At 42.4% G+C, this 143,197-nt stretch overlaps 3 protein-coding genes and 1 long non-coding RNA gene across 12 annotated transcripts; 3 read left to right on the forward strand and 1 right to left on the reverse strand.

Moving 5' to 3' along the window:
- Positions 1 to 1,637: 1,637 nt before the first annotated feature.
- On the forward strand, positions 1,638 to 110,088 carry RBM20 (RNA binding motif protein 20). Its single transcript, XM_076338989.1, has 14 exons — positions 1,638 to 1,780; positions 80,882 to 82,067; positions 83,711 to 83,772; positions 83,929 to 84,020; positions 84,370 to 84,461; positions 88,787 to 88,930; positions 90,318 to 90,449; positions 92,317 to 92,396; positions 93,235 to 93,919; positions 95,822 to 95,920; positions 97,379 to 98,048; positions 100,499 to 100,618; positions 101,383 to 101,504; positions 106,034 to 110,088. Exons 1-14 carry the CDS (start codon positions 1,638 to 1,640, stop codon positions 106,142 to 106,144), a joined length of 3,738 nt encoding a protein of 1,245 aa, XP_076195104.1. The 3' UTR covers positions 106,145 to 110,088.
- LOC143160817 (uncharacterized) lies at positions 3,358 to 6,414 on the forward strand. The gene is made up of 2 exons (XR_012995439.1): positions 3,358 to 5,123; positions 5,672 to 6,414. It is a non-coding gene; the product is annotated as an uncharacterized LOC143160817 (long non-coding RNA).
- Positions 110,089 to 120,983: 10,895 nt separating the features above from the next.
- PDCD4 (programmed cell death 4) lies at positions 120,984 to 141,031 on the forward strand. Of its 6 annotated transcripts, none has more exons than XM_076338992.1 (13): positions 120,984 to 121,039; positions 125,568 to 125,715; positions 126,917 to 127,013; positions 130,454 to 130,753; positions 131,323 to 131,417; positions 133,175 to 133,288; positions 133,541 to 133,762; positions 134,035 to 134,132; positions 135,649 to 135,763; positions 136,562 to 136,669; positions 137,756 to 137,866; positions 138,861 to 139,000; positions 140,304 to 141,031. In XM_076338992.1, exons 3-13 carry the CDS (start codon positions 126,974 to 126,976, stop codon positions 140,362 to 140,364), a joined length of 1,404 nt encoding a protein of 467 aa, XP_076195107.1. In that variant the 5' UTR covers positions 120,984 to 121,039; positions 125,568 to 125,715; positions 126,917 to 126,973; the 3' UTR covers positions 140,365 to 141,031. The 6 variants fall into 6 exon arrangements, with proteins under 6 accessions (XP_076195107.1, XP_076195106.1, XP_076195105.1 ...); XM_076338991.1 differs by lacking the exon at positions 120,984 to 121,039 and adding an exon at positions 121,047 to 121,139; XM_076338990.1 differs by lacking the exon at positions 120,984 to 121,039 and adding an exon at positions 124,054 to 124,109.
- BBIP1 (BBSome interacting protein 1) lies at positions 131,893 to 142,129 on the reverse strand. 4 transcript variants are annotated; one of them, XR_012995441.1, is made up of 3 exons: positions 142,071 to 142,129; positions 141,762 to 141,991; positions 131,893 to 132,884 (listed from the first exon to the last, which is right to left on the reverse strand). XR_012995441.1 is itself a non-coding variant. In XM_076338996.1 (2 exons), exons 1-2 carry the CDS (start codon positions 142,114 to 142,116, stop codon positions 141,816 to 141,818), a joined length of 222 nt encoding a protein of 73 aa, XP_076195111.1. In that variant the 5' UTR covers positions 142,117 to 142,129; the 3' UTR covers positions 141,068 to 141,815. The 4 variants fall into 4 exon arrangements, 1 of the variants encoding a protein (XP_076195111.1); XR_012995442.1 differs by lacking the exon at positions 131,893 to 132,884 and adding an exon at positions 132,910 to 132,954; XR_012995440.1 differs by lacking the exon at positions 131,893 to 132,884 and adding an exon at positions 138,990 to 139,372.
- Between the last annotated feature and the right edge of the window lie 1,068 nt (positions 142,130 to 143,197).

The raw sequence follows: 143,197 nt of genomic DNA on the forward strand, positions 1-143,197 counted from the left end.
CAAAATTTTCTTCCTTGGGGGAAAGGATGTGAAGCTGTGTTGTTTGTATTTCTCTGAAATACAGTGTGTGTAAGTCGATGTGTCTAAACGAGTACTGATTGCCATTCATTTTTAGAAGGTGCATTTGGTGTTACGTTACTACTAAGTAACTGCGACTAAAATATATTTATATTTTATAAATATAAATGCCCAATTCTCCACTGCCCTGCACCTGGTTAGCGCTCTCCCTCTGCAAAGTGCAAAGTACGTGATAAATGCAAATAACTCAAAATTTTCCAGTCACTGGTGGTAGTATTTTGTACCCATTTACAAAGCTACATACTTGTTAATGACTATGCCAGGTGCAGAGGGGAGGAGAACCTGACCCCCTCCAAGATTAATCTTTCCCCCGAATTAGGACTAATTTTTCAAAGTAGCCAGGATGTTTCTGCTTTCCTCAGTGTGTGTGTAAGTGAGTGTGTGTGTGTGCGCGTTGGGGGGAAGGTGCGTGGCATACAGAGGCAGCGCAGGAGCAAGAATTGAAACGGTCTTTGACTCAGTCCTCTCTGATAGACAGAGCACATAACAAAAGAAGCAAGAAGACGTGGAAGTAACGTTTTCAGCGTTACTTATTTGGTACGAGCAGTGCAATTTCTGCTGTATCAGTCATCTGAAATGCCCTCCCAAAATATGTGCAGGTAAAACCTTTTTGTCACACCGTATCATTGTGCGGCAATTCCGATCCTTAATCCTGTGTTATTACAGCAGTGGGTAAAGCCTTGCTGGGTCCCGCTAATGCGTGTGTTTGGAAGGGGGGAACCCAAGATTGACGAGCCTTTATTAAAAGCAGGTTCCTCGGTTGGGCCCAGACTGGGGATTTGCTTTGGGGATGACTCTCTTACTCGAGAAGGTTTATATTGTTGGCTGGGGCATACTCTCCTCTCCCATTTCGTTATCAGCTGACAGAGCCTATGTCTGATAAATGACTAATAACATTTCTGCAGAGGTGTTACTGGTGAGGGATTAAAATAATATGCACACTTTTTCCCCCTGCCCTTGGGAAGGGGAAAGATTTGATGTTTGTGAACCACTGCCGGAGCGTGAACAGGCCGGTGCCGCTCGCTCTTCACCATGCTGCCCTTTCTTTTACGAAGGCAGCCCCCGGGGCGAGCCCCCGGCACGGCCAGGTACACCCCGGCCACGCTGCCTCGGCCGGGACAAGGGACGAAACCGCTTGTGCCGGCCGCCGGGCTGCCTCCGCCGGGGACGAGGGTCCCTCCCGCCGGGCAGGTGCCGGCGGAGGGAGGGAGCGGGCCCAGCGCCCAGGTGGGGCCGGCGGGAGCGGCCCGCGGGGGGGGCCGGGCCGGGCCGGGGACGCCGCCCGCCCCTCCGGCCCCGCCAGCGCCGCTGAGGCTCCCGTGCGGCGCCGGCCGCCCCCGGCGGGTAGCGGCAGCCCTCCCGCAGGGCGGGCTCAGCCGCGGCGGCAGCCGCAGGGGCTTGCCTGTCCCGCCGTCGCCGGCCCGGCCGCAGCCCGGCGGGGGGGCGGCGGGGGGAGCGCGGTTGCCTCCGGGGCCGGTCCTCTGCCCCCTCCCTCCCGCCGCCGCCGCGGCGGAGGGCTGCGCGGCCACCCGCGCCTCCCGCCGCAGGGGCCTCCCCGCATGGTCCCCGCCGCTGCCATGAGCCAGTCCCCGGCCCCCCGCGGCGCTGACCCGCCGGAGAGCGATGCCCGCAGCGGGGCCCCCAGCCGGGGCCCCGGCCGAGGGATGCCGCCGCCGCCCAGCCTGCCCCAGCTCCTCCACAAGTAAGAGACGCCCCGCGTTCCGCCGGGCCGGGAGGGCGGGCGGGCGGGCAGGCGCGGGTCGCTCTCCCTCCCCGGCGGCCGTTCCCCCCTTCCCTCCCCCGCGCCCAGACTGACAGCCGGGCGGGCGGAGGGTCGGCCCGGCCCCGGCCGAGCGGTGCCCTGCGAGGCTGAGCCTCGCCTCCGGCGCAGCGGCCGTGCGGGTGGCGGCGGGGCCGTCCCCGCTGCTGCGGGGCACCTATCCCCCTAAAGACCGGCACCGGTCCCGCTTCCCAGCAGAAGTTTTCTGCCCGAAAAGCCGCTCGTGTCGGTTTTCCGAGGGCTCGCCCCGGCACCGCGTCTCCTCCGGGCGGGGGTCCGCGCCGCCCGGCAGCTCGGTCGGGAAAGTTCTCTTCGCCTTTCCGTGGTTGCTGCCGTGTGCCGCGTCCTGCGGCCGCTCCTCAGCTTTCGGGCTGAGGCGTCTCCTCGTCAGCCCTGGAGCGAGGGAGCTCGTGTTGTGCCAGAAGCGATCGCATCTCTGCAAAACTGTCACAGAAAAAGTAGCCCGTGCACGCGGGGAAGGCTTATTGATGAGGGCAACGATGTGAACGGCATATGCTGTTCCGTTTTCCATCCGGAAAGAGAGGGAAAAAGTACTTTTGCTACACAGATGCAGTGCTGTGAGCGATACTTCTCTGGCTAAATGAGAAGCTTGAAGACAAACCGAACGCTCCGTAGTTAGCACATGAAGCACGAGTAACACATGAGTTGATCTGTGCTGATTCAAGATGGTTGCATGCACTGTATCTGATTTTTCCCAAGTCGTAACGTGTGAAAAGAGATAGAGGCTTTTAACAGAGCAGTAAATCTACTAACGAACGCCCAGTTATGGAGCCATTAGAATTGCTTTCTATTACTTTAAGATTTGCTGCTTGAGCTGACGGGCAGGACACTGGGCGCTGCGCAGCGGCGTAGGTTGAGAAACGCTTTTGACATTATGTCCCAGGCCACCAACTGGACTGAGCCTGTGTTCGGCCGTCAAGCAAAACGCGAGTATGACAAAGCAGTGTTGAGCTGCGGCGGCCTCGCAGCTGGGCTTGCGCTGCTTTCCTGCAACCACCCCTTTATGAAAGGCGCTGGCTTAGGCATCTCCTTTGCCAGTTTGTCAACAAAACCCAACAATGTAACTAACGGAGGAAATGCTTTCAGTTCTCTCACTTGTATTTGCAAAATACATACCTACACGTATATAAATATGTATGTGCATGTATGCTTTAACGTTACAGCAAACTTAAGAGTATGAACGTTATTTTAAATTGGGAATTGTGTTATCTTTTATAACTATGTATGAAACTGGACTTTTAAAGTTGCTGTGGAGCGTGGCCCATAAATTTCTTGATGCTTGGTTTTCTTTTTGTCTGTTTGCTTTTAAATCATGTTTTGCAACTTAATTGTGAAAACGTTAACGGTTCTTGTTACTCACATTTTTATTCCTAATGGGAAATACAGACTTGGGAGTTTGCATTGAAACTGAAACATTAATGGTCGCTTCCTAAGTCCGCTGGGCAGCTGCAGTGCTACATACGAATTATTGTGCAACCAGAAGGTAATTTACACTTACTCAAAATCAGTCTTAAATTTTAAACTACGGTCTCTAAAGACGGCCCTTATTTTTTCACGTTTATCAAGACTTTACGTGGATGTGTATTGCAAGTCAGATAGGTGAAGCTGTCGAGACTGCTTCGTGATTGTACTTCTAATGCGGCGCATGTTATGTACAAAGGCATCGCGTTTTTGCCAGTCGTGCCTGCTAGCAAATTATAGGTAGGAAAACTTGAATGGTTTCCTTTCGAGCCTACCTTTAATGGAAAGATTTGAGAGGGGTGCCATGTTCTGACCGTTCTTTGTCATGGTAATGTGACGCAGAATGGCAAATGTCGAACATCTCCATCTAAGGTCCTGCAACTTGATCATACAGTTTTGTAACCGTGCAGCGTTATTTGGTGTGCGCCTCTGTGTTTACCTGATAACTAATAAATCTCCACCCTGCATTTAATTGGAGATGCAGGCAAATTGTATTTTGCTTTACTGATAATAAATTGGTGTTTTATAATCTGAATTGGATATTTGGTGATTGTTAGGAAGTGAGATGTTGGGGAATATCTTAAATTGCTCTTCTGAATTTATTTCTAATATGCTAGAACAGGTATTATGACTGGCAAAATAGGATGGAAAGGAAAGCAGTGATTCTTCTACAAAATGAAGTTGCCATTTCATTATTAGGAAAGAAAACATTGACCTCTTTTCCTGAGCATTTTGATTTTCTTGACTTTTTTTTTTAACAATTGCCATCTTTTTGCTTTGCGAGCTGCAGTAAACAAGTGTGCAGTTGCAGAATGCTAATTCAGAGCGGTGTAGGTGAGAATATTGTGTGGTGTTTAACTGTTTCAACACTTCTATTTTTCCTTATACCATTTAAACTTAAAAAGCTCTCTGGCTTCCTTCTTTCTTCCCCGCAGTACTTTTGTTAGAAATTTTTACAGATGTTAGGTGAAGACCAATATAATTTTAAGAATTGACCTCCTACATGGGCAGCTGGTGAACTTTCACTGTGAACGCTGAGCATTGAGCAAGGATTAAAATGCAGCGAAACTGGCGATCTGAAATGTTTTTGGTAGCAGCTACATTGGCTGAACTGGTGCAACGCAGGTAGCATGTACCATATTCTTTAAATGTCTCTCTGCTTTAACATTTATAATGTAATTTTGATATTAAAATATAACCGAGTCCCTAGTTTGAAATTCCTTGCTGATAGTACCCAAATACAATAAGATATAAATTGAAATATGCTGTCTACGTGTTGTACTTTTCCCCCGAGTGACAACGTCATTTCAGTTGATAATAAAGGTCCAATCGTAAGATTTACAGAGCAGTTAAAGCTTTCTATCTGCGCGGGTTGTGGTGATGTTTGATGGGAAAATACTTCTTATTTTCCAAAAGTAAAAGCTTTCTTGCAGTCAAAGCCCTTAGGTTGTCCAGCTGAGAATGAAAAGCTGGTGGGGAAGGGAAACCTGAATTTACACACTACGGAGGATGACTTACAAACCCATACGCTTGCATATGAAATAAAGCGGAAGACTGAGAAGAAGGAGAAGGACAGTTGTGATGGTGTTGGTTAGCGTTCATAACCGGTTTCTGCTGCGGTTGTGGGGAAGGAGTGGAAATGCAGGGTAGGGCCCGTAGCACCGGCAAGTGAAACACGTATGGGAAATCTCTGAAAAGACCTCAGAGACCTGTTCTGCGCAGAAAGGTTTTAATACGTTTTTGGAACTGCTGGTTTGTTGGTTCCGCCCGCCCCCCTCTTTAGGTAAGTCTGCTCTTAGGAGAAGATTTTTGTTTATAATTTGGAGGTGGTATTGCAAAATGTAACTTTTAGATGACATCTCAGTGTGTGACAAATTTTAGCACCTGCTGTTAGATTGACTGGAGTGCCTAAGCAGCGTGAGAGAGTGGAGACTCCTATTAGTAATTCCAGGTGTGCGGTTCATTGCAGTCTGATGGAGCAACTAGCTGGAAATAACTGAGAGAAAGGACCGAGTGGTGGCTGTGGGCTAACTATAAAGATGTTGCACGAAGAGTGCTTTCTGTGAAAGTTCTCGCTTAAAACATGCCGCGAGTAAACTCCATGATTATAGGAGACCTAATTGTATTGAAATGCAATCTCTTTGTATGTTTTAATGGCCGGTTGCATGCTTTCGGTTCTAATGATTCGTCATGGGTAATATCTGTCTAGTGGAAATGAAGCAGTTTTTAACTCCCTGTGTTGATATAGGAGCATACGTTTATTTTACAAATTGAATAAAGATGTCTTAAAACAATGGGGGGAAAACCAAAGTTAATATTTTTTTTCCTAAGGAGTCGTGCCCTGGAGATTTTGGGCTCCTCTGGAAGGAAGATGGAATTTCCAACATCTGCGCCTGAGTCGTCATCAGTTTGTGCCAGTTCTGGGGGGCAGACAGGAGTAAGCAGGCTGGTGCTGAATGCTTCGAGTCCTTTATTCCCTATAGCAGCAAGAAGGAAACTTGTTGGGAAAAATAACCTCCAACACATTTTTTTTTTTAAGCTTAAACCCATTATGTTTAAGCATGTGCTTTTTGATTTTTTCCTTGTGTGTTTACTTTGTGTAAAGTGTGGGGTTTTCTTTTTCTTTTTTCTTTCTTTTTTTTTTCCCAACTCAAGGTCTCTCAGGAGAGATAAAATATGAAATGTACTCCCATTATACACATTAGTCATGGCAAATAGTTTGGCATATATGGCAAAGGCTAAACTGATACTTAACAAGGGGACATTAGGAGAAACACTGGTTTTACTGTTTCTCTTCTTACTGTTACTGATCCAGGCTTTCCATATTTATTTGCCTTTTAAAGTACATCTCCCTACCCGACAGAGCCCTGAAAACTCATCGAGTTTGTGGTATAACAACTGTAATGGCCCTGACTGGACATGGAAACAAAACAGAAAGTGCTGTAGCTGTCTTAGTTGAGAAGCCTTACCGAAACAAGGGACAGGAGCTGAAAAAGCAGGCTGCACGGTGTGGGACTCGCCAGAGAATGTGGGAACTAAACCCGCGTTATTAAACTCCTCCTTGTGTTTCCCATTCATCGTCTCTGTACGTTATGAAACACACAGCGAGGGAACCTCAGTTTTCTCAGAATTGTCTGGCTCCTTACTGTGTAATTATTGAGACTCTTCTCAGACCTCACCTGACATTAAAATCAGGACTTAAAATGTGTGTACCAATGCGTGTGTGCATGGAGGGGCAAGGACAGGGACACCTGGGGGTGCTTCACTTTTACGTTTAGTTGCTTACAAAAAGTAGCATCAGCGATGATAACTACCTTCAAGTCAGGTAATTAAAATTTCTCTTTTCTCGTAACATTTCCTTTTTGTAACATTTCTCATTTAAGAATTCTTTTTTTTTTTAAAATGTATTTTATTTTTTGATGGAAACCGATGACCCCTCCTGCGTATCAGGTGTGAGCCAAAGCTTAAGGATGAATTAATCACATGGATGTTCTCTGTTTTAAACAAAAATGACCGAAAGTGCGGGTTTCTTTGACTTGAAATTGTTTGTGTTTGGTTTTTTTCTGTTTGTTTTTTTTTTTTTAAACTCTCATTTAAAATCCAACAGCCTATTGGGAGAAAAGCACAATAAAATTGAATTTAAGGCTTGAAGAGAGAGCACAGAGGTACAAAGTGGAAAGGGGTCAGAAAAAAGAATTCAGAAGGAATGCCGTGCATGCAAACTTCTCCATGTAATCTGGCTTGTATTATCAGTTATCAGTCAATTCTGAGTTGCCCAGAAATGTCAAAATTCTTTCACATATTTTAGTGGAGAGAGAGATAGCAGCCGTGATATCAACTTTAGTAAAAAGTTAAATAATACATACTTTATAAGAAGCAATGTAATAAGTGGGGTTTGGACCACAACACATGGCAATGGAGTTCTCTTTACTGTAACTAAGTTGCCTGGATGTTGCGCTTTTATTGGAAACTTAATACTACTGTTCCTGTCAATGGGAAGACTGGGAAATGTGTTCTTTTGGTTTTCCTCTTAATTCAGCCCTTGTCCATTCAAAGCTGTGTGCACCTAACAGTGAGTGTGACCTGCTGAGCTACTGCTACTCTGTGGTGATGATGCTAAAATCTTTCTGACCCCATTTGGAGGGAAGGAAAATGGAGATGGGTAAAAAGCTCAATACCTTTTAGTTCTGATCCTTTCTGGGGGCTGTCAAAATGGGAGAAACTAGATCATCAAAGATATATTTATACTTCATAGAGGATTGCAGAAATTTATTTAGGAGGGTAAAAAATGGATTGTTTGCATGAAATAATAATTTTAGTCACTTTAAAATAGTCCTTCACATAGAATCTGCTTTTCTGAAGAGTAAGCTGTCTTGATTTTTTTTTTATTTAAACGAGCTCCTTTGATCTGATTTGCAGCTAGACATTTTATCAGACTGACTTTATTCCCCTGAATATACTTCCCCCTTCCCCCCCCGCCCCCTTCATCCTTCGTAACATTTTATAGTTGATTTAAGGATGTAATTGCTCTGTTAGCCTCTGCCCCTCTATGTCCAGCTGCCTTCTCTTTGTCAGACTAATGACCCGTCACAGTGAAGCTGTCACTTGACACACTGGGTGAAACCAGAAAACCTGCCCTCGTCGGGTTTTAGAAGCATTTAATATCTGTTCCGTTCTGACAACTCAAGCCTAGCCCGTTTTACAAATGCCTTTTGCCTATTCAGAAAAAATGCCAAATAAAAGCATTGGGTATTCTGTTGCAGGAAGGGGGCGAAGGCTTGTTTTCTTAAAGGATCAGTATTTGTGAGTGCACAGACAATTATTTTGTTGCAGACTTACTGAGGGGTTTTTTTTGTGTGTGTATGTAAACTTGTGAAATGTGAGTTTAACTGATATTAATTGTACCACAAGCTGCATATTTATCCCGTGCATCTGAGGAACTACAAGGAAGATGGATTTGTTGTTAGTTTTCTACGTGTCCGCATTGAGAGATGAGCTGAACGGGCAGTGAGCAGGACCGGGCTGGAGTTGCGCTGTGTGGCTGTTGCACTAAATGATGCTGTTCAGATTTGTCCTCCATCATCTCTGTTGTTTAAAGACATGCAGGTGTCTCACCAGCCTTTGCAGAATGCTCCAAAGATGCCATGAGCCCTGCCTGACTCTGGGGGTGATAGGAATCTGTAGCTCTACTGGTTGTTAAGTGTAGTCCCTCTCCTGCATGGTTTTAACTCTAAAGCCTGTGTTACATGAAATGTTAATGATCATGACTGCTTTAAGAGGGATGGGGTAATATTCTGCTTCATCACTTCCGGATATACTTCTTACTAGGAAAAGATAGGGACAGGATAAGGAAATGTTTAACTCCTGTTCCCTTGAGTAATGTCTTCTGCTGGCCAGGATTGACAAAGAAAACGGTGCTGTGGGCAGGTTATGAGCAAGCTCCCTGGCTGACTACTCATCGCCTGGTCCCTTCCTTGGCTTACTGGCTTTTGAGTTACCAAAAGCATCTGATGTTATCTAGTCTTAGCTTCCTTCGACTTGCCATAAATCTTGTGATTTTCTGTACAGTAGGCTGCAGAGTATTAGAATTCAGGCAATGAAAAATGTCTTGAATTTGGTAGTGTCAAAAGCTACAGTTTTACGTGTCGTGGCTTTTTTCCTGGAGGGGGGAGATGTGTGAGTTGATGGTGTCTGTGAGCTAGGGCCACTTCTCTGGAAATGTGCAGGAGTTGCTCTTGCATTTTCACTTACATTTGAATCTTTTTTTTTTTAAGAAATAGACTTTAAGTACCTCTGCAGCAAGTGGCTTGATGGCTGACATTTCCTTCACTGAGATAACAAATACTCTTCTGCTGGCTTTTGCATATTGTAGAGTTGAAAAGCAGCAGTAAATTGACCACAGTCTGTCTCTGCAGTAAGAAATATTATTTCTGTCTCTGCTGATTAACATGATCTCTTCTTAGGGGAAGATGTGCTAACTAATTTTATTAGGTTGATGACACATACAGTTCATTACACTGACCAATTTTTATTGTTCTCTTTTTGGCCTCAGTTTTTTAAAAAACTGTAAAATAAAATTACAAAATACTTATAGAGAACAAAATGCTGTATAATGCTTTAATAATGTCTTTTTCACCCTGCTTTCTGCTCTGCCTGGAACTAGAGTGAGAGCAGATTAACTTCTGGTACAGAGAAGTTTGCTCCAGTCCCTGTAGAGCTGTGCATAGCTATGTGTGCTTGCATGGTTTGCAGTCTGGATGCCACTCCAGAGATTGTCAGAGATTTCCTCTGCTCCCCCCCATAAAATGCTTTGTCAGAGATTATGCACAATTCAGACTGAGGATGGGATTTGGAGAAAAGATGACTCTTGTCTCCTAAAACCGTAGAGAGAAATATTAGCAAACTAGGGTGAGATTTTTTTTTTCAGCCCTAGGCTCCTCTTATCTTCCAAACTCTTCCATTAACACATCTGAACGTTCACACCCCTGCTATCCATGTGCTCTGCGCCATCCATTTGTGCCCCACTCATGGCACATTCTTGTAAGGTCACCTACAGCTTTCCACTGGTCTGCCAACCTACAATCAAACATTGGGCTCTTTTCTTTATTTACCGCTTCATTCAAGGTCACTATTCTATCCTGTAGCAACACCTTCTCCTCATGCTGCAGGCAGGGCTTACCCTTTTGCTGGCATCTTTCTGTTGACTCTCTTTGAGATGGCCCAAGAGGTTTGCCTCAGGTTACTCTGACGTGCATTACGCTTAGGAGAGTGTCACTGATGTGTCTAGAGGTGAACATGTTTGTAAATAATACAGAAGAATAGTGGTTGACTGGGATGGTGTTTATAGATACCTCTGTTGGCAGCATGAGCAAACAGGTTCATAGGTGAAGTGGTGTAAACAAAAGAATACTTGAATCCAAGACAACTCTTGTATTTTCTCTGCTGGTTTGGATTTTATTTGAGCACACCTTCTCTTTTTCAGCTCCTGGAGAAGTAAAAAGTGCTAACTAACTCCTTCAAATTTGACAATAAAATTTAAGTTAATCACATATCAGTGTATCTTTGGTAGCTCAGACTTCTATAAGACAAGGGATCATTACTGTTCGACCTAGGTTTTGTAGGTTTTCTGTGTTGCAAAGTATTAAAGGATTGAATTTCCTTCAAAAAAAAAAAAGGAGTAAAATGGAAATTTGCAAGGGCTAGAAGTGATTTAGTCATTTTGTTTAGATGGTTAAAGTATATCTGTGCAGAGTAAATCAACACGCCTTATATACTGTACTGTCTTACATCTCTCATCTAAGTTGGCTACTTGCTTTGTTTTCCGTGTAAGTTCTCAGGATTTTTTTTGTTGTTATATTTGCTGCAGTTTTTTTAATGTAATATCATGAAAATAACAGCTATAATTTTGTGGTATTTCCCCCTATATTCAAAGGAGCTTTTATAAATTTTATGAAGATCCCACTTTATCCTAATCCATATGGCAAGGACATAAAATATCAGCAACTAAGATTACTTTCTGGATTGCTGGCATAATTTACGGGGGGAACCTGCTCTAAACTGCAAGATGGCCTTTTGTAGCCTTTTCTGTACAGCATTCTGTCTCTTACTGTGCATTTTGGCAGTACTTGGCACTGGTCTGTTTGTAATCTCCCGCTCTCTAGAATATAAGACCCTTTTACACAAACACACAGAAGAGAGACTCCCCCCACATTTCTTATTGATTTGTTTGGTATGATAGATTTTTCTTTTGTGTGTCCTTCTTTGAAGCATTAAAACCTACTGTTTTGCTTTGGTGCTTCTATAATTTCCAGCTGTATTACGTGAAAGTGGGTAGCAGTGTTCCAAAGCTGAGGACTTGATTGGCAAGTTTTAGCTGTGAGTAAAATTTCACAGCTGATCCATAAATCCCCTACAGACCATTAGGAGCTTCAGAGCTGCTCTGGCAAGCTCCCCTACAATAATTGTAGTTTTGAGTTTGTTATATTTAGTTTTCTCACCTCTTAGCTGGATGCCAGAGGGACCTCACTAGAAGCGAACCAGCTCTGTGTCTACTTTTTCTTCCTCCAAGTCGGCAGTTTGTACAAATAGCGCAGCGTGGGAGGAGGGCTTGCTGGTTGACTCCAGTGGACAAGGCAGAGACCGTCCAAGGGTGTGACTTGTGACAAATGGACCCCAGATCTGGGGTTAGACATTTCAGTAATTCGAGGAGACTTGGAATACATCACTTCTTGCCCCCCACCTCCAGCCCCTGCTCTTAAGAAATAACAGAATCATCAAGGGAGGCAGAAAAAATGCTTCTTCAAGCTTAAACATGACAAAGTCACATATAACTCTGTGAGACAGAAAGGCAGCTCTTAATTTAAATTCCCTGAGGTAATTGTACTTATTTATCTGTAGCGAAGCTGGCAGAGTGACCAGCTTTTAGGAGTGACCACTACTCTAAGAACAGAACTGCATGGGTGGCAGCCGTGAGCGGCGTTTCTCTCGGGTGCCAGGGTTTGATGGTAATGATGTTGCTGGAGCAGCGGGAGGCCTGGCTTCGAGACCACATCCCCTTTAGGCTCATTGCTCTATACGCATGCGGTAAAACCAGTGACTATATTGCATCTTTGATAAGCCCTGGAGAATACTTCTTGTATACTAGGGCCCCACCTGGCAGCTTAATAAAGCAAAAGGAGAGGTTCCTACCGTTCCCCTGGATTTGGATCCTGCTGGATGGGCTCTGGTAGCAAACTCAGATTTGGCTGCTTGCTTGAGCAGTACGTTTCCTTCTGAAATCTGAACTGCTTTGCCAAGGAGGTACTTGCCACTTGGTGGAGTCTGGTGTATTACCTTGCTGAAGGGACAAGGGGACTGTGTCGAAGGAAAGGGTGTGTCTGCATGGTAGACTCTTCCAAAGGGATATTTTTTCCATTTCTAGAAGAGGCAAAGATAAATTGAATCTCTTTGTCCTCTGCTACATAAAACCAGCCTCTCATACCTATAACCTATTAATGATTTCTTTACACAGGAGGGTGATAGAGAAGCATTATCTGAACTATTTACGAAAAGGAAAGGAAGAAGAATTAGTGGTGGTCTCTTAATTGAATTTTCAAATAATTTTCTTTTTTTTTAGAGCAAGAAAAGCAGAAATTTCATTCATATTAAAAGCTCCTTCAAACAAAAATTCCTTCATGTTAAAATTTTAATTTAGGAGGATCAGAAGCTTTGTTGATTAGGGTCTTGTTAGGATAAGGATAGAGTAAGTAACTATAAATGGTGATACAGTGAGTGATGATCTCACCCTACAAATTTTGTGTTGAACTTAAGCAGGAGAAGGTAAAAATATCAGCTGACAACCTTCTTGCAAGGAGGCATTTTTGATTAAAATAGAGGGATCTTCAGTAAAAGGAACTGAATCGGTCATCTCTTCAATCCTTAGTTTCAAATGCTTTAACTTCATTTAATGCAAGAAGTCAAGTGGAAGATGTCATTCCTGTGGTGGGGATAGAGTGCTGTTGATGCCTGGGCCAGTTCTGGTGTCTGACACTTAAACTAGAAATGCTAGGAGTGATAAGAGTAAATGAGCTAATTACATGTATACAAATGAAATGCAGATCATGCTTCAGCTGGAAGAAAAGATGATGCCCTTCATCTGTGTCTCCTAATGGAAAAAAGTTTTCAGAACAATATGGAACTTCTAACGTGAATTGGGATTGGTGTAGGATTGTGGAAAAAATACAGTAATTAAAAATGCAAAACGGTTTTAAGATTAAAAACAAAAGATATCAGGTATATGGGTGTAAGCAAACTACATACATCTTCCTAGGCTCACTTCCTGCGTAAGTGTTGTGCTCTGCTTTATTTCCTCAAGAACTGAATGGATGGGAAGCAGGTCGCTAAGAGGACAGCATGGACCTCCTATGCTTTTGGGCAAACAGCTCACTAAGATAGTGGGCTATAGATAAGAATGGCAGGGCATCCTCGCCTAGTAATTGCTGACCAGCAGGGTGTTAATGCAAACTTGCACTAACTCACATTTCATCTCCCTGGCAAATAAAATTTGCAAATGCTTATTCACAGAACTAGCTGGAGTGAATCAGTGACCAGTATTTACACATGTAAGAAGTTTACAGGTGGAGCCTAAGATGAATCCATAAATAAAGGCTAAACATAAGAGGGGGTGGATGAGTCTAGAGTCTTACTGCTGATCGTTGCTCTAAAATACAAGCAAGGGAATGCAACTGTGGAAGACGAGGGGAGAGTTTAGCAGGCTTGTTTTCACCGCAGGGTTAACTCAGACTCCTGCCTAGGTTTTAACCGTTACCATCGTTCAAGCAAAATTAGTCTTAGTTAAAGAGGTGCTTTTGAGACAGTTGAGGATTTTGGGGAGAACCTGACCTTCACTTGGATAGCTGTCACTTTGGGAAGAATATGTTGGAAAAATAATCTGCATGCTGGTTATCTTCCATTTCACCATTCCCTGCAGGGCAGAAAAGTTCTCCATGAGCTGCTATTGACCAGGAAGGGTTTCAGCCCTGCCCCACTGCAAGAATTTGCCAGACTGAAACAGTGTTGGATGGGCCGGGACCTGCTGTGGGGAAGGTTGTGTGTGGGTTAGGTTAATCGGAGATAGGTCAGGAACGTGAAGTGTGTGAGGGAGGCGTACCCAGAAGAAGAACCAATCTTTCTTTATGCGGGGCAAAGCCTATGTACTTCTCCCCAGCTTCTTCGGAAGAGCCTAGGCAGTGTGCCGGCATTACATCCAACAACTTTTCTTTTTTTTTTTTTTTTCCTTTCTACAATGTAGTCTTGGTCTAGCTGGTATCAATGTTTTCTTTTCCAGCTATTAGTTAAAATGAGAATGAAGTTAAGCTTATCTCAAGGTGCAAACTACTTCGTTTGCTTTTTCCTCCTCATGAGAGAAAAAGTGGCATACTTACAGCTTTAGTAATCACAAGAGGTGACTGATGGGAAAACTAAGTAAGTGTCTTTTCCTGTGTGGACATTATTTACCTGTGAAGTGGCCGGGGCAGTCCAGAGGTTCTCCAACTTGTGTGTATGTCTTTGAGAGTACAAGCGATTTGAAGAAACAAACCAGAACTTTTTCCTGATTGAAAGGGTGTCTAGACTTATCTAGGGCTACAGCAGGATATTAATAGAACATACTGCATTTCCTTCACATAAAAATACGAAGGGCACTTTGCTGAGAAAAAATCCTGCTGTGCCTTTCTGTCTTTGGGACCAGCTCATCACCCAGCTAAAATTAAAAGGTGAAGTCAGGCAGTTCTTGCTCTCTATTTTTAAACTGCTTCAGCATATGAATGTGAGTGTGAAATCTTTCTTTAGGCCTCTCTTAACTTAATTACCTACTTATTCAAAATATTCTCTTCTCAAATTGCTGAGCTATAATTATATTTATCTTTTCAGTGGACACACTTTAGCTACTCGATGTTTGTTTAATTAGTTTTATGCTTAATTTGTAGTTCTGTAGTTACGCACAGTGATGGAAGCCTCGTGGTAAGTGTTTAAAATCTACTTTGAACTGTTAAAAAATTAGCAACTGGATGATATTTTTGTATATCTGTTCCATGTTTTTCTTCTGGAAAATATTGTGAAGAAGCACAGTTTAAAAAAACCAGTAAAAAGAATTCAAACAAATAATTTTCATTTGACCTTAATAATAGAAAATTATGTAATAACTGAAAATGTTTTGTTATACTTTTTCTCCTGAAATCTTTTGTTCTGTGCAAGCTTATTGCTACTTTATTTTGTTTATGCGCCTTTTCTTTTGTTTGGGTGGAAGGGGTGATGCGGCCCTAGTACAGGAGGTGTGGCGGAACTGCTTATAAACCATAGATTTGTCCCTCTTTTCTTCCGATTTGGATATACTGAATTCTTCTTCCTGCATTTCAGTGAATCTATGAAAAATCCCTGTCAACCACCTTTGAAATCAAATTGAATCCTCTTTGCTTGCATAGAGAAATTATGTTTTCCAGTCTCGTAGTTGCAGCCTGCAGAGGGTGTGCTTTCCTCCTTCAAACCATCATCTTGCAGCACAGTGCCCGTAACACACCGTCCCGTTAACACTGTGCTGAGCACCTGGCATTGCACCCAGAGGTACGAAGGAAAAAGGGCATCTGTCCGTCTCTGTCCCCTGTGACATCTGTCCCTCGATTTCTTTGACTGTCAGCTGTTTGAAGCACAGGCTGTGGGACTTCTTCCCAACTGACCCCTTTCACAGTGGAAAGGACACTTCTGAGAGCACACAGTGTTTCTTTACATCCTCTTTCGGGACTGGCTATTGATCCCAAACACAGTACAAAATGGAGATACGTGCTCTTTCCTTCTCAGTGTTTTCCTGGTTCCTTTGCTTTGTCAGTGGGAGCAGCTGTGGTGTCGGAGATCTTGGCAGAGTCTCTTCCCTGCAGTTTCCCGTGTCTGGTCAAGCAGTGATCAGGCTCCACCGTGCTGGGTCGTTTGTGTTTTGTCAGGTACCTGAAGCTGGGTGAGGTGGTAAGTTTTGAAAGGCATTTCCTTCAGCACCCACATACTCCTGGAGCGTGCATATGGGAGTCTATATGTAGTCCTATCTTTGACAGCTAAATGAGTAAACCGCCTGCTGCAAACTGTCTTTAGGGTGGCTGGTACCTGGGGACGGCAATAAGTGTGGTCACACCTCCCCAAGCAAATCCCACGTGCTGTTGATCTGACTGGTATACTTCCACGTACCTCCCTCTCCCACTTCCCAGAAATACCGGAGATTTCATAGGCTTGGGTGTTAGATGACAGTGCATTTGTAGTGCTGGTGAGAAACATGTTGCTATTCACGGTGTTTAGTGGCAGTATAGTTAGATAGCTAGACGGTGATGTTAAGTAACACAAACCTGGAGCCACAGTCTTTTGGACACATCTTCCCATGCCAATCTTGGTGCTTGGAACAGTTTGCCCATTAATTTGTTCCAAGGTTCCACCCCCTCCCTTCCCTCTCCAGAAAACCCTTGGCAAACCACCTGTTCCGTAAATCCTCCTGCCTCGGCTGGCCACTGCCTCTGTTCGTGCTGTCCTGTCCTGTTCCCCATTTTTGACTTCAGATTGAAAATTTGTCAGCACAGAGATTTATGTGAGCATTTTACGTCTCGTAAAGAAATACACAGATCCCTTATTCTTTCAGAAATGAAAAGTTGCGTTTTAAGACTGAAATATGGACATGATGTTCACCTAGACAATGGGGTTTTTATAAGGCTAGTTATACTCATAGATTTTCTTTTCTCCAACTGGAGACTGCAGTCCGATATTAGAAATATTGCACCCAGAGGTACGAAGGAAACAGTACCCGCAGAACTTCTGCTGCTGTCATCTTTGCATCTTCTGCTGCTGTTTAGCTTTCAAAACTGATTTTTTTGTGTGTATTTGTTTTGTAAATGAACATAGTTATTGTGCATTAGTGAACACATGCTTGACGAAAGCATCCTGACAAAATCAGTGGGTTTTAATTGTGTTAACACACCTCTGTGCTTGAAGTGGAGCCTTAAGAATTTGTCCTCTGGAATCTTACATTATGTTTTGGCCATTGGAAATGAGGCATTCATCATTGAAAATTATTAAATAACTGGAGAACTATAAACTATATCTAGCTTTTAGTAGCTTTAGCATTTATACATTTGTTTGAATGCTGTAGAGTTTACATGAACAGATTTATTAGCTGAGCTAAACACGTTTTTAAAGCTAGACTATAAAAATTCTTATGTTTTCTTCACATTGTGGCTTCAAATAGTTTTAATAGTAGACTTTATTTGAAGAATTTGAAGTATCCTCATTTTTATTTCCAAAAACGGTACATGAAATGTATTTATTTAAGTGGGTAATAAAACTAAAGAGCCAGGTCATAAAGTGGTGTTCACTAAAACGTACAAAAATAATACAAAGATTCCTGTCACATGCTCTGATAACAAAACCAGAGGAAATAACTTTCCTGTGTAGTATATCATGCAGGTGGAATAGAAAACATCTCAACATTAGTAATAAATATGTATGTAATATATCAACATTTTTATGTGCACATATTTTTTTTGGGGGGGGAGGTTGTGCACTTACATACAATTTTATTTTTTTAAGGAACTCTTATTTTAGAGATCATTCACAATTTTAGCTATTAATATTGCTAACCTTTCCCAACATATAAATCATTGTGGTCTCCCACACAGCTGTTGTGTCCTCCAAAAAGACCTGTGCTCATTTAACCAGGGAATTGTGTAAAAACGGTGTTAGGATGATGAAGTATACGACAAACCATATTGTCCAAAAGGTCCATTGCTTTCTTACCACATTTGTGAGGCAGTCTGGGTCAAAGCATTGATGTGATGGAAACTGTCTTTATATTTTCAGGATGTGATTTTAAAACCAGCCAGACCTGAACTGTTCCAAATTCCCCCCAATGCTTTGACTTTTCTGTCAGTTGAGATTTCAGGTTATTGTATGGCCCATGGCACAATGTGACTTTTACAGCAATTTCTATAAGGTACTCCTTCTGTAGGTTTTACCACATTTGTAATATGGTAAATATGTAAATTTGTGATGAGGTTAGCCTGGCCTGATTGTTGGAGGGTGGGGGATTGTGGAAGAGTTCACCTGTTGAGAATACCGTATGAGCATGGCTTTGTATAGTGTGTGTGTATGTATACATATATATACATCTATAAATACGCTTTCTTGAGCTGTGGGTAATAACCCTGTTGCGTATCTCCTTAGGGATACTGAAGTCTTGGAAGTAAAATGCGAATGGCTGCCTGGGAAAGCCAGTCCAGAGGTTTAATTTGCTGAGCTCTCTGCAGGTTGCCCCATCAAGGGCTTGGCATTGTCTTCCTGGAACAAAGTATCTCAAGGAGCACGGTGGGATGTGTCAGCCCAGGGCTATCTGTAAAGGGGATTCACTGTGAAACTAAACGGCTGCGTGTTGTTGACCCTTGTTGGCGTTCAGCCATGGAGCAAGTTTCACAGAAATGGATTTAAGTGCTGTTGTATAAACTTTGCTTTGCATGTCAGAAGTCTAGTGCTAGTCCCTTGCTGGCAAGGAGCACGTCTGGCTTCTCTTGCAACGCAAGCGAGCCCTGCAGCACGTGCATCATGGGCCAGAAATAACATAGGATGCTGGGCATTCCTGATGGGAAAAGTGGGCAATGCTAAAGGCAACTGTGGCTATACAAAACACAATGTTTGGCTGCTGAGTTGCTCTCCGGTGCATTCTTTGGGCGGCATTTCTCTTCAGGAGCTGACCATGAGCAGTCATTTCTGCCCCTACCAGCACTGTAGCCCCTGCGGCTGCAGTGGCTCTGTCTGCTGCCAGCCTGTCCCACCCACTTCACTGAGCTGTTTGGGGCAGTGACCTTAAATTTCTGCGTTGCTGTCAAATGCCATCACACTTTTGAATCTCGCTGCATACAGAAAAGAAGTTGCTAACTAGTCACTGGGGAATCTTCAAATCACCTTGCTGGTCCTGGAGAGCTGTATCCCAGTACGGTTTCCCTGAGCTAACTAATCCACCACAAGAATGGATTTAGCAACACAATTTACCAGTGGAGATTTGCATCGGTATATAATTGGTTAAGGATATAAGCTGAAATTCAAATTTGTACTTAGATATGTTTTTTATTTAAAACAATATCCTACTTAGGATTTCAGTAACATATTTTACAAATCACTCTTCAGATGCTCTTTCTGGAGCTCAAATGGTTACGTTATAAATGAAGAACGGATTCAGGAGGCTTCACAGCATTAGTGATTATCTTGTAATGTTTTCCAGATGGCAGAACATGATGTAATCCATACTGCCTAGTTTGTTTCATTGCTCTGTATACTCTGTCATACCCAAGAAGTAACCAAGAGACTTTAAGAAGCTCATCAGGCTGTTATGACGATAGCTAGTTAATCCAAATGTTCTTTATTACGTTATGAAAACTGCAGATTAACAAATCACTTGTTGGTGAATGCAGGAAGATTGATTGCTACTCAAAGCTCTGCGAGAACTAGATATGCAACTTGGATTAGCTTAGCTCAAGCTACACTTCGGTGAATGCATTCCATTTTCCTCAGGGCTATGAAGTAGTTTACATCTGTTCAATTGTAAATTCCTCTAGCAGCACTGAGTAATTTTGATTCCTCTTCTTTGGAGAAGTGATGGGAATGTTTGTTTGTTGTTGTTTGCATTGATGTGAAATAAAACCACAGCACTAGCATCACTGGTTGCGTGGGCATGGTGGCTAAGGTCAAATTAATTGCAGCTTGCAGTTGCTCATAATTCTGCCAGTGTTCATGCAATAATGTTGTTTACTAACTGGTGCTTTTATTAGGCTGACAGACCATCATTTGAATGGCAAACCCATCAAATTTAAGTAGGCACTTAGCTCAGGATTTTCTCAGCATTAATTGAAGGCGCCAGGGGTACTGCGTTGGGACAGGTGCAGTCTTGCTGTGCAGAGGCAGGATTTGAGGAGTACATGGGGAACGAAAGCTCCCTGTGCATCCTGACATCCAGCTGTGTAGGGTTTCTCACTTGAACCCATGTCCAAGAAGTCTTCAAGGGTGATTAGGGCTGGGGTAGGAAGTTTCAATCTACTGGCAGTTATCCTGTAGAGGGGGTTTTGCAGGCACTTCTTTAGGCTATCCTACCCTTTGGTTAAGCCCAGAAAAATGGGATGGAGAGAAGAATAACAAGAGACATAAATACATGGTATTAACTAGCTTCTGGGAAGGAGAGGAAAATTTCCTGAAGTGGGTTTAGTATCTTGTGATTGTCTCATCATCCATGGAGCCGCTGCCTGTAGGTTGCCATTGGTAGGACACAGATTGCTGGGCTGGTTGATCTGATCTGGCATGGCACTTTCTACCCTGTCTGTATGCGTTCAGGCAAGGAGGGTTGGAACAGGAACCGAGAAACACTGGAAAGAAGAGCAGTTTCCAACACAATTGTCATTTTGATGGTTGTGCCATGTTTGCTTGTGTTGTGTTTTACCCAGTGACTTCCTCATCTGGTTTTTATCATGCATGGCATTGCTTAGCTGGTAGCTGCTTTTATTTTTCCTTTATCGTGTCTCTGGGGAATTCCACAGTTCAGTGTCAAAACATCCCCTCATAGGGGAGGAGGGAAAGAGGAGAGGTTTACATGATGTACATGTCTCATTTTACAGTTTCCTGATGATCTTCAGTTTGGCTGCTTGTAAGGAGCATTTGTTGTTCATAGTCACTCAGTCTGGGCTCGTTTATTGACTCAAGCTGTCTTTGCTTACTGCAGTATTGCTAGTGATTAATGTGCTTTGCTGTTCTGATTTCTACGGCTTGTCCTGTGAAACAAAACTAATGACAGTGGCTTTTGGAAATTGAAGAGCAGCAGAGCGCTAATTACATTTTTCATTAAATATTCCTCTGAGTCCAGGGGAAGGGCTGTGATGCTCAGTTTTACACAGCCTCTTTCTCTGCATCTTTTGCAAAGATGCATGTGGAAAATGGGCTCACCAGTGAAATAAGGGCTGGGAGAGGGGACAGAGGAGGGGAAAGAGTCCTGAAAGGTTGGTGTTTTCATGCCCTTCTTCCACAACCCTTCTCCCTGTCCTCCCCTACTCCTCAGCAACTTTTCCTTCAGGTTTTCTCCCACACAAAATCTTTCTAGTCTTCCTGATGCCCTGTCATGTCCTGATCTGCCAGATCCCTAGTTTCTCCTCTACCAAACCTTCTTTGGTTTTAACTTTTTTGTGTAAGAATTGGCTGCTTCTTCCTCAACAGACAAACCTTGTGTGTAAAGCACAAAGAAATACCCATTGCTTTTTCCTGTTTGCAAGAAAGGCCATAGAGAATCACAGCAGATTTGACACCTGGAAAGGTTTTTGCTCAGAAATCCAGCCCACTGACTTGGTTTAAGATGGTGGGAATGGAAATTCAGCATTGGTTTGTCTGAGAGAGGCCAGAGATTTTCAGAGTTGATAGAAAGAGAAAACTTTATGTTCTGGAAATGTAACATTTATCAAAGGCCTGAAGATGCTCTATTAACAGCGGCTTTCTAGCACTACAGGGTCTCTACTCCAAAAAAATTTGACTTTGTTGATGAAGGAGGGAGCGACTGTAAAAGATATTACCTTCCTGGGGAGGAGTAGGGAGCCCTTTCCTGTATTTTAAAGAGGCTATAAAACGAGTTGAAATCCTGCCTCAAAGGATTTTTGGCGTGCAGAGAGCTGCTGTAAGTGTAGATTTTGTGTTGGCTCAGTGCACAGACCACAGGTCTCATAGCCGTAAGCCCAAAAGGTCAGGATTGCATTTAGCCCGTAACTATCAACTCTGTGATACACTATTAGTCATAGAAACTTGAGAAATTTGTTAAGATATTCTGAGTTTGATTTTGATATATTGGGACAGCTTTTAAAATTCCATCACAGTTTAAAGTGGTACTGCCAGTAGGAAAGTCAGTTGATTGAAATACAGTGGTTTTAAAAGATTTTACTCCTCTTACGCTTTTTGTGAATTTACAGTCATCTTCTAGTTTTAAGAGAAAAAAGTTATCTGTAACTGTAAAAGCTGTCTGTCTAGAAGTAAATTCTTTATGCATAATATCGTTAAAATACTTTCATGTAACTTTTCAGTTGCAGGAGTAGTACAAGATCATTTTAGCAGCAATAGGTTAAAAAAATTATTTGGATACAAGTAAGATTTTTTAATGTTGCAAATGTTCCTTTAAAATTCTTAATTACATTTTTCTTCCCACCTCAGCCCCCAATTTCTAATTAATCCCAATTAGGCAATTTTTGTTAATCAGTAGTGCGGTATCATATTTTGTTGTTGTTTCCTAGGAGCTGTGTTTATCTAAATCAGCTATGTCAAACCGTAACTTTTATAGGAAAGCTACAGAGCAAACCATAAACCACTTTTCCTGCATAAATCACTTGTTTTAGTCTTTAAACATCAGTTTGTACATATTAACCTTGCCCTTCTTCTGTTTAAAGGTGGGGGTTTTATGAAGCAGTCATGTGACATGGTCTGTTCAGTCTTTTGTTCTACTTACAGAAAAAAGAATAATTTTTGCAGAAATCATAGAACAGGATATCAAACTGTATTGCTCATTTTTTCCCCATTGATAATAGGTAAGATCAAACTGATAAACATCCAGAAGTCTTGTTCTATGCACAGACTCTTTTGAGTAGGTTAGGGGGGAGTGATGGGACACTGCAATGTGGATGGGACAAGCAAAATGGATAATCACTCATGTTTATCCATCAGTCAACAATAACATACTGTGGCACATCAGACCATTTTAGTGTAATTAAATACTTTCTATTTAGATACATTCAACAAAAGTGTCTCACATTTGTTCATATTATAGCTCATTCTTGCTTACCATATCAATGTATTTCTGCTCTCGAAGGCAACAGCAAAAATGTCCCGTTTTTGTGCTTATTCTCTAGATATGTTGAGCACAGAAATTTAAATCATTAGCTCAAGAAGCTATTACTTTCCGAGATATACTGGCTTATTCTTATTTTAAATTGTTTCACATTCTTGTATATATACGTAGTGCAGAAGGAGAATACATGTTTTCGTCTGTATCCCATCAAGAGGATTGCGTGTCATTTGAAAAAACCCTCTCCCAAAAGCAGGAGTTTATTTTTCTGGCAAAGGAAGTCCCTTTGGGGTTAGAATCCCAGATTGGAGACTGGCAGGTCAAATTCTTAATCACTTCTAAACTAAACATATATAATATGAAAGCTATTTAGGCATGTCTGAATCTCCACGGTGCTATTTTGAATTATTTTGCAGAGCATATATAGGAAAAACCTTGAATTTTTTTTTACATTCAATGATTTTTTTTTTTTTTTTTTTTTAAATTAGGCCTGGAAATAACTCATTTATTTAAATTTGTGAACACAAATCTTTTAAATAAGAGGGAATGCACGTTCAGGAACCAATTTCATGGAATAATGCTAATTTCATCTGGTTTAGCAGGGATTTTTGTCCTGTTCTATACGCTGATACTTTGTCAAATGTGACTAGTTAAGTACTACCGAATAATGCCTGTCCTTTCAGTTATTATATACAGGTGATTTTCCCCCTTGATTTAATGACATTTTTGTTCTCTCTGCAACTGTTCAATACCTTAGAATCCCACTATACCTGAAGGTTTTGAAAGTCAACTATTAATTACTTTCTAAAGCTTTCTGTTAAATATCAAGGTTATTGGTAGAATTTTCTTCTAGTAAGAATTCTAAGTAAAATGCAAATGGAAGATTTTTTTTTCTTGTACAGTTTTAAAAATCATCCTTCAATACTCCTTATAGTGAAAATGTCTTTACGCAACAATGCGATCTAGTCACGATGCAGAATTCCTGAACTATTACAACCTTGAAAGGTGTTTTTAAGACTTGGTTTCTGAATTTAAAAAACATTCTAGAAATTTGTGTTATTGTATAGTCTTGAAAAAAATCTATCAGTACTCAGTTTATAGAATCTAGAATATACTATTTTTAAATAAAAGCAAAGATTTTTCCTTAAAAAGAAGAAAAAGGTTTCTTATGCAAGACAGCTTTGCAATGGAAAAAGCTTTGTTCTGCTGTTTTGCAAAGAAATCTGTATGTCTCAGCTAAAAAGCACACCACCTTCTTATTAATTAAATTGCATATCTCGGAAACGGGTTTATTTAATTTTGTTATGAAATTATAAAACTGTGCGGTGGAGAAAGTGCGGGTCCAATACCTGCGTATTCGAAATAGATCAAATGAATTGATTAGTAATTGGTAACATCTAGTGGAACCTGGCAGATGATCTTGTTGTCAATGCGTTTACTTGATCGTTAATCTACAAACTATAACGTAACATTAACTTACAGACTGTCCTGGCCTTAAGTTCTGTTTCAAGCACGCTGTTCCCTTTCAAAAGATAAACTTTCCATACGCCAGTGCTTATCTGCCTGGCTTCCCGGCTGACTGAGATTTAAGCTATACTGGCTTGGACAACGCACGCAGTTGAACCTTGCTAACTTATGTGAGTGCTCAGCAAGAACATGGGGAATTACTGAATTTTTATCAGTAAGAGGCAAAGCTCAAAAGCAAAGATAATGAATCAGAAAAGGTAGCGTATTCCTTTAACTTGATGATATTGGTTTGTTATAATTACTTAGAATAACATTTAATAGTTGATGATATTTCTTTCCTAGGTGCTTAAAAAGGAAGAGAACATAGGGTATCTTACTGCCGTGTGTGGCTATTCTGTCTTTTGTTAGAAGCAATTGTGCCTCCGATGTGTAATATTATTGTGTTGATTAGCAAAGGCAGATGAAGGTCTATGTGTTTTGGTTTTAATTCTTATTGTGAATGGGATGGTGGTGGCGTTTGTAAAGAGGGCATCTACTTCTATTGAAAGCATAATGCACAGACACAAGAGAAAGGACTTCAAGGTAGGATTTATTTTTCTTAATTGTTCCTATTGCCCTTGACAAACATGCTTTTTCTCAAACATGATTCAGAGTTGTTGTTCCCAAATGAGTTACAGCAGATACGGATGCCATTATATGAAGTGCTTAATGTGGTTTGCAAAACAACTAACGATGAGATAACTGTGGAAATGTTCTCTGCTGCTTTCAGATGCAGATGGTCTATTTTTGACCTGGAGACCAATATCAAGCCCTGGATTTTGTCAGGTCGGGGGGGGGGGGGGGTGGGGGTGGGGGTGGGCACCGAAGACCTTATCTCTTTCTTTCCTTTGTTGACAACATACCCTTATCCTTCCTGGGTCCTGGGGTGACTGCTTGATAGTGCTGGTATTTAGAACACCTAGATAGGAGAAGTCACGAACTTCTTTTTCTATTTTTAAGGATGCTCATTAAAGTTGCTAGCAAGGCTCAGTGAGCCACAGGGGAGTGGGACGAGACTGGGGGAGAACACTGCTAGTGAGACCAGGAAGCCATAGAAAAGCATGCCGCCTTCAACAGTGCTTTGTTAAACAGAGATGAATTGCAAGCATAAATTAGTATTACATAAGCATAAACAATTTGCAAGTATTAAATATTTTATACACTTCTTCATTTATTTATTTATTATTTTTACTTAATAGGTGTACTTTCAGGAAAACTGTATTTTTCTGGTGCATTTGGGAAATTTTTAATTAAACAGTTAATTTTTTTGTTTGTTTTTAAGGAGGACCACTGCAGTTACATAGTGTTTTATTTAAGGAAAAGTTATTTATATGCTTTTTTTTTAAGATTTACTGTTAGGTAAGCAGCAAAAACTCAATTATACGCCTTCATAAAGGTAAGGAATTGAAGGCAGCTTCAAAACAGCAAATAGAAGGAGCACATCAAATTCTGTGCAAACCATTAGAACGCATAAAGGAGTGCTTGGTCTGTGTTGGAGTCTGGTAGTAGCCAGATTCACTCACGTTATGTTAAATGAATTTTTTTTTGTTTAACCATTTAGTGTCTTGGCTCGACATTGCTCCCCTGCCCCAAATTCTTGGACCCTGCAGTGTTGAAAGAGCAAAGCAGTTTGACTGCAGAGTTACTACTCCGTCTCTGTTTGTGGGTTAATAATAAAGAATTACATAACTAAGAAATGATATGTTTTAATTGGCTTTATTTATATTGGGATTTAAAAGTAGAACAAAATAATGTAAACTGTAACTGTGAAAATTTAAGAAATCTGCAACTATAAATAATGCACAGTTTTCTGGAAGAAATGATGAGTATTGACTCAAAAGAAAAAAATTTCCTAAGAGGTTGTGCATAGCTTCTTATTGTTACAGTATCACTATGGCTAAATATTGGTGCGTTTGGCAAAATGGTAGTTTTTCCTCTTTTTTCAGTATCTTTCGTATCATAACAACTCTTCCTTTACTGGAGGGGAGGGGGCAAAGGGAAGGAGAAGAAACAATTTATTCAATATAGGCATTTAACTGGTAAATGGTTCCCTATCTTAAAGACACATTTGCAAAATTTAAGCAGGACTTTGAAGGAGGAAGTGAAAATGCATGAGCTTATGCGTTAACAGAAAAATGAATGCTCTTTAGTGTATTCAGACTGTATAAAAATGTAACTATTAATAATTGTTAGGTTGCCTCTGTCTCTTCAATTTAATCATACCATGGAAAAAATATTACAGGAATATTTTCCTCATGGAAAATATGGAATTTTCTTTTTGTTCAGTGGTTACTAAGGTTTTTTTATGCCATTTGTTGGCATGCCTACCGACATGAACGATCACTGTGTAATCAGCAATAGTGGTGAATTGTACCTGAAAACCAAAATTAAGGTGACAAATAATATGTGTTTGAACTTGCGTTAGTGAAGCCTGGCAGAAGCTAGTATTTAACACCTGCATCTAGATAATCTTATTAGGCAATGGATGCAAATCTGTGTATGAGGAGGAAATACTGCTTTGAAGAAAGGAAAACTGAAATTCTTTCCATTTTTCAATATAAATTCTTAATCGGAGAAAACACGGTCGTCACAGTGGCAGTTCACACAGTCCAGTAGCTCCTTTATGAGGTCTTCCCTGGACGTCTTCAATGTGTTAACTGCTGTATGTCTAAATTTTTGTCATCTGCAATATTAGTCTCATGGGATTTTGTGGGAACTGGTTTAAAATGATTGGAAAGAGTTTTATGAAAACTGACTAACGATACTCTGACTCAGAATATTTCTGTGGCGAATGAAAACAAGTGCTACATGTTGGTGTTGAGTAAGTTTAAAAAGTAGTTAGAAGAGCTGAACAGATATTCCTTGATATCGTACTTCTTATTTATATCAGTATAGCTAACTTCTCAGTTACAGTCTCGGGAAAAACAGGAATTAAGTTAAAACCACAGAATAAATCGTAGCTTAATTATGCCCCTGTTTTTCCTGTAGTGACAAAGATCTTCATATCCTTTAGTAAAATGTTAACAGTTTATCTTATTAATTACTATTATGATAAATTGTTTCTGTTGCAGTCATCCCCATGAGTTGTATTAACATCCCCCACTCCTGTACTAACTACATACAGTCCTAGTTGTTGTGTTAACTAAAAAATCCAAATCACACAACTCAGTCACTCCTTGTCCTGGGAGTTTGTAATTCTGGCTACATAGATTTGTTAAATACTCTTATAAAAATTATAAATTTAGCAGCATAGACTGCTCTGAAGCACACTCTAATCCTATGGATTTTAAGTGTTGATTAATCCCCGGTGACTCCCAGGACTAGATGAGTAGATATGAAAATGTTTACCTGTTAAAAAGTGTATAATCTGTTTTTCAGTGGATTGTATGTAGTTTCTGGTTAGAGATCTGTAGAGTTGCCATATGGAAGTGTTTATCTTTTTTAGTGTCATTCACCTGTCTTGAAACTGTCACAAAAAAAGGAAAAAAGCTTAGCGGGGGGAAAAAAGAAGGAAAAAGAACTATAGTAAAGAATGAGCTGCTTTGGTCCGAGCCAGATCCTCTTTACCTCTCCAGTTAGAGAGTTGGGATTTCTTCTTTAAGCCACCTATCTTCAAGGATTTAAACAGCCAAAATACTCTATTTGGGTAGTAGAAATGGCTTAACATCCGCAACATATTGGTATTTTCTATGTTAAAATTTGTCACGGTGACTTTTTAAATTTCCCCAAACCCAACTTTCAGGCTCTTCATGTATCAAACAGGTAATACAGGTCAGCAGAGTATTACAACTGTGCTGAACGTAATGGATTCCTTCAGTGGTATTTCGCTGTCCTTTCACTCGGAGTTTGTTTTCTAAAGCAATGACCCATGTTTTTCTACTTTTATTTTAGCTGTAGTGAAAGCTATAGAAGTTTCTTTTTAGCGGATTTTACTGCTGATCTTCAATACGGTTTGAGTAGAATGCTTCCCAGTAAATGGGGTGGCAAAGAAAATCTAATAATCTCATTGCTGATGCAGCGTTGTGTGTCCAAAGACTGGAGCTGCTAAACTAGGAGCTAAACTTTCCAGTGCTGGCAGCGACCTGCTGCATACAGCACTGTAGGCAAACCTGTGAAGGAGTTTAAGCTGCAAATTACTCATCTGCACAATATATCAAATATCACCTTCATGGGACATGAGGTTTATTTAGCTTTTAAAAATACTCTGAAGCCATTGTTAAGGTACACTAATAAAATCAGGAAGGCATTATATTCCTTAGGAATAATTAGCTCTGGAACAGTTGTACCTTTTTACTCAGTGCGTATATATTATAGGCATATAACTAAGCAAATCGTGCAGTTTCAGAAATCCTATTATACCAATAAATATATTCTGTCTTATTACCCCCAAAAAGCAGCAGGGAGCATGAACTCTTCCTTTCCAGGAACGTGCAAATACATTTTCTATTCCTTTCTGTCTCTTCATCATGTATCACAGTAAGCTTGTTCCAAAAATTAATATTTTAGAGACCCCTGTTCAACTCTCTTAGAATTGTACTTGCATGCAAAGTTGGCAAAGGCAGTTGGTTTGGGGTTTTCTGTTTGTTATTTGTTAGTCCTGCTGGAGCTTGAAAATTTCCTTTTTAGAATTAGCAGTTCTTTTTCTGACTCTGCTTGAGGAAACACGCCAGGGAATCCTCCACATGCTCTCTGGTATCTAAGCAAAATAGACGTTAATGTCCAGTATTAAGCTTTGTTAAACAGCCCACAGAATGAATAAATACTGACTTTCTCAGTAAAATGACTAAAGAAAGAATGGGAATCTTGGCTTTGCTGAGCAGGAAAAGAATCTCATTCCATTCAGTTAGTGATTTCAAATACTCCTTTATGAATAACTGATGTGGGACAATTTGAAGCCCAAGCCCAATTAATTCTCATCGATGGATCTTAAATCTTAGAGCTGTTACATTCATGGAGATTTGTTCACTTATATTTTTGGGCTTGAGAGAAAAACAAACCAACTGACGAAGCTGTAGAAGTGTCGGTAACCTTGGCCACTCTCATCGAAAAGTGCCCCCTAAAGAGCCCGTGGAATTAGTGATTTTTTTCCTTCGTAGCACAACTGGGACACAGAAACCCCGTTTTCTTTAGCGAGAATGTTTGGACGCCCTCCAATCGAGTGGGAACAAAGAGTTGTCTGTCAGGGTCACGGGAGCCCCCACATCTGCTTTTTAAAACAGGATGTGGGGAAGGGTAAAAATCCTCTCCATCTGTGACGCTAACACGGCTTTGAGAACACCTGGAATTACTAGACCCGGCATTTGAAGCTTATCGCTGGAGCTGATTTCTGATAGACTAAGCGCCTTTAGGGGCCGAGTTCCCGTGTTGTGTTAGGGCAGATTTTCCACTGGAGGATCTGGACCCTAAAATCTGAACCCAGTCCTCCTTTGGAAAACTGTAAAACAATTTCAACAAATAACTGCTGGGAGACCGTTTAGCCTGTTTTTAGCTTTTATTAAAAAAAAAAAACAAAATAACAAAAAAAAAATCCTTTGAGTAATTTTTAGTGCATTTCACTATCCACTCAGAATTTCGTAAGCAAACGCATCAAATTTATGCCTTTATTTTTGTTAATTGCTTTCTGTTTAAGTTGATTTTACTTGTGTGAATGTCCAACAAAGCAGAGAACATTAAGTACACAACCAGGTTGTTTAAGGGAAGTTCCTTCTGTGCTCGAAAGAGTATTAAAAAGTACCTGTGCATTTTCAGGTGTTTCCTCTGATCAACGTGCAGTGAAAACGGCCCAAGCGTGTCATATTATCAGTCGGCTTTTAACAGAATGTAATTCAACAGTTACTCAGATAATTGGCTAGCTAATAAAAAGAAGACGACATGTTTTGGTGGACAATTTGTGAAAGGAAAATTGTTTCTAGACTTCATATTAATTATTAATCTATCTCCATTTTCAACTAAAGATGCTGTTGGTGAGTTCTGTCAACAATTTCAAATAAGTAGTGATGTTTAATTTGATTAAAGCTGTCTTAGGTCTCTGTGTATCATGTCAAAAAGATTTGTTGGGTTTCTATTATTTTGTTTGTTTCATTTGCAATGGGGAAACAATAATGGGCTACCATGTCCTGGCTCTAACACTTCCAGATTTCAGGAACAGCAATAATAAAACTTGTCTGGGCAACTTATAAAAGCTCTCTGCTTTCTATTTCAAAGATTGTTCGTTTAAATCAGTGGCCTAATTAGCTGCCTATTAATAAGTGTAGAATTTCTTAATATAAAAATAGAGAATCTGGTTCAGAATACAGGTTACAATATATTTTAGAAAGTAGTCATAATAAAAAAAAGTGGTTACAGTCATCTTTATTTCTGGAATTTTAAAGTTTGCAGGAAAACTCTGAAATGGAAAGGTTGACAGCCATAATTGTAATTATGTGTTCTTGAAACTAGTAGGTGAGTATGTTAATCACTGCTTTTTGTATTCACTACTCATCATTTATGATAGCACATAATCTTAAAAGTTCATCAACTTGTGTTTGATGTTTTTAATACCCAACCCCCCCTTGCCTATTAAGGAGGATATGCAGTACGGATTGAGAGGCAACTGAGTGTGTTAATTCTTGTTGTTTCATTTTTATGGTAAATCCCAAATGTTAAGGATGCTCACGACTTTTTCGATCAGCTTAGTTTCTGCTGTTTTTCTCGAGTACAAGTCTGAATGATGTGCTCAGAGTTTTAAAATTTGATTGTTTTGGAAGTCAGCTTCGGTTACTAAGAATGAACATTCAATTTCATCTCTTGTATAATTGTCGTCTTAAAAGAAAATCTTTAAATTGCCACAAACCACAATAGAAGTTAATGCGTCAGCTGGGTTGGTTACATCCTTCTTAACAGAGAAGTATGCGAAATACTGAAACTATAGCACTGGACATACCTACTTCTTAAGTTCAAACAAAGATAACGATAAGATTGTTTGAAGGATTACTTTTAAATTTAAGAAATAGAGAATATTTTAAATGGAAAAAACCTATGAAATTAGGTGGTGGGAGGAAAGTCCTGGTGACAAAGCATTTGTGTTAATCTGGTTCACAGCTTGCCTTCACTCTTTCTTCTGACAGTCTTAACGCTGTGTAATCCTCCATGATCTAAAACTGGGTATGCACTGCTTTTTCTGTGAAATAAAATATCAGCTAGAGGGAAAAAAAAAAAAAAGAAGAAAGAGTAACAGTTAAAAACAAAAAAACCCTGTATATAACAGAGGTTTTTCTAATTACTTGGGAGAAAGTACCACAGTTGCTATAACTTCTAGAATAATTTTCCATTACTGTACTGCTTGCAATCAATTCAACATTTAAGAAATTTGTATTTCTGTATTGCTGTTCTGAGAGGTTTGAGTTGCACATACAGCTAGAAGCTGCTACGCTGTTGGCTTGTTGGAAAAAAGTACAGTGAAAATTTCCCTAGACGTTGGCTGTTATAGTAGAAACATGTTATTTAAAAGCCATCTCGTCCTTTGTGAATGCTCTAAAAGTAAATTCTTCATGTTAGAAACGTGTTTTTAAAAAATAGTAGCACCTGGCTTGAACTGACATTTTTTTATCCTTTTCAGTCAAATATTTTCAAAGTAATTTTTTAAGCAATTTTTAGGTGTATTTCTGTATATTTCTAAGAGGCACAGTATAACAAAAGTATAGCAAAGATGAAGGACCACTGAAGGGTGGTAAGGAAAAACAATCTCTTGAACAAGGCATTTCATCAATATGTGAGAGTTGTTAAAATGTTACATAATTTCTGTTTCTTTGAAGTTAATATATTCATATTAATGCTGGCAATGAAGTAAATTTTCTTGAAATCCTCACTGAGCTCAGTAAGTAGCGTTCTGTGCTGTCCAGAGGGTACAGGGAACGAATGCAAAAACATTTTGATGTTATAATTAAATGTCAGTATACCACAATGGTTGAACAATACGAGCTTTTCATGTCAGTCAGACAATTCTTTGATGTGTTTGGCATTAGATTTTGGGGGGGATATAGAAAAGGTATATTACTTAAATATTGTTAATTACCATTAATCCACATACTATAATACAGAAGTCAACTACTGATTATGTTTAACTATTACACTGTTTTTAATGTTGCATTTTAAAATTGTAAAGGACAGAAACTTTCTTTTCCTTTGCATGCATTTAAATCTCTTGAAAGGAGTTTAATTTTCTTTCAATTGTATAGCTGTACTTTTCCTTTATGGAGCCAGTTTTGTTCTTCTAGCTTAGGGGAAAGTGTTCACCATACAAAAATACCGTAGTGTGTTACCCATACCCTTTAAAAAGGAATGGAAATACAGAGCCATCACATATATCATGAATTCCCTGTCTAGACGCACACACATATCGTACAATCTCGCCTTTCTTCCATATATGGTGGTTTTTTTTTTTTTTTTTTTGGAGATGAGTTTAGGAGGCTTGAACCAAGTTGGCTTTTTTGAAAAATAGAGTTTGAACTAGATTCCTTTTGATTTTTATATCCAAACCGATTATCAATGCTGTCTTTTCAAGTACTTTTGAGGGACATGCAAAGCAAAAATACCTGGGAAATATCTGGTAACCTCCTGTAAGATCTGTGAAGAGTAATGACTGGAATATAGAGAGGATGAAATTACAGACAATGCAATAATCTACCGTTATACTGCAATAACTAATTAAAAATGTAATAACTAAGTAAAAGCATGAGGACATTATCTTTCCCACGATATTTAGGGCAGGAACAGTCTGTCGGTGCTAGGAGGAGAGTGGGCAGTTGCAGTAAACCTGCTGTATTACCCCCCTGGCCATAGGCGTGTGGCGGGGGACTCCAGGTGTAAGGACTGCTCGCCCCTCGCTCCGCGGTGGCATCACTCACGAGGCTGCCAGCAGGGCGGGCAGGCGTCCCACGGGCTGCGCTGGCAGCCTCGTAGCCAGAGCTCTCGCCCTTGGTGTCGCTACGGCTTAGATTGCGTGGGCACTGAGGGCTCTCGGTGCCATTCCCATAGGCGCTGTGCACATCCAACAGGAGTGGTTGCTTCTACCTCAAAGACTTTGTTAAGGATTAGAGGGCTTTAGCAAGCATTGTGTGGTTTCGTTGCTCTGAGCGTTGGAAAATGCAGTCATGGCTTACGTGGGTAGAGGTTACAGTCTGGTTTGAAAGATGAGCTACAAGAGGTTTCCATAATACTGTGAATTAAATAATGAGAGTTGAAGCACAACAGAGAAGATCATAAACACGGAGAGAACAAAGGAGAGGAATAACACCAAGTGAACCGGGCACACAGACTAGTTCTGGGAGCACTCGGGTTGCCTTGAGACAATAGTAAACAATTTAATAGTAATTTGCCAGTATATATTTGGCTACTGGTAAGGCTGTACAATATCTTGCATCCTTTTTTGTTTACATATTGATTAAAAATAGAACATATTACTCTCTCTCATGTGAATGAACTGGGATACTCCCTGAGTGCAGTTTAAAAGATCAGTATTATAATTTAAACCATAGAAAACACAGGTGCAGAGAACATAAATAAGATTGCACATGCTTTAGCCATTCCATATCATGAACTGCTTAATTATCCTTCTTTGCTTGTAACTGAATATAGCCAAACCAGGCTTGTGTTTATGAGCAGCAATGGGTGATATTTCTTACGAGATTCCTTGACGAGATTGCCATATTATCTGACACTCCTGACCGAAAGTCATTTTCTTACCTCCTAGCCAGTCAAGAGCAGTAGACTTTTTTTTTTTACAGCTTGATGACAGATGAGGCTAGTGTGCTGCACATGGGAATCCTTTTTGTGCTAAGATGTAAATGAATGAGTTTTATAGCAGAGAGTTAAGAAGGCTCACGCCTTTTTTTTTTAAATGAGCATGAAGAGCATTGATGTGGGTCATTAATGGTAATAGTCAACTCTAAGGAGAAGGGACCTGCCTGGATGCTTCATGGGGATAAGGAAAGGCCGTCTGTGTTCAGGCCACAGTTTTGAGTGTAAAGCCTTGTTGGTAGTATCTGAAGTTGGTCGTTTTTGGTAACTCCTGCACAGCAAACTTATAGGTCCGATCTGGATTCCTAGCGAATAAGCATCTGTATCACAAAGCCTGGTTATTGGTCGCAGCAAAGGGAGACTGTGTTACTTTAACCTCTGGAAGGAGTCAACGTTCTCCATCATGTGGGAGCTGCTTGAGTTTACTTTATCCGTTCCTGGCTGTGTTGCTGCTATTTGGTGTATCAGTAGGGTCCTGGTGGCCAGGCTAGCTGTATTTCCCAGTAGACTGAGGACCTCTCTATTTCACCCTTTCTAGACAACCAGGATTTACATGTGGGTTTCAGTGGTCTTCTCAAGATGCTAAAATGGCTGTGTCTTGTTCTGAGATGCTGTCCATCTCAGCCAGTCGCAACTGGGGATTCTCCATAATTCCTACAGAAAGTGTTAGAGAGACAGGAAATATGAAAGAGGGACGAAAGCCCTGTTGAAACGAGTGGACTTCTAAAGTCAGTCTCAGAATTGCAGTCAACTTGCTTATTAGTAATTAAGAGTGACATCTGAGAAATAACCCCCCCAAAAGCAGACCTGGAATCCCAAACAAGAAGAGAATCATCACCTTTTCTCAAGTTCACTACGTGGAAGCAACGTACACGCTTTTACATACTTTTTTCCATTTGGGGACAAGCTAGGTTTATTCAGGCCAGTGTTGTGCTGGAGAGAGGTTTGTAAAGAGGTCACCAAGCTGTTGGGAGAATTACTGTGACATTGCTGTGGTTAGTGGATTTGTCACTTCAGGGCACTAGAGTGACAATGTGGCTGGTTGATCTCTTCCAGAAACCTCTGGACTCCAAGAGTAAGTTTGAAGGTGATTGTAGTATGTCATATCATTTACATAACTTATCTATCAGTAACACTTCCCATATTGTCAAATGTGTGTGTGTTTATATATATGTCTGCTGAAAGGATCGGGTTCAAAGGATAAACTCTGACAGTGATACGGACTCCATTTGACCTTGTGAAAAGGTAAGTACCTCCTCCTTAGTTGTACTGCTTTTCATAAAAGAAAAACCAAACGCCTACATTAGCCATTTCTTATTCCACTACACAGGCTACGCAGGACTTCTTATACGAAAAAGGAGCAAATCTGATTATATCCCTTGACTTAAGCTTTTGACAACAATCTGTTTTGGTTTTTGTTCGTGAGCATTTTCTGCTATTAAAGACTTGACTCACAATTAGGATAAATGGCTGGAATAACAAGGATTTGGGTCACTGTTGATAGCAATGTCCATAAGTGTGGCTTTTCACCAGGCTTCATGCCATATGAATCACAAAGTTTGAGAGTAGGGGTGGGACCTGTCTCCTCGCTGTCAGTCCCCGCAGCCTGTGCGCTGGATGTGTCAGCACAATGCCACTGGCAGATGGAAGAGTTGCAGTAAATATGCATAGTTATGGTTTAAGTGAAAAAGCTGTGGGAAAGGAAATACATTAATCCATTGTGGCTGTTTTTTCTTTTAAGTAAGCCTCTGTAATAAATTGCAAGTTTTTCCTGGACTTATCCTTTATATTTCTAAATTCCTTTCTTGAGTGGGGGGATGGAGTGGAATAGAAATTGAACTGAAGCATAAAAAAATATTAAGATACAGAAGCAACTGAAAGTTAAATTAGGTCGTGCATGTGGAAAGAAATCCTCTCCCATATGGTCTTTTTTGTGAACACGCTTCAGGAAATCCTGGTCTAGCAGATCATAAAATATGCACTATGCATACGAGTGCATCGTTTGTTTAGGTGGTGTTGTAGAGGCTGTTTAGGAAGTGCTTTAAAGCCTGAAGAAAATGGATCCCGGAATCTGGGAAGAGCTAAACTTCATGAGCGATTGAGTATGGGCTTGCTCTTTGAAAGTATACTAAATGTTTGGTCTTTTAACTCTTTGGGTTTTAGATACTTTCTTCCTACATAATCAGGAATTTCATGTTTGATTTTTTACAGTTTTAAGAACATGTAGCGTATATTTACTCTGGCCAAAAAGGAGAGGTTGTTGACTGTTTTACAAAACATTTTTTTTAAATTCAAAACTATTAGTATGATTTTGAAAATCCTTTTGTTTCTCAGATGCCTAATTTTCATTTTGATTCTTATGTCATCATTTTGCTATTTTTCCAGTTGTTACAATTTTTATATCTTGCAAGGACCAGATATCCTAAGAAGGCAATTTCCTGTGCCATACAGATGTGGAGAAAAATCATGTATTTTTCTCTCCCATTTCCCCTTCTCCCTTAGTTGTAAATCACCTTTGAGGTGCATGAGGTGCATGAAAACTTTATTCCTTACTTTTAAAAATACTGTGACCCCCGCTCAGTGTGGCAGCGATGCAGGATGCCTGTTGTTCCAGTGCAGTGTCTCCATACAGTTCTGTAGTGTCTCCATAGGGTTACGAGGGAGGAGTTTAGGCTCCTGCTCTCTGTGGATGCCACAGCTGCTGTTGCGGTATCTGGCACAGCTAATTTTCCTGTTTGATGTTGGTGTGGGTGTTGCTGCAAGGGCTGGTGACAAGTGGCTGTGCACTGAGGACATGGGTAGCAGGATTCTAAACTTTCTCTGCAGAAGTGCTGTTAAAATTGAATAAAATGCCTGCTCAACGATGGGGTAGGAGCGACAGAGCATGCACACAAAGCTGAGCTCAGAGGTGGGCACTGATCCAAGCCTAACGCATCTGCAAGCTGTGCCAGTTGCTTTTGGTCCTTGCTGGGATAGATGAAGCCATTGCAGAGCTCTGTGTTGTTACATCTAGACCCATTTCTTGTGCTCAAAGCGGTTTATTTTAAGCTAGCTTGAAATATCTCTGTGTTGCATCATAGTGGGCAATGTATGCGAAGTCGTGTATTTCAGTGGTATCGGTTGCAAATTACTCTTCTGTCACATGGAAACCTTACAGAGAGAAAAAGATAAATAGAAGCAAATAGTGTAAAACTCTAGCTAAACCGTTGCTGACTCTTAAATATGGGTCTCTTGCTTGCCAGAAATGTTGTGGAAGTTGGAAATACTTTAGGAAAAGGTGGCCAGCTAAGGACACTTGGCTGAATTAAGTCATGGCTTGTGTTGGTTCTGTTGTGTCAGTAATTTCATATCCTCCTAAGAGCTTGTTGATTTTCTTACAAGGGTTTGATGTGAACAAAGTTGGGGCAGAAGCTGATGCAAAATATGTATTACACAGCCAAGTCATGCACAGCGAAATGGGTAAACCCACATGCATTTGTCCTGTGGGCACCTGCTCATTGCTTAAATGTTATTTTTGCCAGGTCTGTCATGGTACTTATATATGCATGATTGGTTTTGTTCATCTTTTGGTGGCTCTCCACCATCGAAAATACATTGAAAAAGTGAAAATACTACCTTAATAAGCTAACACTCAGAAAAACTGTAGCAGAACTGATTTTTTTTTTCTTTTTTCTTTTTCCTTTTTTAAAATTTTTTTATTTTGCTGTCACTGAAGTACATTGTGAGCAGAATAGCTTCAAGTTCAACTCTCAAAGCAGCTTTTGTCCTCAGAGAAAAATGCCTTCCAGAGGAAAACTGTGCACTGGTTAGTGCTAGCTCTAATGCGGATGGGGCACCTAATTCCCTCGTGAAGGAGAAATTGTAGCCATGTAAACAGGAGGAAATGCAGATGTTTTCCTTGTTGAGATCCGCTCCTCAGATAATGCTGTACTGTGCACCATGTGTGCACCGTGCCATGTGGATCCTGCAATTCTCAGAGGGGCTTTCTTTAAACATACAGCGCAGCATTCCAGAGCTGTGGCGACATGGATGCCCATCACAACCTTTCTCCTTCATGCGTCTTTTCTGGTGCTTTACCCGTGCCAGATACAGAAGTATCTTAGGAATGAAGCTTTTACAGACTAATTTCCCCTGCCGCTTATTTTCTCATGTAGATTTTATTCCCATTTCTTGCATGAGTTGTATTTGTTCGTTGTTAGATGAGGTGCAATTTCTTGTTAGCAACCGAGGGACTGCAATCTGAAGTTTCATTAATGTTTGTGCAACTTTCTGCCCCCGTGCATTTTGAGATACAAAATGTGAAGCTCTTCTACTCCACAAGCTGACGGGTTACTTTTCTTCTTAAGTGTTTAATTGTTCTGTTGCTCATCAAAGTGACATAGCCCAGATGTCTCCCCCCTACCAGAGTAAGGGAGAAGTTTCCTTGACTTCAAGAAAACAGACTCCTGTTTCTTTCAAGTAAAGCCTGTTTTGGTGGGGCAGTAAACCTTGATTCTGGCCTTTTGGCAGAGTGCTTTGTGAGCAGTGTACCTCATGGAAATGTCTGCTGGCATACATGGAGATTGAGAGGAAAGGTAACACTGTGTTTCTGAGGCTATTTCAGCATAAAGGGAACAACTTCATCAGCTGGGGGAAATAAATCCTCATTCTGTTGAATTTTGGAAAATTAGCTTCAACTTAATGACTTAAAAACATTTTTAAAGTACCTTTTGTTGCATCGGGGGAAGAGAATATAGCAGTCTTATACCAGATGTCTTTTTGATAAATGTCCCTACATAGACCAGCAGAGGCTGTGACATTCTTCTTACCCCCTCTTGATAATCCGAAAATCTTCTGCGCTGGAACATCTGCTCCAGGGCAGTAACGTAGGAACGTCAGAAAAATTCTGTGTTTCGTTCCCTGGTGGATACGTTAGCCAGCAAGTTACACAACAAGCCTGTGTGGGAAAAAGGGGTTACACCAAAACCTAATGGGTTGTCTTCCCTAGGAATCAGAAAATTAGGAATATATTAATGGCAGTGCAGAAAGATATTCATGACTAGAAGAAATGGGACTGACTCATGACATGATTACATGATCTAAGAAGGAAATCTTATACTAATCTTCAGAAAGAGTATTGTAAACCCACTGCTTAATCCCTGTGTATTATATCAGAGCCCTAGCTCTGCTGCACTTGAGCTGGAGAACTCCATTCCGCTGAGCGTTCAGTTTTCTGAGGACTCTAAAATCAGCAGCTTTTCTTGGGCTGTCCTGATATCTGGGCCTCATTGCATGAAAGGATTTAACCCTTCCAAGTTTGGGGATCTTATGCTGTCGCGTTTGCCAAAATACAGCATCTCTCCATCATAGAAGCTTTTATTTCAGCAGACTTTACTGCTTTTTTATATGAACATGTGGGAATAGCACTGTCGTTCTGATCACATCCCAAAAGCAGCAGGAGGTCTGCATGTCACCTGCATAGCGTGGGACCCCCTTCGTCTTTACCAGAGCAAAACTGAAAGCTTGAAAATGAGTTTGGGGAACAACAGAGGCAGGAATCTGATGTACAGGAGATACGGATTACCCTACACGTGCAAAGATCATACTGCCAAAAGGGCTTTTAGTCTCTCAGACATCATGAGAGCTGGATAGTCCAAGGAGATGTACAGTGGCCAGCTGAACATCATTTTTAACCAGCCAATTTCAGTTCTTTACTATTGGTCTTGGTGTGTTTTAGCATGTTCATCAGAGGGCTGTGAAGCTTTTAGCCTTCCTCTGAAGAGTTGACCACTGTTGACAAATATGACAGAAGGTTTGTTCACAGTAAGTGAATGTTTGTTGTAAAGAATGAAATTCATTATGCTGATTAAGTAGTAGTTGCACCGATCAGTAAATTCTAACAAAATTAGCACAAAGTGCCCTGTTTTTTCTCTGGATGAATCTGATCTCTGAAAGCCTGTTAGCACTCAGTCTCTTTCTTATGAGTTATCTCTGCTTTGTTGTAAAGACGTCCCTCAAGGCATCAGTAAAATCTTGCCCTTGTTCACCTCTCCCGTACTCTGTTAGTCTTCAGAAGCTCTCCAGAGCCCGTGGCATTGCTCTTCAGCCGGTTGTTCAAGCGTGCTGGAATGCAAAGTAACCTTCGCTCTTAACTAATGCTATGGAGATCAGTGGAAACGCAGCAGTATATCCCAGCAGTAAATCTGGCATCCTTAATTTCAGTTACATGTATTTTTCTAAATCACTTGTGCAACCAGGCTGAAGTTTGGGCGCCATGTGGCTCAATAGTGTAAGTTAATTCTAGAGTTATGAACAAATCTTATTATTCAGAGTTTCCTTCAGCTCAGGCTGGGTTGACAGGAACATGAATTTTGACCATATTTAACTGTACCAGTAAGCAATTGAATGCAACAGCCCAAAACTTAATTAACTGAATTTTTTTTTTTTAACAAAATTGAGACCTGGCACAAGACCACCATAGCACAAAAGTATGTGAGAATGATGCATAATTATGTTGTTGCACAATCCAAAGTGCTTGCCAAGGAGTGGAGAACTATAATCTTCATAGAAGAGGGAGACAGTAAGTTGTTAATGTATTTATTGCCTCAGCTACTAATATGTGCAAACATCAGATTATTTTGAGACGTACATCCGTATGTGAATATATGTAATAAATAATAAATAATTTCTCCCACGTTCCAATCCAGGACAAGACTGGATAATATGTTGGATTTGGCACAGACCATGAAATCATTTAGAAGATAAAGCCAGTGCAGAATGTGTCAGCTTGCTTTTTTAAGCAGTGTCCCATTACAAAAAAACACAGCCTGTATTGTGCCGTCTGAGCTAATGGGCTTTTTGCTTGCAAGCATTTCAGATACAAAATTTCTGACTGGTCATTTTTTCCTTTCAAACAATCCAAGAGAGAGCTCCCTTCTTGAAAGAGTCACTGCCTCTGCATCCGTCGCTGTGCTGCAGCTGAGATGTTTGAGTTGCTTTGGCCCTTTTGCTCAGGAGGCTGAGGGTGGAGGAGCTCTCTGCAGAGTAGCTGCAGTTCCCGATGGCTTCAGCAGCATGTGCCTGGGTTCCCAGGGCATCCAGCCTCCAGCTGCAGAGCTAGAAGCCGAACCAGTGCTTCAGGTTCCTGCCTCCACAAATGCGAGACTCGGTCATGCGTGGCCCAGCCCTTTGCTGAAGAGTCAGCAGACCAGCCCCGATAGCCCTACCTGCAGCCAGCTCTCCCGGGGCTTGCCAGATTTGCTGCTCGGTGGTAGAGAACCAGAAGCCTAACCTTGGAGACTGAAGACTACAAGTAGTCTGGCAAGAAACCCCAGGAGACCTGCCGGTGTTGTCATACCCAGTACTTTTGCACGGAGTATTTTGATTGCAAATGAATTAAGGACTCAGAGGTCATAGACAACACTTTTAAAGGCATGAGTGTATGATTAAAAGACTTGATTATTTTCCATGGAAATAAATAGAAATCTTTCTCTTGGCTTCAGCAAGTTTTGGAATAACATCAGGGTAGTTGTTTTTAATTGTCCTGAGTATCCTAAGGAATGAAGTTGAGGAGGTCATGGTAATTATTTACATAGTAGATATTAATTCACTGTGTAAAATTATTTACATTAGTGTTCATCTAAGCATGACAAGTAATACAGACTAAGCTTGGGTTCTCTGGACATTAATTGCTGAAGAATTGTGTCCACCCAAATAACAAATGAGAATTCATCAAGAATAATTTATATGGTGAACTGGAGTTGGTGAGGAACGAGGTGATCATTCTGTTTTGGAAGTCAGATTTCAGATTTGTTTTCTGTGCTTAGAGAATGGATTCCAGGTGAGGCTGTGTACCTGGTTTAGACACAGGATGATCTATGCTTTATTTAACGTGAATTCATTATGAAGGGCAGAAAAACAGGAATCTTAACTGTTTTGTCTTCAGAAGCTGAAATTCTGTTCATCAGGCTTATAAAGAAAAGACCAAACTTGTTTTTATTTCTTGTGGTAATTACTCATAGAGAAATGTTACATTGTTCCCAAGCTAGGCAATCCAAAATCCAAATTATAACCTTCACGTGTCTTTATTTGTTGACCATCAACTTTATCTATTGACTATAAAGGAAACCAAGGGTGACTGTGAATCTAAGTTTATCACATTTGTAGTGTGGTGGGCAATACAAATAATGCAGTATTCGCAGGGAGAATTACCTTCATTTGAAAAAACATGCAATTCCTTCCTCCATCCTTTGTATTATTACTAGATTGAACCGTAGAGCAGGTCTTCCGGGCTGAAATGCAGTCACTGTTTAATAGAGCAGAAAAGAGCCACTGTAGAGCAATTGAGCCCTGATTCTGTAAATCACTACCTATGATCAAATTCTTGTGTTTGCCCAAACCTGTTGAACTAAGATCTTGTTGCCCTCTACAGCTTCCCTCAGCCTCCTTCCCAAAGCAGTCAGCAAGGGAGAGGTGGGCCAGGAGACTTCTTTAGGAAGTTCTTTGTGAGTTTGCAGTAGGGACATTGGGAGATGGTGATGGACAGCAGGAAACTAATACAAACGTAATGGTTAATAAAGGCAGTAGAGGAGATACTTAAAAATACTGTGCAAAATAAATGGCTTTGCATTTCATATCTGAATATTTCACAGGGATTTAAAATTATCTGCAGGGTTAATTTGAGGTGAAATAATACTGAAATCGATAAAACGTGAAGTGGTGGATATTCAGTAATGTATTCGGTTCTCAGGTCTGGGTTCTGGACTTCTTTCCACTATCTCTGCAGATGGGCTTGCTTTGTTTTCTGGATAATTTATCTGCTGTCTCTGGGAGGTTTCCTGGGGGGTTTTGGCTCTGCATGTCTAATTGGCACTTCCCACTTGAAGACCTGAGCAGCATGGAAAGCTTGTAAATCTGAGGTCAGCAATTCCCCTGTATGGTTCTGTAGGCACATTAAAAGACATACTTGAGAGACACCACAAAGGTCACTGCTGTAGCATTCGCTCAGGAGCTTTATGACTGATAGAGAAGGGTTAAATTTATTTGCCTGTTGGAAGGTAGTAAACAGTTGTCACTGATAATAAATTATCTAAACTGCAGGTGGTCTTTGATAATGACAAATGCAGACTTTATGACCTATGTTCAAGCTAGTAAACACTTCAGTGCATCTCTGTGCTAGCTGGGCTAAAAATAGCCCCTAACCCCAGTGAAATCTACTTTAAAGATTTCTGTACTTAAATAATATTTGTGTTTTACTGTCTGCACTGCAAGAGAGAATGAGTAAGAGGGGGAGATCAAAATAGGTAAAATCATCATGGAAAATAAGAAAAGTCTAGGAGAGGAGCGATTGCAGCAGCCATGTGCGAAGGCTGATGTGTAACACTATAAAGATTTGTTTATATTTGTATCTTAAAATTATGGTAGTGCTAGAAGCAAGGAAGCAATTTCCCTGTAACATCTGTAAAATCTCAATCAGCAAGACTGCCATTTGCTTTAAATTGTTTCTGTGTTTAGATTATTTTTATGCTGCAGGATAATTATTTTTATGTGATCGTGATTCCAATTAACTATTAGAAATCTTAGAACTTCTGCATATGGTTATTAATTGTAGCTGCAAGACAAAGAAATGCAACAAGCCTTAGAATAGGCAAGCAGTCCTCATTTCCTGGGATGTGTCTAGAAGTTGCAGTTACCTGCCTTCTGCATTGTTTCAATCCGTATCTAGATAAGCTTGAATGAGCAATGAACACCTTTGTTTTAGAGCACTATTTATTTAACTTGTGGAAGGCTTACTGAAGCCACATGGGTACACCTCCTGCTAGTTAAGCATGCGTGCTAACCCAGTTTGTTTAAGAAAATGCCAGTGTCATGGTCCTGCTTATGGTGGATTTGCTCGATTTCTGTGCCTTCCCTCTCTTTGCCCACCTGTAAGAAGTACATTACACTCAATAGTCGACAATCCAAAACTGTAAAACATAATTAAGCAAAATTACTAAAGCACCTTGGAGTTCTTGAATAAAGAAAAGACTTTGCAGACGATTGAGACACCGAAGTTTAATTTTGGGGAGGCAAGACCAGCAATACAAATCTTTAATGTGGGAAATCCAGATTGAAGTGATTACTCAACCTCTTATGATGTTGCAAGACAGAGAGGAGCGGGACAGCAAGAAGTTAGTTCTGTGTATGTTTGCATAGTACCTACTAAAACCTCTATGTTTTGCCGTGGCTGCTAGGCACTAAGGGAGGATGAAGTATTTTGCCTGGAATCTGTTTTATTATTTCACTGGAAAGTACTATCCCCATGCAAGCACGGATGTTTGCGGAAGGGGTGGGATTCAGTTGCATCTTTCTTCAGCAGCACACTGAGGCTGTTGCTCATCCCCTGGTGGGAGTGAGAAGGAAGATGGACAGTTTCTAAAACTCAGCGTGGGGAAGTGCTGAGAGTATTTCCAAACAGTGTTTTTGTTTCATTTGCATTCTCTATTATGGATTAAAATTTACCGAAGTGTTTGGTCTAACAGACAGGTTTGTCTACTTGCAACTCCTTATTCTGAAGACTCTCTAGCTGCTAGATTGACACTGTGCATATTCCAGTGCCCAGGAGAAGTACGTCCATGCTGTCCCGGTCAATGAACGGTATAGGATGCCAATAGTTGTGACAGGTATACATGTGACAGTGTACTCGGCACTGGTGAGGCCGCACCTCGAATACTGTGTTCAGTTTTGGGCCCCTCACTACAAGAAGGACGTCGAGGTGCTGGAGCGCGTCCAGAGAAGGGCAACGAGGCTGGTGAGGGGTCTGGAGCACAAGTCTTATGAGGAGCGGCTGAGGGAACTGGGGCTGTTTAGCCTGGAGAAAAGGAGGCTGAGGGGAGACCTCATCGCTCTCTACAACTACCTGAAAGGAGGTTGTAGCAAGGTGGGTGTCGGTCTCTTCTCCCAAGTAACAAGCGATAGGACGAGAGGAAATGGCCTCAAGTTGCGCCAGGGGAGGTTTAGATTGGACGTGAGGAAAAACGTCTTTCCTGAAAGAGTGGTGAAACATTGGAAGAGGCTGCCCAGGGAAGTGGTTGAGTCCCCATCCCTGGAGGTATTTAAAAGACGTGTAGATGAGGCACTTAGGGACATGGTTTAGTGGACATGGTGGTGTTGGGTTGACAGTTGGACTCGATGATCTTAGAGGTCTTTTCCAACCTCAATGATTCTATGATTCTGTGGTTTAGTGGACATGGTGGTGTTGGGTCGACAGTTGGACTCGATGATCTTAGAGGTCTTTTCCAACCTCAATGATTCTATGATTCTAGGTGTGTGGTGCAGTGCCCTGTGGATCTTGATAATCCATGCCTGCCTTTATAGACAGAGCTAAGTCATTATATTATAAAAGCAGAAGGCACAATAAATGTTAGTTTGTATAGAGTTAATTTAATTTAATTTTGGTCACATATGCTTCACTATGCCCTGTTCTGAAAGCATGTATGCACATCTGCTTCAACAAGGACCTGTAAGACAGGTTGTGGGAATAAAATTACTCCTGTGCTTTTATCTCTGCAGGATCGGGCTCTAGGTGTTGAACCTACTCACAAAAGGGTTTAAAATAACCCAAAGGGCAGAGGGGAGGTAAACTGTTTCTATTGTAAGGTTGGCTACAGAGAGTTTTTGATAAGGGTTACTTATACTAAATTATAGCGCTCAGAATGATTTCTCTTCCTGTAACTACTTTGACTAGGGGAATGGAGAGAAAGAAAAAGGTTCCTTACGTTCTTTCTTGGATTTACGCTTTTTCAGTGTACCAAATTAACTGCTTTGCTATGCTCTGCAGCTTGTAACAATCACCTGCTGCCCTTCTTGTGGGAATGTGCAATCCAGTTCTGCTAGGTCTGCCTTGGCTCCTGGGAAGCTAAAAACAGCTTGCCCATCCACGCGTAAATGTTACACACTGTGAATTGCCCAGGGGCAAGTGAATCCCTTTTTGCATCTGTTTCTGTGAAAGGTTTGATGTTCCAGGTTATTTATATCCTGCAGTTATTGCCAAATATATGATGTAATTTCCTAACTTGCGGCCTCGTGACTACTTGCTGATGTTATTCCATTTCACAAATAGCATGAATGAAATACAAACTTCATACACCTAAAAGAAAACTTGTCTCGTCTGCTTCTCCCACCTGTTGTCTCTCTGTACCCATAGACGATGCTGCTGCCATTGCTGGCTTTAGAGATCATGCGGTGAACTGCTCCTCCAAGGACAGTTCTTGTATATACCAGGCTGTAAGAAATACAAAATACCTTTTCTATTTTCTGTTTATATATGTTGTAGGTTCGGTTACATCCCAAGACGCCGGCGCACATCATTTTGTCCATTTCCATATGTATTTCTCTTTGTCCATTGGCCTTGCATTTCTTGAATTGGCGGGGTCGGGCAATTTTAAATCCACTGCCCTTGTAAAAACAATAATTTTATGGTTTATAGCTGTGTGGTGTGTGCACAGTAGGCTAAGCTGATTGGTAACATCAGGGTTTCCCGTGAAGCTGGTGGGATTGACAGCCACAGCTTGATGATGAAGACAGATGGAAATCTGCTGTGTCTGCAGGCGGTCATGCCCAGCAGGTTTTAAGGCTGCAGCTATGTGAACACCAGTCACACAGCGAAGTCAAGGCCCCAAAGCCCTGGTCCCTGGAACTGGTGGGATACGGAGGAATGAAAACAACTTTCCCTAAATGCCTTTTATTGTTAGGCTTCTTGGCTTGCTGCTCTGGAGAGCTAATGCAAAGATGCTGATATCAAGACAAGCTGCAATTTGTGCAGCAATTGCATTGAGGTGAGGAGTGAAGTCTAGATATATTTCTCCTTCCTTCCCCAGTGAAGATCTAACCTACATCTGCTTCACTTCTGTTGTTGACTCATTTGGTGAGAACCCATGAGGAAAAACTGCTGTCACTTGAGATTGTTTGTCTGGGATGACTTTTGCCTCCTCCCGTGAGCTGGGCTGGGGCAGGCAGCAGCCGGGGTTAGTCAGTGGTTGTATTTGGTAGTGTATTGTGGTTGTCTCTTCTGAGGCACTGGGACCTGAATGCCAGTTTTAATCAACATGAAGAAAGTTTCCCTTATTCCTCTTGTCTTTTAAGACAGATAACCAGAAGCGACACTGTTTTCCCAGTCAAGAGTAGGAAAAATTTTGTTTCATACCCATCTCTCATCTGCAAGAACATTTAAAAAAAATATATTAGTCTCATTTTCCATTCCATTTCACATATTTTGTTTGATTTTTCCTTTCCACCAATTTTAAATCAAAATATGGACCATGTTAATAGGAAAATGTATGTTTAATTTCTTTATATTTGCCTCCTTTTTTTAACATACAGATGCAGTCACTCTAAGTATGTGACAGTGTGATACAATTAAGTTATTTACCTTTACACATTAACATCCATCCCTTAGTTCTGGTAGCTGGCTTTAGTCTCTCCATCATCATCTAATTTTAGGTTTGCAGATTGGGCCTTCTTACCTTTCTACTCCTATCTACACAAGATGTCTGTAGGTGTAGCTAAGAAAAAAAATCCTGTTGTTCTTCTTGGTTCTGATCTATAACCAATAGATAATTGTCAGGAGAAAGGGAGAGAAATATGCAGCAGCTTATAAACTGTTTCCTTATAAGCCAAAAAAATTCATCCTGATAGTAGAGCCCAAGTACAACTTTGGGCCACGTTCCGGGGAGATGCAGAGCTCTCTGCATGCGGCAGCCTGTACCTCAGAAACTGGAACGCAAAGCCTGTTTGGACGTTATAAGAAGCAAATATTAACTAACATTTAATTTACAAGATTGTATGCTGTCGCTAAGTCAAATGTACAAACTGAGCTCAGCTTGTGGTGAACAAGTTGATCCCCTATTACAAAATACATGAGAGAGAAATTGTTCACATGGCACTGATGGGCTGTGGAAGACCAGCAGGAAGGAACTGATATTCTCAGTGATTTTAAGAAATGTTTTGCTGAAACCTTGGGGAACTATTTGTGTGACTAGGGTCGTAGAACTCATGGGATCCTTCAACGCTTGAACCAGTGCCAAGTCAGGTTATCTTGACTGAACGGTGGCACTGAGCACTAGATGCAACTCTTGCAAGGAAGCTTACCCAGTCCTGATGGAAGCAAATTTACACCTGCCTAAGCTCGGGCTCTGTCATCATGCTTTCTGGTCCTTGCCTTGCTACGTGGTGCCCATTCATTTCTCATACTTTCAGTTGCACTGCTTGTTTATGTGTGTCTGGTGCAATGCAGTTTGCTATGGGGTGTACTCTGTAACTTCCCTCTCTGCTCATGTGGTCATCCATACTCTTAGAAAGGATGAGCATAAAAAAAGAAATGATGCCATATGTTATAGTATTAAAGAATTAATGAGTAACTCATATCCACTGAGTTTTGAGTGCATAAGGATTAATTTGATAACCAAGTTCTGGAAAAGAATCCATTAAATAAAACCAGAGACTGGTGGGAACTAGTCTGTTGCATGGCAACGTGTGGGAGGAGAAGGAAAACGGATATGAAATATTTAAAATGGGCCATTCAATATACCGGAGATCCAATGCAGCCAATAGTAGCACACTTAGCATTGCTAAAAACAGATAATAAACTTTTAATACAAAAACCACAGCACACAATACCAGCTGAATCCATTTCAGACGTCACGAACAGGGATGCAGATGAATTGATCAAGGGACTGAGATTTGGTGGTTGCCTAGGGACCAGTGAACATGACCTACTTCCCATCGAAGAGGCACATGCTGGTTTGTACGCGTTACATGCTGATTTGGTGTTTCGGAAAGGCTGAATTTCATCACTCCGGGGAAAATCTTAGAGCAAAGTTGATTGAGAAGAAAAAATTAGAAGTGTTTAAATTAAATTGGGATTTTGTTAAGAAGCACTTGCAAAATATCTACTGCACTCCTCCCACTCCGTAACCGAAAACCAACAGGGGCATTCTGGCTGGGAAGTTAAAAATAAAAGAATAAAATCCATGGTTGATGGAAGAATTTAAGTGTTTCAGGAGAATGATGCTAGAAAGGAGGGAGACCCAGTACCAGATAAAGACTATAAAGGGGCTAGAATTGATGCAAAAAAAGGCAGAACTGTTCAATAAATACCTCACTTTCTAATAAATACTTAATTTTCTATTTGGAAAGGAGCAGGATAACCTAGTTGTATTGAATGAGGCTGATACAGTACTCTGAAGTCAATATTTAATGAGGATACGGTAATGTTTATCCTAGTAGAACTGCACTAAAAATCAACCCGTCTGGTTAGCTGCACCGAAGAATCCCAAGAGTTGGATCCGGAAGTTCCCTGAGATTTTTGTCCTGAGAGGTTAAAAAATCATGGAATATGGGGATAAATCCAGACTGGTGAAGAAGGGCTAACCGTTGAAAAATGATGTCTGGGGTGGTCTGAGTAGCTGTAGTGTGGTTAGTCTGATGCAAGTAAGGGACAATATTACAGGAATTTTTAAGGTGAATACAATTGACAAAGACTAAAACCACAAAAGCTTAGAGGGCAGAAGTATAATTATTTCAGTCAGCATAATCTTCTGTTAAAAGGAGTTTGCTGAATATTTTTTCTTTAAGATTTTTAGTTTTGTCTGATAAAGGTAGATAGATAGATAGTAAGATTTCATGTTTGCAAGGTATTTTGCTTCATACCTCCCAGTCTTTTGATTTTTAGGAAACAAGCCACATTATCAGTACAGCAACACCTAACTGGATTAAAAGACCCAAAACTTAAAGAAATGTCTGAGAACCATTGGCAGTCGTGAATTTCCTTCAAATAGGGATCTTTTCAGTGTGATACCATAGAGACTTGGAAACAGTCTTACTCAGCATTTTCACTGTTTGGTGTAAACTTAGATGCTGTTCACTAAAGACAAAGATTACTGCAGTTTTAAGTAATAATAGGACTGTTACCTCAGTTTGTGTAGCAAGCTGGGTCCTTGTTAACACAACACGTTTTAATGCCAAATGCAAAGTAGTAAGTTCATAAACGGATATTTAAATTGGAATAAAATTCTGTTTTAATAGTAAGGGTAATTAGCCACTGCAACATATCAAAAGGAGACAAACCAAATCAATTCTCCCTCCCTTGACTAACTTAGATCAAGACTGTGGTGTTCTGCAGGAAGTCTTGCTTTCAGGCAAATGCATGTTACTGGGATAGCTGGATAAAGCATCCCAGCCTGTGGCACACAGAGTAATGCAGGGTGACCCAGTGGTGTGTCCAGCCTTGAACTTTACAAAACTGTGATTTTCTCCAGCATTATGAGAGCAGGAGTGGAAAAGGCAGATGAGGCAGTGGGTCAGGATTGAACCAAAGCTTGCAAAAGGAGGAAAAGCTTGAACAAGCAGTTTCCAGGTAGCGACAGGAAACTTGAATTGCAGTTATCCAGCAGGGAGGCAGTGAAAGGATTAGAAAGGGAGAAGTGGTAAAAAGTGGTATAAATCTCTCATCATCCCCAACTGCTTTGCTCCCTCCGCTACTTTGATTTCTGGTTCATGAGCGAAGCTTTTTGCTGAAATCCTGTTTCTGTTCCTTTTAGAGTCATGGGAACAGCTTGATCACCAGTAGTCAGCACTGAGTACTGGCTCCTCATGCCATGGCATCGTATCCTTTTATGTTGCTCATACCCATGTCAGAACTAAAACCAAGACAGGTTGGGGATGACCCCGTGTTTGGATGACCCTCTAGCCTGTGTCGCTAGAGCGAAAGAAGCACCTGGTGGGGAATACTGAGATGTTTGATGGTTTAGGTATGCCAGTCTCCAGGCTCTCAGGCAGGGGCTAGCTTGCAGTGATTTGTTGTTGCCATAAATAGGGTTGTCCACACAATAGTGAGCTGCCCGTGATGGGTGTAATTACAAAGGTCACAAGTCTGTGAGTCAGTCTGGATCTTGTGTGTTTGCTGTCGCAGTATCAGAGACTTGTCTATAGTTTCCTCTCTGGCCAAACATCTTTAAGTTCTGTAAGGGCATTTGTATTGGACAAGTGGACGTCACATAAATACGGTATACGACTCAGCTGTTGTATGTTGTCTTTGATATGGAGGAGGCTCATAACTTAATGGAGTGTGAAGAGATGCTTATCTAGCTCATTTTGCTCATACTGAAAGATTAGCTCCTCTAAAGTGAGAGTGCGTACATGTCACTGCTGGGATTTTTGCTTTCTTTTCCTGAACACTTTGTCCTACAGTAAGGGTAGAGCAAATGCTGCTCTAGAGTAAATGTGTAAATATAATACCATATTGACTTGTAGTGACCGGGGCCTAAATCCACCAAAGAATTTCGGTATTGCTTATACTGGAAGCAACAGAAGTGGTTATCTGAGTTATTCCACTGGCTTAAACCCATCAGTAGCCCATTGAACATTAAACACATGCTTCAGTGGCCTGGAAGAATTAGTGGGTAAGCAAATAACCACATGACTTTTAATTTTTTTTAATTGAAGTGTATTACAGATTTTTCTTTGGCAAGTTTTTAGCTCTAACCATGGGTGGTAATGCCGCTTCGAAGTTACTGGAATGTCTTGTGAGGGGATTTTATAAAAAATTGACAATGAAATCTTAAGTTTGTAGGCCTATTAGGGTGTTCAGTTCAGCATTTAGGAAGGGAGATATGTGTTCGTAAGCTGTGAAACATCAGATCACAATTAGCAAAGTTCCTCTGTGCTTCACCTAAAGCGAGTTACATGAGCTGAATGGGAGTCTTGGCCTGAAATTGCTCCAGTGGTGTAGAGGAGCCTGTGCTTTTGTTGAGGATGTAGATGTTGTGAAGCAGCGAGAAGCCAGTGGGCTTTGCCCAGGGGCTGGGAGGTGACGCATTCGCTATTGGTAGACCAAACAGGTAAGTTTTAATTCAGAGCTCTGAGACCTTTCACAGGTACAACCTCCATGTTCTTGTTAGGCTTCTTGAAAAGGAGATCTTTTGCACACCCCACTCCTTAATAAGGACTTAATTTGTAGGCTTCAAGCACGCTCTTCCTCTTTCTTCTTTTGACAATGCTATGAACATCTAAAGGAGGAAAAGAAGGCATGGGTATCTACCACAGTGGTAATGAGTGGCTTAGACTGTAAGTTGGGCAGGCTTAGATGGTGAAGGTGCAGGTCCCCTGACCTTCAGAGAACATCACAGTTTTACAAAGCATTGCCCCTCAAAATGGGTGAAGCTATCTAGGAGGACCAAGGTAGCCAGTGCTATGTGGTCTGCAGCTACACCAAGTCATAAAAATAATTTTGAGAATGTAGTCTTCTTAATGTATCTTGTGTATGCGTCTCTTAATGTGTGTATTATATCTGCAGTTGTTTATATTTACATAAAGACATCTGTGTATATGTGCGTATTTCATCACAGGGACTTTTCATTTCTATTCCATTTCTACAGTTTCAAAGAGGTATTTGTCCTAATTTCAGTTGCTCATTTTTGTGTATGTTGAAAAGTATTAAGAAAAAAAACCCCTCTTAAAATAACTTCCAGTATTTAAAACTTTGTCTATAGAACATTTCTAGAGTTCACTTTCTCTGCACGCATACTACTGATATCAACTTTAAGCGGGCTCAGCACTTTCACCGCTCCAAAGATAGACTTCTTGTTATGAGAACTTCAGCAGTTGTTGCCCTGGCTGATATTAGGTGTGTTGTCAAAATGTACAGTTTTCCCCTGTCACTTAATAATTTCCTCTTAACTTTTTTGTTGGGTTCAAGCAAATCAAACGTCCAGATACTGCATTGCATCCAGCTCATCTGCATGGCAGCTAATATTCTAGTGTTAATAGATAGCTTTTTCTTTCCCTTCTGTTTCCACAGTAAATGGCTGCTAGGTCTCCCTGATGGGTCTTTTAAAAAGTAGAAAAGGTCAAATATGTGTACAGAGTACTTCAAAATTACAAGAGAAATGAATCTACAACATTATTCAGTTGAAGAGAAGTTGTATTGTTTGTAAGCACTTTCACTCACTTCATGCAAGTCCCACGCTGGAACAGAGAGGGCACAAGGGCAGTATTGATTGCGAATCCTGGCGTAAATCTCTGTCCTTGCTGCCCCAACACCCTGGAGCAATGCAGAGGCAATTGCAATGCTGCAGGCAAATTGCTTTTTGCAAGCAATTCAACTGCTGCTCATGAGAAACAGAACTGCAGTAGCAGTTTGGCTGACTTTTATATAAATGAAGCGTGGTCAGAAGACATTTCTGGTAGGGTTTTGAGTCCTGATGATTTCACAGTTCCGCACCGCCCAGGGCACTGAACTTGAATGCTAGCCCAAAACTCCCAGATGGCCAGTGCTCAAGTGCTGGATGCAAGTTATGAGACTTCTACAGATGGTTGCAAGGTGGTTTTTAAGGCACTTTTGGGAATGTGAGAGCTGGCACCAAAATTATTTTGGAATGCAGTCCATCAGAAAGATGTGATATAAAACAGATTTCTGTGTGCTGTTGCAAGTTAGTACAATATTAAACTGGTTTAATTAGTATCATCCAATGTAAAGAGAGATTGTTTTGTGGTTTCTCACTGCTTTTTATGAAAGTCTCTGAAACGCAACAAGGCATAGCAGTATGTTTGGAGATGAGCTGCATTCGTACGCTGGATAGTGGGTGAAGAGAAGGCACTTAAGGGGCTGCCTTCCTTACTGGCATGAATGGTACAATTTCACTGGAATTATGGCTACTTAACCGACAGTAAACTTGATCAAAACGCTGGTCTAGCAAACCTTCGTTCATTTTGGGCCTGATCCAAGAACCGGGCAGGGAACTGGAAATACTTCTACCAGTCAGTGTTCTGGGTCAAACCCTCTATGAAAACCATTTTCTTAGCTCAATTTTTGTGCCTTCATGTGTCCTGTAAATTACTAGGAGCTGACATCCGTAGGTGTAAAATGATTTAGCAAATGTACCTTTTGAGAACTGGGACACGGAGCATTTTAAAATTTGAAACGGCATCTTTGGTAGAAGAGGTTAAACGATGAGCATTGGAGAACTTAAGTGAGATTCAGAGCTTTGCAAAGGTTTGGCAGGAAGAGGATGCTTTTCTGTGGCAGAAAATCTAAATTGAGATAAAATTATGTGGCCCAAAGTGTCGTCCAAATCACATGCTGCAGCTTGCTTCTCCTTCTGGTAATGCTATTTGACATACTGTCAGCAACACCAAGTATGTTTTTTCCCTTCCTCACCCTGTATGTGTCAACACATTTACAGCTGTGATTAAGAATCCTCGGTTTTACGTTTCATACGATTTTGGATTCTATTACACTGAAATAAGCCAGTCTTCATCTGATAGTGCTAAATTGCGTGTACATCCCATTGCTTTTCCATAATAAAAGAGCTCTGAGAATGAACCATGTGTGAAATAAGAGAATCGTATATGTGCACACCTACGGAAAAGGTTGATGAGGAAGCCGAAGATGGGTGTAGCTGAGCAGGAGTTTACTCTGACAGTATGTTGAAAAATGCCATAAATGTACTCACAAATTCTTTCAATTCTGGAGGGAGGCCGGTGGGTCTCTAACGTGACAAGTGAAGATTTACTGCCATCTACTGTGCAGCTGAACACTGGTTATGCATAACACATTTAAAAAAAAATAAATCGGGTTAGTGTATGTTGTTTTGAAGGGGGATATGGGTTAGGATTTAAGTTATTATCCCAGACAGACAGTGGGGTTTGAAATTCTTCTTCAGCGATGGCAGGGCGATGGTGCAGGGCAGAAGCTGGTGCATTAACTTTCGGACTGTGTGCGTGACCAAGCGGCCGGGTACAACCATGGGCTCTCCCACACAGGGTTACAGCTACAGATGCCAGGGGTTTCTTTAAAGATGTCGTCCTTCAAGTGCTAGAAGAACCCGCAGCTGTTTGTAATGGATCTGACTTTTATTATCTTCATAAGGTAGGTCATTAATCTTAAAAAACCTACTGCGGGTAGTATCGCTTAGCAAATTTGTTACTAAATAGACTCTTTCCCAGAGGTAAGGATTCCTTAAAATTTCTGCATGTTTGTTAAGGTAAAAGGCAAAACACTGAGTGGGAAATAGTTAAAAAGTGTCTCAATGGAGGGAGGGGAAACCTAGAAAGTAGATTCTTGTTAGTTACTGCCCTCCTACGTGTAAGGAGGAGCCTTTTGAACTTCTCTCACACACGTTTTGCCATGATATGCGACTTGTTACTGCAATGCAGATCTCTACTTAGTACATAACTGAACGGGCTTCTGAGCACTTGCATCCTCCAACTGGAGCCGCAGGTCCCTTCACACCGGCCAGGAACACAGCCCTTCAGATTACTTAATTCCTGTGCCGCTCCCAGGCCAGCTGCCTCCCTCCTTAAACCTGCTTCAGGCTCTGCCCTGCCTCCTGTCAATGCAGGCTTGTTCCAAAATTTGGAAGATGCAGCGGCTGGTGAGGGTGCCTGTGCCAGCTACTGAATCATAGAATCATAGAATCATTAAGGTTGGAAAAGACCTCTAAGATCATCGAGTCCAACCGTCGACCCAACACCACCATGCCCACTAAACCATGTCCCTAAGCGTCTCATCTAAATGTCTTTTAAATACTTCCAGGGATGGTGACTCAACCGCTTCCCTGGGCAGCCTGTTCCAATGTTTAACCACTCTTTCAGTAAATAAATTTTTCCTCACGTCCAATCTAAACCTCCCCTGGCGCAACGAATCCATACCAGCTCGCTGCAGTGGCCGGCCAGTGGAGAGAAGCAAGCGGGTGTTCAGATGCGGGTGCTACCATTCAGACTTCCCTTTCGGGATCTTTATTGTGCTTCAAACTTTTGCTAGACAGGTCTTTGTAATCCAAGAGAGAGATGAAATGGTCCTCCAGTATTAATGCATCTTTTCTTTACATCAAAACCATGCATTTCTTTTAAGAATTAATTAAGCCTAGAATTGCCTTAAAGCCAATTCTAGCCAATGGGGAAGTTGCAGTGAAATGATCAAGGAACTTGGGCTGTTATGAAATCCTTTTCTCTCCCAAGCACAGAAGCCCCCAGTCTTCTTTTCACATGTCTTCACCTATTTAGGTGCAATGTTATTTGGGATCAAAACTTAAAACCTAGTTTAATATGTAGAAAAAAACACAATAGGTTTATATTCTTGCAGTGGAAGGGCAAGAATCATTTAGGGAAGAATCAGGAAGGGTTCTTCTACCTTTTGCTTCTTGCAAGATTGTAATTTCTTCTGAAAAATTCTTGTATGTAGGCTTGCAAATGACTCGGTGCGGTGCCTTGCAGCATTTTGGCAGAGTGAGGAGTTTTAATTTTCTGCTGTTTAATATTCTTCTGCTGTGTAAGCTCTGTGGTGCTGGTCTTATTACAACTGTGTACTACTACAGCTCTATTGCATCTAGTTTTTACTGTAAAGGTGCAGTAAATTCTGATAGTAATAATGCTAATTATATCAGGAAGGAAAACAAACAGTGCCGGCATTGGAGAGGAGTCCTTTTTCACACTTCCAAGACACCATTACAGAGAGGTGAAATTTCTTATTAAATTGTCTGAAAAAAATTGCATCTCTCTCCTCTTACCCTTTCTACCATGTTACGTAATCATCTATTTATCATCGTTTATCTAGCAGTTTGCTACAATTAGAGAAGATTTCCACAAGGATAAAAATGTCTGGTTTCTAACTGAGGCTGTTCCCGTCTTCTATAGAGTGTCGTATGATGTGGGTGTGCTCTTTGTAGTCTGGGAAAAATCAGTCACTGAAACTCTGATGGATACTTGTGTGTGCATGTCAGTTGTTAGTTTAATTTCTCCTAATTCATTATCAGATTTCTTGATAGATCACTCCTGAGGCCTGTGTATAAAGCATGTTATAAAAGTCCCACTGTTTCTAGAAAACAGATCCTGGGAGACTAATGAAGTACTCAGATCGTCACGAAGGATGGTGTGGGAAGATAGATTTTTGGGCTTGCTTTTAAGAGTTCTGCTCAGCTTTATTGTACCTCAGGCTTTTCGCTGCGGTATTGGAGTTCAGTGTGAAACTACACAGTAACTGTTATGTTATTAAAACAGTTTGCTCTTAGTCTGTCAAAGCAACGTCTGAGGGTGCCTACTGTAAATGAGTTCCTAAGATAATAGTAGGGCTCATGCATTTTCAGGTTATAAGTGAACAAGTTGTACTAGGAATACCACTGTATAATTTTTGCTGGGCTACTTAAAATTGGGTTACTTAAAGTTGACAGATATTTTTAATGGCATTTTGGGTTTTCACATTTGAAACACAGTAGTGTGGAATTCATTCATTTGGGGGGAGGGATCTTACAGCATCTGCTCATCTTTTCTCCCTAGCTGTGCTCCCTGCTGCTCTAAAACCTGGGGTTCCCCAGAGCATATTGGGGTTGCAAGATCCAGATGTAGAAGAGGGACAAGAATTCTTTCCCCAGTGGAATTTGGTTTTTGGCAGGCGCTATAGGCAGACAGGTGTGGACAACTTTGGAGCTGGCTTTAGGTCTGTCACTTGATAGGGCTGCTAATGAGCTGTTTTATGCTTCCTTGCTGTAGTGGATGATGTTGTAATTCCGAGGATGGTCTCGGGTTTCCTTTTGGGAGTATTGTCCACAGCTCCTCAAGAGATCTCTGCACAGGATCTTTCATGGAGCTGTAGTTAAAGTCTTTTCTGATGCTCACATATAGTTACTCTTTTAATAAATTGGAGTGCCCACCCAGATACTGGTATGCTCAAGCATAATGCGCTGAATTATTTTCTTCATGCCTGATGGGAGGGAATTCCACAGTGTAATTGGCTGCACAGCACTGAGCAGGACCAGAGGGGCAACGCTGTGCCTTGCAAATGATGAAATGCCCCTTCACAGTCAGATGCACAGTGTGTTGGAGTCTGTAATGAGCCTGTCTGAAAGTTTACCAGTGCGAATGTATGGAAGTTTTAGAATTGCAGCAAGTGCCTGTAGTCGAAAACAAGCTAGGGGAGCAATTTAAGGCATCCCAACTGGGTCCTGATCAGTTTATATAGTGACGTTGTCTTGCAGTTTATTTTGAGTATGTGTTTGAGAAGCGGAGTAAAATGAGGTGTTTCTTTATGTAAATATATTTTTAATTATATTGAAAAATTTTATTCTATCACTGTGGTGTGACATGCTGATGTGCAAATTTTGGACTAAATCGTGTATGGTAAATGCACTGAGGCTCCCACATGAACATTAACAGCATCTTCTCAGATCTCAAATATGTTACAGCAAATTCCCGGTGGAGGCTGAGTCTGTACTGCTGAGGTCAATAAATATTTTATCTTTGGCTGAGATGAATGGAAGATCAAGAGTACAGCCTGCAGTGCTTTCTGTATTTACCTTTACTTTCCAGAAAGTTGGAAGCCATGACAAAAGATATTGGACATTAACTCTTTCTTTTTTTTGTTTTCTCAGAGTTCGAAAACCTGACCGAATATGTGTCATCGTTGAAATGCAGCTTTAGAAATAAATACAAGGTGTTGCACGTTAAGTTGAGGGAAACTTTTTTTAATAACCATTTTGCTTAGTTTTTTACCATTTTTCACTCTTACACAACAGTGTTTTAAAAGCAGATGTCCAGCTACTTTCAAAGCAATAAGCAGTGGTGTTTTGTTTGTAATCTTTCACCTTGAGACAAAGAAAAACAATCAATGAAAAGTTTCAAAGATCTGATGCCTTTTTTAGTGCGTACAAATATCGGTTAGAAAGTTTTTATGTGAGTAAATAGTTTTGAGCTGGGAAAAAAGGAAGATCCGGTTTATTTGCAATACCCCCAAATCTGTCTGTATTTCTAACAGGGTTCCCCAGGTGTCTTCTGTGGGTTTGTTCTTAAGCGTACGAAAAGCTGTTGTGAACTTCTCACATGCTCTTTCAAAGGAAGTAATTATGTTCAGATCTGTATCATTCCTGCATGTGATTGTCTGCATCTACGGGAAGGAGTAATCAGGTTCTCTTGCAATTACAGGCTAAGACCAACAATATGTAAAGGTGAGCACACAGAACAAGTCTGACTTCGGTGTGCATCCTTCTCTTGACATATACTAGAATTTTTAAATGACGTATGAAATATTTTAAGTATCTCTGAGTAGTTCCCCACTGCTCTACTTCTCTGTGATCATTTGGCTACTTGCTTTTAGGCACTGGGGAGAAGGGAAATACTGGAAGAGGGGATTTGAAGATGGAGGGGAAAGGGGCCTTAGATTTCAATGCAGAGGGCATTGCACTCATGAGGAGGAAGAGGCACAAGTGAGCAAGTAGGCCCCAAAGCTGATAAAGTGGGAAGGAAAAGAGCATTGCCAGTGCTGTGAAGAGTTTGAAGGTGAGGACTAAGAACATAGCCTTCATGCCTCGGGACCTACAGAACCATTTGAAGAGGGGGAACATATGTGCAGGAGCTCTGTCATGGGTTGAAGGGGTGGGTGTCCCATCAGTTGAGACAGGAGATGCATGTTAACGTTCTAGCTGTAACCTGAAAGGAAAAAGACGTGGATAGAGAAGCAGCAAAATTTGACCACCAGATGCTGGAGGTGAGAGGAGAGGACCCATAAGGTTCGCAGGGTGGAAAAGAGGACAAGCAGACACGAGGAGAACCAAGAGCAGGTGAAGCCACAAAAGAGACCTTGTCAGAGGAGAGAGATGGTCAGAAGTGTGAGAACCTGCCAGGAGGTCAGGGGAGATGCACCAGCAGTTTGGTCTTGTCTGAATATTTGTTGAAACTACTTTCAGGTCAGTTTGGGAATACGCACATTGACCTGATACCATTTTCTACCTGTTTTCTCTCGTACTGTTTATATGTCCCTTGCACAATATGAATCAATTCATTGGTCTTTCACTCAATCCAGAGAAAGACAAGGAGAAGGCAAGTGCATGGGCTCTTTCCCCTTCCCCCCCTTCCCCCCCTTTCCCCCCATTTTCCCCCTCTTTTCTCCTCTTTTCCTTCCCCCCCTTTCCCCCCTTCTTCCCCTTTTCCCCTTCCCCCTTCTCCCCTTCCCCCTCTTCCCCCCCTTTTTCCGCCTTCCCCCTTCTCCCCTTTTCCCCCCTTCCCTCCCCTTTTCTTCCCCCTTTTCTCCCCCCTTTTCTTTCCCCTTTCCCCTCTTTTTTTCCTGTTTTCTTCTTTTTCTTAATACTCTGAAAAAGCTTTATCACAGAGCGTGACTGAGGCTTCTCTTGGCTTTGTTATATTCTGAAGCCAGACATCCCCATCTAGTGGTTGTTCCACCTTCACTCACCGAGTACCAGTTTGGGGAGAAGGATGCCTTGCACACACGCACAGCAGTAAGACCAGTTGTAGCCTCCTCTTATCTCAGTGTTTTCCTTGTGGATGTCTTAAACTGCTGTGAGTACAGAATAAAGTACTTTAAAATTTTTTCCAAAAGGAAAATATTTTTACTACTTATAACTTGCATGCAAAAAATAATTTGCTGCTATATTGAAGGGAATTATTTTACTACTTCTTCTGACACAGCAAATGCACATATGAAAATGTTTGTCATCATAACCGTATGTAGAGTGAGAAAATAAAGCAGGATCAGGTTTGTTTGTTAACAACAAAATGGCAAAAAGAATTGGTTACTGGACAGTACTTCGTGAATTAAATTATTACATTAAAGTAAAATCATTGGGACCTTGTAGCATGTGTAATAATGCAGAATCGTGTTTCTGCTGCACGCAGCCCTTTGTGGCCTTTCGTAGAAAAACATAATCACTTGTTTTTCTTGTTGGAGTCCAGCTCCCTACAGGTTTCCCCATAACTCACTGGGTTTTGTCCCATGTTGCTGATGGGCACTGGTGTTTGGCTGTGAGTCAGGAGCAGTTCAAGGCTGGTGTTTGTCTTGGTGAGGGCCGTAGTGCAGCCGTACTGCCCTCCCTGGCTGCGCGGAAAATAGTGCCGACAAACGTGGTCAGGCTGTTGCAATCTGAGATGGGGGGACATTTTAGGACCGCTTGGGGCTGGAGAGGGAAACAAGAAGGGAAAAACCCCTGTTACGCAAAGGCAAACTCAAGGCATGCTCCAGGTTGGCTATGACAACCCCCCGGCTCCTTCCTCGCAGGAAGCTTTATAGTGCTTTCTCCCCCATGGGGTCCCCTCTACCCATGGGCAAAGAAATCTCTCGTGGACTTGACTGCAGGAATGGAGCCAGAGTTTTCTATTTCTCCTCAGTCTTGGCCTTTTAATTCCTTTTGCTTCTCTTCTTGAAGGCCCTTTTGCTTTCTTTACATAGATATATATTCAGAGATCACAAGATAACTTGCTGGATCCTTCTCCCTCCCGTGAATGAAAAACTCGCCAGGGCCAGTCAGTATTTGCTTTATGTCAGGTAGGCTTACAGCTGCCAGCAGAGTTTTCGGGGGGTACTATCCACAGCTTCTCCCATCCGACACCCAGCGCCTGTCACAGCACCTGGGAATAAGTATTTTCTTGCTGTGTAAACTGAGTGCTGAGTTTCTCCCCCTGAAAATCTGGGTTGGTTCTTAAATGTCTGGGAAAAAAATTGCCTGGAGGCAGTTCCTGTTACTGATCAGGGACTGGGGTGCAAGGGGAAGGAGAAAGCAGCTGTTTATCCCTTCTGCAGTGGGGGAACATCTTCAGAAGTGCCTGGCTGAGTACTGGCTGCAGGAGCTGGTGTCCGCACGAGTGAGTCGCTCACCCGTGTTTATGGCTGGAGATGACAGTAAGAATATTCAGCTGAAATTCTGAGAACTTACTCCATTTCCACCTTCCTCAAATGTGTATTTTTAATGTGTATTTTATATAGTCATTTTTCATAAGATCTCTTTAGTGGAAGTGTCCTACCCAGGCACTTTCTGTTCGCATAGCAGCAGCAGAACTGGTTCCACATTACATCTGCTGGGTTTTTTTGTTTGGTTTTTTTTAAGCTGTTAATGACTAAAAAGCCATTGGGTGGCAGTATCAGCCAGTGAGCATCTCAATTAGTTGCTGAACTAAATGCAAAAGTCTAGGTAGGAAAGATTAGAAATGACAGGTTTCTTTATATGGAAAAAATACATCCGTTTGTATTTGAAGAGGCTGTGTTTAACTCCACACCGTATATGTTTTGAGAAATCTTTTAAAAAACAGTTGTAACTAATGAAAAGATATAATGCATTACAACAGGTTTGTAGTTGCAGGTAAGGCTTTGAACCTGAAGTTCTTCTTTTCCATGCATAAGTTCAACCAGGAAGCGAGAGGGCTTCCTCTGATTTTATGGTCTAAATGCAGTGAAATACCAAGAAAACCCAACCAACCATAGTCCACCAATAAGAAAATAATGAACTTTCTGATTATATCAGATATAGGAAGGTAGTTACTACCCCTGCAATTACTACCAAGACAGATGAGGTTTTTTTGAAGGACGTGGAACTAAAGAGTCAGCTGGCGTCATTGCTTTGTTGTTGTTAAAGGAATTATTCCGATGCCCAGAGCTTAGACCTGGTCTTCTGTTTTTAACCCGGATGGTGACCTTTTGGCTCTAATTTCTTCAAAAGCAAAAGTCTTAATTTGTAATCTCAAGAATTTTTTTTTTTAAGTCCCTATGAATGTAGAACAAAATTAATCACATGCTAAGGATAAGAGAAACTGCCGTGCAGGAGCTCTGGGCGGTGCACTGTGAGCCTTTAGGGTGTGCTTGCACAGGGGCTTAAGTGCTGTTTGAGCTTGGTGTTCCTGAGCTGTGCACACGCACCAGAGTAACAGCGTCTAGGCTTCACATCATACATTTATTTTCATTTTCCTTTTATTCACTTTTCAGTTAATACAAAGCTCACTTATGTGTTCAGCTTCATAATTGGAAAATAGTATTTGTGATGACCCACTATTTAATTCTACATTTGGAAGCAGCAGACTTTAAATATCAATGTATTTGTAATGATGTAAAACTTGCAAAACTGACTGAGAGTGCCCGCTTTAGGCTCTATTTCTAGATAAGGTTGTGTTTTCTGTAATAGGAATTGTAGTTATTTTTGTTGTGGTATATGGTGTCAGCTCAATTATAGGCATTTTCACAGAACTACTGTTCTTTACGTTCATGTTAACTCTCAGCACTCTCTTCTAAATTCAGGCTGGCAAGACTATGAAAGCCACAGGCAAATTTTAACTTGTTCGTGGTATCCTTCACTTCACAAACCCCATCCAAACGGGAACATTTTGTATGGTACCAAAAAAAGCCCCACGATCACGTTGTTCCCATCTTGCTTTCAAATGCACCAGAGAACACCACTTGTTTAAGCTTAGTCACGTCTGGGGGAATGTCAGAAGTCTGCATCACATGAGCGGCTCCTCAGATTTCCCAGCCTGTATCAGCATGTTTTCCTGGGGAGAAGCAGAATGGAGATGTTATTAAAATGGCTCATCCTATATGTTAGCATTGATATTTAAATCTCAGGCTTATTCCTGTGATTTTCATGCAGCGTTTCACATTTACATTAAGCTGCTTTATGTGAAAATACTTTAGTATCTCTTTTCTTAAGGTGTACGTATCAGATGGAAGAACATATATTCTAACTAACCACCCTGCTTGCATTCACGTTGACAGTTCCCTACTGCCTCCTGCCTTCGTGGTGCTGGTGATAAATGCACCACATACAGAACCTGGAGATGCTCCAAACTGGGCAGATCATTGAGCCTTTCCTCCTCAGCGTCACTTTCTGATGCTCAAGTGCCACAGTACTCACCACGCCAGCTGTGCAAACCCTAGAGAGAATGAGAGATGAGGAACCAAAAAGGCTGGCAGCCCTGAAGCTCTGGGCTGTCTTATGCCTTGCTATTGGGAGACTTCTGTTCAGGACAAAATCTACTCAGCATGTCTGACACTGCCCCAGGGAAAGGTGCTGGCTCTGTTCCCAGGGACTTGGATCCCATTTCAAGAGTCAAAATGATTGGCGTTGCTTCCCAAGGCCTCGAGTATGTGCTTTGTCCATCCCGTCCCCCCAGTCCCTCCCCCGTGGTGCGTATGGAGTTGGACGCCCCACATGTGCCCATATAGGGAAGGGTGTAACTATCTTGTTGACATTGGCTAATCCAGCCAGGCATGCCGAGGGGCAGCAGAGTGTGATGCTCACATGTAATGTGGCAGATGGCACTTAGGCCTGGCTGTCTCCATCACACCCCCCAAGACCAACGTACAAGACACGGAACGAGCTTTTTCGTGTACCTCTGTGCGCTCCCAACAAAGCTACTGAAGAGCTGGGCTGTTGTAGCCCCATGTATTGAGCCACGCTCATTCCTAGAGGAGAAAATTCATGAATCTTTCCTGTGCTGCAAATTAATGATAGCTCTGCAATACTTACTCTTACTTTGTACAAAGCCTGTGTGTTGTATTAGGTGAAAATAGCTGAGCAGGTACAAGAAGTCTTGCAGTAAACACCATCCTGTATTGGTGAAAGCCTGGCTGACCATGTCCTTCTTTTCCAGCTGTACGGCCAAATGGGACAAAACCCAACTAAATACTTTGTTACTGAGTTTTCATCAATGACATCTAGGTAGCCCTCTTTAAGTTATCCATATACTAATGCTGGAGTTGGCAGCAGAGCTTATTGTGTGAATTATTCTCTTTCAAGCTCCAATGATGCAAAGGAACCCACTCCAGGAATGGAGATACCAGCTTTGCCTTCAATAGACAAATCAGAGGGTAAAAGCATCTGAGAGTACTGCTGACGCAGAGACCACACAGAGACCAGGTCGCAGCCAGAAGACCTGACTGAAGGCTTACTAAATCTGATGAGAGACTTCAAGACTGATCTGTTTTGCTGGAGGATTTTAGATAATCCGATTAGGTAATTCAAAAACAAAGCACGTATGGAAACTGCTCAAGATCTCTTTATACTTGTGCTTAACACTTACACTGTCTTCAGCTGCTGTCCCATCCACCACATTGTTTCCCTGTGTGATAATGAACCACTGCATTCATTGTGGACTACAATACAAAACCCAGTAGGAATGACAGAAAAGTAGGAAAACCAACATTAAAGCAGGTCCTCTGCCTGTAGATTGGAACCGTCCGGCGGTAGTGCGGGAGGCCAGCATTTCTCTGCAGTGAAAGGTCTTCAGCCCACGTTGCACACATGGGTGACTGGGGATTCACTGGCCCTGTTTAAAATCTAACTATTTTCTCTGCTAAATCATATTTTCTACGGAGCTAAAATACTTGTCTTAAAGTATTTGATTAACGCAGTAGTTGAACCAGCTATAGAGCAAGCGTGGATGGTGGAACACGAGCAAATCCTGCACGCTTCCTTCTGGGCATTCGGAGGTTTGTGCTTTCTTGTCACCTCAGCTCAGTAGAGGTTTTCTTGACTAGAAAGGACCATTAAACAATTGAGTCTGATCTTAGGTGTAACATGAATGTCTCATCCCGTGACACTCAGAGAGTGTTTTGACCCTCCCCAAACCAGGTTTTACAGCTCATCCCAGCAGGTCTGATGCCAGGGAGCAGAAGTGCCTGACCCTGGCAGCAGCACTAGGCTGTAGTCTGGATAGTTTGTATCGACAGTTAGATTTGATGCTGCCAGTCTCTGAAGCCTTACTCTCTACAGACACCCGAGCAACTAAAAAAAAAATTCAGAAGTGCTGATATGGGCCTGTTTTAAATCTAACAGCAGTTGCACCCATAATCCTAGAAGACTATGATAAGGTTTGTCACTGTTTCTTGATGTCATGTGAAAGTATTGATGAACTTTGAATGGGTTTGCTAGTGGTCCTCCCAAAATGTCGATGTCCAGGCACCCAAAAATTTTGGAATCACAGTTCTGTGGAGTATTTCTGGTCTTTAATTTATTAGTTGAGATATAGACATGTAAGACAGACATTCAGTTTTCCTGTCTGTCATAAAGAAGCTGTAGATGAAGTTGTCTGATTTCAGTCCCAGTAAGGAAACTCGTTTGCTGTCCTTGCCAAATCAGGCTGTAATGCTGGCTGCAGAAAGAATTGTAGCTGGATTTTTTTTAATCATTTGTTTGAATATTACTACACGGAGTGGGATGAGAGCTCAGGAGGAGTGACTGGCTGTGAGTAAAAGCAGAGAAAATACATGTGAAGTTTTCTGCACGAACAGCGAAGACAGCTTCTTTCTCTCTTCTTTCTTGAGGGAAGAAAACACTGCTGTGTTTTACTCTGTATGTCATTATAAAAGTTGAGATGGATGTAGCAAACTCATTTAAAAGAACTTATTTGATTGTTATAGAAATACGGAAATTCTTACAGCAGATCCAACCACAACTGTCTGTCTGCCAGCGTCTCATTTCTTAGGGTATTATAGAAAGCATGACTATAAAGCTCATTTTTGTGGAATATGGAGATAAGCTTCTTCCAACCCCCACCCTGTAGATGGTGGTTTATGCCAGGAGATTTTCAGGCTCATGTTCCATCCAGACATCAGGGTGTGTTGTTTATTCAATAATCTTCTCTGAGTGGGGATGCTCCCATATCTGGAGATCTCTGTCCATTTCTTTTTTTAATTCTGCTGTTTAAATATTCAAATTGATCCATCACATCCCTGCTTGGCTTGCATTGATGCATCTGACTTTTCAGGATGTTCTCCAAATGGCATACTGATGTTTTTTTGTAACAGTATTACTATGATCCAGAAGCTCCAGAGATAGGGGCAGAATCTGAAATTTTTTGTGCTTGCTATAATAAAAAGAGATTTTAAAATGCATTAAGAGATATCAGAGTCCAGAGGTTATGCTAGGCAATTTATATGAAAAGATTGACCTCTGAATTATAAAGTCATGCCTAAACAATCCCCAAGTAGAGTATTAGAGAGCAAAATTTCCTGAAAAGCTGCACCACAGGACTTAGAGCTCCTCATCAGATATATTACTGTCTTCGACTCAGTGATTTCTCTCCACGTGTGCCAACTGCTCAGTTAAAATTTGTTGTCAGCTGCATTAATTCATCTTTGCTTTTTTTTTTTCGTGATACAAGTGGTCTGAATGATTATTTTTTTCCTTACCCCCACTAATACTCAAAGACTGCCAGTGAACCTTTCTAGTCTCACCAGCCCCTGGAAGCATCATATGACCTTAGCAGAGGGCATCAGACCTTGCATGTGCCTACAAGGTGGGTATTGAGACTAGCACGTCGTTCCTATCTGAAAACAATGAAGAGGCTCCCAGCTGAAATTTAACCAGTTGAGAGGCTTCACCGTCCCTCTCTGAAGTGGATTCACTTTCAAAAGTAACATTTATTTTTGATCACTTTTAATTAAGGTAGCAAAAAAGCCTGGAAAAGCGCATTATAGCGAATGTTAACTGATTTATTCTGAATGGCAGGTCTTTCCTCAGGGGGGTGTGGGGAAAGGACTAGCTGCTGGTTTCTTTCTTTTTCTTTCTTTCTTTTTTCCCAGCTCAGCAGATAGATGAGGCGAGGACATGCCACAGGGATGAGATTTGCCAGATTGCCTGGAATGCTGTTGTTTTGGGGCAAGTTCTTTCCCTGGGTGTGAAGTGAAACACAAGTATCTGATGACAGATGAAAATGCAGGTTAGGGAAAACTGTAAAGCTGAGAGAGTGAATCTTTTCCCTCTCCAGAGATCAGCAAGCATGCAGCCTGCGTGCTAGGTAGCGTTTTCTGGAATCAAATCGCCCGTGTTACTCACCTCGCTTTCCTTCATCATTGGCCCGCTCCGACTCGGTGGAAAAAATGCAAGTCCATCTGCTGACACAGCCCAGTTGGCTGGCCCTGCCCGTGCCGCCGACTGGGCCAGCAGCTGCAGGCAGGGAGGAACCTGCAGCATTCAGTCACAAACCATATGTGGGCAGCGGTGAGGATTAGCTCTGCTCCTGGCCAGAAAGGTCCCAGTGCAGTTTCCAGGCTGAACTGACCATGTGTTTCACGTGATTGTCCTGAGGATGACATGAAATGGAGAGTTCAGATTCCAGTGAAAGTTGGTTTGTGTTTCTTCATCCTGTTTAATGTAACGCAGATGCAGAGGAGAGCGTGAGGGCGTCTGTGCCGGGGGGAGATGCAACAGGCTGTAGAAAAGCCCCGTAGGTTTTACTAATTCCTTCTTCCCCTGAATTTTCTGCTGTTTCCTGATGGGAGTTGCATGTGTGAAGGAACACCCTTGGACCACCTGTTAGGCGCCTTTCCCTTTTCAGTCACAGTCTTTGCCATCTCTTAAAGATAGGGCTTTTTTACTTGGAGAAAAGCCAGAAACTTGAACAGTAGTTTTCTCCTTTGGAGAGGTGGGGAGAGTGCTCTGATGTGGCATGTAAAGAAAGAAAGAAGGCAAGAAAGAAAATTAGAAAACCTGGATGGAGACCCCTCCGGGCTCCGCTTTGTGTGAAGTATTGCAGAGTTACGATTTTTTTTAAAGGTAAGAGGTGTGTATTCACAGGCTGATTTAGTTTGTGGTTCGCCTTAGTGCAAAGTAATTTTGGAAACAGCATCTTCCATAGAAGGATCATGTCACGTATAGAATGCCACAGCTACTCTGGAAGATTTCCAGACTAATGCTGTTAATTGCAAAAAGAAAGTTTAACAAGCTCTTGCTGTGTCCCAGGAGGTTAGTTGAGTGGCCAGCTGAACAGCTGTAGGGAGAGTGGTCAGACGTGCTGAAGGAGCTAATGTACTCTAGGCAAAAATAGGAATATTTGGCTTATTTTGATCTTTGGATGTGGGAGAACAGCTCATTTATTTCTTAATTGACCTATAGACTGTGGTATGTTAGAAGCAGGGACAGGAAAATAGCATTTTTTGCATCTTATGTTAATTTTTGAGTAATGTGACATATGGGAAAGATCAACAATTTTGACATCCAGATGTAAAGAATAAAATATTTCGGCCTAGGAAGGTGCAAAACTTGGTTTTGAAAAGCTTTAGTTTAACGGGGATGGATCATCAACCAGGGGAGACCTGCTGAGATAACTCGTCAAATACCGCATTAAGGATGTGCAGGTTTTGCATTGCCTCTTGCCCTTGCTTTAGAGTCCCAGCAGAGCCTGTGGCGCAGGTCAGCACTCGTACGCATTTGGGGCAGTGGATTAGCGCTGGACGATGAATTTCCTTTCTGTTGACCGTTTCTGAGAAGGCAGATAGCTGACTTTAGCAATAACATTAGCCCAAATAACAACAGTGTCTTTCCTCAAAACCTCAACTGTCCTTGGGAGGCAGCAAGTCTGAACACGGACAAATTGTGAAGGGGTTAAAACACAATGCATTTGAGTGCACGTTTTAAGAATTTGTTAAAATTTTAGCTGGGTAATGCTTGTTTCCTTCCAGAGCAAGGGCTAGCTCTGTAAAAGTCAGTCCCTCTCAGTCTTTGTTAGCGTGTCGCATTTTTTCCACAGTTCACCTAATTAGACTGTGACCCTCTCCCCGGTAGAATCCCGTGGCGTTACGCTGTGCAGAAACACGATTTTGGTGCTGATATGTGAAGAGACCGAGAACATAAGGCATAAACATCAACCGATATTGTTTGCCATCCACACTTGCTGAGTGTAATGCAGCAAGACCGGCTCCCGGCAGCCACGTGATCTGCCTTCCAGTCCTCCATTTGGGGTGGGGTGGGTTTTTTTTCATTCCTAAAGTTGTGACTTTCTGGAAGGAAGCTTGTAAATAGTTGGGGCGCAGGGAGCAGGTAGAATGTCAGTGGGATGTTATCGGGAGGCACGTGCACAACGCTGACATTGGCTCCTGGCCGCGCTTCCTCTGCACCAGCTCGCTGCTCCCGGCAGCCCTATATGTTGCAGGAAGGTAGGATCGCGTTGTGCCACCCGTGCCCTCCCACCGTCGCGCCGAAACGCCCGTCTCCCCCATCTCCAGCAAGGAGGGACGCCAATCTGCCAAGTGGAGTATCTTAGCAATCTTTAAAATTCAGTTTTAAAGTACAGCTCTTTCTGTAGCGAAGGGAAAAGGCAGGCGTGCACAGCTCTGGCAGTAGCAGCTAACTGGGATTTCAAGTTAACGATACGATCTGGTTTGTGCAGTAGCTTCTTATAATGCTTAGCTTCTTTATAATACCAGGGCTTTTATACTTGAAAAGACATTCCATACCGAATTGTATCCTATTGATTTGCCCTGTAATAAGCCTCATAGTCTGTGTGAGTAGACACAAACCAGAATTATATTAATGTCGTTTACAACCAGTGGGCACAGAATTATTTGCAAAATGTGAAAGACGTCAAAATACCAAAATATTTCAAAGACGGTTGAATTTGGAAATGCTTTTGTTAGACTATGAATAGAGTTCCTTGGAATAAAAAAAAAGAAAGAATCAGAGCAACATTATTAATTTTGTTTGTTTGTTTTAATAACTGATACTTTGTACTTCAAGACAGCTTTTTATTTTCAGCATTTTCAGCAGTAAAGCCTGGGAAATAAACAAGATCATTTTAAAGAAAATAATTATAATTAAAAAAAAAAAACAATAGCGGTCACAACTTACTTAGACATCTTTTCACACAGAAAACTGAATCTGAGTCCCAGAGTGTTTTGAGATTAAAAGATGCATCAGTAAGACAAGGTGTAACATCTACTATGCAGGCCAGCGGAATGAATTACAACCTATTTTTCCTTAGTTGTATAAGCTACTTAGACATACAGACTACAGATACTGAGCAGAGCATGTGCATTATAGTAAAAATGGACAAAACCAGCAAGCAAAAATTAAGAGGAAACAATGCACTGCTTAACCAAAAAGGTAGTGGCCGGCCGCCTGCATTGAGAGTTTTGTCAGCAGGACTGGGCAAATGCCAGCTGAGTGTCGTGGACGGGTTAATATCTTCACACTGTTTCCTTCCTCACAGCTGCCACATGCAGTGCTCTGGAACCTGATATTTTTCATCAAAAACTGATTCTTATTTTCCGTCTTAGTATACTAACCAATTTTACCGTGCAGAGCTTGGAGCGTATTAACTGTCAATTACTCCTAATTAATACTGAAGGCAGACAAAAAGGGAGAATGAAATAATTGACGTTATTTAATATAAAATGCCTCTCCCGATTTTGTTTCCTTTGTGGAAAACTCTTTTGGTCCCTGTTCAAGATTTAAGCACTGGCCTGTTTTATGTTTTGTTTCACAAGGTTGATTGAATGGCAGTTTATTATTCAAGACAATAAATTAAACTTCTCAAAGCCAAAGAGTTCCAGCAGTTCTGGCACAGGCTGTTTTCTGCCAGAAGGAACACGCTCAGGTCTGATTCATACCAACTGTTGCCCTTTAACGTAAGAAAAATAAATAAAACCTCCTTTATATCTTTCAAGATTCACATTAAAATTTCTTTAGCATAGAAATTGGGATGCATTAAAGAAAAAAGTGAGCAACATTCGTTGCAGAATAGATAATGAAAGCTTCTAGGCCAAAATACACTGCATACTACTTCCATGTAACAGTACAAATATTATGGCCTAGTATTAAAGGGTGATTTCAAAGAGATCGTTAAAAGAGAGCAATCTTCTTTGATGTTTTATGTTTAAATTAAATATAACTGAAAAAGGATACAGGAGCATTGCTCTTGCTACAGTGAACTCAGAAAAGGCTTTGCAGCACACCAGTAACAGCTGAATTAGATCTGGGCTTCATAAGATTTGTGTATAATTTATGTATACCAGTAATGCATCAGGGTATGTAAACAATAGGAATTTATGACATTTATGAGCTTTTAAAATATACATAAACGGAAAACTGAAAAATAGGCCTAAGTATATAGTTATGTAATATATATCTTAGGAAATCTGCAGAGGTTCTGGTTTTCTAATCAGAAATCTGATTAAAAAATAAATGAAGCTTTCTTTTCTTTTTTTAAAAAAAATTACTACTTTAAATTGCCTACTTTTAAATATTAGCGGTAAAGAGAAAGGAAATCATATTGGCCACTTTAGATAGGAGCTATTCTAGCGTTTCTCCTCATGCACTCCTGTGCTATGGTAGTTGGTAACACACAGCATTTAAACAGCTTTTAGAGGAGGTGGCGATACTACATTAATTATGAAATGATTGTGATGCTCCTGGGTGACTTTTAGTTGCGAGCTGTCGCTTTTCGGCTGACCTGGGGTGCAAACAGAAGAGCTCAGGTTTGCACACGATTTCTGTAGCCTGTGCCATTACCATTATGAATGCTGACTAGTGTTCTCCTAGAGACTTAATTTACTAATATGCTTTTTCATTAAACTCTTCAAATATGTCATTGGGACTAATATTTAAAAATAAAAGGATAAAAAAGGTGTGTTTAATATTTTTGGTTGTTTTCCACAAATGGCAATCCTTTCTTTGAGCACAAATGTAGCTACTTAGAAATAAAAGTACTTCTTAGTACTTTACCCTTTCCACAGTTATATGTCATTTTCCTGTCTACAAACTGAAGATACTACCTTTGTAAAAGGCCTTTTGTATTGTCTTATATTACTGTGAAATAGAAATGGTTTATTCAAATGAGGAATTATCTGCCTACCACATTATGCTTCCTCCTTTCAATACACAAATGAAAACAGCTGTGCCTCCAGGCAGTGCAAGATATCAATACACTCAAACTTATTATTTTTGTAGTGGTTAACAATACCATGCAGAAAACACATTAGCAGAAGGTGCGGTGAGATATTACTGTAATATCTTTTCTAGTAAGTACTAGATGCCAAGGATTATTTTTCAGTTGGGCATTTGTCTATATGCTCCTGTAAAAAGCCTTTGAAGGGTTTCTAACTTGTTTTTTTCTTAAAGGCTGCATTTTCTTTTTTTCCTTAAGTTATAATAATCTTTCCAGATCATTTCTCCCCAGATTTCTTTTATTTTCGAGGGGAGGCTGGGAGCAGTGCTGGGAGCACCGAGCCGTGTGGCAGAGCAGCGGATGCTGTCCCCAAAGCAGGGGTGTGTTTGCTGGAGCCGCTCACCCCGTTCCCGCTGGGGTTACCTTGCTCTGCCAACGCTAATCCCTGTCCCGGCCTCTTTGCTTACCCTATGGATTTACATGACCATCCACACCACCTTTTCCCTGCTCTTCCCCTCCCAAAATGCTCTCTGTCTCCGGGCAAGCCCCTGGGCCTGTGCCCTTCGCCGCCTGGAGCAGGGGCAGGGGCAGGAGCAGGAGGGGGCTCTGGACACAGCGGCGCTGTCACCTGCAGGGGTTCCATGGCTGTCGGGGCGACAAGGTTATTGGGGACCCCCAACATCCCTTCTTAGAGGAGCCCTGCTGGGACGCTGGTTGGCAGGGATAATCTGGCCTGGGGGCTTTGCACCATAAAGGGTATTTGAAGCCTAGATGATAAGAGCTGTTGCAGGAGGGGTGCGGGGGGAGGCAGGTGTGGGCAGCGTGGCACTGCCAGACCATCGCGGCATGCCCTGAAAGCTCCGTAAAACTGTGGCACGATTTCTGTGCTGATTTAGATCTTTGCAACATGTTATGGAGGGCACTGATCTGGTGCTACAGCTTTTTCTGACAGTTTTAGCATACATATAACATACAGTTTTTTAAATACATTTCTTTAACTGCAGTAAATAAAGAATTACGTTTCCTTGGGAAGCAGTTGCAGATAGGTGGTTGCAGTATAGCTAAAGGAATTTATATGGCTGCCTACTGAAATTTAAAATGTAGACCAATGTTCCTGTGTGCACACTAATCCTCAGAGACATCCTTGACATACTGTGGCACATCATCAAAACCAAACAACGTTTAAATGTCACGGAACAAAACGATAACTTTCCCAACTTCTGAAAATAGTTACCTATAACCTTGGGTTTAGGTGATACGTTCGCTAGACTACGTCCCTTACTTGAAAGGAATTGAACTTTGCCTAATTAAATATTTATGGCGAGATGCGCTGCATGAGGGAAAGCAGAAATAAGCCCAGTATACAATCTGGAGTTCCACACAATATAAGAAACATTATTTCCAGGGTGAAAAGTATACTGAATAACACGGGGAGGAAGTGTGATGGCCAGTGCGGACTTCGGTGGTACCTGGTTTTGTTGTTCTCAGGCTGAAAATGCAGATTGTTGTCTGTGGCACTGGATTCAGCATTTGAAAGTGGCTAAATCAAATAGAAACAAATGTTGGTGTAAAGAAACCAGAACATATAGCTGATTTTAAACAACAATCCAGAACAGCTCTCCCAGAACTATAGAGCAAGAGTTGTTAATAAGAAATCAGTCTCACCAGAGATGATCCACCCTTTTATTCTTGCAACTCCAAATAGGACAGTTGCCTTTTTTTAGCAGAAATGACTGTCAGGGAGGAAAGAGTGTGGTCTCTTCAGCACGCAAAGCAGAGCTGTGAGGTGAATAAGATGTCCTTGAATTACTGGTGTTTGGAGAGAAAATGGAAAGGTGCATCGCGGTTCCCGTCTTGGGAACCGTCTTTAGTCTATTTGACACTTTCATTGATGACTTGGGTGAACAAAGCATCCGTTAAATCTGCAGCTAGTGCCAAGAGGAGAGAGGTTTCCAAGTGCTCTGGAGGCAGCATGGGTATCCAGAGTAATCCTGACAAACCGGATCTGGCATAACCTGGATGCAATATTGATGAGGACAATATGAAATGGTGATATGGGAAGTCCATTGGACAGTCAAAAGGAGAAAGGACTGAGCTAGCCTTTCCTGTGTGGGAAGTCAGATCAGCTGAGCTCCAGAGATCCCTCCCAACCAACGTCTCTGGGCAATAGCTCTTCAGGAAAGGGCCTGGGTTAACAGGGGACCACGGGGTTACGAAGAAGAGCAATCATACTGGGCGTTAGGAACAAACGCAACACACAAAATGTGCAGAGAAAGGAGCTGGGATGGTTGTAGAGAAGATTTGATAGCAGCTGTAGGAAGGTAAGAGAAACCCTTCTCGGTGTGCACGAGAAGCCTGGTTTATGCTGTTAGCAGAGAGCCACCATAGGCTTTAAGAGGAGCTTTATGAGACTAAGGGGAGTTGAGCAATTAATTGTCCCTGGAGGTCATGAAATCTCCACCAAAGAACATTCCTAAGAAGAGATTAAATAAGTATGTCAGGAGCGGTTGAGTTCAGCTTGATCCCACCTCAGGAGTTGGTCTAACCATCCTCCTAACATCACTTCTAATTTTACTTCTGTGATCACAACCGTTATCCAAGATGTAGTCCCTGTGTTTGCCCCTTTATCTTGTCCCTTTCCCAGTGGAAATTGTCTCACTTCTCTGCATATAAACAAAGGCAGAGAACATTTTGGCTGAAAGTTTCAAATGAGCAAAAAAGACTCTCGGTAGGAGGCAGGCACTTAACTCCTATCAGCTTTGTAAACCTCGAGTTTAGCAGCTCTGTGATAACATTTTACATTTCATCTTCCAGCTAACTCTTAGGTTGGATCGTTGTCCAGATAATAGAGTTTACCATTGCCAAACATATGCAAAACTCACTTGGCAAAGCACGTGTGTACATTGGCTGATGTTTTATTTTACTCCCTCAACAGTATAATGGAGGGCTTTAGAAATCGTTATTTGGGATAAGAAGGGGTTTACTTGCAGCTTATAAGTGTATTAAAGTAGCTTAAGGTTTTTAGTGCTCCCCATCATTAGCTGAACTTACTCTGAAACATAATCTCTTTTTTTTCATCAATTCTAACCAGAACTCAGAAAAAAAAAAGCTTGGCGGCAGATGATTTCAGAGTTTAAATTATAAAGTGGAGGGACTTTCTCCTTTCAGCAGACTTTCCAAGCTTTTCTGACCAAGGAAGTAATTTCACTAAAACTCAGAGAAAATACTTCTTGTGGAGCTGAAGAGAAAGAAAACAGTAATTTGGTATTGGCCAGATGCAGTCTAGAGTATAGGAAGAAGTTCCTGCGTCCATTTTTTAACCAATGCACCGGTCTTTATTGACATAAGTGCTGGATTTATTCAACAAGCAAAAATGAACATAAACCCTGTATTCTTAATGGAATCAGCAAAACAGCATAACATAAAATATCATTATAATTATTCTAATAATTAATATATGTTGTTGAGATTGCTGAACTTTGTCTTTACTTCTACCAATGTTTGAAATACAGCTTTGCAGTTCCCTTGAATTCAAGAGGCTGAATTCTGTCCTCACATACAAACATGTAATCTCACTGAAGTACTGTCAAATGGTGCATTTTTATTTGAAAACTACGTTTACCCCTAATATCTTATCAACTTCATCTATATAACAATTGATTTGTTTATTTTAATTTTTTTTTTATTTGCTCTTTTAGTACAGCGGCAATTGTTTTGGATGAATTAGAGAAGGCAGCCCCATGTGTTTTGAATAAATGATACATTACAGGCAAGGGATGTTCATACTTCTGCATAACAGAATATAATTGATATTGTGCTTGGATAATTAGGAAATGGTTCTTTGATGTGTTCAAGAGTCCTGAATTAAAAATTTAAAGTTTGCTAACTGTTAGAAAAATTGATTCAGAAACAGCTTTAATGGATGAAAAACCAGCATGCTATTGCAAATATGGTCTCACATCTAATACTGTGCTAATGCAGAGTAGTCATACATCTAGGATACTTGGGTATCTTAATATCCTTGGCCATTTTAATTCTGAAATCAACACAGTAATACAGACAGCTTAGAAAAAAGTGCACATTTTGGAACAAAAAATATTAAAAATTTATCTTTCAAAGATTTTGACAGGTAGATGTAATTACACGCAAAGGCAAATGTGTTATGGTGGAGGGAATGCAAAAATCTTAGAAGACGTGCAAGATTCATGGAAAATGCAAGAAAACAAATTCTGCACCGCTATGAATTAGTCTTGGGGTTTTTTTTAAGTATTCAAATTCACACCCTATGCAGCATTTCAAATATTTGTGAGTATAAATACTTCCTAAATAAATAGTTGCAGCTAAGATAATAACTTTATTAGTTCAGATTTTTTAATTTATTTCTTAATTTTGAAAGGTGCTGGGCAGCATTTTAAAAACCTTAATTTTGTCATTTGAAAATCAAGTTCCAGGTTGTCGGTCTGCTCTGATAGACATGTTTTGTGTTCAGCTTTTTCATTACTCTTGTAGACAGGATTACTCAAATAATCCAGCCGTCTAGATACTTTACCTCCGACACTGTGTGTTGCTCACTGTTCTGGGATGCTAAAAGCATAACAAGGATTACAGGTGTTGCAGATGGGTTGAATTGATTTATAGCAATATAGCCTTGCCAGTGTTTGCAATCTCATTGTGAGTATTGCAATAGTCGATGCATATCTTCAACTCCTATCTTTCAGAGCTGTGCAAAAACTTGCTTGGTTTATGGCTTTCTTCGTGGAAAATGTATGGCAGCACTCCTGCCTGTCCTTTTTTTCATAAAGACAGACCATTTCTGGCTTTCCTAGTTCTGCAAAGAGACTGCTGGTGTAGCCCAGCTGTACAACTAATGTTAAATAAATAAACGAAGAGGACAACTACTGTTTACTTTTTACATCGCTGACCTTATAATTGGGAATGTTTTGGGAGGGATAGAGCTAACTTTGGCTCAGGCAGGCTAATTCCCTGGGCGCTCAATGGAGAATGAGAGCTTCATTCAGCTGCTTTGAATCATCTTGCGGCAGAGACCCCCCACGAGCAGGCGGGAGCTGCGTTTTGGTAACCTGAGGACAAGTTGGGTTGGGAGAGGTGTGTGTGTGAGTGGCGAACAGCCCCCACAAAATGCCTTAGCTGAGTGCTATCTTCATTTTGTGTTTGCAGTTTCCAGTAGTTTAGTAAATCTGTAGCAGGATTATTTACAAAATGTTATCAAATACATAAATATTATGATTGTAGAACAGAAAGAGGGAAAGAAATTTTCAAAGCTATGCACACTGGTCCCGTGTGTCTCTTACGTCCTGTATGTCATAACAGAACAGAAATCCTCAAATTTGGGTGTCGCTCTAAAAGATGCTTTATACACAGCTCCCAACCAACCATCTGCATATCTGCTTTTCCCACTGACCCATGAACATGCCCTTCCTTCTTTGCCTTGATTAGATGATAAAATATTCTGTTTCTGCTGTGGGAGGATAAAGCGTGCAACCTGAAACACCCTGAAATGTGGAAATTCATAACAGACAGCTGGATTTTGAAGCTGTGGCCATTCCCAAACCTATCGGTGCATGGGAGCAACCCTCCTCACTAAGTCTGTCCCTCTGCAAGTGGCTTGGAGGCTGCAGCTTCTCCTTACAGCATTCATTTTTCTGCAGGTAAGGCTCCCTGCTGCCCCCCAGCCCTCCCCACTGCTGGCCTGCAGTCCAGGGGTGAAGCCGGCAGGCGCAGGGAGCAGAGTGCTGCCCCACTCCGCAGCAGGGCCTGACAGATGTTGGTCTGAGCTGGCTGGAGGCAGCCCACCATGCAGCTGTGCAGGGCACTCCTGCCCTTGCCTTCTCCATGCTCAGCTGCAGAGCCCAGAAATGATTGCAGAGCTGGGGAGTAGCAAGCGCCCTGGGCATGCCCAGCCGGGGCGTGCTCTGGCAGGGCACTACTGGTATGCTGGGGGATTTCTTAGAGACAGTGCTACAAAGTTGGTCAAAATATGAGGAGGCTGAGGGAGCTTCAGGGCTTGCGGCAGCATGAAGTGAGATGGTTTCACTGGAGAGAGGGAGCCCGTGCCCCTGTCCAGCAGGTAGCCGCCAGAGTTGGGAAGCGGCTGCAGCTGTCGGGATGTGTGCACTGCTGTGTAGGCTTGCAGCATGGTGGAATCAGATTGCTGGGAACAGAAGTCATCTGCGGCTCCTGAGCCTGAAAACGTCATATGCTGGCTGCTGGCTTTTCTTTTTGTTTTAAGACCACCAGGCAGTTCTTATTTGCATGCTCTATTAAAAAGAGCTTTACAGCTTACTTAGCATACAAAAGGTATAACCAGCTATAAAATGAAACCGTTGTTAGGACTGTGGCCAGTCCTATGCAGCACATCATAAGCCAGGACACTCCACATGCTGGTGGCACAGTACAGCCCGGGCACAGGGTCGTGCCACGTTCCCCGGCAGTGATGACAGTGTGCGTGCCAGTGTGGGATCCTCTGCTCGCTGAGCCCCTCGCACCCCACAGGGCTCCTCAGTAGCTCCTCAGGATCTCAGGGGCTGGGGTTTCTGAGGGCCTCCGTGTTGTTTTGACTGTACTTGCACCCTGACTCTCATCCGTAATCAAATTTACAGCAAACTGCACTGTAAGTATAAGTCAGAGAGTAAGCGATGGAAACCACACGGGAAAACAAAAGGCACCTCCGCTCTGAAGCGCACTGGTGTCAGCTTGTGCTGGCAGGGTGTCTCGTCATTACATAATGATGTACTTATCCAAATGGCATTTTGTATTTTGGGAGACAGATGTGCCTTGCAGTTGCTAGTGGAAGTTAAATGTTAAATATGAAACTCATTCATTTTCTCTTAGTCATACTTTGGATTTAAGCAGATGTTTTCCTAATTTGTGGTTTTCAAATGTAGCACGCTGACAAGACATTTATCATTAACTACAACTTCATCCATGCAGTTTAGCAAATTGGCCAATTATTAATGGTAAGGGTTGCATGGTGGTTGATGCATAGCTCCTGCTGCTTTGAAAGGCCTAAATTGAAACTCAGTACATTTTTACAGTATAAATTAATTGAGCTTTGGGTCACATCCCTGTTATTCGAATGCTCTCTGCTCTCATTTTCAGAATGAGCAGCCATTTGTAATGCGCTGGGTAGCTGTGCCGTCTGCGAGCAGAGGCTCCTGGTGGTGCAAAAAGAGATGGCTAACATTTTTCTGGTAGGGGCATGAAAATGGCTGATGGTATCCAAGCGTAGGCAGCGTGACATACGGGGGGAGCGTGGCCGCTGGATGGTACATGTACATGTGGACCAGGCTGGCTCTGCCACCGATGATGCAGGAGGCGTCCTGGAAGGGTGCAGGGGGGACAGTAAAAGCAGGGTGGGTGCAGCTGCCTGGAAGCTAGTGCTGCCTAATATTTTCTATTATAACATTTCTCTTGCTTTTAACTTTGCTAGACTTTACCCATTTTGATTTTTTTCCTGTTTTATGTTTGCAGGGTTTGATGGGGTGGGGGGAGGGAGGGGTTGGTGGTGGTGCTGTGAACTGGTGAGATGTCCCAAAGGTGCTTCCCAAAGCCAGGAAAATATCATATCCTATTTTCCCAACTCTGGAATTCAAGCAGGCAATTTAGTCATCATTTATTTATCCCACGTACGAGACTTGAAGGAGAACACTCAATGCCCCTCTAATTTCTAGAAAGAATAAAGACCTTGATTTTCACCAGCTGGCAGTGCAGAAATTTTGCCTTACATTCTAGGTGAACTGGGAAAACTCTTCAGGACGGTTTGTTCGTAGTTGCTCCAGCTTCTGGCAAATCATTCACTTTTTTTTCCTCCTCTGTATTTGCATCTGCACAACAGGGAAACTATATACTTTGTTACAGAACAGGCTACCATGCAGGTTAATTAAATGAGAACTGTAAACAATTTAAAAAAATACATGTGATATATTTCATCTTGCTTTACGCAGCCAGATGTGCTAGGTGCAAAGTACCTTACAGGGCTGGCTTTGCAGTCCCATTTGATGTCCTTTTCTTCATATCCCCCTGCTCTGTGGTAAAAGGGAGTAATGGTAGTGTCATAAAATCAGTCAGGAGTGGTGATGTCTTAGCAGAGAGGCCAGAGGTTGCACAAAATGCAGAAAAGAGGGGAAAAAAAATAGATTTGGGGCTTGTGTTGCCACTGTTCCTGGCCTGCATTAGAGGTGTGAGTCCTAGGGGTACTTAAAATGAGCTGAAGGCCTGATCCAGAGGGATATAATGGGGGTTTTAAAGAGAGATCTTTGGCATAGTTTTCTCCCTAGTAACTTTTTGATTGAAAGGGGTGTGGTGGTGGATGTTGAAGGAAAGATGATGGGTTATGGTTGCGTTGTCAATCACCACCTTGCTTTCCCTGGGTTTAGATAAGCTAAATCTCCAGAAGCAGCTGTGTATCCTATGCCAAACTGTAGAAGGAGGTGAGCGCAGGTAGACGTCGGGCAAATTCGGCTAACCCAAATCCTGATCCTTTGCAGCGCTGCCAAGCTCCTGGAGAAGACTCCGTTCTCCGTCGGCACCCCGAGCCCCCTGCTCCCCTCGCCAGCGAGCCTGCAGCTGGCGCAGCTCCAGGCGCAGCTCACACTCCACAGACTGAAGTTGGCTCAGACTGCTGTCACCAACAACCCGGCCGCCGCCACCGTCCTCAACCAGGTGCTCTCCAAAGTGGCCATGTCCCAGCCACTATTCAACCAGCTGAGGCACCCCACTGTGATGAACACCCCGCAGGGCCACGCCGCAGGGCCACCGCAGGGGCCCAGTATTGCCGGCACGAGGCTCCCCTCCGGTGGCATTGCCTTTCCCGCCCAGACCCCGGCCTTAGCTGCACCGGGGGGTGGCCTGGGGCCCGTCCAGGCCCAGACCCCCAACGCCATCGTTATGAGTCCCTTCGGAGGCGTAATGGCTCCCACCTCCAGCCAGCAATCTGTGGTGGTGGGTCTCAACAAGGCGGGTGCCTCCACCTCCGCTGCCGCGGGGGGCTTTTACGAGTACAACAAGCAAAACACCACCAATGCCGCCCCTCAGGCATACGCCTCGGAGGGGGACCAGCCCAGCCAGCATGGCTTCCTCGCCAGCGGGGCCCACACAGCCTCCTCAGCGGTGGGGCCGCGCTACGAGGGTCCCTTTGGTGCTCCCAGCCAGCTGCAGCACGAGGCGGCGGCGGCCTTTCCCAAGGAGGCCTACGGGGTGGCGTCGGCAGCACAGCATGGGGCGGCACGAGCCTTCCCCAGCGACCCGCACGCGGGCTCCCATCTGAAAGGCGATCCCGTCCCCGTCTTGCATGGCAGCGGTACAAGCAACCAGTGGGAAAACATCCCTAATTTCCCCAGCCAAAACAAGCCTAACCTCGTGCCTGGCGACAGCCTGTGGCCGTCAGCAAGTCAGCAGCAGTATGAAATAAGAAACGAGCTCTACAACCCTGAAGAGCCGACACCTGACACAAAGTTCAGCGCGGCCGCCCCCCCTGCCTTTGGCCGCCTCAACCACAGCAAGCAGAGCTTCAGCAGCCCTCGCATGAGGCAGAAGGAGGAGCGGAGCAGCGGTGCGCCTGACCTGCCCGCCCGCTCCCTGCCGCCACACCAGCTGGGTGACCTCCACGGTGTGGCCCCCCTCCACTTCCCCCACATCTGCGCCCTGTGTGACAAGAAAATCTTCGATCTGAAGGTGAGTGGTTTTAAGGTGCCTCCGGGGCACGGTTTGGACCCTTGAACAGGCTGCCTGGTGATTGATCTGGCCAGCAGCTCCTGCCACCCCTTGCCGCCAGCGTCCATCGCCGCAGAGGTGCCCTGAGAAAAGCGGAAACAAAGGGCCATAGTTTCGCTTAGGGTGTCATACATCTGTTTCATGGCAATTACTGGGGTTTCAAGGTCTGGTTTTGTTTCACAACTCACTGTGAAAGGTGGTGAGATTACGGCGCTGGCAGGAGAAATGCAAGGTCTGGGCTGGGGTCACAGCTCATCTCATGGGCCCAAAGCAAGGGGAGGAGGAGCTTGAAGCCGATCCCCTGCTTCTCAAGCTGGTATTGTAATCACACATCTGTGGTTTCATCTGCCTTTCCCTTTCTCTTTGCGTTTCTGATCCCAAAGGCTTCCCCCTAATAGCCTTGTGGAAGCTGCTTGCTTAAACAAAACAGCGCATTTTGATAACATAATTGTAATAATTCCTCAGTTGGGATCTCTTCCTCCTTCTAGTAGCTCTAAGGAAAATTTAGGAGTTGGGGTCCCCAGCAACTTTGGCCTGGAAGCAAGAAGCTGCTCAGCATGTGTAGTGCAGACCACGCTCCCACTTCTCTGCTCATACTGCCAAGGGAGCTCCAAATTGAACCTCACCCTCTAGAAGAAGCTTCCCGGTTGCCCAGAGAGCCTGTGTGCTAGGTCATATTATATAGGTCAGGTTTGGAGAAGCCTCTGAGCCCCACAGCCATACATGGGTGCTGGCTGGTGTTGTTCTGGCCTCCTGGTGAGCCCAACTCAACAAGTCCTCACGGCCTTTTCCGTCGTATCATGGGACTGGCACCTAACCGCAAAGGCATCTGTTTTCACACTGGTGGTAGCCTGACAAAAACATTACAACAGCATGTGTATAGGAAGGAAGATGGCCAGCAAATGAAATAATACCTGATACTTACACACCCCGGGGTTTTGAGATATTTGAATATATTTACTCTTTCATGTTTCCCTTTTACTCTTCGAGCAGCTGCTTGCAAAAGGGTTTGCTGTGGTTACTGCAGCTACAGGACTGGTCTGAAGTAGCCCCCATCTAGGGCATGCTGAGCATTTCTTTTTTTCATTCAACATTTTAAAAGGGCAGGGAAAATGTCATTACGGTGAGTTTCGGTTGATCTGTTTGTTGGTGTTTAATACACTGCCTCATTTGGATCATAGAAGTGTAAACAGCTAAATGTACTTTGACAAATTTTGCGAATCTATTGAAATGAATAAGCGCTGTCCTGGCTGCCCTGTGTGCTGAGCACCTTCGTTATGGACATTGCAGGAGCTGAGGGCACTCAACGCCTTGCAGGATGAGCTCTTCAGCTAGAGTGAAGTAACTGAATTAATAGAAATATACTGGATTTAAAAACTAATACAGAGAAGCTCTCCTTCTGTAAAGTAACTGATAAGTTAACCTACAAATAACAAATCAGTAAATGCATTGGATGAAGGTGCGCTTGGCTCCAGCATCACACAGTTTGATCTTCAGCATCTCAGTATTATTTTTAGAATAAGGTAAACTGAATGGAAAAGCAATCTCTTGTAAATTTGTCTCAGGATTTTTCCTGTGCTCATCATCTCTTTGTTTCAACGTAGGACTGGGATCAGCACATTAAGGGAAGTCTTCACATCCAAAAATGTATGGCTTTTTCAGATAAGTAAGTATTATTTTAGAGACACTCTTTCAACTGAATTTCTAACAGAGCATCCCTTACTTCAGTGGCTTTACACCGGGAATTTACTGTCTAATAATTATGGTTTAATATTTATTGCACATTATGCATGCTTCTAAAGTTCTTTTCTTTCTTTTCCAGCACTGGTATCCGATGTGTGTTAAGCTCAGCAGATGGCACATTGCATTTATCACCAAATAATGCAGCAGTTTTCAATCCATCTAGTATCGAAGGTGAATGGTTGTATGCGCAAATAGTTAAAACCACTTCTTTTTAATTGAAAGGGAAGTCAGTCTCTGAGGAAAAGTGGCCATTTTAAATGCAGTGTGATACAAGTTTCCAAGGAAAACTCTTTAGAGGTTGTGCACAGAAAGGCTAAAAGACAATACTGTGCCTTTCAAAGTATGAATTTATTTTTCTTTCAGACAATGACTTGTTTTCACAGTACAATGAAACAGTGTATAATTTGGTGTAGAGACTATGAAATTAATTATTATGTAAATGGAGCATTGCTTACTGAGCACACTAATGCAATTAATATGAGTCAAGATTTTAATGAAATGTGTGTAATCCATTATTTAGATTATCCACCAAATGTCGGCTCATCTTTTATCACTACATCAGCAAGATCCTTTGGCCAGCCAGGTCCTACATTTTCTTCTCCTCCATCAGGGGTAAGAGTGAGTACCTAAGCAAATTGATCTCTGTGTTGAGATTCTTGTAGAAGCCACGTGTACTTACTGGAATTAAAACCGTGAAGGCTTCCTTTTAGACAATAATCTGAATATTCAGTCTGTTATTTCAACTTCCCTGCAGCTCTCTTATGCTTTTGATTTTGGTCAAATCAGAACTTGATTGTAGTTTTTTTTTCCAGTGCTAAAAGTTGTTTGCTTGTTAGAGAGATTTGGGGAGGGGGCTAAATGGTTTTGTGTGTATCCCATTAACTTTTTTCCCCATTTAACTTTTTTCCCCATTTTCTGAGTCTTTTTGACTCAGTCAGCTTCAGCTTGGAATGAAGATTTGGATTAGTTTTTACTTACTCTGAGTATCGATCCCAGCAAGCAGCCTGCCATCTCTCCAGTTATTTATTTGTAGCAATTGCTCTCTGCCTCCCCCCATGCTGGAGTCCTTCTCCCAGGTAGCAATAGTGGCAAAGATAGTGGCTGCAGCTTCGCTAACCATTACTCGCCTGGGGGTCCCAGATCAATTCATTATACTGGATTAGCTTTTTCTTAGTTTATTTTAGTGTACTATTTATATAATCTGCTGCCACTGGTAACCTTTCAGCAAGTTTGCTTTGGTGTACAGCCTTCCATGGTTTAGGTGTATTAGCCCCCCCCTGCATTCAACACAGGTCCAGTTTTATTGCTCTAATGTGCACTTTAATTCCTAGCCCAATAATCAAAAAATGCCAGGAAAAAAAGGTAACATTAAAAGTGGTTCTTACACTGACAAAGCAGAAAGATTTTAAAAGGAGGAAAAAAAAAAGAAAAACAAGGAAAAAAAAAGGCAAATAAAAGCAAATCATATACATAATGGAAATACAAAGTTGTTAGGGTTAAAATGAAGCTCAACATATATCAGAAAGCTACGATCAAAGCTGGAGGCATCAAGGACTCATGTTAGGGCATTCATGGAATAGCAGCAGTATAGCAGTAATCCAGGGGTTCAAGTTTTCACCTTTTTAGCTTTGTGTATATATCCTGATGTGGTCTCAGGCACTCTGGAAAGGCAGGCTGAGTTGTGTCCCTGTGCCACTCCAGTTCGCATCAGGTATTGCTTACAGAAACATTACCCAGATTTGTTTAATCCAACCAATTTTCTACTGTGTGATTTTGCTATGACAGAGGTTACTTGAAGGGGTTTTAGCTTCTGCCTGTCACAGACAGTGTGTGTGCACGGGAGTGAAGAGCAGAGCTGCTCATGACGGCTGCCTCCAAGGTCAGAGGTGGAGTAGCAGCGGGTGTGGAGGAATGTTCCTTTTCATCATGTCTGTCAACCTCGCAACAAATTAAATTACTGCTAATGCCAGTATCATTTCTCCTTAGAATCTGTCACTATTTATCATTTAAGCTGCCTGCAGAAGTCCTCCTTCTGAATGACCTGCAGTACTACAAGAGATAAAAGAAACAATAACTTTGATTTTCCTGGACACTGTAAATCCTCTTTTTCTTCAGAAGCTCATTGGGTGGACAGGGAGCTATATTAGAGGTGTTAAGATTGAGTTTGCCAGCTGTCATTCACCCCGCAAACCAGGTGGCTTATAATTTATTACACCTTTGCACGGTAGTATTCACTTTCAGCTAGGCGGCTGCTGCCATTTAAATGAGCAGTGGGAGTGGGAGATTATACTTGACCCTGCATGTAATCATAAACAAAGTGTTCAGATTTCTGGAAGAGCTTGCTCTGTGCTATCCATCTGCAAATAACTATCCCTCTTCAAAAGGCAAATACAGTGCTACAAGCCTTCACTCGGGCATGGAGAGCCTTTAGCACTGGAGGGATGGGACTGTCAGTTTCTTATTATCTTTAGAAAAGATTCATGCGAAGCTCAAGAAACAGATAAAGAATTTGAAAAGCAAGAAACAAAAAAATTGAAAAAAAAGGCTGTAACAAAAAATAACCAAATTGGATTGGTGTAATAATATGGCAAACGGTATGAGGTGCATTTCACTGCTGTGCATCAAATTATTTTTGTAGTAGCTGTCCAGCTGCATTGGTAAACCCCTGTAGACATCGGTTGCAAAGAAAGTTAACTTAGAGTCTTATTGAAAATTGCATTCAACAATTGACACACAACAGCTCCTCTAAATTCCTGACTGTGGATATGGAAAGTATATATTCCTTTTCTGGCTGTGATTTACAGCTCTATTTAATGAATGGATCCAATTTAACTTCAATTAGCTGTCAAGATTATTGCTTGGTACAGCCCATCAACTTCTGGTATGAGTATGTGACCACTTCTTAATCATAAATTACAGCAGATTTATGGCATAGCATTTTAATTTAAGCCATTGCCGATTGTGGGGAGGTGGTAACGTCTTACAGTCATTTGATTTAATGTACACGGGCTCTGGAGCCTGTGTAGGGAACAGCTAAGTCTTTCTAGTCCCATAGACTCTTAACATACCATCTCTTAACAGATCTAACAAAACAAACAGAAGGTGCCAGGTGACCTGCGGTGTTCCTACACTGGGACTGCATTTGCTGTCAGGAAGGTTTCCTTTTCCTCTGCTAGCTGTAGTTGTATTCTTCTGTTGTGCACTACATGCTGCCTTGCCAGATGCACGCAGCCATCACTTCCTTTTCTGTTCACGTGGAGTCGAGTTGCTTCATCTTTTTCAGGATCAGGTCTTTGTTATTTTTCTGCTAGCAAAAATATCTTACTTCTGGACTTTGGCACTTCTTTGACTTACGTTATGCACCTGGGCAGGCTCTGTAAGGTGCAAGCTAAATAGCAGACCACTGTATAACACAGGGTCTTGCTGCAGCACAAATACACAAATGGTTAAGTGGTGAAGTCTGGAAGGAAGGTAATGGGATGAAGGTGTAAATAAGATAACATTAGCTCTGTAACTTGCTGACAAGCCAAACATTTGTGATGGCTCTGGTGAACTTGATCCCACAAGATTACGTGATTTGCATCTTCCCTTGAATGGCACAATTTTAACTGAAGGTAGAGTTACTTCTTCAGTAAAATCCTAACAGCAGAGGTCATAAACAGGGAAGTAGTCTGGGAAGACTTAATCCTGTGTGAGTGATGTTTTGCATGTCATTAGCTGGTGTAAATTATGTTCCTCTCTGAGTATATCCTGATGCCTCTTTGCACAAGGAGTGTAGAGCCTGCTTTCCATGTCAGGGAGATGGGCAGCTCTTTGGGAACTGCCCCAGCACTCCAAAACAGACTTCCACCCTTGGGAAGCTATTACCGCACCGGTGGCCGTGTGCCTGTGCCAGCCCAGTTCCGGAGCTCTGCCTCTCTGCGTGTCCAGTGGTCACTATGCCCCCAGCAGAAAAGACCTTCCTATTGTGTGGTGTTGTGAGAGGGGAAAGTAGTAGGTTTTCCAACCTGAGGTACAGCTGTGTGTCCTCTCACAAGTTAAATGGGGTCACTTTTACCCTCGGCCCAGTCTGTTTCACCAGGGCAGAAGGAGGATTTAAATTCAGCGCCTGCTGTCCTGAACAGCTCTGTAGTCACCTAAACTGATTTCTAACGTCCATAAATTCAGCAGGGACTGCAGTGAGCATCTGTTTCAATTTCCAGGCACCACCAGCACCACATAAATGGGCATTTATGGAATACTTGAAAACACTAATTTTTTGTGCATTGCTTGCAAATTATCTGCTAAGAGCCTTTTACTCAGCAATAGTGCATGGTGCCTTCATGTGCGGGGAAGGCACAGAGCCCCCAGTGGGACAGACAGATGCAAACGGGGTGAGGAAGGCTGTCTGACTTGGCAGAGGAGCCGTAGGGGTTGTGCTCGTGTACCAGATGGGTACCGGCCCTGCAGGGAGCTCATCAGGAGGGGCTGAGACCTCCCCATGGCAGGGGCACCCTCCATCGCCAAACATCGAGGGGCCTCCAAACTCTCGCTGGTGCTGAGTACAGTGCAGTGGCCTGTGCCTGTGGCAGCCCAGCCCTCTGTTGTGACATGCCAGGGAACCGAAGCCCTGGAGTCCATAAGGTTTGAGGTGGCAAATTACCTTTTGCAGCAATATGGTTAATCCTGTTTGAACAAGAGCATCTCTTCTAGAAATCCTCTCTGGACTTTGTAATGTCCAGGGATAGAGACTCCATTGCAAGCTGCACTGCAATTTCCCTTCCCAACTGTAGTTTCTAAACCAGGATGTTAAAATACAAGGTTTTAAAGAAGGATATTTGTCCTTAATAACAGGTATGCAGAACAGAACATTTCATTTTTTGCAGAAATGTAAGGTCTTATCTAGTGGATGGAATATCTAAGATAAAAACATTGTTTTGAGTTGTTTTTTTCCCCAGTTTCCCCAGAGGAAATCTACACTGGGTCGAGTTGTTCATATCTGCAACCTCCCCGAGGGAAGCTGCACAGAGAATGATGTCATTAACCTGGGCCTCCCGTTTGGGAAGGTCACCAACTATATCCTCATGAAATCCACTAATCAGGTACTGTGCATTTGGGGTCATTGGTATTGACATCTATTGGCATAAAGACATATTGACAGGAAGACGGAGTCTTGGGGGAAAATACCTTTTTTTTTGTAATAGAAACTTAAATATGTGAAGCCTGTTCTTAAAGTAAAAAAAATGGTGTTTGCAGAATGAGATGATGGCATAAACATGACCACTGCCTCATAGTTCTTGTTAAAAAACCCCAGAAATCTCAATGAAGAAGTGTTGTAAAACTGTACTTTTAAAAATAATAATAATTTTTTAAAAAGTTAATAACTTGGCCTTCTTCTCTCAGCCATATGTTAGGGTTACTTTCGGACTTCTCTTGTTCTGTTTGGGAGGTTTTTATTGCTTTCTTACCCATACTCATAGAGCTGAACTGGGCATTCAAGAATGACTTGCACTTTAGTCTGGTTCGGTTCCTACACTGTTTGCTGAACTGTTGTTACAGCAGAGGCAGATCCCGCAATGGTGTAATTACAGTTACAGGCTGGTGGCAGAGCCCCCAGGCCATGGCTGTGCTGGGTGATCTGTCACACACATGCTGAAGGAAGGCTGTGCCCTTACAGGGGGCACTGACACCTCACTCCCTTTTAATCTGCACCGGATTGTAGTAGAGCTCTTTCTTCAAGGTAGCTTAAGTCTAGTTTAAGTAGCTTAAGTCTACCAGTGGTGGTAGGCTGGGAAGACTAGAAAATCTTCTCTCACATACCTGCAGCAGACAGTACAGGTGGATGTAGAATCCACGCCAGTGGGCAATGTTTGAGATTGTAATGTTTCAAAATGCAGTCATTACACAGCTGTGAGTATATTCCTTGACCAGTTAAACTGCAGTCACACCAAATGCAATTTTCATGTAAACAAAAGTGCTAGTTAACATCGTTCAGGTTTTTTAAACTCTTTTTTGGCTTTGTTCTGGCTGCTCATGCTCTGATGTTCTGCTTTTATCTGGGTCCCTTGCAATTCTGCAAGACACAGCTGACAATCTCGGGAGCAGCGCATGCTGCAGCATTGCAGTTCTGCATCCTGTCAGCAGCTGACCATGATGTAGAAGCACCAGTGAGGAAGCGAGGGAAAGGTGATGTTTTCATGTATCAAGAAAGATTAGATTCCAGTCATTTAGTTTTTAACTAAACTGGCTTCTAAAGTTGCATATCAGCTTTAATAGCTGGGTTGAAACCATTTGCAGTTAAAAGGAGGCTGAGCAATGAACTGAGTGTTACTATTTCAGCTCCAGGGCTGGAAAGCTACCCAGTTCTGTACTATCAAGACATTTTGCATGAGAAGAATCCAAACGAAAATTACTGTGCTGCCTTTTCTCTCTTATACTTTGTATTTTTAATTATGTAGTAGATTTTAAAGCTCTCCCCATTTGTGCTAGGCCTTTCTGGAAATGGCTTACAGTGAAGCAGCACAAGCCATGGTGCAGTACTACAAAGAAAAACCCGCTATGATAAATGATGACAAGTTACTTATTAGGATGTCTAAAAGATACAAGGAATTGCAGCTGAAGGTAAGACAGTCATTCCTGATCAGATTTCCTGAGTTTCCATGGCACGTCCCAGAGAATACATCTAAAAATCTTTGCTGATCACCAATTTCTAATTAATGCTTTAATATTATGGAAAAAGAAATTTAGAAAGATTAATGAATGTATGTTAATGATCTTTTATACTTAGCTGCTTGCTCTTGTTCTAAATTTTAACTCTTGGAAGAGATCCCATTTTCTCTGGTCCTCTCATACCATTATTTCAAAAATCCCTTCTCAGCTTCCTTCTGGGCAGGCTCCCCACATTGCTTGGTCTAACAAAGGTCTAAAACACAGCCATGTGTAAGATACAACATGTCAGCAAAAATAAGACAGTCCTATCCTTTTAGTCAGGCATTAAGCCTGAAGCAATGCTTTTCACTGCTTACACACTTGAGCCATAGTACAATCTCTATACCAAGCAGCGATGACAGGGCTAAACATCACACTGATTTCTTTTTCTTTCTTTCTTGTGAATGACCTAAATTAAAAAGCAAGATTTTTTTATCTTTTACATAGGGTCAGAACAGAGCAATAGTCTTTGGACTTTCTGTAGAGTGTGTGACACTTCTGATGTGAACACCTGAGTGATGTCCAAAAATCAGTGCTCTTGTGAGCATATTTATGGAAGCCTATGTACTGCCATGTGTAATGCTAAGAGAGTATTTTTTTGCATGGAGACTTGGACTGGAACTGGCAATGCAGAGCTGAAAAGCTTCATATTATATTATCTAACACAGCACAAAGTTATTTTATAAAATAACTCTGTAATGTTCCAAGTTAAGAAGTTAAGAGGCCTTTTATGAGCCTTGAGGAAAAACAAGTAACTCAGATGGTTTGGTTTGACTTTTGGAAAAGTCTCTTTCTCTCCTGTACATGTCTAATAGTTTAAGGAGACTTAAAGGAGTTGCCAAAAGTCCATAAACCAGGGCAGCCTTTCTTAGCGTGGTACAGTGAAGGGGTTCAGATATAAGGTGGCGGAGACTGTACATCTTAACACAGAGGCGGAACAGGAATTACCCAGGACAGTGTGGGAGTTTGCCTAGATTTCAGGAAGATTTTCAGCCTTTCCAATGGCAGTTTTTCAGGTTATGGAATTATTTTTCTCTGCACGAGCAAAAGCCCTTTCTCTTTGTTAAAAACAAACAAACAAACAAAAGTGCAACATGGAAGGGGGAATATGCATGAACTATTTACCACTACAAACTGCTCTGAGTTCCTGCATGATTATGTTGCTCAGCTGTGTATGCTCCAAGTGTTTGACGGGTTGTGTGCACTCCAGCCTGCAGTAGTGCATCTTTTGTAAATTATCTTGAATCTCAAGTAATCAACACTTCCTGTAGGCATCTTTCTTGCACTTAGCTTTTCTGAAGCTCTTGTGTCTAAACGTGGTCTTTTAGAGCTATACTCCAGAATGAGTTAAACTCTGAGATGAAAAGAAGGCAGTTCATTCCCAGAGGGTCAGAGATAGGCTGCTATACATATTTAATTCAGATATTAGAAAAATTATCTGGTTTGCTTCCTCTTACATCCAATTCCTAGAAAGTACTCTATAGTGAATGTGTATCAGGGAAGGACAAAGTAGTTTCCAAAGCCTGTTACAGCAGCTAAGTATGAGGAGACAGTGCTACAACGTAATGGAGCGAATTTTCCATTTGTATCATTTTACTGCTTTGATCATGTTTTTGAGATACCAGCTGCAGAAAAGACTGTAACCACAGCACTGAAACCAAATATTTCTCAGTAGTAGTATAATTAAATGATGCATGGATGCTGTTTCTTGAAGGACAAATCACCTATATTAGCTTGGAGAATAGCGCAGCATGCTAAACAGTGTCTTTGTCTTATTTAGAAACCAGGTAAGAACGTGGCTGCTATCATCCAAGACATCCACTCGCAGAGGGAGAGGGACCTGCTGCGTGAAGGGGACAGGTAAAGTTTCTCCATAGTTTGGAATTGGGACCTGGATAAGTCTGTAAACCTGCAGGTAGAAAAAGCATTATCTGTGTGCTTCTCTCTCTCATCTCATTTGCTTTCTTAACTTCGATTTCACTTCAAATCACTGTAAAAATATGTGGGTACAATAGTGGGTAGAATAGTAGGTACAAGGCCTATATAATGAGATCAGATTGAGACTGTCCGTGTTATGAATATGAATGAACTCTTTCCTACTGATGATAATGACTCAGAAAATACACCTGCCATGTGAAGAACACAAAAATGAAGCTGTTCCCCTCTCCTCCCCCTTGAGTGAAAAGCGTAAAGGCTGGGGGTGCTGCGAGACCTAGTGGGAAGTAGCTGGTTCAGATTAAAATGTATTTGGGTATATTTGTGACCTGCCTGACTTCTGGACCTTCCAGCAAAAATGGAGAGGAATCACAGTCCTAAAACATATCTTTTAAACAGATGACCTTTGCCACTTTTGTCTCAGAGATGCCCTAGATGAGTGAGTATTAAGGGTACAGACATTAGGGTCATTGTAAAGGTATTAACATATTATAAGCTTTTAATGCTAAACCCCTATGAGACACTTTTAAGAATGAATGAATACATTCTTGACAGATCTGTGGGGATTTAGTTAAGCTCTGTGGATATGACACTGCCTTTTCTCCTGTTCACTGTGGTTGCAGCTGTGCAGTGCATGTCTGTGAAAAGCCTGGGGTCTCAGATTCACAGGCACCAGCGCAGTCCTCATGTGTTTCCAGTGTACAAGAACTTGGTAGACCACAGTGGGTCAGCCAGTTACAGCTGCCTTTTCCCTTTGCCGCAGGTATGGCACGGAGAGGCCCCGCTCTCGCAGCCCCATAAGCCGCTCCCTGTCGCCCCGATCCCACACTCCCAGCTTTACTTCCTGCAGTTCACCCCACAGTCCAATGGGGACCGGCAGGACTGACTGGGGAAATGGGAGAGAGTCATGGGATCAGTCCCCGTATTCTCGACGGGAAGAGGAAAGAGACTGCAGAGAATGGCGAGAGAATGGGGATGAGAAGAGGGACAGGACTGACACGTGGGTACACGAGAGGAAACATTATTCCCGACAGTTGGACAAGTTTGATTTGGATGAACGGATTGAAGGAGGCAGAGGGCACAGAGAAAAATATTTAAGGAGTGGTTCCCCTGGCTCCCTTCACCCTTTATCTGGCTACAAGAGCAGGGAAGACGACTACTACCGAAAAACCTCTAAGTCAAAATCTGACAAGTTTCAGAGACAGCTGCAGGATTTACCTGGGAGATCTAAGAGAAAGGAAGAGGCAAAGCTAAGGGAACGCAGGCATTCCTACAGCGAGGATGCTGCCAGGGAGGAGGCAGCTGAACAGAAACACAGCAAAGCATCTGAGGGCTCCAGGCAAAAACAAAGTGGTAAGAATAAGGTAAAGAAAGCTGAAAAAGACCAAGAGGAGGATGCTGCTGCTGAAGGCAGTGATGTGAAGGAAACCAAACCTCCCGAGAATGAGGTAAATAGAGATCTGAAACTGTAAGTAAGAAGAAGGTAAATGCTGAAGTAATATATTTTCTGAAATATTTTAGATCAGTTGTTGTGGGTGTGGTGCTGGTGACATGCAATGTTTTGCCATGATAAAATCAGGGAATATAGTCCTAGAAGAGATCTTGGGAGCTCATCTTGTCCACATCTTTGCCCAGATCATGCAGACCTATTACAGTGTTGTGGTGTTGGGTACATGGACATTGTCTTTCTCTGTCAAGCACAGAACCTCTGGGTAACCAGTGAGGGGAAGGGGACAGACAACTCACAACAAAACCAAGTGACAGTCTGCTGTCTGCATGCAGGTTGTGTGTGCAGGGACAATTGCCCTACTGCTCTCTCTTCTAAGTCTGTGCAGAATACCCCATAGCTGCTCTCTCTGCATCCATCACCTCCTTCCACTGCCTGTGAAGTGAATTGAGTTACCTGGGAATTAAGTGTTATTTTACAGGGACGCACAGTATTTGTAGAACAATACAGGGAACTGGTTGTTATACTGCTAAAATGGGGAATGAACTTTTAATGAGGAACATTTTCTTTTTGGTCAACTCAGCAGAGTAATTGGTTTCTGTTAATCTTATGTCCCTACCCTCAGCTGTGGCAGGGATAATTCACACCACTCCCTTCAATGTGCTGGCAGGAATCTCTTCCCATGGCAGAACAACTGAATCAGCTCACCTGTAAAATTACGGGATCTCTGGAGAAATACTCCTGGTTGGTAAAGTGGCAGCGTTTGTGGGTTTGATTCTCCACTGGGAAAAAGTGGAGAGGGAACAGATCAAGATGCCTCATTCACTCAGTCCCAGTACAGCCCATGCCCATATCCCCACCCTATGGGGATCTTGTTACTGGCTCTTGGCCACCTTGCCTCCCCCGGTCCCCCCCGGTGATACACTGTCACCATCCACCCCTGGGGATGCTGGCACAGCAGGCTGCAGAGCTGCTTTGCTGACCAGGGGTCCATCTCTAGCTTGTGACTTTGTGCTGTCAGGGCCATCTTCGGTTGTTTTCAGTTGACCTTATGTTCATTCTTCTCATGTGGGGGCAAGGTTGGTGGAAATCTCTAGATCTTGTAACTCAGCTAGTCTCTGTAACAGGCAGCAGCACTACCTCATGCCATAGATATGTGTGTCTGTACCACCTTTTGTCATCTTTCTCCTTTGGCTGGTATTTCACCGTGATGGATGGTTCCTTGGGAGGAGATGTCAGAGAGAAATGTCAGACAGCACCCTAAATCACCAGTGTTGCACACTCCTCTGCGTGTTTTTCAAGTTATTTTAAAGTTGCTTTGTTAAAGGCACACCTCTCCAGGGACTACTGCTAATAATTTATTTTAAAAGGAAGAACTAGGTTTGAATGTCTTGAACACACACTTCTGCTTCGCCTCTTTTTCACCAAGTGCCAGGTAGTACTGTGGTTTTGTTCTTCCAAAATATGAACTGTGCAAGCAGTTGCATTCTCGACTGATCCTACATCAATAAACAAAACAGTTGAGGTCTTTTGCAGAGTTTCGACACTGCTGCTTTTCTTGCCATGTCTGAGCCAACATAACAGATGTGGGTAGAGAACAGAGGATTGGAGGCTGGAAATTTTAACAAATTCACATTCTCCCCCACCTGTCTTCTAGCCAATTCTATGACGTAAACTACATCTCTCTAACTTTGTTTAAATTTCTTTTTCTTAATCCTTACTTGTGCAGCTTTGCTAATGCAATCCAATTCTTGGGTCTTTTCCCACAGCCCAGTTGACTTGCATAAACTTTAGAAATAAAGAATGTGACCTTGTGGTGACTTTGCTTCCCTAAACCCAGAATAGAAACATAATAGAGCACCACTGTGTGTTGCCGTATGTGTATATGTTGTATTTATTTTAGCTTGGAAAAGAGGAGCGAGTTCCAGAGAAGAGCTCACCTTCAGCTAATAAACAAGGAAAAGAATCTGGAGAGATTCTGGAAAACACAAGAAAAGAGAAGGTTGGTGACACGTTGTTGGTGCAGCTTCCATGACACAATGAGTGAAACCCCAGGTTTGGTAGCACATTCTCCCAACTGAAATATTAAATGCCCATGGAAAGGCCTGTAAAGGGGTTATAGAAGGGGGTTGTATAAATTAACTTGCCTTATCTTGACCTCTGCTTTAAGGGATAGCTTTTCCTGAAGTCTCCAGAACTCTTTTTTTAGTTGCTCTTTGCCCATGTACATTGCTTCACATGCATAGCCCTTGGCACTGGCAACTGTAAGTAATGTATGCCCAAGTGAACTGTGTAACTTTGTGAACCGTGCCCAAAAATAGGGGATGTGGTCAGCTGGTGGAGAAGGAGGGGACTAATGATGAAAACTTTTCAGAACATTGGCCTTAGATGGACTGTGGATAGTAGCCTCTTCTGATTGTTTCTGTTTTTAATTAAATAATGTTTTTACAGCACCCCTACTGCAGCATCGCAGTCGGGGACAGCAATGTCCTTGGAATTCCTCCAGCTTCATATCTGTAGGGTCATGGGTTGATGGTCAGATATGGAAGCTATTGATATCTGTTGCTGTAGAAAACTGATCTCCTGGCAAGAACAGTGTCAACTCCCAGAGTTTTCATGCTGTTTTAGGATTCTAGGAGGGGAAGTGTGGGAATGGCCAAACAGGAGGAGAATACAGATTATTAATAGATTATGTGTACACAGTGAGTCTGGGAGTTGAAATCTAAGCTGCGTGTCTTAAAAGTAACATATACGTTATAATTCTAATACTTCTGAAGTCCAATATTAGTGTCTGAGTCCTGTAAGTCTACAACTGCATATATGAGGTATTTCAGATTATGTACCTTGGAGTGTAACTGTAAAACTGATTTTTCTTAAAGTCTAGGCCAATCTCTACCAACACAGTCCCTGGCAGAGGGCTCTTGCTGGTGGATGGAAATGACTACAGAAGGTAGCCACATTTTCTCAGTCACCGTAGGAATTTAAAGGACCTAGTCCAGCAAAGTGAAAGCCACAGTGGCTAGACTGAGGTTCAGTATATTCTCATTGTGCTGCCTATTTCTCGCCACCCTGGGATGGAGATAGAGAAAGGGGAGAGGTTCATTTCCTTGGGGATCACATAGTAGAGTCAGTTGCATAATAAAGTATAACAGGTTGTGCCTTGTTCTGCTGCTTACAGAAAAGTAAGGAGCAGGAGACTGGAGAGACTGTAATCCCCAAGGCAGTTACAGGATCTCCACAAAGTGAAGTTTATGTGACAATTAAAAAGAGATTGCTTGTCCTTGTGCATAAGGTTTAAAATCACAACACCAAGGCATATCGTTCTTTGGAACTAAAACATGAGAGGGGTTAGGCATGGCCAGATCAAAGTTCTTCCTGGTTACTGATGTTCAAAGCCCACTTTTTAACAGTGGTGCTCTATAATCACTGATCTCTCAAATGTTTTACATCTTTGTGACAGGACCGAGACTGGGAGAGTGGAAGTGAGATAGAAGGTGAGACCTGGTATCCTGCTAACATGGAGGAATTAGTGACAGTAGATGAAGTGGGAGAAGATGATTTAATTATGGAGCCGGATATAACTGAGCTTGAAGAAATAGTACCAGTTGATCAAAAAAATAAAACTGCTTCAGAATTGTGTCCCTGTATGTCGACCATGTTAGAACTGAAAAACGATCACAGCCACTTAACCAGGAGTGAAGACAAATTTGCCCATAAAGCTTTAGAAACAAACTTCAGATCAGCAAAGGGCAGTGTAGCTTCTAGCGGCTGTCAGGATGATGATGAGGATGATGATAATGATGATGCTATAACTGAAGCATCAAGCCTAAATCTGGACCCTGAGCAGAAGCCAGAGGAATTGCAAGAAGACCAATCTGCTAAGGAGTCTGATCCCCAGCTGAAGGAAGGGAAAATTGATAAGAGCTCTGACACTCGCGTAGAGCCCAAAGATCACCATACACCTTCTGTTCATCTGAAAGAAGAGACTCTCCAGCTCCCTGATACATTTATAGATGATTACAAACAGATGGGATCACAAGGAGCTGAGAGCAGAGAAGTTATAGAAATGCTTGTTAAAAACGCTGGTGAAGAAACAAGACACGGAAGCCAAGAGTGTCCAGAGGCCAAGGGTAACTACTGTTTTTTTTCTTTTCAGCCTGCAGAGAGCTTTGCATTATTCTTTGACAGTAGACTGAAATTTATTGCTAACAAGAATAAATGTTGCTAATAGTATGAAGATTTGTCCTTGGAGCAGCTCAGTAAAAGAACCCCAGTGCCTTTCGCCAAGCTAAACCATTAGAGGCTCTTAGCTGAATAGTGTAAAGGAAATATGATAAGCAGCTTGCAAACTTTCTGAAAGGCATAAGCTGCTATAATTGTCATGTCAAGGTTCACATGAGTTTAGCTGAACTCTTTCAGTGCCCTGCTAAATTTATTTTGAATTGTCAATGAAATGAGTGACAGTCTCTGAAGGTCAACAGAAAAGTATCTGTAATGTCTGGCTGGCTCCTGGACAAGGTGGGTATTCTTACACACTGTACTGAAGCGTTAGTAACATGGAAATCATCCGTAGATTGTTACTTCTCAGTCCCTGTTCATGCAAATACGTGCCTTTTGTCAGGACTTGCCTTATCATCTCCTGTTAGGTACCGCATGCTGCCTTTAATATAACTGATAGGACACGCTGTGAGATAATGCCAATAAATGTAATCATAGCTGCCTATTAATATTTTAGCTGTTGGGAAAAAAAAGATCTTGAGTGTCTGAAAGTGAGTTCAGTTCCTTGTCACACTTTCAAATGAAACTTGAGCGAATGGGCTGTGTATAATGAGGGGAAGTGGAAAACAGCATAGAGCATGTTGGCCAGGCATGCTCTTTTTTGTTGCTACCAGAGTCCATGTGATGGAGAAGGGTTTGTGAACAGAAGCTGCTGGAAGATTTTTGAGGGTGCAATTTTTCACCAGAAAAAGCTGAACATTTAATGTGAATGTCTGATTTTAAACTAACTTTTTGTTAGTTTGGGACAGATTTGAAACTCGCTCAGTTTTCAATACTTACCTGTTTGGCCTGAAGACACTTTGCCAGGCTTTACATATTTGGAGATAACACTGCCACGCAAACTCCCTGGGACTGGGAATGGCAAGGTTGGCTCCCCTGGGCTGCCCACTTCATGGGCAGCCAGCTGATGAAAGAGTTGGGTATCCCAAGAGCATAGTTACTTCGGTGTTTTCAGCATCTCAGCTTCCAACTTGCCAGCAGGGAGCCTGGAAGCTCCAGGGGAGCTTGTGCTTCCCAGGTTTCTGCCATGCACTTGGTGTCTGGTATCTGCAGTGCAAGGCTCTAGGCTCTCTGCAAATGCAGCTGCCAGCTCAGAAGCCCAGAAATCAACTTAAGTGGGACTTAAGTTGCCACAAAGGCCCTGGGTGTCTTAAGAAGAGCTAACTGAAGCTTGTGGGTTTTCCAGGATCTCTGCTGCAGATTTGGAAACCTGGGATGGGCTTAGAGTTGACTTGAAAGCCAACCAGTCAGGATTTTATATTATTTTCTTTTAAATAATGTAATAGATGTATTTAAAACAATGAAGAAAAATTCATTCTTATAAGCCAGAAATTGCAGATCTTTGAACTACAGACTTGAAAGACAGGAAGGGTTTGGTTTGGGCAAAAATATATTTGTTTTATGAGAAACTATATCCCTTACCTAGGTGAAATTTGCAATGCAATAGAAATTTTGTCAGGGTAAGGGAACTAGTTCTTTGATGTAAGAACTGAAGAATAGGAATCAGACCAGTTTATCTGTAATTCTGTTGCTCTGTGATAACAAATTTATCTTTTTTTAAATAAAAGCAATTCACATGTTAGGAAGGGAGAGCATCTGTTCTTTTGACTGGCTTTATCTGCCTCAGCAAATCAATCCACTGTTTTCCACACCTTGAATCTCCTGCCTGTGTCCATTAGTGTTGGTCAGCAGGGGCGAACCATCCCATCCCTACTGGCCAGGAACCAAAATCTTTAAGTGGCCAAGAGCCGTAAAGCAGAAACTATCCCTTGGAGAGCTGAGGATGGGAGAAGAGTGACTCCAGGGAGAAGATAACAATGGTGCTGCAGGGGTCCTACCAGAGGAAGGTTTGCTCTGCCCATGCAGCTCCTTAGGCAGTTTGGGGATTTGCTTTCAGCAGGTCCTGCTGGCCCCCCCTTTCTCAGCAGCCCCTGTGTTAGCCCAGCTCCATCACTGGTCTTGCAATACTATACGTGGTTATGGAGCTGCAGTCGGACCATGCTTGTGCCAGAGGCACATATAATGTTATAGATCTATTTAGAGATTAAAATATGAAAAGAAAAAACATAACGAAAGTGAAATTAGAAATAGAAAAATGGTCTACTGGGAGAAATAGGGGTGACTGCAGTGTGGTATAGCTGTTGGAGTTGCATTGAGTAGGCCTCTGATTTGAATGGAAAAGCATTTTTTCCAGATTTTACTTCATTTATAGATCCACCCAGAAAGTGTTCCCAAGAAGTCTACAAATGTCTCTTTACATTAATAAACTGTTTTCATTCAATACATTTATTCATTTGTTAAGCAAATTCTAGGTACCTGGAAATAAGATCTCTGGAATACCCGGAGGTAGAGTCTAAAAGAAGGCACTCTCCGCCAGGCTGGGAACAAGAGGACGTCTTCACCGAGCTCAGCATTCCCCTGGGTACGTTCAGATGCCCAGGCCACCCTCGGCCTGCAATGCCGCCCACTGCAATACCTAGAGCTTACAACAAGATGTCACTTTAAGGCTACTTGCTATATTTATTTTCAGAACAGATGTGAGGAGAGTGAAGGAACAAGGTATATGACAGAGGGGTAGCTGTTGGAAGAAACGGGCTTTTGATGATAGATCATTGCTAATTTCATTCCAGATGAATGGCAAAAGATAGCTGTTAATGTCGCTGATGAGATGAAATAAGTTCCCTTGGACTATATATGAAATATATATGAAAAATACTTAGTAATTTAAAAGTCTTTGTCATAAAAGTATTGATTATACTTTCAGTATAAGCAAAAGTATTGGTTTTACTGTGTAAACACTGATCATGAGTAAAACACCTGGAAGAAGTACATCCTAAAGAGCAATCTGTGTAACTTAAGCATGAATTTACTGCTAATAAATACTATTGCTATTCTAGCCCTTGAGGTTACACAGTGGAGTTTCCAGTCAATATTATGTGTGAGAAGGTACATTTTTAAATTTGTATAATATCTAAGAGACAAGTGGAAGGTATATTTGCAATGCACGGGATTTTAAACTGCAGCTCAGTATTGCAAAATTAGGGAGATCAGAGAAGTGAATCCAGGATTCAGTCTTCATATCTATGTCATTTAACTAAACAGCAACGTTTTTCTTTGAAAACAAGTTTATTATGGAGGGGAAGGGTTTCAACTGACATTTTAATGTAATTCAGAATTTCTCAATAGGTGTGGAATTTGTGGTGCCTAGAACTGGGTTTTACTGCAAGCTCTGTGGACTCTTCTACACAAATGAAGAGACCGCAAAGACAAGTCACTGCAGAAGTACTGTTCACTACAAAAATCTTCAGGTAAAAACACACTTGAAGCTAGCTAACAACTAGCTCATGGGGTGGATTGTGCGTAAGATAGATGATGCTACAAAAAATTAGTTTTTATTCTGTGGACAGAATTCAGATGAAGTGAAATTTAGATAAGCAAAACTTTTCAGTAGTTCCAAATCTTAGCACACTAATTTCTTACTCCCAGATCCTTGAAATCAACTTCTGGATCTGTCCTGGTTTCAGCTGGGATAGAGTTAGTTTTCTTCCTAGTAGCTGGTACAGTGCTGTGTTTTGGATTTAGCGTGAGGATAATGTGATAACACACTGATGGTTTAGTTGTTGCTAAGCAGTGCTTATACTAAGTCAAGGACTTTTCAGCTTCCCATACTCTGCCAGCAAGGAGGTGCACAAGAAGCTGGGAGGGGGCACAGCCAGGACAGCTGACCCAAACTGGCCAAAGGGATATTCCATACCATGTGACATCATGCTCAGTATATAAGCTGGGGGGAGTTGACCGGCGAGCAGCAATTGCTGCGTGGGGACTGGCTGGCTGTCGGTTGGTGGGTGGTGAGCAGCTGCATCACTTTTTTTTTCTTTCCCTGGGTTTTTGTTTTTTTCTCTCTCTCTCTCATTTACTTTCCATTACAATTTATTATTATTATTATTATTATTATTATTATTATTATTATTATTTATTTATTTATTTATTTATTTATTTATTTCATGTATTAAACTGTTCTTATCTCAACCCACAAATTTTCTTACTTTTGCTCTTCCAATTTTCTCCCCCATCCCACCGGGAGTGGGGGGAGGGTGAGCAAGCAGCTCTGTGGTGCTTAGTTGCTGACTGGGGTTAAACCACGACAGAATCATAAATAAAATGGGGCCAGGTGATAATTTGATCTTCTCATCTACATTTGGTCCTTGTCACTGGCACAGCATGCAACTCAGATCTTTAATTCTCTGTTCTTGAGGGTCCCAGAGGTTTCTATCATTGGGAGTGAGCCCAGCAGCAGCCTTTCTTATTTCTTAATTTCAGAAGCATGAAACATGCCACTTGTTTAATAATGTTGCCAGATTTATTTTTGCATTAACGTGAATTTCTGCAGCCTGTTTCAGCACGCAGTACTTTGTGACGCAGAGACTCTCCGAGGCATTTCCTGTGACCTGCTGAAATCACGTCCCTGTGCTACAGAACAGCACGGCGGTTCAGCCACGCAGAACACCACTATTGAATAATTTCTATAAAGATATGCAGAAGCATGTAATTACTTGTATGGTTTCCATAAGAATATACCATAAGCATATCAGCACTTGATAACAGCACACAAGAGAACATGGGTGCTTGCCGTTCAATCAAAAGACCCTACCTTTATCACTTTTCAGATGCACAGTTGATAGTATCAGTCATGGCAGCATGAGCATTAACTGTCCTGTGCTGAGGACTCCCCATGCAGAAGACACTTTTGTTGGCATTCGCATACTCTCAGCAAAAGTCACGAAAGACCAAAGCAAAGCTGCTCCTTCTTTCTCTGTTCCTTCCCTCTGCCCATAGTAAATGCTGGAGCTCTGCTTCTCTTCAAGTAATAGCTACCTTTCCCTACCTGGCTAGTGGGCATTGGCTTTTCTAGTGAAACTCAGAGTGAAATAATTTCTCTGGGAGAATTTTCTTCTTGACTTCCCTGAAGTTACGTAGCTGTAATCATACAAAGGCCTCTGGCTCTCAAAGACTGTGCCTGCAGAGCTGTGATGCTTGCTAATAATGGATCCTCCAAGTGTAAACTTGAAAAACAGGTGCCTGGTTTGCATGCCTTTTTTTGCTTCACACAAAAAAATCCAGAGGGATTCACCAGAGATGGCACCACTCAGTGCAGGCTGTGTCCCCCATGCGAGTCTGCCCCAAAGAAACTCGTGCTAAAGCAAAGATTGCAACTCCAGCCCCTGCCCCTGGCAACTGGTCCTGTGGGAAGAAGAGGGATTTTTTTTATTTTCTAAGTTATTTTGTTAAAGTCATAGAAAAAAAGGTCCAACTAAAACTGAGTCAGTGTGAAAAAAAACTTTTTTTCTCCCCATTAAGACATTTCCCATGAGCACTGTGGTAGATATCTAACACTGACTTGAGATAAAAGAACAAAGACCACAAAAGCTATTCAAATTAAATCTGTCAAATATGGTAATGAAAACAGACTGTTCTGTCGAGCCGTACCTCTTACGTTACTAAATGGAGGAAGTAAATGTCTCATCCAACTTTTGCCCACTCAAGTGGAAACTCAGGAAATTTTAAATAATTGTTCTGTATTACTAGAACCCTTTTAGTTGCAATAATGCTTATTTATGCACTTGCAAGAAATGTCAGTCTTCTATGATGACGCATTTTAATGAGTACATCTATCGACATAAGAACTATGGACTCTAACGTTTACTGTATGTGAAGCTATGGGACTGCTGCTGCAGACTGTCTGTCATCTTGCCTACATGACAAATACCGTTGTCCAATGACAACGACAATGTCCCAAATGCTCTCATGGCTATGAGTCTTTTATAGTTGACTTGCTACTTGTCGTCTTTCATGTGATCTCCTTGGAGCCACATCCAAAATATATGTTCAGTGTTTGGATTTGACTGTGGAACTAAACAGTTTTCTTCCAAAAACCTTGCTTAGATGATGATTTGTATTGAAGTAAAGTAGTCAACTTCATCTGAGTATGGTGCCCCCTGAAGAACGGCAATCACTGAAAAAAATTCAACTGTTTCTTTGTCAGCCTTGCAGACTTTTTGTAATTTTCCATTCTCTTCAGCTTAATAAATGATTTTCCCAGGTGGTATTTCTGTTTACAGATCCACTGCATTTTCCATGTCCAAAAAATCCATCATTTGGCCATCCCTCCCACCACTACCACAAAAAGCTGTCAGATTCATCTGGTGTAAGCTACCTTGGCAACTCAGTGCAGCATTTCATACTGTTTTCCACTGACTTTATGCAGTATTCATCAAACCTTATATTTAAATGAAAAAAATTTTTTCCTTGACTGTCATTTTGCTATTAATTAATCTGAATGTCTGGTCTGTGAACTTCAAAACTGGTGTTTGTGGTACTCATGATAGCTGACAACGTCAGCTAAAGGTGGTGGCTAAACCTCAGTCTTATTTTGGTGGGTAATCATTAAAAAACAAAAATGCATGGGTTATCTGATCCAATTACAAGCGTTAGTGTTTTATTACAGTTCATGGTGTACGGATCACTTCTCTTGGCCTTTATGGACCCTATATCTCTGTATACTACTGTAACATTTACTCTGGCTTTCTGCCACATGGAATTTTGTACCCAGGGATCAAGACTGAGAGTTGTGTAATTTCCACAGCCAAATCTCTATATTCAGAGTTACAAGGGTGCAGTCATCATTTTGTCACAGGTATGCCCATTCATTACCATTACTGAGTCCCTTTCAGATGTACCTCTTACATCCAAAACTTGTATTTACGTGAGACAACCTGGCAGTCCTAACACAGCCCTTAGTTTTTTTGCATCCATTTCTCATTTCACCTCTTCCCCATGGATGCCAAAGAGTGAACTGTACTCTGGGGGAATCCTGCAAGTAGATAAAATTTTGCAGAGATGTGAGATGGTCTTCTCAAAACAAATCAGAATGAATAATCAGCTAGAAAAGAGAGTTTTATGATCCTAATAATGTGCAGGTCAGTTATTCTTGCATGTGGTATATCTATAGGTCATTAATAAGAACATCCCTACATTATTATGTGTCTCTCTACACTAGCTGCTGCTGCAGAAGCTTCTTTCCATCCATTTCTAGGTCTGTTGACCTTGAATAAATACTTTGGGCACCATTTTCAGACCCACACCAGTTCATCGTCCATTTTGCGTGCAGCTTTGCCAACTGAGAGCACTGCCAAAAGACTGAAAGCCTCACTGGCCATGTCTGTATTTTTAAATCGCACTGAGTACCTGAAGCACTGAAAGGCTTTATCTTAGAGAAACACAATAAATGTAAATACTCTAGCCAGACTGCTAAATTGTGTTAACTATTACTGAGTTTGATTATTTCCTTAAAACAAATGTTCTTGTGCAAAAGGTGTATCTCTGAACTGGACACGCTGAAAACGTAATATATATGCTTTAAATTGTGACTCAGAAACTGCATCTATTTTCTGACACACCAGTCTTATACTAGCATAATTCAGTTCACTCAGGAGTTATTTCCTGCCCTATAGCATATGGGAGTAGAGAGTTTGCGAGGAGAAAAGGTGAGGCCTAGTTACACAGACTGATGGGGAGTCATGGTCCTCCTGGTTCTCTCACCAGTTCCCCTTGTGGTACAGAGTAAATCACTGAACTTCTGAGGCTCTCCATGTATTAAGGTAATTTGCCTGACACAGCTATATTTCCTGGCTTGAATTTTCACCAAAATGGGGCTTCTATGTGTCTTCTTCCCTTTTGAGATGCTGGGAGAGTGTGAAAGCTCTGAAAAGGCATAAAGCGTCCCATGATGAATATTTTCAGTTTTGGTAACAATGCTTTGTTTTTGATGTGATTGCAGAAGTATCTATCCCAGCTTGCAGAAGAGAGTCTGAAAATGAAGGAAGAAGGCAGCCGTCTGCCTCAGGATGACACTGGCATTGTTCCTCACTTTGCGAAGAAAAAACTATGATGTGGGTGAACTGGAAGAGCTATAATGAGTGAATGCTGATACTTTATTTTTTTATTTTTATGATACTGAACTGTCAATTTGCACTGTACAGAGGAGGGGAAATAAAGAGTATGTTCTATGCATCTATGCCCAGAGTGCCATTAAAAACCAAAATGCCTGAAACTGTTTCCCACGGTGAAGCAATGCTGGCATATCTGTAAGAAGTGGAGCAATTCTTTCTCACACTCTGCGTGTTGGGAGTGGTTTCCTAGATTAAATCAGAATTCTCAGGGATTCTTAAAGTTTTAATTCTGATGTGACACATCAGGTCAGGCAGAGTATTTAGAAGCACTCAGCATCCTCCAGTGGATGCTGGAAGGAAAGGAGATGTGACTATAAATAGGCTTTAATGTTGCTTAAAATATCTTCAGCCATTTCACTCATTGCCCCAGTGAGAAGTAGGATTTGCATAGGACATCTAAAGCCATTGTGCTAAAACTAGTCAGTAGATGGCATAATAGAAACCCCATCAGCATCCACCTCCATGTGTCTTAGAGCTTGGTGAAATGATAAAATGTTTGTGTTGTTAAGCACTGACAGTACACCGACTGTGTTGTACGAACGCAGAGGGAGCCGCAGTCTGTCCCAGGGACCTTATAGCCTGAACCCAGCACAGCGAGAGCAATTCGAATACACGTGCTGACAGCTAACCTGCTCTGGTTTTCAGCATTTTCCATGGTGTGATCAGGATGTTCTCCAGGTACCGTTGTGTTTAAAACTCTTCTTTTTGATAATTCTAAAGGGTGCCAACTTTGAGTCTTACAGACTTGAAACTCTCACGAGAGGCTTTTTGAAGTGCCACATGTTCGGACCATGTCTCTTTTAGACATTTTATTCAAGATCCTTGCTTTTGGGGTCTTTTTGTTTTCTTTCAAGCTTGCTTTTCCTCAGCTTGGCAACATTGAATTTTCCTGGTTTTCATGGAAAGATGCCAGACTTTTAATATTGGTTTTGTATTTTATTTCCCTGAATTTTTTAAGGTGAATACAACAACTGATGGCTCACAGAGTGCTGCACTGAGAACACAGGATGCACCAGCAGCTCTGGCATTATTATGAGCTATTGTTTCTGCACAGTTGTTGCTTAGTGTTTTGCAGAGTCCCTTTGAAATGCACTGTACAAGTTTCTGGTTCATTTCAATAGGGCTTTGTGTAGTAAAGTGAATACGTACGCAAACCATTGCCAGAATTGATCCTGGAGTTATGCTTTTATAAAATGCCCCACGCAACCTAGACAGATGGGGATTTGCAGACGTATTTCCATTCTTTGCCTGACTCTAATATTCATCACGGTATGTTCTGTAAAAATTGCTGGTGCTGGATGTCCTGTTTAGATGTTGTGCAGAGGAAATAGTTTCCCAGAAGGTTCTAGTCATCCCTAAGAATGACATGGATGTCGCAAAATATTGCAGAGTGGCTAAATTGCCAAAACTGCTTCCACCAAAGTATTCGTTCCATTATTTCTTGTGCCAGCAGCGATGCTTGTACCCTGTAGCCAGGCAGCGTTTCTCAGAGGTGCCTGGTGTTGTTGCCTGAAGCCCTGTTCCATTTCATGGCCTGTGCTTTCCACTCGTTTTTACCAGAGGTGGGTTCAGATTTCATATTTGGAATTCCTGCTTCTCGCAAGTTGAGTGATTCTTTGCATCCCAGATTCAGACACGGCCTATCCAAAAGACAAGGGGAAATGAAAAACTTTACAGCCTAAATCCTCCTTTGTCCAGACTTGAAGTATGTTAAGACTTGGGTTCATCTGTCATTTAAAACAGCTTTTTTAAATGTTTTTCTCTATGGAAAAAAATAATAATATTGCAAACCAGGTATTTTTCCTTCAAGGGTTGGGTTTTTCTTTGACTTGTTTTTCACATTGCAGTGAAATTTGAGCGCAGGGCTGTTAGGGCGAGAGTTTGTATTACAAGCTGTAAGATTACGAAAATGGCAGTAAAGATTGTGCAATTGTCTTCTAAAGCACAGCTCTCGAGCTGGTCATGTATCATCTGAAGTTCCCTTCATGCCCTTCAGCACAATCTGAGCACAAGGGAAGGAAACCACTATGAATGCAAGCATCAAATCTTTGAAGCTAACCCTGCTATCAAACTGGGGCTCTCACCGGCCTAATGGGAGCTTGTTAGACCACGTGGTTCGGCTTAATTGGATGTGAGACATAGCTGACTGTATATCAAAGTCATGTGCCTCCAGCAACTTTATCCCCAGGTAACCTCAAATGAGAAAAGTATCACTGTTATTATTCTTTATTTGTATTGCAGTAGAAGCTATGCGTCCACTGCCTTTATTATAGGCACGGCACAAATCCACAACAAAGACTTTCCCAGGCCAAAGAACTTTAAATCAGACTTTCCAAAAACAGACAACAGGTGGATACAGGCAGGCAGGGAAAGCAGTAGGTAACCATGAGATTTTGACTGGCAGCAGAAGAATAATTAAAATGAGTGTTTACCCAGGGGCTTATTTTTGGATTTACAGGAGACGATTCAAACTACTTTCCCCCTCCTCTGGTTCTGAACCAGGTTCACTCCCATTATTCACAGATTGCATATTTACCCTCCTTTGTTTTCCTGGCCAGCTGCATTAGACACGCAAAATCCCTTCTTCAGAGAGCGGGCCTCGGTATCCTTCAGTCCCTGATCGCTTAAGTTTCAGTCTCCATCCAGGGCTTCAAAAGCTGGAGTCTTGAGCGAGGCTCACCAGGAACTGTCCTGGCTCCGGATACCTTGTTTGGGTCATGGATACAGGCCCTTGCTTGCCACTGAGGAAGGAGGAGGCTCCAGATGGCATCTCTGCCCTAGGTAGTTTCCTATTCTGGAGGTAGATGGCTCAGGTGAGTGATGCAGGTGCAGTGCTCAGCCCCGCAGACGTGATCAGACCCAGACATTTGTAGAGGTGGTTTGGACACCCCGTCCCTTTGGGCTCTGTCCTGACACAACAGCAATCTGCAAAATCCTGGGTACAGCCAAACGGGCAATTCCCCTTCTGAGAAGGTCCTTTCTCCCCCTAAAATTCAACGTTTGAAAGCAGTTAAAAGCAATCCCAAGTCTCAACTAGCTCCTAACGATCCCTATGATCAGTTTTCAGCCTGATGCACTTTGAGAACTCAGAGGTAATCTCCTTCCCTCTCCAACAGGCCATCATGCAATGCTGACAGGCACTCAACTCCTCAGCTTCTCTCTACCTGTTCTGTTGAGAAAGAAGGCCACTGTAGGCAGCCGCTTACCTTTCTCAGCTTGTGTAAAAATGTGTTGTTTCTTTTGGTTTATTATATTTAAAATCTTGACTTTTTTTTAGTTGACATAATTCTTCATCACTATAATCCACGCTGTTTATTAATACGTGTATATATATATATATATATAGCACAAAGCAGGCTCAGGTCTAGCCAAACAAATACTGATATTTAAAAAGGAGCTTCCTTAATATATACAAACCATTTCAACACATCTCAACCAAAGATTGCACTTTTTGAATAGGGACTATGTTTTTCATCTTCGTGAAATCTGTATTGATCTCAAATAGTCTTTAATGTCAATCTGCAACTTACTTTATTTGAAGTAAAAAATAAAAGAATTAAACATTTTCCCCGTAAGATTAGACAAAGTTTCATATTGGCTTTAACACTAAATTAGTGTTAGGCTGGTTATATTCAGGGTTTTTCTATTCTCTAAGGATTAAGGCTGTGATTTGTTGAATTATACTTGAACTGGACCAGATGTACTATTTATTGAGCTTATATAATCTTGTTAATTTAAGTTTTGGCTTGTAAACAGTTAGAATTTGTTAGTACTTGTTTAATTACGTAGGAACTGTCACCGATATTAACTGATCTGTGTAACTGATTGCAAAGTGTTTCAATTTGTGTTTCTTAAAGATTTTAATAAAGAGAATTATAAAGCATATACATTGGTGGACAATTGTCTCAGCAACAACATGCTTCTAGCTTCCCAGGGGATCTATTAAAAACCACAATTAAGAAAAGATAGTTTGGGGGGTAAGAAGGAAGCAGGAGGCCAAAACGTTTGCTTTTAAATGTAATTTCTAGAAGTTTTGATTCTTACCGGGTAGCTCCTGCCATACAGATCGCAAGTGATTGCCATCGTCTGGTGCTGAAGTTGAAGTGAACACATCTCAGCAGTTCACTCTGTAATTATTATTAATTGTTATTACCCACTCCTGTCCCTCTAGATATGTCCTCACTTCCCTTTTTCTCTTTATTTCTGAATGAACTGGGCAAGCTGTCTGTCCCCACTGGCTTTTCTCTGTCTCCATCCAGGTTGTCTTCCCATCCTTCTGAAAGCACCATATAGAACTGTCCCCAGCCAAGCACCTTCTCCACCTCATCTCAGCCTAAGTCCCCCTGTTTGCCCATTTACCCTGTTTCCGTTGTGCTCTCCCTCTGCCTTTGCTGATTTTTCTGATTTTCAGCAGACTGTCCTCCCTGGTGCCCTCCCAGCTCCACAGGGACCTTTCCCACTCCCTGTCCTTCTCCCTGGCTCACCTCCATCACCAGCAACCGGAGCTCCTGGGAGGAAATACCCAACCTCAGTCAGGGTGATGTAAAGACGTGCTTGTACTAAATATTTAAAGAATGCGATGAGGACAAAAGCCGAGGGGAAACTTCACCACCAGCTTTGATGAATTCACTCAGCAGAAAATACTAGGAAAACCGAGACAAGGCAATGTCCAGCCCATGTGCAAGGCAGGGCATGGGGCACCATCAAAGCATGAGCTATGCCTCCCCCCACCTGCCGAAGGAGGGAAATGGGTCTGTCTGCCCCACTGAATGGCCAGGGAAATGGGTCATGGGCAAAAAGACTGGCACTCGGGTTTTCTGGCTCCCCAGTTCATTAAATCAGTGCTTTAGTGTCTTTTAAGTAGCTGTTTTGCAGCTGAGGCACACATGTAATGTATTTTAAGCACAAATGGTTTCGGTTCTTCTGTCCTGGATGTACTGAAACCTTCGTACGTGTGATTTTGATACCATCTCATCGCAGCTATGAATCTGTCTCGCTCTAGAAATCAGGCAAATCAATTTTGTGTTAACTTTGCGTCATATATCCGTAACAAAAAAAATCCAAACTGTGGTGTTCAAAACATAATGAGTTTCCAGTCCAGATTTTGTCACACTTAATTTTCTTGGTGGAAAGGGGAACTCAGGTATGAAAGACTTCACAAGTGAACACCAGCCCACACCCAAACACCAGCTTGGCCTTTTGACAGAAGGCTGTGACCAGTCTCACTTGGACAGCCAGGCTGTAACCCAGCTGTCCTGCCTGACCGGCAGAGCAGACCAGGTCAAGGCTGTCTGAAAACATGAGCCCTCTCTGGGAAGCTGACTGGGAGGGAGGGCAGGGGTGTGCAGGGAGTCGGGGACGGTGCTGCCTGCTCTCGATCAGGCCACTGTGGGGCTCAGCTGGTGGACACACTGCCCTGACGCAAGCAGGGCCGGGCTGATCGGCAGCTCGCTGCAGCACGCGCCGGCATCGCACGAAGCAGCCTCCCTCCGCCTGCTTTTCAGCTCTGATGCAGCCTGGGACTCTGCCGTGTTTGTGCAGGTGGCAGCGAGGGCAGCCCGAGAGAACAGGTTTGCCTTTGCTTACTTTTCTACATCCAACTCCACCCGTCTCCGCTTATCTGTGTCAATACGTTGAGCACTCCTCATGTGCTTGGCTTGCCTGATGCAATGCCGCAACGTGAAGCCATGGGAGTACGCGGTACATATTCCTGGAGGAAAAGTTCCCCCCGTCGTTGAGAAGAGGGGGACTGGACAAGGACCAGGGATTCTCCCTACAACATCTTAGTGGAACTGGGTAATGCAGTGGTGAAACAAAAAATATCTTTTTCCCTTGCACAAAAGAAATATCCATAAGGATCAGCCTTCTCATTGCAGGGCCCGAGCTGGCCTTACTGACCTGGTGGCCAGGAACACCCTCCACCTCCCCTGGCATGTCACACCTCCCCTTTGCTTGCCTTCAGCAGAGCTACGGCACGTTACAGCGCTGGCAATCTGGCCCCAATCTTTATGAAACACACTGTCTTGTACTAACCTAATATATTCACAGCACCGTGGAAACACGACTCCCCAGATGCTGAAGTGAAAGAAGCAGAGGTAGTTTCCACCTCTTCCTTCCTAGCTGTCCCCTTTTACTGTCAACATGAGGCCCAGAGGGCTGTGCTGGGTGTCCCAGGGGCTTGGGAGAGGGCAGGGGAACATTGGGGCCACCAGGATCCATCTTCCACGCTGTGAAGATGGTTTTCTTAGGGCTCATCTGCACACAATTGCATCAGCCTACTGCAGGGTGAGATTTCTAATCAGATACCAAAGGTGATTAAAGCCAGTGAGCTCTCTTCTTTCAGTTCACATCAGGCTCATTCTGGTCTGTTGGGACCAGCTACCTGAAGCAGCTTCATTTAAACTGAAATAGGAGCATACGTCAATTTTTAATTAACTGGGTCAGATCTGAACGAGTGGGCATGTCCAAAAGCTTTTTGTGAACTAGAAAGCTGCGTAGGGCAGGCTGAATCCAGCCTCTTAAATGTTTAAATAATTGCCAGGCAGAGTCTTGGCCAATATTCCTCAAGGTAAGACAGTAAGTTATCAGCAGCAGAGCCCTGGGTCGGGAGGCAGTGTTTCCAGCCTGATTTCTTCCCGGTGCTTTAGAAACAAAGGTTCCTGTTTATAAGCTGTCCTCCCTTTATTCCTGAGCCTTGTTTGAGGACATGCATATTACATCCACCTTCCTTAAACACAGTCTTGGTGTCTTTAGAGGACACAGGAAGCCTGTGTTCTTTGTGGGTTTCTTCTCCAGCTGGGCTGTGTTTGTACTGCAGCTAATTTGGCAGATAGCAACGTGTTCTTGGCAGCAAACTTTCACCTTGGGCTCAGGGGGCGTAGCCACACTGTGTTTTGCACACCTGTGGCGGGGAACTAGGAAAAATTTGCCTGTTTGTATCACTGCTGAGATGTTAAAACCAGTTTCATAGCAGTGCTATTAGTGCTTTGTAGAGGTCCCGGCTCCCAAGACGTGGGCACGTTGGAGGGCAGTGTGCGTGTGTGCATGTGTGTGCATGAGCAAGACTTGCGCTGCCTTGCATGGACTTTAGCATTAAGCAGCTGGCAATCAGATGTACTTTGCCAACACTACAATCACAAGTAACATTGTTTTGGTGTGTGCCCAAGTTGAGTTTCTAACCTCCTTATTTACCCTGTTGTCTATTACTTCCCATAACACTCTATCTGTAGGTACGAGCTGTGGTGGTGAGCTTGCTGAGCCACTGGCTGCACTGAGACATACACAGGGACTGGTACTGATATTCACTGAGGTGCCCTTGCCACAAAGTGCAGGGTCTCTGGAAACAAGGCAGACCTTAAACAGGCGTGCTCATAGCAGATTTGGCTGAGTAAAAAGAAAGTACACTGAGACCAACAGGAAGAGCAGCCCAGGTCTGTCCTGATGCTAATGGGGATCAGCACCGCTCCGGCTGGGCTATCCTAGTGCCTATTTCCATCTGATTGCAATTGGGAAAGATTGACTCAGTTAGGCGGGATATGCTAGATACTAGTCTGCCAAGAGATCAGCAAGGCAGCCAGGATGCTGTAAATGATCCCAGAAGCCTTCTCCTTCCTTCTCTCTCACAAGTTAGCCTGGTTGGGGGTGAGGGTGGGAGACAAGGGGTATTTTAGTGAGGCAGGGATTTGCCATTGGACATTCCCCTCCTGCGCCAGGCACAGAAGGAAGCCCAGCTGCTGCAGGGGCACATGGAGACCTGGCAGTGTCTTGTGCGACTGATGCCAGGCTGTGTGTGAAATGGACCCAAGAGGTCTGAAATAAATTGGTAGGACTGTGTTCATGGGTATTTCCCACCAGCAGGCTGATGTTCCTGTGACTGCTTGTTCGTAGGCTGTGTGTTACCTGCTCCTCTGCTTTTCTCTTCCTGCAAAGGCAGATGCTGATTCACGAGCTGCTGCTGTTCAGCCATCGGCATGTCTCTTCCCAAACCCCCTCCATGGGGTCTGATCCCAAAACCAGCGGGGAGAATCTGGTTGAATCGAGGGCTACTTGAGCCTTAAGGTAAGTTGAGTACCTGTTTAAAACAGCATCAGATGCAAGCAGTGCCTAGCAGTGTGAGAAAGCACTGGTCTCTGCCAGCCCAGTGAAGTGAGAAAAAACCTGAAGTGAAAGAAACCTGTCAGAAATACGGTTTGGGTACGTTCACCCTAGAGCCGCTCCATCTCTTTGCACTCAGGGCATGTTCACACCATAGCAAGGAATGGCATGAACTCACTTTCATGAATTACTTCTTGTCAGCCAAGCAAAGTGAGAAGTAAATTATGTTTGCTTAAACCACCATGCAGGTGGTCTAAGCAAGTGGATGTTAGCTCAGAAGGAGCAGGGGAGGTGTGCACACCGGGAGTTAGTGTTGGGTCAGCTGATACAGGGTAACTAGCGCTGCTGTGGTGTCTTGATTGCTTGTGATTGTGTGAACATGCCTGAAGATGCAGACGGTATAAAGCAGAGCGGTGCTTATGAGGTTTTTGAAGCTCACATCTGCTCTTATTTGGTCCTGGAGGCTTTCAGCAAAGACCACCCACTGAAACGAAGAAGAATCATCTTCCTGAAATGCAAGGGACCAAGACATGTATTCAACCTCATTCAATGCCTTTCTATGATCTTGTGGAGCCTTTGAATTCCTCTAGCTCCAAGAGGTTTACTACAGTGCAAAATGAGCTCCTGGAGCAAAAAGACGCTCCTTTTTAAGGGGACATGGGTTGTTGAGGCTCCAGGTCTTCTGTCTTTAAAGATTAATGCTTCAAGTTAAGTTGTCGTAGGTTGCTAAAATGATCTTTTCCCACCACTTTCCTCATGTCAGCATTTCTAGGGCACCAGTCCGTTGCGGCTACTGTTCTTATGTAAGGATTTATGAATGGCTGCAAAGTTCAAAAGCATATTGGCAACCCCAAGTCCCGAAAAGCCAGGAGTCAGCCCAAGCCCTGCCCCATTTCCCAAGAAGAAATTGTTTACCAACTATTTCTTTTCCCAACTTTTTTTTATTATTAGCTAGCAAACCTTAGGATCTCTTTATTCACCTCCCAGTTTTTTGAGCATTTAGGTTGCACTAGTTTCATGTTTTCAAATCTTTCATCCACAACCTTGAGGGCTAGGGACATATTTTGTTTATAAATGAAAGCTACAATTCCCTTGTTTCAAGGAGCTGGGATTTTAGGAAATATTCCCCAAAGCATAAAAGTTGTGATAAAATCACAGGAATTGCCAGCAGTGCACGGAGTCTTCTCTGTTTGGAAGAGGAGGCGTTGGACTGTAGCAAGCTGCAGGCATCACTAGCTACTGTCGTTTCAGTGAGTCAAAGAAAAATAACATTGTGCTTAAACATCAGCTCTGCAGGCCTAACTAAGGAAGATAACCTCATCCCTTTCTAGCTGCAGTGCTTCACAAAAGCGCTGCCTTTGTAATCCTCTGGATTAATGTTCACAGTCAAGCTCTCTGCCCCAGAAGGCCCCTGCACCCCTGGCAGAGTGTATTTAAAAGTATAAAGCCCTCCCTGGGATGCAGAGGAGGCTGGTGCCAGTCAGGCACCTCCTGGGAAACATGGCTGTGGCTGCTTCCAAACCGGGAGCGTTTCAGCCCAAGTGATCTTCCTTTCTTCCCTCTCGTTCCTCTTCACTGCTACTTTAATTTCAGCTTCGTGCCGCCTTTCACGTAGCCCCCCTCAGCTTGAATCAGATCCCTATTGTCTGTGTTGTCAACACAGCTGTTTAAATCCCTTCCCCCAAATACCCCTGCTTTCCAGAAAGCTCCTGCCTGCAAGGGCCAGGCGCTATTCTGAGTTTGAGGCTTTTTGTCAGGTCCTGGGCTGAGCTCAGATTCCTGTTTGGACCAGCATGAGGTCAAAATGGAGACGAACTTGGGAAAATCCTCCACTTCAGCAAAGCCTGATGCTCACTGACTGCATGCTGGTGGCTGCTGCAGCGCTCCAGCCTGAGACTGACAGGCAATGCAGAGTGAAGTGAATGATTAGCATTATTAAAAATGCTTTGCAATTATACAGCGCCTTTTCATCTAAAGATTTCAAAGCTTCGTAGCACTCACACAAAGTTACTTATTATCCCTGGCGTTTAGCAGAGTCAGGCAGTGAAGGAAAGCAGCTAAGTGACTTGCCTTAGGTCATGCAGTAAGTCGGCGTCAGAGGTGGGAACTCGGGCCCAAAGTGCTGACTCCACGGCTCATGCCCCAACGCGAGGACGCACCTCGCCTTCTCCTGTGCCAGGACAGCTCTTTGGGGGGTGCAGAGATGGAGGAAGTGCTCAGCCCACCCGGAGGGTCAGCACAGCCCGGGCAGTGCTCAGGAGGTGCCTGGCTGGGAGCAGCACCTAACATTCCTAAGCCCTGCTCCTTCCCCCAGGAGCCCCGTGCACACTGCTGAGGGGCTGTTGTGGGATCTGTTGGGCCTGAGGCTGCAGTCCAGCTTGCCACAGCACAGTGTGGCCGAGTCCACGGCAGCCAGTGACCTGGAGGGCCTGGAGGGCAAGGTGTGCTCTGGCGTGTCCCTGGGCTGAGCATCGCTGCTGCAGCCCCCATCTCCAGCACGCTCTCTCCAGCCCGCTGGCCGTATGCACGCGGGAAGACTACAAGGACCTTCCTTGACAGGGGACATCTCTAGAGACGCTTCAACCTTGATACCCCAGAACACACTGTGCAGGAACTGGTGAGGACCAGAGGTGGTTTTGCTTATAGCAGCACTGCAGCCAGGCTGCTACTCTCCCACTAGCTGAGCCCTGGCTACAGTGAAGGTGCGGCAGCACGGGCTCCCTCCAGACCAGGTGGTCCAAGCCTGCCGAAGAGCCTAGATATACGTGCAGACACCCGCCAGGAGATCAGAAATACATTTCTAAGATGTTACGCTCTTTGGCTGGCTCAGCCGGCTGTGCTGTGGGATGCACTAGGTGCCAAACCTCCGTGCCTTGCAGCGAGAGAGCTGAAAATGTCAAGCCCTTGTACACTGACACTTCTCTGACTTCAGTCCTGTGCTGGGACTTTGGGACAGTTTGGCAGCAGGGAGAAAAGCCAGAAGGAGGGACTGAAGAGGAAGAGTGAGAAGAGAGAGACAGAGAAAAAAGCAGATGTGAAATGGGGTGAAGAGAGGCAGGTAGACCTCTAGAGCTCACTGGCCAGGAGAAGGCCTTGGCTGAGTCTCCTGGCCCCGCTGGGGTAAAACACCTTTTTGGTGTTTACCACAAAAGGTGACTTGCACAGTTATATTTTTAAGGTAAAAAAATTATTTCTAAAAAGAGCAACTAACCTACTTCTGCTCTTCCACTGTGTTGCTCATTTTTAACCTAGAAATATCGGGAAAATCCACTTTGGTCAAGTTTTTTCTGGGAGACTTGAGATGCTTCAGGTTTTTTAATGATAAACAGTACCTGGCTTAAAATATTATATCCCTGTAAGGCAGGTGTGACTGATAGAGCTTCAGACTTCCAAGGGGTATATTTAAATAAATAACAGGAACTAATCCATATAGCCAGCTTTCCTTAGGAGCTCAGGGATTTACATGTCTAAACTTTACTGGGATGAGACTCCAGGACTGGGGATAAAACTCTAGTTCATTAAGCATAACTTCATTGGGGATAAAAGCCAGGAAAAGGGAAAAACTTGAAGGCAGAGACTGCAGTTGAATGAATTTCAACCTCAGTTGAAATTCCCTTGTTGGGTTGACGGTTGGACTCGATGATCGATGATCTTAGAGGTCTTTTCCAACTTTAATGATTCTATGATTCTATGATTCTCAGAAATTATACTGAGAATAAGCAGTCATTACAAGGAATCATTTTAAAAAGCAAAATAACTGGTTGCTTATAAAAGCTATGTCTCGAAAGTGAGTCGGAGTGTTGTCTTTTACAGGATGTTAATAAAAATGGGAAAATGTTTTTCCCAGTTGCATACGGCTGAAGAAAACAGGGAAAGAGAAAGAGAGATTACATAGGATCGAGGTTATTGTATAGTAGGTATGTGCAAAACCCAAACTCATACTTTGCCTTAACTTTCACTGAGGATGAGGATGTTAATCATGTGGCTGCAGATGAGAAGGATAATGGGATGGGGGTATGGAAATGTTCACGGCCAGGGTAGAAGCAAATCTCAGGGCTCCTTCCTGTACTGAAGGCAGAGGAACGGGCTAATCCACATGCCAGAGCTCCGGAAGAACTGGCCCGATATCTTTAACAGGTCCCTCAGTCAGGGACAGGAGCACAGTGAGCCTGTACAGAAGAAGTGAACTGATCTGGACAAGAACAGGCATGAAGGTTTCAGCTTAATAGTATACAGAAAGCTTCAGAACAAATGGTGAAGGAAAGGCTAGCAAAAGAGAGGGAGGTAAATGGCATGAGATTAAATGGGTTTATCAAACCCATTTATCTTTCTTGGGTAGGGTAAGCTGCAAGCCATTTGCTTAGTGAAGGAAATGGGGTGGATCTCACCTATCTGGACTTAAATTGCACATTTCATATGGTGCCATGTGGAAAGTTCTTAAGAAAAGGGAGAAGTGATTTAGCACAAGGTCTAAACCCCGTAAAGACCTGCTGTGAGAGCAGCGTACGGCTGTCAGGCTGGAGGGCAGTTACCAGGGGAGTGTTAAACATCACTCCTGGAGATCTGGCAAAGTGCTTTTGTAAATGAGCTTGGCACTAATGTTAGTGGAGAACTGGTGAAATTGCTGATGACAGAAAATATGAAGCAACCTCAGAACAAAGGTGGCTTGAGATATCACACAGAAAAAAGTAGTCAGCAGCAGGAAGTGGCAGTCATAGGCACAAATGACCAAACCCTTTCCTACAAGCTAGCCGGCAGCTCACACTTTGATCACCGAATAACTGACTTGCCAACACAGTGGAAACATGAAGTGAGAAATGCAGTTCTGGAAGGCAGCAGAAAAGGTGCAGCCCAGGCTGCAGCGAAGGCTGGGGTGTGCTTGAGGAGAGGCTATCTCGCTCGCTTCATTTTGCAAAGTGAATGCCAAGAGCAGGAGGATTTCTCTGCGTAAATACTCCCAGGAAGGGAAAGGGAAGAGCTGATGATGCTAAGGGCCAGTGCTGGCACAGAATAAATGACCCAAAAGAGGCATCAGACATTTTGGTTAGAAGATAGTTACTAACCATTTGACAACGTGGTTCTGGAGCAGCCTCCCCATTGCAGTCGTGCTTGCAAAATATTAAATCGCTTTGAGGACGGAACTTGAAAAATTTATGAAAAGGATTATATCGCATGGTGCCTGTGATAGGAGACGTGGTAGCACAGAAGTTCCTGCCAGTCCTATGCATGAAGGTAAATATTCTGTAACCCTCTGTCAATATAAATATGGAGCATGTGATTGTACACACATAAAAAGCAGGCACATGATTTATTAATCACAGGACCTCAGCTTGTCAAATAATAATTACAAGGCAATAACACACCTTGTTTTAATAAATGGCTCCCTAAGATTTTCTCCCATAGTAAACCAGCAAAAAAGGACAATTATTCTGAGGTAAAGGCGGTATTTTATGTTTCTGGTTGTTAGCTTTTAAATGAACTGACTGCCTGGAACTCTTAAATCAAGTACTCCCATTTTTCTGCACATTTCACAAGTTCATCCCTTTCCAGTAAAGCATCTTTTCAGATGCATGATTGCCTTTTGTTAAGGCAAGAATGAACAGATGACAACTGCGGCACAGAGGAGGCATGCTTGGAACAGTTTTACAAAGCAAACCCAATTCTAAGGCTTCTGCCAGAAGGGCGTACTCAGAAATGTGAAGAGGGAAGGTTTTTTGTGCAATGTGAAGGGCAAGTCCTGGAAAGCCACGACAGAGACAGGCAAGCTGTGGTTCGGGAAAGTGTTTATTCAAAGCCATCGCAGTGGGTGACACTTCAGTTTCCACGCTCAGACAAACGTGAGCTGATCCCTCTCCACCTCTCAAGGGTGCCCAGCCTTGACAGGCGCTGCACACACAGGTCTGCAGCACAGCCCCGTTCCCAGCCCATGGATGGAGCTGCAGGAGGATGTTCAAAAGCAACTCTAATTACTAAGCATTAAAAAAAGCGAAGGCGTGTTTTAGTATCCTTTCAACCTGGAGCTGACGCTGCCTGATGAAGAACAGGATTGCTGTGCTTGCAGTTCATTTTATGAAGGCATCTTTGCAGAAGATGCAAAAATAAAAGTAGGCTGAAGGAAAAGAAAGCAGAAGGCCAAGAGACAGGCAACTGAACAGAGCAGATTGATTTAACAGATACGATACATTTTTGCTGCCTGCATTATATGTGGAAATTTATATTCTAAGTGACACAGTAACAGACTTGATTGTCATCAAACAGAACTGCTGAGGTGTCAGGAGCACAGATGCTGCCTTTTGAAAACATTTAAAACAGAAAGTAAAACTTTGAAAAATCCGCAGTGGGGAGCGCAATGAAAATGCTCTGCAATGTTTCTAACCCAACACAACTTCTCTCTGCTTCTCACTGCTCTCTCTGGTGTTGGAGGTCAGACGACCTACGACCTACGTGAGTCACCCCAGATACAGCTCAGATATAAACCCTGATGAAAAGCAAAGGCCGGCAGCAAACTGGCCAGGGCAGCCTGGAGACACACGGTGTCTATTGTGCACTAGACATTGGACGGGGGGAAGGGCTGCTCCATGCGTTTTGGGGAACTTCAGCCAATGGATTCCTCCCCTGGGTGTTACGGGAGGGCTTGGCCAGCATGTGAGAAAGGGAGGGGAGAGTTTGAAAACAACCCAGCAGGCTCTAAGGAAGGAAGGCGGCTAGAAAGTGGCCTCCGTGCAGGCATTTTGCTCCAGGTGATCGGCGGCGTTAGGGGTGGAAGCGCAGGAGGGGCCTGGTAGCTGCCGGCGGGTCCCCGCTTGGTGCGGGTCGGCGCGGTGGAGGTCCTGGGCACAGGTAACCCCGGGACGCAGGTGTCGGGGAGCGGGCGTTGAGCTGCGCAGCCCGCACAGGTTGCCTGGAGCTGCAAACTGGCCAGAAACGGTCGAAAGAGTTTTTTTTTTTTCTATGGGGGGAGGAATTCTGCTCTTTTGTTTTGATGGGGATTTTGGTGGTATGTTTGCTATTAATATGGCTAGGGGAGGGAGGCAGGGAGGGAGCAAGCAGGTCTCTACAGCTCAGAGATTAGCATGTGATCAGCTGTCTTTCAAATATTACAGGCGGTTTTGAGGTTAGAAAGGCAAGAAGAGGCGATATCTTTTAGCAGACGGGTTGATACAATGGAAAAATACAAATAATCTTTCATGCACATCAGCCCTTTCAGGTCACAGAGTTTTAGAAATCAGAAAGTATGTGCAGTCAAATCTAGACGAGATTTTCAGTGATTGATAACCCAGCTGCTAATAGAGACATTCAGCAAAAGAAAGAAAAAACACACCATTTTCTTGTCTGGAGGTGTGCTGGATGGTTCAGGGGTTTTCATCTTCTTTTGATTACTGACCCAGCTTTTGGGCCTCTTGGAAGTGATCCAGTCCTAAATTTTACCAGAAAATCCTCTAGCAATTTTCCACGGTGCTTTAAAATGTGTAATCGGCATGATGCACTGATGTGGTATTTTGTGGCATCTTCTCTTGTGCAGGTTCTGGTTACTGTTTCAGTTTCTCTGCCACCTCTTTCCTCCTCACTGCCAAATCCCTTTAAAGCCCCTCTTCTGTCTTGCAGGGGAAGCTGAATTCCATGATCTATGTTAATAGCTAGGATTTATTTTCCAAATCTCGGTGATGACACTGTAGTGGTTTGCTTGGTACATGCTAGTCAGCAGAGGTGCAAAAAGCAAACTAGAAATTATTTTTTGATTGATGGGGAAACAACATCTTTTGAGGCTGCCTCTACGTTGCATGTGAAAAAAGTCTTGTGTGAGCACGCTGAACTGTCCCGACTTGAAAATGTCTGCAACTTAGTGTCTTCATGAACAAGAAAGATTTTCTTTCTGTCATTTGTCTGATGAGGAAAGCATTTATCATTACAAATACAGCAATCCTGCTGCACAGTCTTTTAACAGATCACTGTTGTTTTAATTCTTAAACTTAGTTTTGATGATTCATGCAGAGCTGGGCCAGTAAATGAATTCAGAGGCTTTTATACAAGGAAAGTTTGGCTCTTACTTCAGTCAAAAGTACACTGATTCGGAGTAGAATCATACTGGAAAAATATGTAAAAATACTACAAAAGTCAAGTCATAATCTATTAACTGAGGAGGATTCTCTTGCTGGCAGCTGAAAAATCCTGCAATGCAAAAGTACTAAAGCAGGAGGGATCTGTATTCTCTTCCCTCATAGCACTGGACTGCTATTGCTTGGGCTCTCCGGAGTGACAAACTACAGAGAGAAAACAAAGGGTTAGCTGAGTTTTTAGGAGAGACTGTGAATGGAGGCAAAATACATGACAATGAAAGGAGACTATCCTCTCTAATTAGGTGTCTGGCCTCAGGCAGTGCGTGTAGAATAAACAGGGTAAATGTAAACTAAAATAAGGTAGAAAGTTTGGAAGGTTGTGGATGGATATGCTGTCAATCCTAAACGTGCACAGTGTTAAGTGTTTCAGCAGTGGAGAAGGTGGCTGCAGCACCTTTTACCAGTCAAGATTGCCTGAACAGCAGGAATCCTGTCCGCCAACTCTGAGGCAGTTGTGGTGTTTCCCAGTCCTCCTGCCAGAATCTCTAAACTCCTGTCCTGTAACACCCAATGCTGAAGAGAAGGTAGGGGGGTCTTGTGTGAAGAGGGAGCAAAAGGTCTGAAATCCCCATGTTAGCTGAGAGCGATGCAAAGAAGAAGTAATACATTATTTTTCTGATGGTTTTGCTTCAGAAAAAAAAATTGATTTCTAATTAAAGGAGGAGGCCACGATGTTGAAGAGGAGGCAGGCACAGCTGTCAAGGTTTCCACGGCTGCCTGTGCTGCTAGTCCATGTAGGCTTCTCGTCTCCCCGGCCAGGTTCTGTAACTGGACCTGCAAACACCCATCCATCCCCTCACAGGGTCTCTGGGTGCAACCCTTCTCCCACACCCCGGGTGTTGTCGTTTCAGAGCTAACCTGTCAAAGGTATTCCGAGTTGACACTAACGAGCCTCCTAAACGTTAAGAAACCAGGAGACGATGGCATGGGGCACTTTTGTGAGCGCCTGCGGCATGTTAGGCAGGGAAATGGAGGTTGCTGGGCTGGTGTGCGTGCGATAGCCCCAAAGGACGCCTCTTCACGCACCTACACAGCATAAACCAGCTTTATTTTAACCACCAGGCCAGTCACCCCAAGTGGGCCGGTAGGCGCCGCAGGACAGAGCTTGAGCAGGAGGGAGCCAAGCCGCTGCCGGCGCACACAGCGCTGCATGCAGGAGTCTCTCCGACACTCTCACGCACGGAGGCACTTCCTTCACCTCCCCCCGTGAACGCTGCGCTGGCCGCCGTGCCCAGCCGGCCGGGCCGCGCCCAGCAGCCGCCGCACAACGGGACGCCTCCTCACGGGCCTCGCCACGGAGAGCCGCGGGCCCGGCCCCTCCTCCCCTCCTCCCCTCCTCCCCTCCTCCCCTCCTCCCTTCCTCCCCTCCTCCCCTCCTCCCCTCCCCGCACGAATGGCTCCTTCCCGCTCCCTCCCCGCCGACGCCCCCCAGATGGTTTCACCCTCCCCCCCCTTCCCCCTTCCTTTTCCTGAGGGTTGAACACCCTCCCGTCCCCACCCACCGGCATCCCCGCCTGCCGATTGGCTGCGGCGGCGGGCGGGAGCCAGCCAATCCGCGGCGCGGCTGGTGGCCGTGTCGCTGGGGGGAAGAAAACAAAAACAAGCAGGCAGGGGCGCGCGCGCGCGGCCGAGGGGGCGGGGCCGAGCAGCGGCAGCGGGAGCGGAGCGGAGCGGCCGGGCCCGCGGACCGCCGGTAACGGCCTCGGGGGCGGCGTGTGAAGGGAGACGGCCCGGCCCGGCCCGGCCCGGCCCGGCCCGGCGCGGCGCGGGCGGCCCTGCCTCCTCCCTGCGGGCGAGGCGGCTCCGCAGGGTGCGTGAGGGTGGCCAGGCCGCGGGGCGGTCGCTGAGGGGCGGCTGGCGCTGTGAAGAGCTGTTCCCCCTGACTGACCCCCGGCCCCCCTGGCCAGCTCGCCCGCTCTCGCTGCCCCGCCGCGTCCGCTCCCCCGTGGCAGCCGGGCTTCGCTGCGCAGCGAGCTCCGCGTCGCCGCCTCCGGCGGTGGCAGCGTTGCTGAGGGCACATCCCGTGAGGTGCGGGTGCTCCTCGGCCGCAGCCGGGCCGGCTCAGCGGCTGCCAGGCCTGTGCCGCCGTGCGAGCGTGTGGCGACAGGGCCCTGCGCCAGCCGTGCTCCCACCGGCCTTCAGCCCTCAGTCACGCCTTTTCTTAAGGGCCGGAGTGGCTCCGCCATTGATTTCTTCCAGCGGCACGGGTTTTGTAGGGGTAGCTAAATCTTACCTGGTTATTCTTGCGTGTGGCTGCAGAACAACGGCTGGTGTTTGCAGGTCTGCAAAGCCTTGGTGATGGGGAGTGTTTGCTTAAAGTTAGGGAGAAGAGAAAAATCGTGTAAGCTGTGTGGAAGTTTCTCGGGGATGTTTTGCATCTTGATAAGTTTTGGAAGCTTTCTTCTGCAGTGTGTGTTGTTCCTAAACGTTAATTTGCTGCTATTTACCTGCTGGGGTAGAATTGCCTATTTAGATATAGTACATGCAGTGATGGTGAGTACAGAGAGCTGAGCATATTTTATTGGTGGTTTTCAGTGACTTAGGAAATACCCTCGCCTGCTGAACTACTTTAAAAGTACTATTTGTATCACTGATTAATTTTAAGATCTCTCGCAGCATTCTTGTTTTGCAGATGCTTAAATTTACTTATGTCCGTGTTGTTCCTGTATTGTCTCTTCTAACATAAAATTTTGGGGTTATTTATTCTGATGTTTTCATTGCAGGTTTTCAAATTGTGTTCTGTAGTTGATTGGTAGTACTGTGTGGTATAACTCTGCAAAATAGAAACTGTTTTTTTTGATACAGTGATAAATACCAGCATCCTGAAGCTCCAGCAAACCTGTTGGCTTGAGTTAATGAGAGGGTGCATTGCTAAATTGAGAGTATGCCTCCTGATCAGTATAACAACATCAATTGTAAAGCTCAGTTATTCCATCATCCTTGTTACAAAGAAAGCAGGGTGCTGAATCTCAAAAAGACAGCATATGAAAGTTGTGTTGTTAATTATTATGTTGCCATAGGTGGTGAATTTCAACTAAGGTTCTGCATGGAAAAAGTGTTTCTCCACTTGAAATTTGGGACTTGATTGCAAATGATGAAAGTTATGATTGTTATTTAATACAGGTTTTGTCCTTTCTCTTCTTTTTCAAAGAGGTGGACAACTGATGGAACATTCTACTAGGAAGAATAACACTGTTCTTACAAGGTAGTTTGCTCAGATTAGACTGAGATCCATACAAAAAAATATCTCAACCATCAGTGACTGGGAACACTTGAGAACTCCTGAATGACTGATTGAGGTAACTCAGAAAAAATGTTTATCTAAAAAAATGGTGTGGAGCAGGGAGGACTTGTTATTACACAAAACTGTTAACTGTTTGGGTTGACATTAGGAAATGCAAGATCATGACAGCTTGATAATATGCCCTAAACCAGAGTTTCTTTATTGCCAACGGTCTGTGATGAATCATTTGCAGTTAATAGGTCTGTGGTAGGCAAGTGGGCATAAGAGGGGAAAACAAGGAAAGAGAAGAAAAGGGGAAGGGAGTGCTGTTGTTTGGTGTCACAATCTTGCCACTCAACGGTAAGCTGTTTTTAGGGCAGCAAAGGATGAGAAAGGGGAAAAAAAGAGCCACTGAATTCTTACAGGGCAGACAGAAATACCATAATATTCACAGGACTATGAAGTGATTTGTGAAAGTCTTGCAGGTGAAAGTGTATGGGGAATTCTGGAGCTGCTTAATTTTTTGTGCACATAAAGGAAAGACACATGATGCCATCTCTTTCACAGTGACATGGGGTGGTTTGTAGAATAGCAGCTACTATGAAGAGGGAGAAAGAGAGAGTAACAGAAAAAGAGAAGTGTTCAACTTTATCCTTTGCAGATTAAATGGTAGTTGTAAGGAGTGTTTGAAGGGTGCAGATGCACAGATGTGGAAGCTTGACAGCTGTACGTACACATACAGTAAAGCATAAAGACTATGTCCTCGAGGGGAGGAATAAAAAATAGCTTGTCTTCTAAGGGCTGGTCTGAACTTGATAAATTGGTACCATTTTATCAGTATAGTTCACCTGAAGAACATTTCTTTTCTGGATGCAATTATAACATTGATATTCTATGCTCATATAGATAACCACTTTGCAGAGTAGGGCAGTCTAAGTTGATAGAGGTGGCTTTTATCAACTAAAAAAACCTGCATACGGAGAGCTTTTACCCTTAAAATAACGGCTTTTATCCTGGTGCCTCCTTTATAAGCAACAGAACTGACAACTGCTAAGACATCAAGGCTTAGATAGATGTGTTTGAGGGTGCTGCTGTCTCATGTTACATCATTTACCTTCCAAGGAACTTTTCAGTGGTTACTGATAGTTAATTATAACTTAGCACACCCTCCCCCCCCCATTTTCGTATTGTGTTTTGTGAGTAAAGCCTTTGCAGCTTTTTACTTTAAGATTTGGTCTAGTGCTTTTCTTCCCCTAAGCTTCTCCGTTTCTGTTTAGGCCTTGGAGGGAAAACGTTAAGACTTTACATTTCACAGTCAGTTCGGTTAAGCAGCTATGGAAATAGAAAAGGAGCACATTTATGTTAACCCAACAGGTAAGTAATATATTCAGTATTTTTTTTACTTAAAATTGCTTAGCTGACCTGAAGTGTTCTCTGTAGAAAAATTGTATTACCTGTTAATTTCTTAACAGTACTGTTTAAAAAAAAAAATCTTTCATCAAAAATTTACAGAATAGTTCTTTCAAGTATCTATCATAGTATCCCGCTTGATTACATTTATTCTGAAATTTGTTAAAATCATGAAGTTAACATTTCTTTAACTTACTAAATAATAGTGACTCTGGACTCCTTATCATCTGACTTCCAGTAGTGCTGGTGTGAAGAAAAGAGTAAGTTCAAAAGTAATATGTGTAGGTGCATTTGAGAGGTAAAATTGTGGTTTTATGGAGCTGTTTAGCTTAAAATTAGAGGAAACAAATGATGAAAGGCTTGACTGGAAGTGGGCTGGCATGGGAAAACTTTACTGAATATGTGTTAGACTGCCCTGAAATTGACTGTTTTGTCCATATCGCAAGCATGTTTTATGATGCTTAGTCAAGTTAACAGAGTTTCATGTTGTTTTCTGTGTCTTCTAAAGGTTGTGATGATCTGCACTGACATTTTTATACCAAAGAGTTTTTGTAGGTTTTAAATGTTTTTCAGAAAAAAAAAAAATCGTATATATGTTAAGATGGTATATAATGCAGTTGAAGTGGCAACATGCTCCATATGACCTCTTGTTTTAAACTAGAATTAGTTTAATGTAGAAGATACATTCTTTCTCAGCATTTTAGAATTACATTTGTATAATAGGTGGGAAACTGCTAGATACCTAAATTGACCTAATCTGGTCAAATGAGATTTGTGTGTAGGTAAGTACTTGCTGAATGCTTTGTTACTTAAGGTAGTACCATAAAAGCACAGATTTTAAGCATGCCTGCTAGGCAGGTTAAGATCAATTTGGATAACTTTTTAATATATGGTAAGCAAAGTCTTAAAGTTTATAGAACACTGTTCTTGCTTATATATGTGTATGTATGTGTTACATGGTGTAAAAATGAGAAGCTGAAAGGAAGATCTGCATCATTTTATCTGTACTTTTTATAAAACTATTTTATTTTAGAAAATTATTCAAAACTAGTATATCTGTTTAACCTGTTTTTTCAGCCTAACTAGGTGACTAATAGTGGAGAGACAGTTGATCATAGTATTATGGAGAAAGAGGTTGCAGCTGGAAGCGATAGTGTTACATAAAAAAATAGTTTAGTAATGCAGTGAGAAATATTAAGTCTTACGGGTTGGATATTTCCTGTGGAGGATTTCCTTTAGTCTCGAACCTGAGATCAGGATTGTATAAGGAGGTTGGACTGTAGCCTCCCCTTTTATCCTTAGTAGTCAGATTCAGGACTGACTCTTATTAATTAATTGTTGGCCATTTTCTTTTGAAAACTGAGAAAGAAGTAAGTGGTCATTGAAGAGTGTAGTTTCTGGACAGTCGGATTGCAGGTCTAAACTGGAGAAATTCATGGGAGCATGGGCATGAAGAAGAATTTAAATTCAGTTACCTGAGATGAGCTGGTTATGCTGATGGGGTCTCCCTGGGGAATGTGAGGAAGAAAACCTGTTCTGTTTGGTTTTTATTTTTTTCCCCTCTGCTAGCTTTATGCAAATCTCTCACTGTTTTATTAAAATATTAGACAAACTGAGAAAGCTTGTTGTGGGAATCTTTTCCTGGATGTGATGCATGCTTTTCTTTTTTAGCTTGCTGCAAGCATAAAAGGAATGCTTTTGTGGGAGTGATGAGTAGAAAGATGAAGCTTAGACTGGAATGGCTGCATTATTGTTCAGCTATAGCATTCACATCTGTGAACACTACTATCTAAATGTTATTTCTTTGATCACGAAGGAGGCAGTTGCATCAAACTTTCTTCATTTTGTAGTGTAGTATCCTCTTTGACATGGGTAAATACTTTGAGGTTGGAAATGTTTTATTAGTGCACTTTGTTTTCAAAACACTTTTTCATGAACCTTGAAATTCATGAACGTTGAAATTGAAAAACTGAGAATAAATTCTCAATTTTTTTGAATTTAAAAAATAGAGTTCTGAGAAGTATTGCCAAATGAATGTTGCTAATTAGAATGTATTGGAATGGTGAAGTAATAGATTCAGCTAAGTTCAAATACAGATTTAAAATACTCTTCATATTCTGGGTTTATGGCAGTGGACTTCTCCATAAAGCAGGCTTGGCACAGCTGGAAAAGCAGCTTCTTCTGTGTGCCTCATCATTGTACTTCTAGGGTTGGGGCTATAGGTTGTATCTTTGAGACTCTACTGAATCCTCAAGAAAAGAAGGGCTGTGTAACAGAGAGCTGAGGCTTTTCTCTGTGTGTGGTTTTTCCAATTTGCGAGGACTCCCAGGGTACTAACTGGAATGCAAATAGTTCCCCAGATGCTTTTTTTATCTTGATGGGTTAAGAAGGGAAAGAAGAAATGATGAAGGCTTTTGCTCTTAATGCTCTCAGTAAGACATTCTGCTGAACCATACAGCTCAGGTGGGAGACACCCTAACTTTGTGAAATAAAACACTTTAGATTCAAATTTTTAAATGTGCATTCATTTCCCAAAAGAGTGAAATCATTGCGCTTCTCAGTGCTCAGACGTTTACAGATCCTTAAGTTGAGAGGGTTTTTTTGTTGGGTATGAAACAAAGCTATATACATATATGTATATATGTATATGATTGTGCTGGGGAATAAACCATGGCCATTTTCAAAACAGTCTTGACAGAAGCCACAGTGAGGGGCAATCCATAGAGAGGAAGAGAGATCACACTGTTTCAAAAGACTTTATTCTATGAGTCTTCGTTACCAAACTCCCCAGGCTTTGTATTAAACAGGTTCCCCCCCCACCCCCCAACTTTAAAAAACAAAAAATAAGTGATATTGGTTTTGTACTCTTGTAAGTCTAAATCATTGCTTTTCCAGCTGGTGAGCTGTTTGAAATTCCTTGAATGAGGGGAATGTTGGTTGATGATTTGGGAAATTAATTTCACTTTGGTGACTAGTCTGTTAACATTAGTGAGTTCTTACAGAATTTACTGTATTGGCAGTTTTGGTTTTTTCTAAATCAAGAGATGAGTGGGTGGAGTGAGAACTAGGCCCTTAGATCTTACGCACTGAGGAGTTCTGATAGTTTTTGTTTAACAAGGGTGGGGTGTTCTGTGGGTTTACCTGTTTATAAATGATTTATTCATTTGCTTTCCCACTCTTGACATATGCTCTGTTTAGGTTGTGGATAGTTTGTGCAGGGGAATAAGGAACTCCTTATTACTGTGATGTGTAGGCGTATTCTAAAGCCAACATCTTTTGCCTCAACACTGTTGGAAATAAGAGTTCTATTTAATGTTGTAATCCTTTTTAAATGCAATGTGCTTTGGTATTTTAACATAAAACTGTTTAAAACAGTAACTTTTTTTCTCTGTCTCCTTTTTAAGAACTTGAGAATCTAAGTGATGCTCCATTTTCCGGTGATGAAGAAAATGGTGGGTCTGAGGAACGAAAGACTGAAATCAATGGAAATTGGATTCCTGCAACTTCAATTACTGAAGCCAAAATAAATGCTAAAGCAAAGAGACGGTTGAGGAAAAATTCTTCTAGAGATTCTGGGAGAGGAGACTCTGTTAGTGACAATGGAGAGACACTGAAGATTGGAGTTGTTGTACCAACGAGCCCAAAGGGGAAACTCCTGGACAGGCGATCCCGGTCTGGAAAGGGAAGGGGTCTACCAAAGAAAGGTTGGTGTAGCTTAGTGAAGAGAGTAGCATGATAAAGATTGTCCAAAACATAGTAATTTTTTTTCCACTGGGAATTACTGTCATAAGCCACAGTCTCTGTGCAGGCATTTGGTTCTTTATGTTAGATAGTAGGTGGCAATAGGAGCTAATAGTAGGTGGCATTCTTACCAGAAAATTCTATATGTGTATCATCAATTAACTTCTGTCTTTAAGGTAAGTACCTTTTATTAGCAAATTTAATACACAAATTTGAACTGTTGGTGGTTCACAGGCACGTTACTAATACAAACTGAAAGCATGGTTATATTTGAAAGTACAGTTGTTTCAACCTTCAGCAATTCTTGTGCAGTTTCATACTGCTGCTAGTATCTTACTGGAAAGTGATGAAGAGACTGGTTGCTAAAGTGGGAACATGTCATACAAACACACCCTTTTCCATATGTATCATTAGAGTCAGGAGGTGGGCACAAGCAGTGATAAATCATTCTTAAGTGAAAGAATGTTGGGTTGAACTCAGAAGTATTCTTTGTAAACTGGCGGTCCTTGCTTACTGTCCCATGTTTTGCCAGGTGGAGCAGGTGGTAAAGGAGTTTGGGGAACACCAGGTCAAGTGTATGATGTGGAAGAAGTAGATATTAAGGATCCTAATTATGATGATGACCAGGTAGGCAAATAACTTCTTTGCAGTGTTGGTTTTTATTTCCTTTATTGATTTCAATTGCTGTGCTGCTTATATTAATGAAAATTTGACCTTGTGAGTTATGTGAATGTCAGCCTGGCTGTACTAAATGCTCATTTTTATGTTCAAGAATGGATTATTGGCTAGTTAAAGACAACTGGTGTAGAAGTGTCGCAGTGTAACACTCACAAATCTTACCCCACAAGCCCTCTTTCTGTGCCTGACTAGGCAGCAACCTTTTCCCTGGTGTGTTCTTTCACTGCTGGTTCCCCCGGAGGTGAATATTGCAATGCTGCTCTATATTGCAAACAGGCACCATGTTAAAAATGCAACACAGACTTTCTCAAGTTGGGAATATAGTATGGGACAGTATCCTTTATGGATTTTTCTCTTCCCCGCATTCCCAACCCTCCCAATATCTTTTATCTACTTGGTATAAACACTTCAAACTAGTGCCAAGTTGATAGCCTGGATATTTTGTTTACATGTCTTTATTTAGGATATGTTGTGGAAGATTGTACCTTACAGCCATATAATCACGGGGGGGGGAAGTAAAGCTCATTGGGCAAAGGGTGCTTTATAATGTTAAATCACTGGGGAAAGGAAATACTGATTACAAACACAGATTACTAAGTCCGAGATCAATCGTGAGACCATAAGTAAATTCTGTTATCACATAAGCAGAGTGATGGTGGTGTCCTTTGAGCAGAGGCTGTTCGCTGTAGCCGTAGGTGCTGAGAGGATGATACGTGGGAATATCAAAACCTTCTTCCAGTATCAATTTTTTCCCTGCAATTCAACACTTTACATTAACAGAGATAGCTATTAAAAATTGAGCTGTTGAGTACATAAAAGAAAGTTTAATGAAGAATACATATTCTGTGGAATTTCTGTATGTTTAGCTTTTCTAAGGTAGTAAATAGAGACTGATGTGATGGAAGGATAGGCTTTTGGACTTCTGCTATACTTCTTGATCATGGAAAGCTTCTTTCCAATAAGCATTAGTTGGAAAACTTCTTTATTCACATTTCTGAGATCTGTAGGTGTTGCTCTGAATGTTACTTCTGTAGTCTGTGAGGAGTAGGGAACTGAATCACGGCGGGGAGATATGGTTGTGCTGGAACTCTGCAGGACCAGGTTATGCAGGAGGCAGTTGTGTGATTCTTTTTTCCCCTTAGGGAATGTCTTCGCTCACAAATATTCTGAAAATGCCTTTTCTCTGATTTGTACGTGCTATCGCCTGTCTGGTCACGCAGTCACTAAGGAAGAGGGAAAACAGGCAGGGTTGCTGTCAGGGACTGGAGTGCCACTTGCAGGGAAAGGTGCTGAAAGTTGAATCTTGTGCTGTGGCACAGCTAACTGCTGGGCTGGGACAGGAATTTCTGTTGCTTTCCCTTCAGTACATAGTATGTAAATACTTGATGTCCATGTTTATGTGGTGTCAGCAGAATCCTAGGAACAGAATTTGGAGTGTTTACCATCGTTGAACAGTAAATTCAGCCTTTCAGTTGAATTCAGCTAACTGTAAATTCAAAATATAAGAAGCATGACATTTAGCCAGCATCGTCCACGCTTCAATGGTAGAGACATAATCTGATGTTTTCCAGCAGAATACTGACCACCAAGACTAAAGCATTAAGGATTTAGAAGATATATTTTGATGCTATTAGCACTGCATAAGATGTAAGAGGAGACAGTACTGATTACAAAAGGGTATGTGCTTTTGTTGTATTTTGAAATAGGAGAACTGTGTCTATGAAACAGTAGTTTTACCTCTGGATGAAAGAGCATTTGAAAAAACTTTAACACCAATCATACAAGAGTATTTTGAACATGGAGATACTAACGAAGTTTCGGTATGTTGCATGCCTTTTTACTTCTTATTTTAGGGGGCAAACCTGTAGCATACAAAGGAATCCAACTGCTAGCTATAAATGAGTGTATAGAGATGTTGGCAAGAAATGTGCAATAAAAATACCTAAGCAGTTATAGTCATTACAGGAGCAGAAGCATATATGTAAATATATAAATACTTACATATTTGTAATATATTTATATAATGAAAATTATGAAATCTTAATCTGTTTTGTTTTTCAAATCTTACTTAGGAGATGCTGAAGGATTTAAACCTTGGTGAAATGAAATACAGTGTGCCAGTGCTGGCTGTTTCCTTGGCATTAGAGGGGAAGGCTAGTCACAGGGAAATGACATCTAAGCTTATCTCCGACCTTTGCGGGACAGTAGTAAGCAAAACTGATGTGGAAAAATCGTTTGACAGACTGCTTAAAGAACTACCTGAGTTGGTGTTGGATTCTCCTAGGGCACCACAGGTACATTTGTAAAGTTTTATGCTAGTAGTCAAAAGGTTTTTCTCTTAAATTGTGGCTAAAATTGATAAAGTAAACTGAAATAGACTCTGTATTTTGAAAAATACCTATGGATTGTCTTGCTGTCTGTATTCCCCTACTAATTTCCCAGGCTGTTTTTTTACTTTGAGATGGATCATTTAAATAAAATCTGAAAACCAAGCACGTTGTAACTGTCTACTTAGAACTGCTTTGAAATTCAGCATTTAATTAAAAATGCTTCTGTTTTGTTGCAGTTGGTGGGCCAGTTTATTGCTAGAGCTGTTGGAGATGGGATCCTAAGCAGTACCTACATAGATGGCTACAAAGGAACTGTGGATTGCGTCCAAGCTCGGTAACTTTCTTGCTTTCTATATAGCTACAGTTTTCTATTCCAAATGCCAAAGATGATGATCAGGAATTTAGGACTTCAGGATAAATCATGTGGTTCTCTAACTTCTTCTTTTTTATCATTTTAAATTAAAAAAGTAAACCCACAAAGTCTGCAACAACAAAATCCAGAATGACTCAGGTCAGAGGAGAAATATAGCAAGTGCCTGAAAAATGTATTAATACATTTGAGTTCAGTTTGTCAGGTTTGTTGTCCAGCTTATGTTTGAGGGTGAAAAAAAAATGAGCTGAAACAAGAAGTGATTATAGAAGGTTTTGTCTTCAGAAAAAGCTTTAATGTGATTAATGAGTAAATATAGCATCAGGACAGCTGCTGTAAATATGTTGTGAAATACACAAGGGAATAAATGTTTTGTCTTATGGTTTGAAGCTTGTGCAGTGCTTTCCCAGACTTTCTCTGTAATGCTTTATTCATCAAGAAGTGTAATTGTTTTCCATGTCAGGGTGAGAAGTTTGAAGGAGCAATCTCCGACAAAGAGGGACATTTTAATAACTAGCCACGTCTTTTTTTTCCCCCTGTAAGTGTATGCTTCAGGCTTGATATAGAGGTGCTGAACTCTTGTAGTTTCTAAAAGCTCCATTTGTAATGATTATAGTTGGGTACTTCTAGAAGGAAAGGAAATGCTTAGCTGCCTAACTTGAGGGTTCAAGTTGTGAAAATTGTCTGTCAGTTATACAAATGTCTCCTGTGATTTGAAGGATTGTAGCCTGCATACTGCACATCTGGGATGCTTTGCTGCCTTTGCTATTTCTTGGCCAGTCTTTTCTGCTCCTTAAATCTTAGTGAATACCGTTATTGTTCTTGGCTAGCCCCCAGTATGAGGACTGGGATAACTGTTCCTTCTTTAGCGGCATGGTGCTTAACTGGAGCTGAGATTTTTTTTTTTACCTTACTTCCTTTTTCAGTCTTTTCTCAACAAAGTGGCAAGCTTCCCTAGTTCACACTATCTTTTTGCAACTACATATTTGCCTTCTGAAGTGCTGTTTTGGCTTAAATTCTCAAGGTTTCATAATTCTTTAGACCGAAACAGAAAACAATATTGCAGTAGAAAAGCTGTTCTTTAGTGTGTAAACAACTCAAGCCTCTTTTGTTTGAGATACACGTGCCAAGCTGCATTTTTGGAGGAGCCCGGATACAATCCATCTCTGCATAAGAAAATATTGTTTGTTCTTGTGAAGATGTTTCAGGTTCTGCATTGATGATTCAGATCTGCTACCATCACAGAATTGTTGCCTGCCCTTAGCATGGTAAAACCAGAAGTGTAAAGGTGGCGGAAAGAGAATGTGGGGAGCTAGCTTGCTGGCTTCTTGATCCAGATGTCCCCATGGAGTTGCTAACCCTGACCTCTTCCCAGGGATCTGGTCACTTTGCCCGAAGAGGAATGGCAGTGGGGGAAATTACAGATGCCTTTTAATGAAGTTCTGCAATAACTTTTTAAAACACTAACTTTGCTTTCTAGAGCTGCGCTGGACCGAGCTACTGTGTTGCTGAGTATGACAAAGGGTGGAAAGCGTATAGACAACGCATGGGGGTCAGGAGGTGGCCAGCAGTCTGTGAAACACCTTGTTAAAGAGGTAACCGACTTCTGCAAAACCATTCTCTCTAGAGTTAAGCTTATCTTGTTTGGGATGGAGTGAAGAGATACATATATCCTGTAGCAAAATGATGTCTTGAGTGTTGGTTTTGTTGTTTTTTTTAATAATTTATTTACACAAAGTAGTTTTTAAAAACTGATGTAGATAATTTTGTTGATTTTGTAGTATTTGTCAGTGGTGGGAACATGCTAGTACAATATTCTGTATTGCAAGTACACATTTATTTTTGCTTTAAGCAAAACTTTTAAGCACTTAGCTTTTTAAGAGCTTACAATATAAAATGGTGACATAATTAGAAGAGCCAAGATGAAATTGGCTAAACTAGATAAACTATTATTATTTTTTGGCATCACTGATTAAAAGCACAGTAATAACTGAAAAAGAGAGAGGAAATAACAGGAATGTTTAGAGATCCATGCTATGAAGTAGGCAGGTTTAAAGGAAAAGGTCGTGTTAGAATTTCTAGGTTGTGAGTGTAACAGATGATAGGAGGAGGAGTTCAGGGGAGAAGATAAACTTAATTGTACCCACATTAACCTTTTATGGCAACAGGCATCTTCTAAAGCAATGTTTCTGGTGCTTGTGTGTCTGTATTAACACTATGGATAGGTATTTGGCTTACACTGTATTTCAGGTGGCTGATAACGTGTCAATTTAATTACATCTATAGAAACACTAGCAGCAAGTTTCAGGAACTAACTTGCTGCTGGGTTGATTGCAGGTTATCAAAACAGTTGTCAGCTTTCAAATTTTGTATTTTGTTTTAAAATTCCATAGATTGATATGTTGCTGAAAGAGTACTTGCTTTCCGGAGATGTACTGGAAGCTGAACGTTGCCTTCAGGAACTGGAAGTACCCCATTTTCACCATGAACTTGTATATGAAGTAAGGAGAAATCAGAGTCACTTTAATAATTGTCAGTAATACCAACAGGTTTGGTTTTGTTTTGATGTGGGCATGCAAATAATATAACTGGAATCTGAAGCTAAGGTTGCGAGTTCTGATACTATTTGAATAACTAACTTGTTTCATGTAAAGTTAATGGTTTGTGTGCACATTGTGCAACAAGTAAGCTGCTGCTAACTCTGGGAAGATCCAGAATTAATTTTTGTTTGTTGAGTAAATAGCTGAATTCAGATTATTATAGATTCCTGAAAAAGAAGAGCTCGGTTTATTTTCTGCTGGGGAATTGCAGCAAAAAGCCATGCTTTGTTTTGGTGTTTATTTCCTTTTAGTTTCAGATATCTGGCTATTCTAATGGGTGTTACCTGTTTTTGTTAAGTTATAGAGCTTCCTTTTCAGGGTGGAATTGTTCCATCTAGCACATTTGTAAAAGCTCTGAGGTATTTCAGAACCAGACTATATGAGAGAAAGATCATCTTTGCTGTATCTGGGAGACTGCTCCCATTTGTACTCTTTTATCTGCCAAATTGGGAAATGGTTGTTTACCAATAAAGCTGAACACCCACAGCTACAAAATCTTCTTTTCAGTAAATGGACTCCTTTTAGAAAATTCCTTCACGATAGAAAAACAGAATCCTTTTAGTTGATGGGGGTTGTGGAGATTTGTAGATTTTAAACTTCTAAGTTCTTCTAAAATCACAGATACAAAATGATCATAGATACAAAATTAATTTCACAAAATTAATTAATTGCCATCTGTACTGCAGCAACCATATGGATATAGCCACGTATCTCTCAAACGAGAGCCAGAAAGGCAATGCTTTTCACTCTGTCTAGTCCTTTCTGGTTTTTCATACCTTTTATCTTTATCCAAATAACTTTTCATGAGTTTTTCTTTTCAAATAATAATAATATACTGAAATTGTGAGTGCATGTAACAAATGGACTTGTCTCTCCAGAAAATGCATAATAATGCATTCACTCCTTTTTGCACCTCATATGCTTACACACCATGTACTTGACCCACTGTTTTCTTTTTAGTTAAAACACTTGCATGATTTGTTTTAGGCCGTTGTGATGGTTTTGGAGTCAACTGGAGAAAAGACTTTTAAAATGATACTGGATTTGTTGAAATCTCTCTGGAGGTCTTCTGTCATTACTATGGACCAAATGAAAAGAGTAAGTGTGGCATTTAGAGAATTTTGGGTAAGGTCTGCCAAAATTTGTATAGTTTTTACCTTCTTTTAAGTACTATTTGTAGTCTATTGCTAACTGCTACTTTTTTAAAATTCTCCATGGTTGTTCTGTATCCCATACAAATAACCTGTCACTGATATGTGTACAATACTTGAACTGGAAGAGGTACAAACGAATTCTGAGCAGTAGTTCTCTGTAGAACTGTGAGGTACAGAATATTTGAATCTTCAGTCAAAGATTTCCAACTGCTTTTATGCAATTAAATGGTTAAAACTAGTAATTTAAAATGCTGCAATATAGCTTCATTTTTCTTAAATATAATTTTTCTTTTTATCCAGTAGTTCTTCATAATTGAAGAAGTACAGTGAGGACCCACTTAATTACAAATGTCAATTAGAACAGTATATAGAAGCTAGTATTTACACAGTTGGAATAATCCATGGCTTTGCTTCTAGGTATGAATACAGGACAGCTGTTCTGTCCCAGGGCAAACTAGGTACCATACAAAGACTTGTGTCAAAATTTATCCAGCCATACTGCTGGTGGGAAGTGACGAAGTCATCTCTGGTGGTCACCAGTGCCTCCCTTGCTGCATAAACTGTTGTGGTGGAGATTTGCGGCCACGTTTTGTTCGTTTACATGGAAGAAAAATTAACTTTTTTTCCTTGTGTTACTACCCATGTGATAGCAGCCAGGCTAACACAGATTCTGTACTGTCTGGGTTTCTGGCTTCTGAAGAAGTTAAAAACTCAGCTGGTGTTTTTATGTAGATAGGTAGCTGTGTAATACCATGGTATTGGCTGGTATTACACCTTTTCCACTGACTTGCAGCTGCTCTGCTTTAGGTTTGTTGAAACTCTCCATAGTATACATGAAACTGTATTGAAAAATAAATCCTGAGTGCAAAAGGGTATTTAAAAAATTTGTAATAAAATCATAGAACCACCAGATCATTATTTGAATTCTTACATTGCAGGGCTATGAACGAGTTTACTGTGAAATCCCAGATATTAACCTGGATGTGCCACACTCCTATTCCGTGCTTGAGCGGTTTGTAGAGGAATGCTTTCAGGCTGGAATAATCTCCAAACCACTGAGAGACCTCTGTCCTTCAAGGTACTTGTTTTATTGTAGATAGGAGATGGCACCGCTTTTTGCCCCTGTTGTAGGTAATAGAAAGCAGGATCTTATGACCAAAGTATTACGGATTGGAACTGGAAACTACGGAGGATGGAGAAACAGGGTTAGACTGGTAAAAAGTTTAAGAAGCTGCACTGATGTGAAACCTGTTATGTGGAGGCTGGGATAAGTACTCGAAGAAAGTAAGCCTCCGGTGAGTCCCGGGCAGCACGCCTGTGTGCTCTCTGGAGGATGAAGGCCTGCCTCTCCTCTGTTTTGCTGATTTCCTTGGTAGAGATCAGTGCAGTACTGAGACAGAAGATTCAGGCGTCACAATGATCCATGTAGGTGACAGCAGAAAACTGTCAGCTAGTGGAGAAAAAAATTGCTTAAAAAATGGTTTAAACATACCAAATGGCATGAATAGATTTCTAAGACAAGACAACCAATTCTAATGTTTATGTCAAAAGGAATAGGACACTTATGTGGAATAAGCTCCACACACCTGATCCCTTTGTATAGTGCTTTTGGTTTGTTACTGTTTACTTATTCATAGCATAAATAATGCTGTTCAAACTGTAGCTAATCAGTATTCCATTCTCTCCTTACTGGTCACAATACAATTAGTAAGTTTCTTTTCCTGTGGGGAATACATGTACATTTTTAAATATGATGTTAAACTATTACTCACAGTTTTATGCATCGGGAATACTATTTATTAGACAGATCTTTTCCACTTTGGGTGTTTTGTTAGGCTTCTTAAACCATCTTGACAGCTTGCGATAAATTCGGATTTTGAAATGTTAGTGTCTTTATCAAAAACAGCCTCCATTTGTGGACTTTAGACTTAAAATTGAGTTTGTGTGTATCTTGGTATCAAACGTTTTGCAGGTTTGGGGTGTAGGAGGGTTGGATGTCATCACTGCAGCAAAAGCTTGATTATACTTCAGCTACCATTAATATGTTGAGAGGCATTTTTGGCTTATGTACTTCAGTTTTGGGTAGAAAACCCCCATTTCTAGGCTTTCAAACTAGGATCTTTTGTAGGTGTGAACATTAAAAGGTGAGCAAAGTGGAAAGCACTTGACAACACAAATTTTTAAAAGCTTCTTGCAAATAAACCTAGCTGTAAGATTCAGGTGGATTTTAAGCAATATATCAGTGATCAATGATGTTGCTGAACTTGCACACCTTATATTTGACTCCCAAGACCAAGAGAAGATTCTTCTCACTGATAGATAAGAAAAAACAAGTAATGCTACTTCAAATTACTGAAAAGATGCTTTCTGCTTTCTTACAGGGGCAGAAAGCGTTTTGTGAGTGAAGGAGATGGAGGTCGTCTTAAGCTAGAAAGCTACTGAATGTGAGAACCAACTCCTGAAGCCTTAAAAGTTTAAAGGGAAAATAGATAGGTATCTATATATATACAAACACACATGCTTTTTTGGTGTGTGTATGTATATATGTATACACATATATAATTACCAAAATTTTAAGAGTTGCTTAGCACAGTTCGTATTTTTTTAAAAGCACGTTTTGGGTACAAATCGTTTTTTTAAATAGTTTTATAAATGTCAGAAAGAAAACTTCTTTGGGCATATAGTAGAACTGGCCACTGCTGTGGTGGTGCCTTCAAATAAGCTATCTTTTTAAGTGCCATATGTTTATGACCTAATCATTCCATGTTTGCATCAATGTCTGACTGCCGCTCTTTCTTTCAAGGACAGTGTTATCATAAAATCACTGGTTTATACAAAGCTTTATAGAAGGGTCAAGTTAAGCTGCTGTGATCCCATTTCCATTGCTGCTGAAGAAATACTGTGCTTTGGGAGGAAAAATAGCTGTTTCTTTGTTTTAAAGAGCCCAAGAAAATGGAGTTGGGTCATAAGATTAATTCGTCTGTTCCAGGGGAGAACACTGGTTGGTTTTAGCCCCCATGTACCAAACTTGTCTTTTTTTTTTTTCCCCCCTATGTAACTGGAAAAGTAAAAAGTTCTGGTAAAACATATTAAAAATATATTTTGTGAAGCTGTCCTTTCTGCCTCTTTTTTTTTTTTTTTTAAACAGAACAAACTTAGCTGTGTTCAAATCTCTGAAGCGTGTGCAATTAAGCTGTACATCCAACACTGCCCTTTGGTATTACAATATGCAGAAGAGCATTGAGTAATTAAACTCATGGTAAGTATTTACCAAATGTGTTTCTGAAAACAAGTGACTTGTGTAGGAGTGTCCGGGCTGGCACTGGTGAGGTAGTTTGAACGTGTCCATACAGTGCAGCTTTGCCAAACCCTTTCTCAAGACTTAAGATGGATCTAGGGCAGACTCTCTTACAGCAACACAGTTGGAGCTCCTGCTGCTCCCCTAAGTTTTTCAGTTTTGTGTCAAGATTTCATGTGTTCTGAAATGCTGGGAATAGCCGTGATGGGGCTGGGAACACGATGTGCTCCAGGAAACAAGCGCCGCAGCACTTGAGCGCGTCCCACCAGCCGTTACTAGACCTGCGGGGCTGTGTAACTCGCCTCCTCCCGTTGTCCGGCCAGGCCAGGCCCTAGAGCAGCGCCTTACCAGGGTTTTGTTACCTGTCGGACTTGGCAAGCCTAAAGACGTATTTAAAACGTCGTCTTGAAAGCGACAAGTGGAACTTTTACAGGAAGAACTCCAGAAAAGGAGCCTCCCGCCTCCCCCCGCTCCCCTCCAGCAGCACCTCCTGCGTTCTCGGCCAGCCTTTAATCCGCGACCTCCGTTACAATGCGGGTACCTCCGCGTGGCGGCAGCGGCCACCGCAGGGCGCGGTCCCCACCCCTCCTCGGGACTAGGGCCGGGGCGGCGATGCCTCCTCGGGCGGCCGCGATGCCTCCTCGGGCGGCCGCGCCGCCTCCAGCGCCGCCCGCTGCAGCTTCTCCAGCTTCTCCAGCGACACCGACTTGAGGGGCAGCACCTTGGGCTTGCACAGCACCATGGCGGCCGCGTCCTCCACCGACAGCTGCCCTGCAAGGGGAAAGAAGCGCCGTGCGTGAGCGCCGGGGCCGGGCCGGGCCGGCTGCCGGGGCGCGCCCGCCGCCGGTACCTTGCTTGGGCAGCACCTCCCGGAACGCGGCCTTCCCTTCGGGCATGGCGGCTCCTACACGGCGGCGCGCAGACGCGGTGGCCTGGCACCGCCCGCACGGGCATGCGCAGTGCTGAGGGGGAAGGCGCGCTTTCCGCGAAGAAAACTACAGTTCCCTGCCTGCACTGCGCAACGCCTCGCCTTGAGGCGGTATCCCGTACCCCGGTGCATGCTGGGAATTGTAGTCCTTCGAGGGGGAGGCAATGGCCGCCTGAGTCCACCGTGGGAATTGTAGTCCTTTGCGTGGCGCGAAGCACGCCGGGAACTGTAGTTGCTGTGTTGGGGCAGCCGAACGGCTGCCCCCCGGGCGGGACGGAAGCGGCTTTCCCCGGGCTGCCCCGGCAGCGCAGCCGGGCTGACGGCTCCCCGCCAGCCGCCGCGGGGACGGGCGGGGCGGCGTCCTGCGCGGGCAGCATGGACGCGGAGCTCGGCTGCCCCGGGGCCGGGGGCTCGGTGGGGTGGGAGCGCGCAGAGCCGAGCCAGGCCGGGCCCGGGCCCCCGCGGCTGCTCGCTGCCTCCCGCCGCGTCGGGGCTCTTCGGTGGGGCGGCGCCGTCAAACCTGCGCGGGCCTGCCCGGCCCCGCGGCGTGCCGCTGCCTGCCCTCCTGCGCAGGCTGCCGGGCTCTCCGCGCCTCCCCAGCCTCGCCGGGCCTGCGCTCCTGCTCGCCGCGAAACTCGGGCTTTGGGCCTTTTTTTTTTTTTTTTTTTTTTTTTTGTTTATTTTTTTTCAATAAAACCCCCAGCAGACACCGACCAACAGACGGGTTTGGCCAGTGCGTACGCGTTCCGATTTTCATCTTCAGGCGGCGCCTCGGGATTCGTGGTGTGAATCGTGCTACTGTTTAAAATGTAAACGGTAGTAAAAGCCGGTGTCTCTCCAAACGCTGAGAGCTTAAATGTCGCCAAACCTGATCAGCCAGTGCACCCGAGATCCCCCACCAGCACCAGGTTCGTGTTTTGGAGGATCAGCTTCCCTCAGAAATCCCCCGCCGCGAAGGCGTGCTGTGACCCGGGGTGGGTGCAGAAAGACTCACCTGACTGTGCCCGCGTCTGTGCGATGCCCCAGCACCGCCCCGGTTCCGGGATGTG

Source organism: Aptenodytes patagonicus, chromosome 5 (assembly GCF_965638725.1).
Source record: "Aptenodytes patagonicus chromosome 5, bAptPat1.pri.cur, whole genome shotgun sequence".
NCBI lineage: Eukaryota > Metazoa > Chordata > Aves > Sphenisciformes > Spheniscidae > Aptenodytes > Aptenodytes patagonicus.

Coding starts and splice junctions, on each gene's coding strand:
- RBM20 (XM_076338989.1), top strand. CDS start 1,638: ATGGTCCCCGCCGCTGCCATGAGCCAGTCCCCGGCCCCCCGCGGCGCT. Junction 1,781..80,881: donor CTGCCCCAGCTCCTCCACAA/GTAAGAGACGCC, acceptor GATCCTTTGCAG/CGCTGCCAAGCTCCTGGAGA. Junction 88,931..90,317: donor TCATGAAATCCACTAATCAG/GTACTGTGCATT, acceptor CATTTGTGCTAG/GCCTTTCTGGAAATGGCTTA.
- PDCD4 (XM_076338992.1), top strand. CDS start 126,974: ATGGAAATAGAAAAGGAGCACATTTATGTTAACCCAACAG. Junction 134,133..135,648: donor GTGGATTGCGTCCAAGCTCG/GTAACTTTCTTG, acceptor TTTGCTTTCTAG/AGCTGCGCTGGACCGAGCTA. Junction 139,001..140,303: donor AGAGACCTCTGTCCTTCAAG/GTACTTGTTTTA, acceptor GCTTTCTTACAG/GGGCAGAAAGCGTTTTGTGA.
- BBIP1 (XM_076338996.1), bottom strand. CDS start 142,116: ATGCCCGAAGGGAAGGCCGCGTTCCGGGAGGTGCTGCCCAAGCAAG. Junction 141,992..142,070: donor GGAGGTGCTGCCCAAGCAAG/GTACCGGCGGCG, acceptor TTCCCCTTGCAG/GGCAGCTGTCGGTGGAGGAC.